Raw genomic sequence first — 144179 nt, forward strand, 5'->3', positions numbered from 1 at the left:
ATAGAAACCAGACTATGGAAAATTTAATAAAATACACACCACACACCATAAAAGACAAGCGCATGGGCCATCCTTGGGCCCTGTATTTAGTGTATATTATTTACCAGATGCCGTTATGCACATTATCTAATTTTACCCTTACAGTCCTTCGAGGCAGTCATGTCCTCCATTTCCAGATCAAGAAATGGAGATTCAGAAACCTCAGGTAATTTGCCCAGAGAGACAAAGCTGGGCACAGAATCAAGGTTTTCAGAATCTAAGTTCAGACCTTATTTTACTGGAGTTCAGCTGCTTTCTTCTTTTAAAAAATATCTGAACTAACTGCTTGGCATTGCATCAATTCAACACGAAACAACCTGTTGATAAGCTGAATTATTCACTCTTCACTTGATTATTTTGTCATCTTGTACACGCAAGCATACTCTTGTTAAAAATGAAAAATGTCTTTCATAAGACAGACGTTCAGCTCTGCCCCTGGCATGTTCCATTCAGTACAGTGTTGTTATTATTTTCTTTTAAATCTTTAGGCTTCTTGTTCCAAAAGCAAAAATGACCCCAACTCCTTTGTGTTTTCATTCTGTAATTTATTCTTGGAGTTATTCCTCGTGTTTTATTTAAACATTTTAGTTTTTGCTTTTAAAATGCACTAGTGATGCATGTATAAGTTTTAATAATGGAAGGATCAATATTTTCCCCTAAAAAACATACCTTTAGATGTATAGAAGTCAATAGACTACTATGATTTCCTATATAGAAATTCACCTTATAGGCAACTTTTTAAAAAACACACTATTCTTCAAAATGCAATACCTGTTCGGACTGAGAGAAGAAAAGGAACAAAGATATAAAAATTCATTTTGTAGCACCACGAATTCTTTGATCAGTTGTCTGTTTTCTCATAGCCATTTCCCCCCATCACTACATTTCTGAGACTCCAAATGGAGAACTGTAATTCTGGAAGGTGATGGAAAGAGCTGAGCCCCACAGATGCTGAAGCAGCCAGTTTACTATTAGATTTCAAAGGCAACAATTCCAAACTGATGCCTGAGGAGATTTGTTTTTATTTGGATAACAGAGAACTTGAGATGAATAAAATGATAGCTTTACAAGTGCTATTCAGAACTGCTATGTAAATAAGTAGCTTACACAGCCAGACGTGGGGATAAACAAAGGAACCTGTCAACTGACATTCAAATCTCATGATTGCGTTAATGTAATCTTCCTGGGTATGGGGCGAAATAATTTATATAAATGTGTATAGAGGAGTAGAAAAATAAATCACCAAATACAAATTTTCAACAATTTATCACCCAACAATATAATCCTCAACAGTAAATGCTGACAATACCTGATTCTTCTCGCAAGGTTTCACCCATTTCCTTTATTTGAGCAACTAGACATCCCTAAGGACCCCCTCTTCGCATCAGCCCGTGGTGGGGCTGACCTCATTCCGCACAACCAATTGTTCATAACTGGGTTTTGTGAACTCTGCTGAGTATTAGGTGCCTTCTATTGAAAGTGTCTTCTACGTGATTCCCCGTGAGTCCCATCCACTTCGGCTTTTCATTTCTTCCAGTAATATGGTCACACTCAGAGCTTCAGAATCTTTACAATGTGAAAAAGGATGGAGTGTTGCCATTATCATATATAAGAGCATGTCTCAGTTCTGAGTGGGGATCAGTCTGCTCTGAGATGCAGGGGATAAAATGGCCCCCCTACCTATGGATTAGTGTTTCTGCATTTAAATCCATCGAAGAGTTCAGTTATTATTTAAAGCAGTTGATCTCGTGTACTGATCCCCACACTGATTCTACCCTGTGATCAAATTCTTACCCATCCACTGCGAAATGAGAAAAAATAAGATTAAGGTGGGGGGTTTTAATAAATCTAACCTATTTTGTTTTAATTCTGAAATGCTATCCTTTGTGTCATTTTTATGAAATGACGGGGGTAGATGATAATATGTTGGTTTTGAAGCCCCTACTTGGATAAACTAAGGGTTGACAACTATATGTGGGCTCCACAATTATTTAGACTTTGCTGGTCTATAAAATCCAAAATTTTCCATCAAAAGCTTTATTCGAAAATATATTGAGAAAATCAATTTTTCTTTGGATAAAATAAAAAAGTCATTTAACAAAGTTACATAGATATTTCACAGTTATACCCCAGATTGAGTAAATTTCTTATAGTGAAAGGCAGAACAATAAAAACTATTGGAAAAAATAATAGGAAAATATTATCATCAGGCTGGGGAAAACGTCTAAGCAAGACAGGAAACCCGGAAGCCATAATGGGAAAAAAGTTATAACAGGACAGATTTGACCTTAAGGGTCCCAGTTCCCAGAATGTTCATAATCTAAGTCCCTTCGGTTTGAGCAGAAGTCTAAGTTGTCATACTATAAAAACGCCCACTAATAAATATTAACATCTCTACTCCTTCCATGATTAATACTAATATCTGTTTCCACACTTTGTGTCAATAAACTAGTTATTGTCTGATGTTGCAAACAATGTACAAACAATTCAAATTCAATACGAACTGATTGGTAAGTGAAATTACAAATCTTATAAATGTTTCAGGATTTTGTGAAGTTGATAATGGTGATGTTGGAGAATTTTCTGAATCATAAGCAAAGTTGCTGACAAATGAGAATCCAGAAGAGTTGGACCAGTTAACAACTACTGTAGAGGTCCTTAGGCAAAACAAAAAGTCCTCTAATATTTTTACAAAATAAGTCTTCTTTATGAGCATACTGGGAAAGCACTGATATTGTGGAGGGCTTTTTAAGGTGCTATACTACAAATTTGACTTACACTTTACCCACTATCAAAATAAAATAATGGTTTGCATGTTCTAAGAATTAGCTAATTTTTAGAATTAAACTTAGGGGCCAGCCTGGTGGCACAGTGATTAAGCACTCGCGCTCGGTTTCGGTGGCCCGAGGTTCGCAGGTTCAGATCCCAGGTGCGGACCAACACACCGCTTGTCAAGCCATGCTGTGGTGGCGTCCCATACAAGGTAGAGGAAGATGGGCATGGAAGTTAGCCCAGGGCCAATCTTCCTCAGCAAAAAAAGAGGAGGATTGGCAACAGATGTTAGCTCAGGGCTAATCTTCCTCACCAAAAAAAAAAAAAAAAATAGAATTAAACTTAACATGAGATAGAATTAATTCCTTATTTTCAGGATAAAGACTAAATCAACTTAAAAAATGTTTCCTGTGACATTTTGGTCCATTTTTAAGGTGGAGTCACTTGAAGTAGACTTCTGATATCAACTTTTTTTGGATAATTGAGACCACCTGTAGAATTCAGGGAGTCTGTGAATTCGAAAGGGAAAAAAGTTACATCTGCATTTTTATTAACCTCTAATTGAAATTTAGCAGTTTCTAAAATTAAGAATATGGGCAACAAGCCCCAGAAGTGCTAGCAGTACCTGCAACTTTGTCACCAACAGAAATTACAGATATTTTCATATCTCATTGCAATTGTTACAGACATCTCAAAAGATTGCTAATGAACTTCTCTACCCTCAAAATAAGTCCTTTTAGACTCTCCACTAGATCTTGTTCTTCAATACAGTAATCAAGAAGTGCATCCATTACTATATCACAAGTTTTAAGTTTTTAAGTATTTTGATAACTGTATATTAACATCATTGTCTTCCTTTGTAATCTTTTGTGTGTGTGTGCATGTGCATTTAAACATTATTTGGAAAAGGAATCTATAGGATTCACAAGACCTCCCATGGGACAAACATAGCAAGGTTAAGAATCCCTTTAAGTGTGTTGGGCTTTTGGAGAAAGACATTAGAATGTAGTAAACACGGTGCTAGGTTGTAATTTAGAGCTTTGCAGCTCACTCATTATATACTACCGGAGGACGGCCTTGAAGCCTTTTGAAAGCTTGTCATCCATACCAGCACTTTTCCAGGTGCTGAGAAGATGATGTTCAATGAGCAGTTCATGGAGCTCGCATGGACCTTACATCTAGAAGAATGGGGTGGGGAGAGGGCAGACGGAAAATAAACAGGAGATCAAACAAATATTAAAGATAAAATTAAGTTCTATGAAGAAAATAAAAGACCATGGATAGGTGTTTGGGTTCTTCTCTAAGGGCATCGGGAAGCCATTGGATGTCTTAAGCAGGGTGGAAAATTGATTGCAGGAGGACAAGAGATAATGGTGATTTGGAATAAGAGATGGAGAAGTGAAAATGGAGAGAAGTGGAAGGAAATGAGTTACATTTCGTTGCTGATCAATAGTTTCCTCATTCCACTTAAGGAACAGAACATTCATTCTAGAGATTATAAAACCTCCCAAATCACTAGTATATTCTGTAGACTAGACTACATGATACTAAAACAATCCCATTAAAACATGAATCAAACTAGTCATTTGACATGATCTAGAGAGGCAATAGTATGGCTGGATATAAGCTTAGGCTGACAGTTAGAAGTCCTACAGAAGACTGAGCCACATCTTGTCTGCAGACACGAGGAAAACAAAATCAGATTCTGTGAAAAGAATGCGTTGACAGAGCATGCCATTCCAAACCACCAGAAAAAAAATAGGAATCATATCATGTTCAGAAGAACAAGGACAAAATGTCTTGGGATAGAGCAGTGTTTTCAACAAGAGATGTACTTGACCACACTTGCAAGGTAGAAGCCCGTTGGCCAGTTCCTAGCAACGCTGAGACCTTTCATAACAAGGAGCCTCTCAGCTCAGCGACTCACAGAGCTCATCAGCAACAGCTGTGTGATCATTGTTAAGGCCTGGCAGCCTCAACATTGGGCTTTGGCAAAGAGCCTTGTGTAACAATATCGCCAGATGTATCTACCAGGGATATGATACAACACAATCTTGTTGCTGCTTCTGTTGTTACTGTTGTCACTACTATAACTGCCATTTATTGAGCACCTACTTCCTTGCCCTGCAGTTTGCTAGGAACTTTATGTATATTATTTTATTTTATCCTCAGATAAGCTCATGAGTTAAGTACTACTGTATGATGAGTTCAATGTATGTATTGTATGTATTACATATGTAATGTAGGCATTGTATGATGAGTAAAAATCTATTAGACAGATAGAACATTTCCATCATTGTAGAAAGTTCTATTTGACAGTACTGGGCTAGATAGTTAAGCAAATGTTCTGTGCTGTCCACTTCTGTAACCACTAGCCACATTAGTTATTGAGCTCTTGAAATGTGGCAAGAGCAAATGAAAAACTGAATTTTAATTTTATTTATTTACATTTTATTAAAATTTTTAAATTTTATTTAAGTTTGTGTAAATATACATTTAAATAGCCACCTGTAGCTAGTTGGCTACCATATTGGATAGCATGGGTCTAAGACTAAGTTTACATGGCTAGCAAATACCAGAAGTAGGGATTCAACCTTGGGATTATCTAGTTTCAAAGTCATGCTTTAAAAATTAGTACTAGTTGGAGCACCCTAAAGGATGCTGTCATGTTTGTACCCTTAGAGCTTTTCAGTTGGTGTTTATAGCTACTTTCTTGTCTGTGCACCTAGGAGAGCCCTAAATGCTGGTGCCCTGAGCAATCGGCAGCTGAAATTTCTTTTGGCAGTGCCACCTACTATGGGCACTTTGGTATTAGAATTCCCTGGGTATGTCCATCAAGCTAACCAAATGTGGAGGTAAGAAGCAAAACTAGTAGAGAAATTATTGGGGCTAGATAATTTTTGTTTGTGCCCCTAGATCTACCTTCCACTGTTCCCCACTCTGCTCTGGTCTCTAGAATGTGACAATCTAAGGACCTCTTAACAAGGCTTCCTTGCCTCTGGCTTCTGGTTGAGTCCTGCCAAAGGAAGCTTCTAGTTGGAACTTGAAAGGTAAGAGAAGAACGAGGTTCAGGTCTTCATTCCTCCCAGCTTTATCTCTGCCAGGCCGTTATTTAACAATGGCTACATAATTTTATTTGAGAACACAGCTCCTAGTGAATGGCTCTCTCTCAGCTGCAAGTCTCACCAGGTTCCAGTAACTAGTCCTTCCCTTTCCCCTTCAGCTAGGACTGATAACAGCTCCCCACTGGTGCCAGCCCTGGGGTATTTCACTAACTCTTGCTGGTTTCCCACAACCCTACCCACTCTTTCCTAGATAATTCCCTTATTAAACTCCCTTCTGCCATCCCTTTTGAATGTCTCATTTGTTTCTTGCTGGAGAATCTGACGGGTACAATATTGGATGAATTTAAAGAATAAGAATTTGTAACTCATTTATGAACTAAAAATACAGAAATAATATGGTATTTCATAAAGACCTTATCACATATTCTTAGCCACAAAAACAAAATGCAGCGCATTGCAAATCATATATATGAGAGCTTTGCCAAGAAGCAGTCTAATAGTCTGAATTTTATTTTGATATTAAAAGGATCCAAAGAAAATATATGAGCAGCGACATTCACGACCAAGTTTTTTCCTATATAAAAAAGTTAGAGCAAAATTACATGTCCATCAGAAGAGGAACAGCTAAGTTATAGTATTGTTTCATCATGAAAACTATGTAGTTGGGCCGGCCCCGTGGCTTAGCGGTTAAGTGCGCACACTGCACTGCTGGCGGCCCAGATTCGGATCCCGGGTGCGCACCCACGCACCACTTCTCCCGCCATGCTGAGGCCGCGTCCCACATACAGCAACTAGAAGGATGTGCAGCTATGACATACAACTATCTACTGGGGCTTTGGGGGAAAAAATTAATAAAATTAAAAAAAAAAACAAACCTATGTAGTCATTAAAAAGAATGAGGAATATCTTTAAATCTTAAAAATTAAAATTAAAATTTTAAAATTAAAATTAAAAATGTCCAAAATGGAAAGATATCTGTGACACGGCTTCGAGTAGAAAAAAAAAAGTTGTGAAACTGCCCGTACAATATATTGCAATATTTCTAAAAATAAATGTGAATTCGTTTATTCAACAAATGTATATTGAGTACCTGCTATGTGTCAGGCATTTTTCCAGGTTCTAGGGATTCAGCAGGAATCAAAACAGATAAAACTCCCTACCCTCCTGGAGCTTACATTCCATTGGAGGGAGACAGACAACAAATGAAATTAGTCAAATATATAGTTTATTAAGAGATGAAATATGCAGAGAAGCAGGGAGAGAGTTGGACCCGGGCACAGTGTTAGGCAGGATAGTTAGGGAAAGCCTCATTGAGAACGTGACATTTGAGTAAAGACTTGAAGGAGGTAAGGGAGCAAGCCAGGAGCATAACTGGGAAAAGAACATTGCAGGTAGAGGGAATAGGAAGTGCAAAGGCCCTGAGGCAGAATGTGTGCCTGATGTGTTGGAGAAGGGGGTGAGGGGAGCAATGTGTCTGGAGCAGAGAGAGTGAGGAGGAGAGTGGTAAGAGAAGAGCTTGAAGAGATATTTAACTACACACGTTTGTATGTGGATTTTTAAAGATCTGGAAAAATACCCAACAAACTCTTAACAGTAGTTGCTCCTGGGGAATGAGGAACATTCCTTTTTTTTTGAAGAGACATTCAGCTTTAATTTTATACACTGATGTGTTGTTTGAATGGTAAAATAGATGGGTATGGCTTTTAACATTTTAAATCGTTTTTTTTTTTTTTCCAAAGAAGAATCAGAAAACAAAAGATCACATAGAGGTCTTGGTCATAACAAAAAACTAAAAATAGCTCTTCAAACGCACCAGTATTTTCACAGAAAGTGGCTCAAGAACCTTTTGGTAAAATTACATATTGATATTACAGGAGTATTCTGAGCGTTAAAACTAATCACAATGACCTCAGTGCAATGAGTTCCATTTTAAATGGCCTGTTGTAACGACAGCTTCTCATTGATTTATTTACATTACACGTCTTGCTAGATTCTACAGCCTCTGACAGTGGATTTGCATTTACTTCCATTGAATTTAGGGAATTTGTATTTGAGAGTATTGTGAGATGTCACCATTGTGATTCATTAGGCAAACTATCAGCCTTAATAGAAGCTAAGGATGCCCTGAAGCAAGTTGTTAGAAGAAATTGGCCAATACAACTGGTTAGATTCTTCATTCAACATGTCAGTGCATATTCAACAAAAGCCCTTCTGGGTTCCCACCGAGACAACATCTCAGCTTATTCAACTGGCCTCCGTAAGATTGAGTTGAGACTTCACTCGGTCTGTCTCACTCTTTGCACATTTTTACTAGAATAGTTATTCTTTTCAAGAACTATGGGACCTCTCTCTTCCTTCCCCCCTCACTTCCTCCTTTTTTTTCTCTTTCCTTCCCAGCTCACATCAATATTTTTCCTCTGCCACATAAGTGGTTCATTTCTCTCCTCTCTACGAAATCCAACTGGTCTCTCTCTCACCTCTGCTCTGTCTTCTGGTTCCCTCTGTTTTCCTTTTCCCATGTATCTCTTTTTCTAATTTATATCAAATGTTCGTAACATGGAATTGAAATATATTTTAATAGATTTTTTACTTTTTCACCTTCTTTCCTTAAAAAGAAAAGAAACAGAAAAATCGGGAAAACATTGTAAACATACAAAGAAATTAAAATGCTGTTCACTTATTTTTAAAAAAGAAAAAGAATGGAACATGAAGCTTGCCCAGGTGGATTCCTATCACTGTAACTGAGGGTAAGGTGTGCACTATACCAGGACTGGACTGTAGGTAACTCAGTGGGGTGTTGTTCTGGTGATCTACAGTAAGGCATTAATTAAGAGAGAACTTTTAGAAGAAGAATGATAAATATGGGATATCTGTGGTGCCAGTCGTCACTCCTGCGCCCATAACACACATTATGGACCAGTCACAACCCCGGTAACAGACATTATGGACCAGTCACAACCCCGTCCCGCCTATTCTGGTTGCAGAGTCAGAATCTTGCTCGACACACCACTCCAGGCAGCCACTACCATTCACTGTGTTGAAGAGTGAAACTTCTTTATCATCCTGCTTTGGAAGAGTCTCTTCTAGAGTCATCTGACATTGAGGCTGGGCTGTACTACTTCTCCAAGACCACAAAGTAAAGACAGGAACAGTAAGTCTCTTTAGTCTTTGAGAAGCCCCTCAGAGCTATAACTTGGATGAGCCGGTCAGGGCTTTGCCTCAAGCCACCAAAATTCAATGGGAAACATTTGAAGGATTTTTAAATGTTCTGTAATTTTTCCTCCACCATCACTACCTCTCCAGCTGTAGGGGAGAGATTCCTCTGGCCAGACATAGACCCTTCAGTAGCTGATGTACTATATGGAAGGAACCAGAGAGCAGAGGTCAAGAGCAGGTTGGCCATGGTCTAGGTTCCCTGTCTCCTCGTCTGCCTCCTCTCTCCCATCCCACAGCCTGCATTGGCACACGCCTATTAGTTCAAGACCGCACTTCGTGTGTGCTGCCCCAGATCCCAATTATTGCTAAATGTACCTCGAGAGTTACTTAGTCTTTTTATACTGGATAATGGAGCCAGTCTCACTACATGGTACCTCCTTTTCAGTGTGAACTGGAGAAGTCTTAGAACTAACGTACAATTTGAAAATATGAGTCAGAAGCCTTAAAAATACCTGTCTGTTTAAACTAGTAATTCCAATTCTATAATAAATTAAAGAAAGGAATATTTAACCCCACACACACAAATTGTTCATCAAGCATTGTTTCTAACGGAGAAAATAAGAAACAATCTAAATCTCCAACAGGAAGAAACAAAAATTCCATACAGAGTACCGTGCAAAAACTTAACCCAATGATTGGTTTATCATATTTGTAATATATTGTTAAGCATTAGAGTAAAATTGCAAACAGCATAAACTCTATCATCTGTTTTTAAAAATACTGTATATGAAACAACCAAAAATATCTGTAAATAACACCAAAATATTACCAATGGTTATCTCTGAAGGGTGGGCTTATAGATTATTTTTATTTTCTCTTTTTTGCTTGTCAGTCAGTAGGTTCTATATTTTCCAAAATGAATGTATAAAACATTTTAAATATCAAAATACAATAAAAGTTTTGTTCATTTCATGAGAATTTCCCTTTCATTGGTGATTATACTGAGTGGGAAAGAGGATTGAGAATGCTTAAGGTGCCAAAGCACAATATTAACACATTCATTTCATCTTTTGAGTTTTTGTGGCTCTTACTACAGCGATTTTGGAAGGAGGAGAAGGACTGCATTTGAACTAGAGTCGCCCCAGGTTAGTAAAATCTTATCTGTTTCAACTCGGTTTATCTTGTGATTGATTTACGGGGTGGGGATGGTTTTTGTGTATTAATAATGCACCAGCTACTGAACAAGTGGTTGAGAGCAACACACGGACTTGAAATGAGAAAGTACTTTTTGGACAGTACAGCTCCGTACAAACACACAGTGTTGTTAAGGTATTGCCGTATAGGCCAAATTCTTCACCGGTTGAATTTTTAAACTGGACCTTTTGTATTCACGGAGGCACAACTTATGTCTGAGTAAGAAATAGAACGACCACAGCAGACACACATTTCTGACCATTTCTTGTGCCCCGAGTCTCCTGGAGAACTTAAATTAGCATGCTGTTCCACTGACTTCCTTCGTGTTGTAGAAAACAGTTCGGGATAAAAGACAGACCACTAGCAAATCCCAGAAGATAGGTGAGTTTAGAGCAGTGGCTGTCACTGTGCGCTTCCTGCCAGCAGCAGCAGCCACAGCAGCACCCAGGGCCACACCGTGACTTTCGGGAGCCAGGGACACTTTGGCCCTTATGTGCCCCTTCCTTTGTAAAAAAAAAAAAAAAAAAAAAAAAAAAATTAATATTTTTAGACTGCATTGATATAAAGATGAATCTAGTCTAGGTTGGATTCATCATGATTTACTCACTATTATTATATTAATTATTTTTTTTCTGATTTTATGAGAGAAGAAAGTCAAACCATTTTCATGGGCCCCTAGAAGTACAGTGTGCCCTGGGCACTGTGCCTGCTGTGCCTAATGAATCAGTTGGGCCCAGCATCAGCTGGGAACTCGGAAATGCAAATTCTTGGGCCCTCCTCTAGACTGAATGAACCAGAAACTCAGCACTGTGTGTTTGGACAAGCCCTCCAGGTGATGCTGAAGTGTGTTCAAGTTTGAGAACAACTGGTTTAGACAATTCAAAGCTAGATGGTAGAACCTTCCTCTGTAGAAGCTAAAAATTCTCTATAACTCCAGATTTTGCTGTCAGGATGGCCACATAAACTCCACTGCCTCGGGTCTGTTTTTAGAGGTCAGAATGGGCTGTCGTCCTTTTCACTATTTGTCAAATTTGGTTTTATTACGTAGAAGATGTTTAAAGCCTTGAAAAGCAATGTGATACAATGGACCCAACAACTTAGACTTTTTTATACTAGTGAATTTTATCTTGGGAGAGAAAAAGTCATCTACATTCTAGTTACATTCTACATATATCTACATAACACAATACATGTGTTTTAAAAATCACTGCACTACACGAAGTCATGCAACAAAAACCACAGGCTTTATGAAGTTGGGGCGTGTCATTGTCAGTGACACATAAAAAACAAGAGATAGGGGGCCAGCCCAGTGGCGTGCAGTTAAGTGCACACACTCCCCTTCTGCAGCCCGGGGTTTGCAGGTTCAGATCCCGGGCGCGCACCAATGCACCGCTTGTCAAGCCATGCTGTGTTGGCGTCCCATATAAAGTAGAGGAAGATGGGCACGGATACCAGCTCAGGGCCAATCTGCCTCAGCAAAAAAGAGGAGGATTGGCATAGAATGTTAGCTCAGGGCTAATCTTCCTCACCAAAAAAAAAAAGAGAGATAGGAATCTAATAAAAACAGTCATACAGTTTTCCCCATCTTAAATGATTAATAAATGCACGAATACTACAAAATTTATGGCATTTTATCTTGAAAGCGACGTGAAGTTTGCTTGTGGAAGTGAGCATCAGAAGGATTGTAGTTTGTGAATTATTATGGAATAGTAGAAAGTTATCTGATGCTTGATAGAAAGATGTAACACTAAGTGTGGATGAATGTCGCTCATGACACATGTGGTAAAATAACATAGCCGGCAGATGTTTGAGGTGTGTGCACGTGTGTGTTTTGTGTACTCACATGCAGCTTTGTTCATCTGGGTGCAGTTTTCTACATTCACATGGTATTTCTCTCAAGTGAAATTGTGTATAAGCAAATGCAAATTTTGCATTATGCTCAAATTGTTCCCTAATGGAACAAATTCATATTCTCAAACAAGCATTATAGCAGAGCTGACTCTATGTGTGTCTGTGTAAGGTTATAGTACCATATATAAATTCCATATATAAATGTTATCCCTACATCTGAAAGCTGATTGTTGTATATTCTGTGAGTTCAATGTCATTGTTTTATATACAACGTTAAGCATGGATGGATGAGTAGGAGACTGTGTGTGTGTGTGTGTGTGTGTGTGTGTGTCTATTTATGCTAATGTATGATAAAACCTATTAGAAGTAATAGTGCATTACTCAAATAGGATCCTAGGAAAATTAATTTGTATATCAATCCAAAAGATTTTAATTGTGAGTTTGATCAATATCTATATTTATTAATTCTAAGGAGTGATTGGCAATTAGATTAGCTTTTTTCTTAATTTTCCATACCAGAGAAGAATTGGGATTGAAATCATGTTTTTATTTATGATTGAAAATTGAGACACAAGCTTTGTTGATACACACAAAGAAATGTTTCTAGGTTCTTATAGTGTGATACCAGTCACAGCAGTTTTAATCTTTGCCCCAACAATTGTTTTAAGGAATCAAATAGGCAGTCCTTGCTTTTCATGGTCCTAACATACACAAATTTCAGTTACTATGGTTTAGTTAAACAACACCAGTCACTCAACAACTTGATTCAAGTGTCATTTACCATGGTACACTAGCTATGAGTAATTGCTTAAAGTCCAAACTTCACTACTAGCTCTTCAGTCCACAAATCACTATATAAATAACAGATTCAGAGGCTGGCCCGGTGGCACAAGCTGTTAAGTGCACACGCTCTGCGGACCGGGGTTCACCAGTTCGGATCCCGGGTGTGCACCGGTGCACTTCTTGGCAAGCCATGCTGTGGCGGCGTCCCATATTAAGTGGAGGAAGATGGGCACGGATGTTAGCCCAGGGCCAGTCTTCCTCAGCAAAAAAAAAAAGGAGGATTGGCAGATGTTAGCTCAGGGCTGATCTTCCTCACAAAATAAATAAATAAATAGATTCGCGTCATGATCAGTGACTAATCAAGTTACTTCTTTCAAAGTTCGTCACTTTATTGGTCATGGCAGATCTGTTATTCAGTTCATGTCTAGACAGCAAAGCGTATAGTTGTGTTGCCTCCTTGTCTCCCAGTGATAAACCCATGCAGCCATTTTTGCAAAAACAAACAACTGAAAGGGGGAATTGGCCAACAAAGTTGAAAATGCAGCAGAGAAACAACAAGTGATAGCACTGGAAGTGCATTTTGACCTTAATGTAAATAGAGTTATGGAAGAAAGTAGCCGCCCGGGGGAAGGTTCACACTGCTACAGTTGGAGAGACCCTAAATTTGTAGGTATAAGAACCTAGTGAAGGTAACTTATCAACATCAATGAGGAAATTGGTTGTGATAAAAAGGATGAGGATATCCCAGAGGAAGAAACACTGGCAAAAATCTCACATTGAAGGAACTATCAGAGATATTTCACAACATTGAAAATACAAAGAATAAAATTTTGGAGTTAATGGAACCCTGAGAAGGGTGCATGACAATTAGCTGAGGCATAGAAACGATGCCTGTTGCATATCATGTTATATGCAAGACCAAGACAAGTACTGTTCAATCTACTCTTTTAAGTTATTTTTGCAAAGAAATAAAACACCTTACTTCTCAATGTTTCTAATGTTTTAAATCATAGTATACTAAATAAGTGTTAGTTTTACTGCATTTTTTATTTCCTTATACATTTATAACCAAGAGTAAGATTAGTGTTATGTTAACTGTAACATTAACAGTAAAGTTAATGTTAATGTTTTGACAAAAGACTTTAAAGGTCACAGAACAATTTCTCCATTGATTATTAAGACAGCTTTGCACATTGCAGCTTTTTCCTTTTTTTACCATCCTACACTATGCAAAGTGAGGATTGCCTGTATAACCAGTGGAAAATGTGAATTTACAGTTATTTCTGGACTATCAACAATAATAAGTGTGAAGAAGATGTTAATTTTTTAGAGGAATGCTGTCAAGTTATTGAAAAGAATTCTGTCCCATCAGCTGTGCGAAGTCTTAGAATCAAGCTAACCAATGTTCACGGAATTTTCCAGTTAAAAACATTTAATTCAAATAAATATTTTGGAAACATGTTATAGGATTTGCAGACAGCAGACAGTTCTTACCACCTGGGAAGAATGTCTAATGTAAATAAGATAGACACTTGTAACATCTCCTTAGCAATAGGATACTATGTTACGATTATAAAAAAGAAAAAAATTAAGCAAAACTAATAGCTTTGGAATAATAGTTCTTTATGGATGTTTTGTAAATTACTACTAGTCTACCTTGGGCTGAGCTTGCTTTGAGAAAAGTACTACCAATTGGGGCTTTAAGCATTACCCTTTTAATAATTACCTCCTCTGCCTCTATGTATAATTTAGAGATCTGGTAGTTCCCTTTAATCAGATGACTAGCCTCATCTTTAATCAGTTGTGTAAGTAGGATTTTCAGATAGGTTATTACCTAGATTTACACACAACTGCCATGTTCTGAATTTCACATTGAACGCTAGGCGCTGGCTTTTACTTGGAAGTCAAGTTCAACTGGAAAATAATCAACCTTTGGAGTACAAGCTCTATTTCTCCCACCAAACATTTACTGTTAGTATGTGATTCAACACATCTTACTACATTGAGATTGTGAGAATTTCTCTTTTTTAATGTTGTTTACCGCAAGTAACTGTTTGTGTTCCCTACAATTGTGCCTACATTTTCACAACAAATAATCAGGAGAAAAGCAAAATATTTCACTAATAAATCAGTTGTTTACTCTGTACAAAACTCAAAAATCAGTTTGAGTTCCCTCCCTTTTTCCCTCTTACAAAATGACAGCAGTTTTTACTGGAATGATTGAATTATCATGTGTTTTGACATTGTGTAGATATCCCCTCAGCCAGCATTAGGCCAAATGTTAAAAGAAACCTAAAACTCAGACAAATTATTTAAAGATTTCTAAACTGCCACATTTTTATAGTGTGAATGATTGATTGAAATTTGTTGGGATTCCAGGAAAACGAAAACCATCTCAATGAAAGCAACGCACAATTGAATATTTATAAGGTAATTGGCAATTCTGCAATATGTTTGCTTTAGCAGAAGCAATTAAATATAAAATAACAAAAATAGAGACTTGTACACAAGAGGGGTGTGGAAAGAATAGACGGAGGAAAAATAGAAGTGGAGTATATTAAATTACAAGGCCATTTGTTTATGTTTCTATAATATCTTCATCAGAGATGATTAACATAGAACTTGCAGAGTGTTCCATCTATAAAATGCACTTGTATGGTATTCACATTTTCCATATTCAGAAATCTAACTCTGATTTTGAAGAACCAGAAGGAAATTATGACTATAACTATATAAAGCTGCGTACTTAAGCTGGGTTCTCTCAGGAAACATTAGACGCTAATGCTTATAATCAGCCTGCCTGGCCTGTGTGGGGCCACTTTGGTACCAATGGGAATGTTTAGTGGCAAATTGTGACACGAACATTACAGTTGAGCAAGCCAAGTGGCTGTTACCTCTGAGTTGTCAGATGTAGAACACCGTTCCACAGAGGACAGAAAGGAAATGGCATTCTCTTAAGTTTCTATAGCGTGACAAATTCTCTGCCACTCACAGCCTATACGTTATTTTATTTAAGATCTTCACACCAACCTCGTGCAATATGTCTACTGTGTTCATTTTATAGATGAAGAAACTAAGACTCAAAGGGGTTATTTGATAAATAAATCTTCCAAACAGAAAGTTGAATGGAAAAAGCAAGTTAGAGTGGATATCCACATGTTAACATAATTTATGGACTTTTTTCAAAACACGCCAAACAATAGTACATATTGTCTAGACATAAATACATATGTAGTAAATGTTTAAGGATATGGGCAGGAATGATAAACACCAAATTCACAATGGTTCTTTTCTGGTGGAGGAAAATGGGGTCAGACAGAGTGCACAGGGGCTTCTGCTCCATTGCTATGTTTTATTTTTAAGCTAGGAATTAAGCATATGGGTAATCATTATATCATTCTCTACACATTGTTGTTTGGCTGAAATATTTTGTAAGGATTTAAAAAGCAAGAGAGGTTCAGCAACTGGCTGAAAGTCCTACCTATTAAAGAGGAGTCAGAGCTGGATTCTCCCCCCAGGTCTGCAGATGCTAGAGGCTGCATACTCTTTGCTCAGCCTTAACACTTTGCACCAGCTGGGCAATGCTGAAGTCTTCTTGGGGAAATACAGTCTGTCTAGGAATGAAGGGGTTGATGGGGAATCTCCCTGTGACTATGCACCATTGAACAGTGGTGGAGTAAAGATGAAGAAACCAAGTGGGCCTGTGTTTTATGGTGAAAGATCCCAGGCCACTTAGAGGAAAGGGAAAAGCTCACCAGAGCCCCTTTTCTTGTTTCCGTTGCTGCTGCTGCTATATTCAAGCCCCCCCAGACTATGGAACAATATATTATATAAAAAAAATTAGCTAGCTTATTAACCACTTCAATATAGTAATGACGATAAGCAAATAAGCTGTAAAATTCCATCACAATCATAATTCTTCTTAGCGATAATGTCTAGGAAGAACTGGATGCTAGCTGCAAAATTAATTTGTGATACACGTTTAAAGTGCTGCTATATTAAAGCTCTTAAAATTGACTTCACAGAATGTTTCTCTTCTCCCCATTCCTCCCTCCCAATCACTTATACAGTTCACAGAGAACTCCGAACAGAATTGAGCCTGGGAAACATATATCTTTACATATTGTAGTGTACACTATAGATTTATTATCTCTGACTCAACTGATCAGTATATTCCTAGCACCTAGCATAGAGGCTGACATATGGTAGGCGGTCAATAAATACTTGTTGAATTGAATATGAGAAATATTATCTGTTTGCATTATTTATTTTTGTAAGGGAGGCAGCGGAGTATAGTGATCAAGTCTTAGCAGAGTCAGTGGTTGGGCAGAAGGCCAGGGGAGTCACTCCACCTCTCTGGACTCCTTGCTCACTACTTATGGCACTTTGGACAAACTTCTTAACCTCTCTAACTCTCAGTTTCAGCTTCAGAAAAATTGGGATAATGTTGATGCCTTTCACTTCAGTTTGTTGCAAGAATTAAATGAAATAAAACTTCTAAAGTGCTCAGAACAGTGCTAAGTACATAGTGCTCAATAAATGTTAGCTGTTGTTAAGATCATTTTTGATTCCCGTATATACCCTTTATTTTGTTTGAGAGAAGTAGACAGTGTTTACGTGGTGTTGCTCTCTGAATAGGTTTATTTTTAAAAAAAAAAAAAAAACGCCTTATGGAGCTTCTCATCTTTTTTTTTCCTTATCAAAATTTCTGTTTCTTAACAGCAAAGTCACCGTTCCCCTACTATTGCAGAAGAAAAATGACTTTAATCTCAAAGGCAACATTAAAAATAGAGAAAAAGAAAACAAATCAATAAAGGCAAAGGTCATAGAAACAGATGATTCGAACATACAGCAATCCTCCTGAGCATTGGAGTTATACACACAGGTTTAAAAAGAAATACTCAGATAGGCAGGACATCTGGAAGAGAAATTGCCAATATCCACACAATTTTACATGTCAAAGTTTTTAAAGAAGCTGTGTAACTGAAAAGCCTTGAAATAAAAAACTAGGTCCAAAGATTTCATTTTCTAGCAATGTGTTTTCCTCTCCATAGGAGCCAGATTAAATATTCTCATGCACAATCACACATGTATACTCACAGTCCCTCTCTCTCTCTCTCTCTCACACACACACACACACACACACACGCATACACCAAGCCCTGAATCAGTTATATTCCCCACCATGGAGAATTAAGAGGTTGCTTTAGGAGAAAATAATGAGATAGCAAGGCTGAGGTTGAGGTAAGCATGTTATTTCTTATTACTCCTGTTCATCATCAGATATGGCCAATGTCAGTCATTATAAAATATTTATCTCAGTCATCTTCAGGAGTTTTTTTATACATAGGAAGAAGTTATGGAAATTTATCACTTAGGACAGCAGCTGGGAAACAATTTTACCATGATCCCCAATAAGGAATACATTTCATTGCAACCCAAGTGTTCGATGTTATTTCATTTTTTAAATGTTGGTTGTCACCCACTAAATTTATTTTCACAATCCACTAATAGGTCACGACCCACTGTTTGGAAACACTGTCTTAGGACAGTGTTCCATTCAAACTTTCTCACTGAAGTACCTGGAGCAGTAGGGGAGAGGGAATTTTGGGGGGAGAGGGGGTGGTTTGTGGGGAGAGAGAAAGTTGAGAGAAGGAATATAAGGGTCTTGCCCAAGTGAAAAGTTTCTTTGAAGTTTCTTTATTTCGCCTTTAAGATTTATCCAACTTTGGCATTAGACACCAAACAAGACCATTAGTTTTCTATAAAAGGTTTTAAATCTCCCAATATAATAAAACAGATGCTCCCAGAGACACATGCTCTGTTATCCTGGGGCTACTTCTCCTGCTGAGGATATGCACATTGCAGTCTACAAAGCAGGCTGTCTTGGTTGATAAATTTATCCCCAGATCTTACGTGAATTTGCCACAGGCTCAGGCTTTTGACTGTGTGACAATCATTCAGCACAGGTCATGTGGATGATCTCACTGGGAAGATGAGGACATTCCCCTTCAGTCAATGAAGGCATGTCTGAGTGTGGGCCTTTGCCTTTCTCTGGCACTTCTGGGCCTGATGGATGGAAAGGTGAGAGCCTAACTTGATGACTCAGACCCTCATTAGTCCACACCACACACGCAGAGCCTCCAGGCAGCTGCTGTGGCAGGAAGGGCACAGGCGGTGCTAACGAGATCACCGTGCAATGGGCTAAGAGGACTTGGTCATGATGAGCCAGATGATGAATGTTGAGCCATAGAATCAATCATTTTGAAGGGAGAACATGTTAATTCTTCTTTTTCCATGTAATTGGCTTGACAGCAGCTTTACGTCATCCTTCCCCTGAATCAGCCATGACCAACATCACAGTGGGCCAGAAAGAAAATGGAGCAAAGAAGTAAATAAACCAAGAAAGGGGAACCTTTGGCATTTTTTAAGCACTTCCTTTTCTTACTTGGTCTCAAAGGATCTCAGTGGCTCTTTGGGACCCAACGATGAGATGAAGTGATGTAGGTTCTGTTTTCTCAAAGAGAAACTCTCTGAAAGCTTAAACTTTTCCTTTGTGAAATGACACCCAGAAATCTGGTTTTAGGTCTCTGCATAAATTAAAAAAAAAAAAACCTCAATGGAAACCCAAGACAGATCTCATTGATTAAACTATAGCTGTATATAGTTACAGATTCAGATATAGATAGATATAAGCAATGGGCTTAAGCAAAAAACTTTGTTTCATAAACCCAAAGTGAAAGATTGCTGCAATAAACCATTTAAATGTGAGTATAAAGTTTAAGTCTCTCTCTCTTTTTCTTCTACTATGCTGGCTGTTATTCCCAACCATAAACCGGCTCCTATAACTAAGGTAGATTTCAGCAGAATGCCTTAATGCGGTAATAAAAAGGACCCTGAAATCTGAAAAGCCAAGCCTCTTCTGTTTAAAAGTACTAAGGGTTTTATTTCTTTCATCATTAAAGGAATAAAATACATGGGTGGAAATCTGGATTTTCGGGAACTTGAACGCTGTGTTTCTCTAGCTGAAGACATAGTCATGAATCCTAAGTTGAAGGAATTATTTCAGGCATAAGTAGCCGTCATAATAATATTTAATTACCCTCCAGAAAAAAAAAATACTTAGATTGCCTGCAGAATTTGAACATGAAATTATCAAATATAGGGACATGAATCTTGTTGCCCTCTGGTATATTTCTGTCTGCCAAATACATTAAAATCTTGGATTCAAAATGTATAATTGAAAATGTTTCATCTGAGAATTTTTTTTAATATATGAAATAAAAAAGTCAAATCAGATAGCAAAACTATCTGGTTAAAATATTTTAAAAATATTGGATCACATATAAGTATTCTGTTGGATGACTTATGAAATATCATTAGATGACATGAAAATACTGAAGCTTTAAAATGCAAGTTTGATTTTTTCAAGCAACATGCATACAAGCATGGAGAGGGAAAGGTTATCATTTTTGTCTCTTTATCCAAACTCCATTCCTATACAGGGCTTCGCCTCTGACCAGAAGGCCTGACAGCTATTACCAGCCACCTACTAAGATTTTTAATATCTAGAAAGTAACTGAAGCCTGTACAGATCACTGGTGTGTGGTAAAGTTAGATTGGAAGCAGATTATCAGGGACATTAGCATGCCCTAGAAATCACCACACTAATTTTAAAAAAGGTATTTACTTTTTTACTTTTATATAGCATTTTCTGATATATTCACTCATTTTGACAATAATGTGAAGTAAGAAATATCATGCCCATATTTTAAATGAAGAAATTGAGACACAGAGCTGTGTTGTTCTCCAGGCTAAGTAATATCTCCTCTTATAAATTTTCATAACACCGAAACCTTTCCTTTATAGCTGCTACCAAAGTGATAATTAATCAATAATGTCTATCTCGCTGCCTCCACCATGAACTTCCTGAGAGCAGAGACCTTGTCGTCCTTGTTCATCACTAAATTTCAAGTACCTAGCACAATGTCTGGCACAGAAGGGGTGCTCACAAAAGATCTGATGATTGAATGAATGTATGAGTAACATTTTCCCAAGTCTCACAGGAAATAATGGACAGAACCAAGATCTGAACCTCTGTCTTCGACTGGAAATCCCTTGTTCCTTCCATTCTGTCAATGTAAGGGCAAATGCTGTGTCTTCATAACAGCCTTTCAAGACTCAGAAGCTGGAGCTCTGGAGAGCTAAATGGAAGCCAGACCTTGTGGGAAGATACAGTTAAAGAGGATATTCGTATACAAAGTCTCCAGAGATCCCAAATCATCCTTGTAGGGTTTTGGAGCTCACCATCCTCTGCACAAAAGAGGGCATGTAAACCCTTCTTTACTGTCAGTGTGTGGAAATAAGTGTTTGACTTTTTCTCAAAGTGTATCCTGAGGATGATCTGATTCAGAAACACGTTTGTATTTCATAAATATAAGGTTTTCTGAGTCATCCCAAATAGACTGAGAAAGACTTCTCAGGCCAGGAATCTACAGTTTTAATGAGGTCCCCAGGTGTTCCCATGCACACTAAAGTTTGAGCAGATTTAGCTGCAGGAAGAGATTGAGCTGCTGTCACAGGAGTGTGGGGTCAGTGGCCTGGCTGCCCATTCATGGAAGTTTAACAATGGCTAAAGATTCCAGCCAGGGTGATTGAAACACATCATGGAGAAAACTGAACTGAATGGATTGTCCTGCTGCCTTTGTGACAAAGTTAACTCAATTTGGGGGTCAATCCAGTTTAAGTGAATGAACCAGTAGACAGAGAATGAAGGCTGCTCCTCCGTCACGTCTTCATGGATCCAACTAGCCCTCGTTCATCACTGATCATCTCAATTCCAATGGGATGGCTCCTAATAGCCCATTGTCTCTCATTGCTGTTATTTCAGGTGTCTCTCCAATCACATTAAAGTATTACATCTTGTACCTCTTTGTCTTCCACAGAAGTGACGCTAAACATATAGTAGGTAGACACTAACATCTTGTTGATTATTACTCAGATAACGCAGCCTAGTGTCTCAAAGGCTTATGGTTAAAAGAGGCATATTCGAGGATCTGTGCTCTAGACACTCTATGAAGTTTCAAATCCCATCCCTTCTCCTTAGATCTCTATACCTCTATACCCAGCTAATTGACTGACTGATTTAGTTTCCTCATCTGTAAAAATGAACATCATAATAATATTTAGTTTAGAGAGTTATTGTGAGGATTAAACAAAATCTGCTCTGCCAAGCACAGCCCCTGAAATTTAATGAGTTTAATCAATGCTAGATTTTTATTATTTAATTATTATTGCTATTAATATTTTTTAATATTATTCTAAAGAATTCAAAAAATTATTCTAAAGAATCATTTAGATTCTTTTAACACATACTCTAAAGAATTCTAAATTATTATCAAAATATTTAAATTGTTACTCTTTACATTACCATTATTATTATTTATCAATAATTACATTGCTATTGTTATTATCAGTATAGCTTAATGGTGGAGAGTGCAGATTCTGGAACCAGACTGCCTGAGTGGGGATTCTGGTTCTACCAGGTACTAGCTATGTGACTTGAGCAGTTACTCAATTACTATCTTCCTTAGTATTCCTATCTGAAAAATGGGAATAATAATAGTACCCACCTCACGGAGTTGTGAAGATTATGTCAATATTCATATAGAGCTTAGAACAGTGCCTCCATATGATAGGAACTACATGTGTGAGCTAGTACTACTTCTACTCACCACTATTACTATTAATAAAGTGAATCTTCTAACTGTTCTCAAAACACACCTTGATTCAGCTTGGTCTGGGCCAGAGCTAACTCTTAAACGAGAAATAATCTTTTTTTTTTTGGTGAGGAAGATCGGACCTGAGCTAACATTCCTTGTCAATCCTCCTCTTTTTGCTGAGGAAGATTGGCCTGAGCTAACATCTGTCCCCATCTTCCTCTATTTTGTACATGGGATGCCGCTACAGCATGGCTTGATGAGTGGTGCGTCTGTCCAAACCCAGAATCCGAACCCGTGAACCCCGGGCCAGTGAAGCAGAGTGCACGAACTTAACCACTAAGCACCAGGCCGGCCCCAGAGATATTCTTAAATGAGCAATATTTGTCAAACTATCTTTCTCAATATTCAGTTTCTGGACTCTTGTGTGCCAGCCAGAGCTTTCAGAGCCACATCTATGTTGCTTCCTAAGTTCCAAGGGCAACAGAGGTGGGAGAAGGGCAGAGCCAGCAAGGGCGTTCATACCAAGGTGGGAGTTGAAATTCTAACTCATCTCTTAATCCCCCTGAATGCTACCAGTTTGGCCCTGTTGGGAGTTACCGTCTGGCCCTGACTTGCTTCCTGAGACTTGGCAAATGGAGAGCTGTCCTTGCCAGTCACCCTGACCACGTGCATTTCACGGCTTCTGTTTTCACTGAATCACAGGACAGGAATGGAACAGGGCGAGGCAGAACCTTCAGAGAGAGGACATGAAACGTGCGGATCTCAACTAGGAGAGTGCCCTGGGTTGGAATCCAGACTCCTCTAATTATCATCTCTTTAATCTTAGGTGAGTCTGTTAACCTCTCTGAGACTCAGTTTCTTGATCTATAAAACCGTTTGATTTAATATGTACCTCATGGAATTATTGCAAAAATTTGATTAGTTAATTAAGCTATTTGAAAGCCCATTACCAAAATGTCTGGCCCTCAATAAACGTTAGTTGAATTTGAATCTAAATCTAAATCCTTTGGTAGCCAGGCTCCAGAAAAGTCCTCATTTGACCTTTGGCAGCCTCTCTAGAAGAGGATCAGTGTATGTTGCCCACAAACATGCCCTCATCTGCCAGGGCAGATTCAGATATGTATTTGCATTTTCATTCTGTTTAATCCTTCTCCAAAGAGACCTACCCACCCCATACTGCTCCTCTCGTATCTAGTGGGGACCTCGCCTCTAAATGTACAGCTTCTTCCAGCCCTGCCGTGTGTATCTGTATTTTCAGCCAACACTTCTACTCTTCCTCATCTGTCCCGCCCCCCGCACCAGCCCTCTGGTTGTTCTTTCTTACTTTGTCCCTGTAGCATAACCTTGTTCCTTTGTAAACAAACTCCATTATCTAAACAAACTCCATTATCTAGGCACTGTGGGAAATGTAAAAGTGAAATTCACCACTGCTGCCTACCTCAGCTGTCTAAGCCTTTTTATTCTCTCCAATCCCTCCCCTCACAGTTCCCAGTCTTGGCACATCTTTCAGGCTGCTGTATGATATATGATTGTTTCCGCATAATTTTCCACAATCACATTTTAGCTGTTAAGGAAAAAACATTTTTTTCTTACCCATAGAACTGTACCTTGAAATCATTACACAATGCTTCTAACTATGAATTTTTCTTTTAAAAAGCTGGTAGTAAGAAACAGTTGAAGGTTTATAGCTAAATCTATGAAAACTTAGTGTGCATGTGAAAGATAAAATAGCGAGCAGTTTTTTGGCATACTTCATAGGGCTCTGTGGCTAGGATTTAGAATAAGAATGGACTTTTTCTTCAGATGAAAGCCCATTTATGTTTTTCTTTTAGCTAGGGAAATAGTAGCTTCCTTTAGCTAGGTGAATAACTTTAGTAGAGAAAAAAGGAAAAAGATGTTTCAAAGTTAATAACTTAATATTATCAGATGCGTGTGAGTGTCATCATTTAAGGCAGAATTTAATGTTGAACAATGTATTGATCCACCTCTTGGAGACTGTTACATGATTTTGATGTTCCACAAAACTGAAATTATACTCTCTGACAGCCTGAGATATTGCCTTCATGGAGTTACTAACAATAAGGTTTTGTTTGGTATAAAGCGCTTCATGCATGTCTTTTTCTTTTATTTCAACTTGTCTCATGAAGGAAGCTGCCCAATTCTCTTTTGTCACAAGTGGAGAAATCTGTATTGATAGTTCATACATACAGAAAGTGTGTGATGCTTTGGGTCCTGAGTAGACAAGTCTAATGCATTCCATTCCTTACACTGTCAATGCTGGCATGCTAAGATGCGCTTTAGCACTGTAAATGCTGAAAATGATGTCAAGCCTAGACTTGGCGTCTGGCATAGCTGGTCTCTCTCTACTCCAAGATCACTGTTGACGCTGCTACTGGAGCTGTCTTTTAAACTCAAAGATCATGTCACTGTGTCACTTAAACTCCTTTAGTAGCACCAACAGTGTAGAGCACATGTCCATCAGCATGCCCCCCACAACCCTTCCCAAGCACCTGCTGACCTCTCTTTCCCTTTCCAGTTTCCTCTCCCACCACCCGCCACTTTGAATGTGATGTGCCAGCCCAACCAAACCGTGTGTGATTCCCTGAACACATCAAGTCCTTTGGTTTCCATGCCTTTTCATCATGGTCCTGGAATATTCCTCCCTTGATCATACATCCACCACCACCCATCTCTTTCTTTCTTTTTTTTATTGAGGTAACAAGGGTTTACATTATATAAATTTCAGGTGCACATCATTATATTTTGATATCTGTGTAGATTACATCATGCTTACCACCCAAAGACTAATTACAATCCATCTCCACACACGTGAGCCTATTCACCCGTTTCGCCCTCCTCCCTCCCCACTTCCTCTCTGGTAAGCACCAATCCAATCTCTGACTCTACGTGTTTGTTTGTTGTTGTTTTTGTCTTCTATTTATGAGTGAGATCATACAGTATTTGACTTTCTTCCTCTGACTTATTTTGCTTAGCATAATACCCTCAAGGTCCACCCATGTTGTCACAAATGGCAAGATTTCATCTTTTTCTATGGCTGAGTAGTATTCCATTGTATATATATGTATATATACATATACATATATATACATATATATACCACGTCTTTTTTATCCATTCATCCTTTGATGGGCACCTAGGTTGCTTCCAAGTCTTGGCTATTGTGAATAATGCTGCAATGAACATAAAGGTGCATATATCTTTACACATTCGTGTTTTCATGTTCTTTGGGTAAATATCCAGCAGTGGAATAGCTGGATTGTATGGTAGTTCTAGTCTTAATTTTCTTTTTTGGGGGGAAACCTCAGCCTTGAGCTAACATCTGTGCTAATCCTCCTCTTTTTGCTGAGGAAGACTGGCTCTGAGCTAACATCTATTGCCAATCCTCCTCCTTTTTTTTCCCCAAAGCCCCAGTAGATAGTTGTATGTCATAGTTGCACATCCTTCTAGTTGCTGTATGTGGGACACGGCCTCAGCATGACCCGACAAGCAGTGCGTCGGTGCGTGCCCGGGGTCTGAACCCGGGCCGCCAGTAGCGGAGCACGTGCACTTAACCGCTAAGCCACGGGGCCAGCCCTCTTAATTTTTTGAGGAATCTCCATACTGTTTTCCTTAGTGGCTGCACTAGTTTACACTCCAACCAGCAGTGTATGAGTGTTCCCTTTTCTCCACATCCTCTCTAAATTCCTTAATAGTGATGTTGAACATCTTTTCATGTGCCTGTTGGTCATCTGTACATCTTCTTTGGAAAATTGTCTGTTCAGGTCTTTTTCCCATTTTTTAATTGGGTTGTTAGTTTTTTTGTTGTTGTTGAGATGTATGAGTTCTTTATGTATTTTGGAGTTAATCCCTTATCAGATATATGGTTTGCAAATATCTTCTCCCAATTGTTAGGTTGTCTTTTCTTTTTGTTGATGGTTTCCTTTGCTGTGCAGAAGTTTTTAGTTTGAGGTAGTCTCATTTGTTTATTTTTTATTTTCTTTCCCTTGCCTGGTCAGACAAGGCACTTGAAATTATGCTGCTAAGACTGATGTCAAAGAGCATACTGCCTATGTTTTCTTCTAGAAGTTTCATGATTTCAGGTCTTACGCTCAAGTCTTTAATCCATTTTGAATTAATTTTTATGTGTGATGTAACATAGTGGTCTACTCTCATTCTTTTGCATGTGGCTATCCAGTTTTCCCAACACCATTTATTGAAGAGACTTTCCTTTCTCCATTGTATGTTTTTGGCTTCCATGTCAAAAATTAGCTGTCCATAGATGTGTGGGTTTATTTCTGGGCATTCAGCTCTGTTCCATTGATCTGTGTGTCTGTTTTTGTGCCAGTACCATAGCTTTGTAGTGCATTTTGAAATCAGGGAGAGTGATACCTCCAGCTTTGTTCTTTTTTCTCAGGATTCCTTTGGCTATTTGGGGTCTTTTGTTGTTCCATATAAATTTTAGGATAGTTTGTTCTATTTCTGTGAAAAATGTCATTGGAACTTTGATAGAGATTGCATTGAATCTATAGATTGCTTTAGGAAGTATTGACATTTTAACTATGTTAATTCTTCCAATCCAAGAGCACAGAATATCTTTCCATTTCTTTGTGTCTTTTCTATTTCCTTCAACAATGTTTTACACTTTTCAGTGTACAGGTCTTTCGGCTCTTTGGTTAAATTTATTCCTAGGTATTTTATTCTTTTTGTTGCAGTTGTAAATGAGATTGTATTCTTAATTTCTCTTTCTGCTATTTCATTATTAGTATATAGAAACACAGCTGATTTTTGTATGTTGATTTTGTATCCTGCAACTTTATCGTATTCATTTATTAATTCTAAAAGTTTTTTGGTGGATTCTTTAGGGTTTTCTATATATAAAATCATGTCATCTGCAAATGGTGACAGTTTCACTTCTTCCTTTCCAATTTGGATCCTTTTTATTTATTTTTCTTGCCTGATTGCTCTGGCTAGGATTTCCAATACTATGATAAATAAGAGTGGTGAAAGTGGGCACCCTTGTCTGGTTCCTGTTCTTAGAGGGATAGCTTTTAGTTTTTCTCCATTGAGAATGATATTAGCTGTGGATTTATCACATATGGCCTTTATTATGTTGACGTACTTTCCTTCTATACCCATTTTTACTCAGAGTTTTTATCGTAAATGGATGCTGTATCTTGTCAAATGCTTTCTCTGCATCTATTGACATGATCATGTGATTTTTATTCTTCATTTTGTTAATGTGGTGTATCACATTGATTGAGTCACAGACATTGAACCATCCCTGCATCCCTGGAATAAATCCCACTTGATCGTGGTGTATGATCTTTTTAATGCATTGTTCTATTCCATTTGCTAGGATTTTGTTGAGGATTTTTGCATTGATGTTCACCAGTGATATTGGCCTGTAATTTTCTTTTTTTGTGTTGTCCTTGTCTGGTTTTGGTATCAGGGTAATGTTGGCCTCATAGAGTGAGTTAGGAAACTTCTCCTCTTCAATTTTTTGGAAGAGCTTGAGAAGGATGGGTAGTAAGTTTTCCTTGAATGTTTGGCGGAATTCACCAGGGAAGCCATCTGGTCTTGGCCTTTAATTTTGGGGAGGTTTTTGATTACTGTTTCGATCTCCTTCCTGGTGGTTGGTCTATTGAAATTCTCTATGTTTTCTTGATTCAGTTTTGTAAGGTTGTATGATTCTATGAATTTACGTATTTCTTCTAGATTATCGAATTTGTTGGTGTACAGCTTTTGGTAGTATACTTTTATAATCTTTTGTATTTCTGATGTGTCCATTATAATTTGTCCTCTTTCATTTCTGATTTTATTTGAACCTTCTCTCTTTTTTTCTTGGTGAGTCTAGCTAAAGGTTTGTCAATTTTCTTTTTATCTTTTCCAAGAAACAGCTATTAGTTTCATTGATTTTTTTCTGTTGTTTTTTGTCTCTATTTCATTTTTTTATGCTCTGATTTTTATTATTTCATTCCCTCTACTGATTTTGGGCTTTGCTTGCTCTTCTTTTTTCCAGTTCCTTAGGTTCACCGCACCCACCTCTTTCTGATCAGTACTCAACTGTCCTTCAATTAAAGAACAGCTTCTACCTTTCAGAGAAGGCACTTCTTTTCTGAATCCTTTTCTGATTCTTCAATCCTTAAGTATTCCTTCGCCTCCCTCTCTCCTTCACACTACCATAGTGCTCTAGAGCTTAGCATATACCTCTGTTATAGCCCTTTACACATTGCCCTTTAATTATGTATTGGCCCCACTCCCTCACTTGTCTCTTATAAATTTGAGTAAAAGGCTGTGCTTATTCATCATTGTCTCCCCAGTGAGAGACCAATCAGCATTGAGCAGTCACTCAAAAACTATTTGATGAATTAATGGTCTATATTTTTACCATCAAGGCTAAGAAATTAGGAGCATTTTTATAAAACTGCAGCTGGAGCAATCTGACATATAACACAGCAAATGAACGAAAATGAATGCTCCAAGGACAACCAATTTCTTCATCTATTGACAGAGGGCTGTCAATTAATTATTCACTTGCACTAGGAATTATATTCAAGCTTTATGAATGTTTGAAAACAATAACTCAGTTTTTTTCTAGATTCAAATTAATGTTAATATTTAGTAAGACTTCAAGAACACTATATGTGAAAGATATCTCAATAAAGTTATTAAAAAGAATAAAAGTTATTCAAGAACAAAAACATAATCTATTAGAAGCCTATCAGTGTATTATGTACTATATATGACCGTGCTAGAAACTTTAACAAGAAGAACTGATGTGTTCCATTTGTGATTGCTTAGAACTGACCTCCAACAAGAAAGAATAAAAAGTCCAAACTAAATTATTTAAAGGTAGGTAGACTAATTGTTTATTAGTTATTATTGACTTTTAATTAATTGTGGATCCAAGGGCTGTGATGTGTAGGAGGCACTGTGATTTTATGTCTAGGAAGTTAGACTCTGGAGTCAGCCTGCCTGGGTTCAAAACACAGCTCTGCCACTTTCTATAGGTTTAAAATCTTGGATAAGGTAATTGGCCATCCACATCTCAATTTCCTCATCAGTAAAATGGAGCTAATAATAGTACCTACTTCATAGGGTTAATATGAGGACTGAATTGGAAAACTACCTAAAGAACTTAGCAAGTGGTCAATTTTCAGTAAATATCAGTTGTTATTATAATTTGCCTAGTTACAAGAAACAGGATGATAAGTTTACTTAAACAAAGGGAGATGTAGAATGGCTCAGTACCCCAAAATGTATTATAATGCAATAGAGCCAGCACATCTGAAACATGGATTCTCAGAACCTGGTGAAAATTTTTGTCCTTTAAGAAGGGTTTGGAAGTAAGGAACAGAATTATTCCAGAATTCCAGAATGGTCTAGCTAATTGACCCCGTATGGTAAAGGAGGAACCACAAGGAGCAGCTGTATAGCGAACGCAGGACAGCAGTCTGACCATGCATTAGCTCCAGGTTTAGGTTCTCCTACTTGGCTGCTTTCCTTCTGTTATACAGAAAAAGGAAAAAAAGTTGGGGTGGTTGCCAGAGGTGGGGGTGGAGGGTGGGCAAAATGGATGAAGATGTTCAAAAGATACAAACTTCCAGTTATAAATAAATAAGTGCTGGGGATGTAATGTACCACATGGGGACTATAGTTAATAATACTGTGTTGTATATTGGAAAGTTGGTAAGAGTAATCCTAAAAGTTCTCATCACAAGAAAAAAAATTTGTAACTGTGTATGGTGATGTATGTTAACTAGATTCATTGCGGTTATTCACAATATATATAAATATTGAATGATTATATTGTACATACACCTGAAACTGATATAATGTTATATGTTGATTGTATTTCAATGAAAATAATTAGCAGATAAGAACTAGAAAGGAAGTTAGATTTCTAACAACATTAACGGTAACAACCACAAAACATTTGTTTGTTGCAAATATCATATAAGTGGGATTCTTCTCAAACATTAAAAAATTCATGAGTCTCAGGCATATTTCCATTTTCAGGGTGGGAGTTTTTTTTGTTTAAACAGGTGCTTGAGGATTTACCATACTTTTCTATTTTTGCATATGTTGACAATTTTTACACTATTTTTTTTAAAGTCAGTGTCAAACGTAAACAGCACCACAACAGAATATTTTTTTTATTACAAAAATGTTTCTACTTCTGGACTTTGCTTGAATTCAGATGGAATAGCTGGAATTTGATTTTCCGTATGTAAAATCTTCCTTTCTGGTTTTCTGCTTGAGTGACAGGTCTCTTCATTCTGATTTGACTTTGAAAGCTAGTTCTCACACTTAGGTCAGTTTTCCTTTATCTACTTGTTGCTTGTCTCTCTTGCCAATTTTATTACTGTTATTGCTGCTACTGCTACTCCTGTGAAAATAGAACCCCATGGTCTAACCACTACCATCATGGAATTTTGGAGCTCTTCCCCATGGGAGCTTGTTCTAGAAAGACCTCACCACTGCTGCAGATGAGTTCTAGAGGTTTGGAGGCTAATGGTGTGGGACAGGTTACTCCTCATTCTGTTCTCTCAGAGGACCTAAAAGACAGTCTCAACCTCTCGCTCCCCTAAGAACAGGAGGTGGTGAAAGTTGAAGCCCTACCAAGTAGTTGATGGCAGATCCAAAAAATAAGACCCAATAGCAAACAGCAAACCAAGAGCCAGGGGCAAAACCAAGAAAATCCACAAAGAGAAGAGTCTGAGCAATAATAATCAGGGCTGAGGAGTGGAGAGGGGCAGAAGGTACCAAGCACACAATGATTCATAATCTTTCTCTTGTACATTTTTCTCAGGAGACTGTTTGAATTTCTTGATTTCACTAGCTTGCTACCATAGTTAGCTGGAAACCCTGGCTGAGGTTTACCTAAAGGTCCCTTAATTCCCTGATAAATTCAAGTTAAAATAAAACAAAATAACAACAAAAACCCAATCAAAAAAATTAAATCTTGGGGCCGGCCCGGTGGCGCAGCCGTTAAGTGCGCTCGCTCTGCTTCAGTGGCCCGGGGTTCGAAGGTTGGGATCCTGCGGGCACGTCGATGCACCTCTTGTCAAGCCATGCTGTGGCGGCTTCCCATATAAAATAGAGGAAAGTGGGCACGGATATTAGCCCAGGGTCAGATCTTCCTCAGCAAAAAGGGAAGGATTGGAATCAGACGTTAGCTCAGGGCTAATCTTCCTCACAAAAAAAAAAAAAAAGAATTCAAATTTCCTTAGACAATAGAGTAGAGCAGAGAATTATCTCTATTTACAATTCGTCTTTGTGGACTTAGAGAAAGAGTAACATTTGAATAAAAACTCAGTGGTGGAATGGGCCATAAATTTAACATGTGTAGAGAATTAAGTGGGAAAAGAAAAAACCTTCTGTGCTTTTCTATAACTGATCAAATCTTCCTTGTGAATCCTAACCCCACTGGGAGACAAGGAGGCAGATTTTAAATGTATCAAATAATGGTGTCCCAATGTTTCCATTTAAATATTCTCTTTTGAATGATTCACTGTATTTCAGGTAATGTCTCAGTCTTTTAGATTTTTCTTTCCTTCTCCTTATTCATCTTCAAGATGTCATCTGTGTAGGGGGGAGTGACAGCTCACAATTTGATAGACTTGGTCGGGGACCTCTGATCTGCAGACTGTCAGAAGGTCTTCACTGGTTCCTGCCATGAAGTTGCTAATTTGGTCTAGTTTCCGGATCATCAGCTGAGACATGCCTATATAACTTAGAACTCACATCTAAATTTTGAATTTGCAGCATCCAGAAGCAAAGTCCTGCATTCTGTAGCCTCATTGTTCCAACCTCAGGACTCAGCTGGCCCACCACTCTCTCAGCACTTCTCTATCACCTCCTCAGGACACATGGGAACATTTAAAGTCCCTGCACCACTGCTTAGGCTACCAGCAAGCAGGGGAACTTTTTCAACCTCATCTATTGAGTTGTCTCCCTCTGTCAAGATGGCATTATTGCTCCCATGTCATGCTGGACACAGCTCCATGCCACAAGGTGTGCTCTCTCTAAAACACTGCAACCTCCCTCAGGTTATCCTGGTGAAGTAGCCCACCAACATAGATGCCTTAAGCAAGGCCTTACACATCAAAATGAATTTATCATGGTCTCCCTTGATCAAGATTCTAGCCCAAGAGAAAGAAATTGATGCTAGGACTTAGATATAGATATCAAGTTTCTTTACTCTCTTTCAATTTCCACTCTCCTCCCGTAGATCATTGGAGTAGAAGGAGCAGGCTTTCTCCTTATTTAGGTCTCTGGCATAGATTTCCCCTAAGTCATAGTGTCCTTCTTCCTAAGGGCACTAAGCCTCACAGTTCAGTCTAAATGGTAGAAGAGGTGTCCTCACTAAACTCTAGAAGAAATTCCATGATCTGGTAGGCTAGGGCTGCCTTTTAATATTAATGGTATCCAAGAGAGTTTAGAAATAGATCCTTTGCTTATTACAAAGTCCTACTTTCAAAACTTCTGTCTTGCTAAGGATGCTAAAATACTCTGCATTGTAAGGACAGAATATTTACTCCAACTTGCCCTTTGCATTCTTGCTGAAACAATCCTAATCCTCCTCAAGGCAAATGGATGCCCATTTCAGAATAAGCAGGAAGGTTTCATTTCAGAGAATGCAAAAGAAAAATGCACACCCATTCTGCTTTTCCAAAATATAGTAATTTTTATATCATCTTACTCTCCTCCCTGTCCTCTTTCTATTCTCTCCTCTTCTCTTTTCTTCTTTAAATTAGCTAAATTAGAGAGTACCACCTCATTGTGATATTTTTTATTTGCTAAATGTATTTAATATAGTGGGTGCATTTGCTCTCCTGATACGTTCTTGGAAAGGACTGTATGCTAGAGTGGGGAAGAGGTCACCTCAGGTGCTGAGTCACAGAGGCTGGATTCAAATTCCTGTCCCAACACCGTCCCTTGAACAAATCACTTGCCTCACCAAGCCTCTATTTCCTCATGCTAAAAATGAAGATAACAATATTTATATGATAAGGTAGTTATGAAGATAACATCAGGCGTCTTAAGCTTAACATGTCCAAAATTATACTCTTGATTTTCCACCCTACAGAACTATTCTTCCTCCAGTCTTTCTTCTCAATAAACGACAATGCCTTCCTCCAATGTTCAAGGCAAAAACATTTAGATCATCCTTGGCTCCTCTCTCACTCTCCCACCACAACCAAACCCCCAGAAAATCCTGTTACTCTGCTAAATAAATGTAGAATCTGACCACTTGTCATCATCTTCATCTCTAGCGCCTTTGTCCAAGGAAAAACGACCCATCACTTCTTAGTTTAGGCAATAATGGATGTTGCATCAGAATATCTTAGTGGTTGAACACCAAAGTTTGTTTTACACTCTTGGTCAATGGGTAGCTACCATCTCAGCAGTGACTCTGGGATCCAGACTCTTTCATCCTTGTGGCTCTGTACCTTCAACATTGGCATCAAAGCTGCTGAAACATGGAAGGTTGCATGTGGGAGACTTTGCGGGCCAGGACTGGAAGTGGCATACATCACTTCTACTTACATTACATTAGTCAGAACTCCATGAGATGGTCATACCTACTAGGAAATACAGTCCAGCTGTGTGCCTAGGAGAAAAAGGAAATGAGTTTGGTAAATTGCTAGGTAACCTCCACCACTCTCAACCTAGACATTAATCACAAATATTTTCCAATTGGTTTTTCCATTTTCACCTTTATGCTCCTGCAATTTTTCTCACCATATCTATCTGATGATTCTTTTAAAACTTAATTCACATCGTGTCCCTCCCTTGCTCAAAGTATTCCAATGGCTGTCCTTCTCCCTTGTTTATTCCAAAGCCCTTATCATGACCTTGAGGATTTCTGTGATCTACCTCCCACCCACCTCCTTGATTCATTTCTTACCATTCTCATCCATGCTCACTCCACTGCAGTCACATTGGCTGCCACACTCTCCCTTGAATATGCCAAGCAAATCCTCATTTCCTCTTCCCTCTGCCTAGAACATTCTTCTCCCTAGATGTCCTCAGGGCTCACTCTCTTACTGCCTTCAAATCTATGTTCAAACTCTAGCTTATTAAACAGCCTTTGTTGAAGAGCCTACATAAGATGGCACTCCCACCCTCCTCTCTCCCCATTCCCTTTTATATCAAACTTAACACATTATGTATTTGTTTCTATGCTCACTGTCTCTCTTCTAAGATTAGAATGTCTTCTCTCATAGGAGGAGGAACTTTGTTTCATCCCCAGTCCCTGGGTGCTAAGAACAGTGAACAGAGCAGCTGTTCAACTAATATTTTTTGAATTATTAAAAAAGGGAACAAGTAAGTGAATGAATGAATTGTTTAGCACACAGCTTGGCAAAAAAGTAATAAATGGTAGCATTGCTGTGATACCAAAATTTTCTCTTAGACTGGAAAGAATGTTGATTTTTTTCTATTTTATTCATATTTGGATTTTCATGATTTTCCAAAAGAAAAAAGATGGGCAAATACAAGATTAATTTTTTTCCTCATGCTCTCAAAAACCTTAACGTGACTATCTCTATTCTTTCAACTTTCCATCTTTAAACCTTGGCTTCAATACACTGATATGCTCTATACCTATAGAATAAGGTGGGAGTGAGATCATAGACAGGAAAGAAAGGAAAATAATTTATAATTCAACATGCTGCTAAAAGTGAAAAAAAAGTTAAACAAACACATCATGTATTAAAAAGGAATAATGAAATATAAACATAATAACCTAATGTAGCCATTTCTGCTTGATTAAGTGAATTTCAGTCAAAACTGTATACATAGTCAGGGCTTCATTTTCTTAAACTAAAGCAATGATCATCTCTATGACTAGACATAAGATGAGATAAATATGACTCTTCTTTTTGTCAGAAAAAACTAAAAGCAGTTGCAAAATATCTCAGACTTTCATTAAGCACAGTATTCCACCTGCTTTGGCTTGTAGAGAGGAAAAAAATCATACCCTGAGAATAATCTAATCAGGGGTCAAAGGTAGCTCTAGAGTAGAAATTCTAAACTGTAGAAAAGATATTCAAATGTGACTTTCAATTAGCTCAGAAATGAGCTTTAACACTTTCTGATTATGTTTTCAGAAATGACACCTTTTAGTCCTCCAGTAATTGGGATGTGAAAGGGTAATTTGAGGCTACTCAGAAAGATTTAGTGTCTGAGTTTGTTAACTTCCAAGCTAATTACTGGTACCTAATGAAAAATTACTAGACACCACTGAATTCTCAGCAGGTAAAAAACATTCTTAAGAAATTGTGACATTAAGACTTTTATTATTCATTTTGTGACTTTCCTTTGACAGAAATACCAAAATCTGTTCAATTCAGTGAAGTTTTTTCTTTGCGTGTGTGTAGGTGTGTGGGCGGGAGTGAGGGGCAGTTGGGAAACCTTTTGCAAAATCTACTGTTATATTAGTCAATATATAATATAAGTAAGATATGAAGAACATTGATTTTCAAGAAACTTTGAATTTGCTACTATCAGGGCAAAGTACTTTCAAAGGAAGGGGCCATCTGTTTAGAAGCCACAATAACCTTCTTAGATCACCTGTGGACCAGATATTCAGCTGATCCATCAACTGTCCTCAGGCGAAGGAACTACTTACCCACACTCAATGGTCCTCTCCAATTCCTCCCAAATGAATGAGGTCAAGCCCCACCTAGGAGATGAGTCTAGGTCACAGCCAGGCTGAATTTGCAGAGCGCTGTCTTAAGATGGAGTTAAGAGAGGGCAATAACAGATAAACAGGGGGGAGAAATCATAATCAGCCAAAAGGAATTCTGAGCATGAAGTGAGTAAAAGGTCCATTCCATAGAGTTGTTGATAAGTTAGGAACAAAAGTCTAAAGCTGGAGTCATGGGGACAAGTTGGAAAGCAAACTTGGGTGTAAGGGCTGGTTAATTTGGAGCACCTGGAGTCAGAAAGGATGGAGGACAGCAAGATAGAGCTTCAATTGCCTGGAGATGATAAAGATAATGAGAAGAGGGAGGAGGGGAAGGAGGAAAATTGGGGGGAGTGGGCATGAACATACGGTGAACACAAGAACTTGCTAAATGTTTGCCTCCAAGTGTGGCCTATGGATCACTTGCATCAGAATCCCCTGGAAAGCATGTTTCAAACACAGATTCCCAGGCTTCACCCCAGACCTCCTGAATCAAATCACTGGAAGTGGAGCCTAGGAAATGAGACTTTTAACAGGCTCCCCAGGTAAATTAGGCACACTTACATTTGTATGCTAAATTCTTTACCTGTATTGTTTTGCTTAATCCTCCAAGAGCTCTATGAAGCACGTACTATTATCATCCCCTCCCTACACAGGAAAATGACTCAGAGAAGCTGACTGACCCTTGCCACAAAGTTCACGCGAGGCAAAGCCAGAATGCAAACACAGACATTCTGATTCCAGATTCTGTGATTTTTAATCACTCTAGACCAGGGGTCCTTAAACTTTTTCTGTAAAATGGCCCGATAATAAACATGTAAGGTATTGTGGGTTATAAGGTCTCTGTTGCAACCACTCAACTCTGCCATAGACAATATGTAAACAAATGTACATGGCTGGGTGTTCCAATGAAACTTTATAAAAACAGGTGGCAGTTTCTATACTTACTCTAAACTCAGAATGGCTTTTCAAGGTGTAGTGTTCAAACAGTAGCATCCTGAGAGCTTGTTATAAATGCAGAATCTCGGCCTGCTCCAGACCTGCTGAATCAGAATCTGCGTTTAACAAGGTCCCCGTGATTTTTATGCACACTAAAGTATGAGACCCCTCCTCTAGGGCATTTCCAAGAACTTCCCTCAAAACTGCGTTTATTACATTTGCTGTTTCTCCTTTCTGGTGCATGAACTCAGTTTCTGATAGTGAGTGTGCTGATTGCCTTCCCCAAAATTTTAAAAATAAAAAATAATGAAAATCTTTAATCAGGAAAACCTCTTTCAACTAAACTCTATCCATTGCTCTTACTCCTTTTCTCATTGTCTTTATTCTTTTCAGCACGTAAGTAGTCAGTATTCATCTCCAAAAAGTGGGGAAAGAGATTCTTATTTAACTTTTGATTTGGTATATACTTAAAGTTGCAAGGATGGTATAAAGAACTCCTCTATCCCCAGATTAACCAATTTTTACATTTTGACATCATTTGCTTCACTGTTATATCTCTGTCTAGATATATAGACGATAATAGACAGATAGATAGATAGATAGATAGATAGATAGATAAATTTTTTTCTTTCTCAAAACCATGTGACAGTAGATTGCAGAAATCGTGTCCCTTTAACCCTAAATACTTCAGTATGGATTTTTTAAGCACAAGACAATTCTTTTCCATAACTACAGTCCAATTATCAAAATCAAGAAATTTAATATTAATACATTACTATTATCTAATCCACATTCTATATTCGAATTTTGTCAACTGTCCTGTGCAGGGTCATACCTCATATTTAATTGTCATGTCTCTTTAATCTCTTTACTCTGGAAGAGTTCCTCAATCTTTCTTTGTGTTTCTTGACCTTGATATTTTTGAAGAGTGCATGCCAGTTATTTTGCAGAATGCCCTTCATTGGGTTTGTCTGATGATTCCTCAAAATTAAATGTAAGTTATGCATTTTCAGCAGGAATATCACTAAAGTGGCATTGTGTTCTTCTTGGTGCATCAGATCAGGAGGCACATGATGTCACTTTGTCACAACGTTGGTGATATTAGCTTTGGTCACTTAGTTAAGGTAGTGTCTGCCAAGTTTGTCTACCATAGAGTTACTATTTTTCTCTTTGCAATTAATAAGTAATTTGTGGGGAGTTACTTTGAAAGTATATAAATATCCTGTTCTTCATCAAATTTTTACCATTGGTTTTAGCATTTATTGATGATTTTTTAACTCTACCATGCCTTCTATATGTAGTACTTGGCATTCTACTATCAGGAAGAGCTGTCCCTTCTCTTTTACGTATTTATCCATCCATTAGTTGATATCATTATGGACTCATGGATTCTCTGAGATAATTTTTGCAACAGTCAAGGTGATCTTAATGCACACTGAAGTTTGAGAACCACCATCTGAATGAAGAAAGTGATGGCCAGAGAGGTTAATTAGCTTACCCAAGGTCAGAGAATTAGTGCAGGACTTAAACCCTCTCTCCAAACCTAGTATTTTCTTCATATCAATAATCTTCAAATTTGGAGAGTGAACACCTACTGGATTATCTAAAGGTCAGTCACCTGGGAAACCTGTTAAAATGCTAAAATTCCAGGTCTCACCTCCAGAGATTCTGATTCAATACGTCTTGTGTAAGGCCTTGCAAGTTGTACCCCCCCAAAAAAAAGAATTTAAAAAGCACTTTCTATCTACTCACCTCACTGCTTTTTAAAAGGTAAATATAGGGGCTGGGCCGGTGGCACAAGTGGTTAAGTGTGTGCTCTCCGCTGCAGCGGCCCGGGGAATCGCCGGCTCGGATCCTGGGCGCGCACCGATACACTGCTTGTCAAGCCATACTGTGGTGGCATCCCATATAAAGTGGAGGAAGATGGGCATGGATGTTAGCCCAGGGCCAGTCTTCCTCAGCAAAAAAAGACGAGGATTGGCAGATGTGAGCACAGGACTGATCTTCCTCACAAAAAAAAGAAAAAAGATAAATATACATTATGATATTATGTCTTTGATTCTAAGATATGTATTTTAAGAAGCACCGTCAAATTAATAATGGTTTTTAAGGCAAAATAAGAATCAATGCTGAATTGAATATATATTATACACATTTCAGATTTCAGAAAGATTAAAATATGAAAAATATTAATCTTAAGCTTGTGGAAATAAGAGTACAAGATCTTTGGGGACCATACAACTTTACACGTGTGAAATAATTAGGTGACTATTCTGCTTCATGTTACTTATATCAATTGCATTTATTATTAAATTACGTAGTAATGACTTCTCTCAGTGATAGACAGCCAGTTCTATGAGGTCAGCCTCAGCATTTGGTTAGCACTTATATTAGATGTCCACAGTCAGCAGTAACCAGATTTGTATATTATCACAATAGTCACATGTGTAAAGCACAGTTTCTCAACCACTAGTGATGTTAGGGACCAGATAATTCTTTGTTGTAGGGGACTGTCCTGTGCATTTTAGGATGTTGGGCAGCATCCCTGGCCTCTATCCCCTACATGTCAGTACCACTACTGACCCAATTAGTGACAACCAAACATATTTCCAGGCAGAATGACCCTGGGGGGCAAAATCACCCTTGATTGAGAGCTAATTGTAGTGGGTTGAATAGTGACTCCTCAAAAGATAATTTCACCAGGAACTGTCCTGTAAATGTGACCTCATTTGGAAGGGGGTCTTTATAGATGTAGCGAAGGATCTTGAGATAATCCTGGATTTATGTGGATTCTAAATCCAATGAGTGGTGTCCTTATAAGAGAGAGGCAGAGGAGATTTGGAGGATACATAGACTCAGAAAGAGAGATACTGAAGACAGAGGTAGAAATTGGCATATGCTGCCACAAGCCAAGGAAAACCTTTAGCCCCCAGAAACAGGAGGAGGCAAGGAAGGATTCTTCCTTTGAGCCTTTGGAGAGAGTGTGGCTCTACCAATGCCTTGATTTTGGACTTCTGGCCTCCAGAACTGTGAAAGAATAAATTTATGGTTTTAAGCCACCAAATTTGTGGTTATTTGTTATTGCAGTCCTAAGAAACTAATATACCACTGGTTTAAGGGAAAGAGAGGCTTAAATTCTGTTATGTGCGTGTTTATTTAGCTGTTAATTGTTATTTAATTACAGATGGTAGAAACACAACTTGTACCAGCAGAAAGGAGCATTCGTGGGAAGGATGTTGAGGTTTTTGAAATAATCAAATAAAGGCTGACCAGTCAAACTTTGCAAAGGTTAGAGATTCATTTAAGTGTTGGGAAAAAAATGGAAATAGTTACTTATACATTGCCCACTCTCTCCCTCTCCATCTGTTATTTTCTCTCTTCTTTGCTTCTCTCTACATATTGGCATGCTCTACATCCAATATGTAGACCAAGACCACCTATGGTCCCCAAAGTTTACACCGAGGTCCCACTGGCAATGAGAGTCTGACTTCTCTGCCCTCATTCCAGTTTTTAAAATCTGGGAAGAGAAAACGTTGACCCCGCCTTGGTCAGATGCACACTCCTAGAACAATCAACTATGGCAAGGGCAGGGCATAGTCGTGTAAAAACTTCATATTCCTTAATACAACCATATGGATGAGATTAGAAGGCCAATAGTTTCCAGGAGAAAGAAAAATTCTGGGCATCCAAACCCACAAATATCACCGTCGTACATAAATCATTATGATTAGCTTAAAAGGATAATTTTTCTATCAGTAAGTTTTTTGGAAGGCTTGATGCTAAACAACTTCATAAATAATATTTCCTCCCATTCTGAACTTAATCATTTGACCTGATGTTTAAATAGGCACAATAGTAGCAAAAATATTATTGGAAAACATAAATAGAACCACTCAATGGCTTTTCGTGTCATTGGAACCCATAAGTGAAGGAAGAATCGAGTCTTCAACAAAGTCCTGAGTGTGGAAATCCCACAGCAGAATTGTTTAGGGAGAAATGCCCCAGCCTTGGGACCCAAATAAAGCTTGGAATGAATCATTCAGATGTCCTCAAATGAGAACTATTTCCCACTTGATTAAAATAATCAAGTAGAGTGTCATCCTGTTTTGAATGAGATATAAAATAAGGTAGGGTGAAATTTTAAATTCTCCTCTATTTAGTTCTCTCTTTTTTATTAATCCATTCCATCCAGTCCTTAAGGGCCCTGAATTTCCTGCCTCATCAGTGTGGTACATCGAGTCCTTTCCCAGCCTGTGCTGAATCTCGGTGCCCTACAGGATTACAGAGACTACTGGATACATTTCCTACAATCTGTCTATCTAGGGATTTAAAATGCACCATCCTAAAAAGGAAGTGATGGCCTCAACACATGGAATTTAGCACCTCATTTGGACAGTAGAAGTGAGACTATAATTGGTAACATCTTCCTATCACTTTCTGCCACAAGGAATATTTTTCCTGTAGTAGACTGTGCTGAAGAATATTTTTCCCAAATCGTAGAAGTCAGCAGATACTCTGAGATTAAGGAAGCAAAGAGTGATGTTTTAAAAATATGTTCTTAAGATGCTTTCGTGATTCACTCCTCTGTCTCATAAAGAGCCCTTTGCTCAATTTCAGTTACTACAATGATGGATTAAAAGACACACTCCTGAATTGCAGAGTGGTGGATGCTATGATGCGCCTGTCAGATGCCCTCTTCGGGATCTAGGGACTCATTCTTCCAGCTGCTGGGAGTGCTAGCTGCTGACTGATCACAACTGAGTCCCTCTCCAAGACTTCTCTTTGAAGGGAACTGCCTCACCTCATGTTACATCCTCTCCTAGGAGTAGCCAGCAACCCGGGATTCATCCTGCATGCAGGGGCACAAAGGCCTGCCACCTTGCCTCTGTTTGGGATAACTCTGAAGACCCATCCCAGCTCTAGAGCTCCCTGGTGGGGGATGGACTGAGGCCCCAGTGGCATCTGCATCCCAGGCCAGCCTCTCCCTCTGCTCCATCCTGTTGCTCACTCACCCACGCAGATCTTGTTCCCACAAGTTCTCCCCAGTTAACCACTGTATGTGCGTCTCTGCCTCTGAATCCTTGAGGACCCCAACCCAAGACAGAGGGTACTGAAAATATTGAACCCAGAAGCAGTGGATTTGAAACAAGTGAGAAAATTGTTCTGGCAACAATGTGTGTTCAAAAGGAGTTCTACACTAACCCTCCAGCTCCTTCCTAGCAACCAAATGAGTGAGTACTTGAATTCCTGCACAATCCCTGGCTCTCTGAAAGGGAAATAAACTGAAAAGGAAGGAGGAAAGGGAGAGAGAGAGAAAAGGAGGGAAGAAGCAAGGGAGCCAAGAATAAAAAAGTGAGCTGAGTAAACTCCTCGTCTTGCTTTGTACTTTTACACTTTGGAGAGTTGTTTTTAAATAACTGCAATAGTTATTTTTAGAGTATAGTTACCATTCATTGGATACCTATTATAATGCTACTGCTTTACATATTTCTAAACCTAAAAACAATATTGCAAGGGAGATAATATTATCAGAGAGGCTAAGTGTTTTACCCAAGGGCACAGAGCTAGTAAAAGATGAAACAGGAATTTAAAACAACTTTTGGCACTAAATGCTGCTGTCTTTTCTCTAAATAATCTGCTGCCTCACTTCACAGTGAGGAACACAGACCCACACCAGGAGCAAAGTTTGACTTTCTTTTGAAAGATAGCTCCTGTGTTACTTGGGACTCTTTTCCTAGCAAGGGACAGAGGTTCAATTCAAACTAGCTTAAAAGTAGAAGATGATTTATTATGAATGAGGCTACTGAGATGTTTCACGGAACCTAAGAAAAGAATATTACTTGATCTCAGAAAAAAATTGCAACCAAGGACAACACAGCTGTTAGGATTCACTTTCTCTTTGCCACATGTGGAATATATTACAGCTAACATCTTTGGAACTCTACAGCTCTGAATAGAAAGATCGGCCTATTTTCTTTGTCTTAAGGAAAAAAATATCCTATTTCATCAGTCAACCCTGAACCAATCACTCCTGACCTAGGATCAGATTGACAATGTAACATGTTTGTCTTTACTATACCCTGTGGATTGAAGCAGCAAGGAGAGCATGAAGATTCTAGAAAGAGGAAATGGGAGCAGGGATGATGATAAATATCACTGTATAGATTCATCATATGTACTCGCAACTTATGAGCTCAATAAATTTTTTTTTTTTTTTTTGCTGAGGAAGACCAGCTCTGAGCTAACATCCATTGCCAATCCTCCTCCTCCTTTTTTTTCCCCCCAAAGCCCCAGTAGATAGTTGTATGTCATAGGTGCACATCCTTCTAGTTGCTGTATGTGTGACGAGGCCTCAGCATGGCCGGAGAAGCGGTGCGTCGGTGTGAGCCTGGGATCCGAACCCCGGGCCGCCAGTAGTGGAGCGCGCACACTTAACCGCTAAGCCACCGGGCCGGCCCAGAGCTTGAGAAATTTGTACACTGAACAGCTTTCTGAGTTTCTGTAGATATCTCTCAAACATGTTACCACACAATTTAATAATTCAGTGCAAGGTGGCAGGCAGGTTTAGCTTGTAAAGCAGCTCTAAAATTGTACCCTTATCATTACAGAATTTTTTTTATATGGTCCAAAGGAAAAGCGGTTGAAAAGATAGAGCAGGAAGTAAAGTCTGGTCCATTTTGGAAGCTGAAACTTTCCTCACTAAAGCAGGAAATTAATTTCTTCCTGATCATGATGGCTGAAGGAGAATTGAATAGAAAGAGTAGGTGATGAAAAAGCTTAGGATACGTTTTTCTGACAGCATTGTGCGTGAAATCCTAAGAGAAATTAAGCAGAGAGTTTGTGCTTCCTGTGGAAGTGAGTTAATCATCAGATACATACATATGCTTCAAAATGTGCCCCTCCAGACTGGTCAAGGAGGGGCTCCCCAAAGGAGCCAGGGTTTCTCTCAGGCCCTACTTGCAGACCAAATTGCAGACTCACCTTCAAAGTACACAAAAGGACAAAAGAGCCTTTCATTCTAGCCTCCCTAGACGGACTGGAGGTTGAAAACAGCTATTTGTTCCCTCTGCCACATATATGTCTGATAATGTGCATGGGCATGAGTAATTGACTGCCTGCATTATGTATGAATTAGACTCCACTCTTGTTCGGCAACAGCTGGAGGGATTTTTCTCCTCCAGATGCCCAGCTGCAGAATGGCCTCTCCTCCTCTGCAACTTGTGCCTGTGTCACACACACACACACACACACACACACACACACCCCTCAAACATGGGCTCTGGGGACAATTGCTCTAATTTACCAGAATCTAAGGACCACTATAGCCAGTGCAATGTGTTTTTATTTGAGTTGCTTTTCTTTTATTAAAATTTGTTTTTCTTCCATATTTCACTGCTTCCATTTTACTAATGGAACAAAGACTCTGGCCAAACAAGAATCCTGGTAATCACCTCAATTCATTCTCACAACCAAAGGCTTCTAAAAAGCACTATTTTTTCAAACTGTGGTTGGATGATCTCCCTGGGGAAATGCTTGCCACTTTTAAAGATGTTTTGAGCCAAGAGAAACTAGGATAAAGGCACCACTGGGTAGTTTTTCTTGTTACTGTTTCTTTGTTTCATGATCCATTATCACCAAGTTACTGATCTATTTTACTAAAAACAAGCAATTGAAGCAAAAAAATAAAATAAAATAAAGAGTTATAAATATGATACCACTTATGCAGGCCTGAGCTGAAGCACCATCTAAATAGCAATGTTTTTAGGATAAAGCTGCAAAACCTAGATAATGATGCAGCCATTTGCAAAATATTTTAATACAATGAATAGTAAAACATTTTGGGATTAGAGGATCTGAGTAATTGCCTGAATTTTGCAATTCCTTCTGGATGTTTGCCATCCTACAAAATAGCTTGTATGTCAATGAAAGAAACATTATATGTTAGAATATGTTATGGGGAGTGATGTAAGTTTGTTGCACTCTATTTTACAGAAGGGAATGTGTTTGTGGGCCCATAAACAGGCTAATCTATGGGCTGAAAATATCCTACCAAGATTGACCCCTGGCTGCCTTCATCCCCCAAGAAAGCCTCCTAGAATAAGCATCTTTTGAAAGGTTTCCCAAAGAGAGGAGCCTTTATACAGTGGCCTCCTGAAGATTCAGAGGAAAGCATAATAATCTTTGATAAACTTGGCTGCCTAGTCGAGAAAGCTATATGAAGAGTCTAATGATTGTTTTCTTGTTGAAATGTCCTCTATCACAGAGGTCAATCATCCATCCACTTTTTCCATCAGACAGCTCGAAAGAATAAGGACATACAGGTAATCTCCTTCTATATCTCACCAAATTTCTGAGGTCAAAGCATTTATGCAGTGAGGTCTTTCAGTACTGTTAACCGTGAAAATATCCAATATCAAAATAATTCTGAATTTCAAAACCAATTTGAGTTTTAATCTGAGTATTCAGGGTATTCACCCTTGATGATGATGTATCCAACCATCACTTCACCTTAAATTGGTCAAATTGATGAGGTCAGTGACATTAAATAAAAGACCACAATGTACTGTCACCATTGTTTGCCTGCTTTTGGCTTTTCTCGTTATTCCCTCAGTACAGAACTTTGAGAGGGTGAATTGGGACACATTGGAAAATTTGGAGGCTTCTGGTTCTTATTGCTCACCGCCTTCCTCCCTTTCAACAGTGGTGTGGGGGTGGTTAAGACGGCGAGGATGTTGGAGAGGTAAATAGAGAATGAGGGGTATTTAGCATGAAATAGCTCCCATCAATATGGTGGTGTTGAGCCAGACCCTTAGTTAAAAGACATGAGTTTTAATTTTTAGCTTCGAAAACTCCCAACAGTTTTCTCTCTGAGCCCTGTTCTTAAAACAGAGATAATAACAGCTTCTGTTTTGAGTAGTAAATATGATGTTGGAAAGGGAGTGCCTAGCATGGTGTGGCTCATAGTAGGTGCTCAACAAATCTAAGTTGCTCTCTGCTACTGTTTCATTCTCTGCTGACACTGTCCTGAACCCCCGCCTATTGGTCTAGGGCCCTACGCCTCGCTGGTCTGCACCATGTCCTTGCACTTCTAGCTTCTGAAGAGGTACTACTCTAGATGGAGCAATCTCACAGAACCATGCCGCCATTTTAAGAATCAGGCTGGCAGACACTGTCAACTGCCCCTCAATAGCCACATCTCCCTTCTTCCTTGAGAGTACAACTCCAATTTTATTCAGATATCAGATAATGATGTGTTCAAGAAAGATAGAGCCTTCCCCAGAGTTCCAGAGCATTGGCTCAACTGGACTACAGTTAATTCACTTCCAGGCTGGTGAAGGGATGAAGAATGGGCATGGGACCACTTCTGACCAATGAGACATAAGAAGAAATCTTATAAGTGGTATCTGGGAAGTATTTTTCTTCCCAAATAAAAAGAAAGAGAGAGAGATGAGGGAAACAGAGCCATCGCTCCTCCTCCCCTCACCTGATCTTCTGCTCTACCCTTAGACTTTGCCATGTGAGGATTTGATGTTTGGATCTGGGAAACACAATATATTGCCACCCACTGTGAGGGTAATGCCCAGAGAGAAGGAAAGAATCAGGCCCTTGACATGATTGAGCTATTAAATCAAGCAATCCTGCAAACACCAAACTCAAGAATTCTTATTTTGTGAAGTGATAAATCTCATTAAATTAGGTTTTCTGTTTCTTGCAGCTGGGAGCATCATAACTGACACAGATCCCAGGTCCTGTGTTCTTCCTGTGATGTCCACTGACCAATAGACCCTCCCTAGATTTGACAGTGTGGCATTCCAGTCTATATCTAACTCAGCTATATTTCCATTACTGTGTCAAGATGCCTATGAGACTGGCTTTGGTAACTTTACAAATTTGAATCATCGAGCCACTCAGTTCTTGGTTAGGTTTATGATTAGCTTCCTTTCATTCTTCGAAACACTTGATCCACTCTTCTAAGACTCCATTGTGTTTTAGAAGATATGTAGAAAATTTTTTAAAATTCTATTTTCAGTAAATCTTCAATAGTCTGATATATTTGGCCAGTTGCATAGGTGAAACTTCAAGAAAAAAGAAGACTTCAAGCTTGGCAAAAAATGTAACCAAATGCACTAAAATTTATCTCCAGTTACAGAAGGACTTAAAGGAGGGAAGCATTAAAAATAATGGCATCCAACTTAATGAATACTTTTGGGTTTATATGGATTCAGATATCATGATATCTGTGATGAATTAAATTCTTTGCCAGTGATTTATTTTGATCACTAGAAAGTGACGGAAGTAACACTGTGTAACTTCCAAGATTAAGCCATAAAAGATCTATAGCTTCTACCTTCACACTTGGAGTGCTTCACTTGGAAAGCCAGTTTTAATAGTGTAAGAGGCCCAAGTCATATGAGGGACCATGTGGAGGAGAACCTGGATGCTTCTATAGACAGTCTCAGATGAGCTCCCAGTCAATAATCCATACCAACTGCTAACACTGAGAATAAGCCACCTTGGATATTCCTGTTCAGTGAAACCTCTGGACGACTGCAGCCCTAGCTGACACCATATTAGAGCAGAAGAACCACCCAGCTGATACCAGTCACTGCATAGAATATAATATATGGTAGCTGGGGCTGGCCTGGTGGCATAGTGGTTAAGTTCTTGTGCTCCTCTTCAGTGGCCCAGGGTTTGTGGGTTCAGATCCTGGGCGTGGACCTATACACTGTTCATCAAGCCATGCTGTGGAGACGTCCTGCATACAAAACAGAGGAAGATTGGCACGGATGTTAGCTCAGGGACAATCTTCCTCAAACAAAAAGGGGAAGATTAACAACAGATGTTAGCTCTGGGCCAGTTTTCCTCACACACACACACACACACACACACGTGTGCGCTGTATATGTATATATATATAATATATATAAATATATATATATTATATATAAATATATTATATATATATATATATGGTAGCTATTGAGATATAATAAATCGTAGCTATTGTTTTAAGTTGCTAAATTTTGGAATGGCTTTGTTACATAGCAATAGACTGCTGGAACTATACCCAGGCATACAGAATGAGTTTCCAGTGATGTACTGGTCAACTAGCTCTCAGAAGAGAGAAGGAGGGGAAAGGGAACAAACTCTGATTATAGTTGGTCTGGATCCCATTTCCGTGGTGTAAGTACTCCCATCTTGGCTGATTTCAAGCTACCAACATGATGTCTGCTGGCTCACATAATCCCTGAAAATTTAACAGTCAGCTCTCATGAGCCAGTGCAAGGCAGCATGAGCAAGTCCCAGTCCATCATTGTAGTTATCCTTAAATAAATAATACCTATTTTACCATATATATTGATGCCCCAGACCTTTTCTGTCATGTAATTCAAATAATATAATGTATCCCAATTATGTCACGCTTTATGTTTTATAAATCACCTCTTTTATATGTCATCTATTTTAATTCTCACAAAAACCAAGAGAAATGGTTATTATGTCACTATATTAGAAATAAGGAGGTTAAAACTTAAAGAATAATTTGCCAAACTTGAACCCAGATCTTTCTCTCTCCAGAGTCAGGACTCTTAGCTACTGCACAAGTTTTACATGATAGATTCCCCCACTTCTCCTCACCATTATAACCCCTTCTCTCCACATTGTCTATTATTGAGTGTATAATGCCTTTGAATACAAAGGGATAAAAGGCTACAATTCATTGTATATATTGTATAAAGGTCTTTCTGGATAACCATCCAAGGGACCAGTTAAATTCATTTACTGGTCTACTTGGGGCCGGCTCTTTATCCGTTCTCAAGCTCAAAACACAACGTATTCTGAGCCCACGCTTTGAAGAAATCTAGTAATAAAGAGTTGTCTGTGGGAGGTCTGTTCCTTGTTGTTTCCAAATAATCATTAAGTGGACATATGGTGAATTGAATTCATACCAACATTTCTGAGCCTATTCAATTTTTTTAAAAAGTGAACTAACGGGTAACATCAATTTATAAGCATTTTCAGAACACTTCCATTGAAATTAGGTTTTAATTATCCCAATTCTCATCCTATAAATTAAGAGTTGAGTATAAAAGAAAATAGGTCTTTGCAAAAAGTAAGCCAAATCAAGCATGCCAGGTGTAGGGTTTGGGGTTATATATGTTGTTCCTAAATTAAACGCTTTCAGTGGTGATCTATCACTAAAAATTACAGTTTTAGCACTGCTTTTCCAGCATTTGCAAATCACAAACATGACTTATGGAAAACAATTTACTTTGGTGGCTGGGCTCTCCAATTGCCTGTAATTTGATTATAAATTTAGAATATACTTTGTGTGGCAGAGGGTATGTGCTGAGAAAGGAGGGTAGTGGAGAAGCAGGCAGAGACTGAAGTGTACCCTTCCTGAGTGACTGGGGAACAAAGGTGAGCATTACTTATTTACATTCACTTCTTCAGCATTTCAAAGCTTATATATCAAGGGCGAATTTTCACCATCTTGATAACATTAGTCTCAGTAAATACTATTCCCTGTGTGCCCCAGAGGGGAAGATCAAATTACCCCAACAAACTTAGACAGTTGAGAGATTTTAGTAATTTTCCCATCCTATTTTCTCCCTCTCTCTCTCTTTCTCTCTTCCTCTTTCTCTGTCTCTCTCTCTCTCTTTTTCATAGACAATATAAATTGCTCTTAAGGAAAGTTATAATGTGATGAAATTAGGTTTTTCTTCAATAATAAATGATTATTCAAACCTGTGGGAGACCTATGAGTCTAGTGTACACAATAGTAGAATCTTCTCCTTTGTGTTTTTGGAGAAAGGGAAAGGGCTTCTGAAAAAAACTGGATTCTAGCTTTTAATGGGCTTTGAAAAATACCAGACTTGAGGGTAGTAAGTTGATGCCATTAGGAAAATTCAATAATATTCTTATTTTCCTATTATCATAGAGGCATCTGCTGTTTGGGGAGAATAATGGGATGAAGGTTTCTTTCCTACATATCAGCACCATTCTGAGATCTCTTGGAAAACTGTTCCTGCAGCAAAGATCAAGTGTAATGCTACAGGCCCAGGACAGATTCTGTCCTGTGTAACCAGACATACTGACTCCTGCCTGCCTAACCCTTAAGTGGAAAGTTGACACTTGGCTCTCGGACACAAGTTCTGACCTGACAGAGCGATATAATCTTCTCAAATAAGGTCAGAATGGCTAGAAAATCTCAGCTATTTGCTACTGGGCTAATTTTCAGAGCCAAGGGGCCTGTTTACTTTATATCAACACACTCCTTCAATCTTTCCTTCATTTTGGAAAGTAAAAAAAGCAAATAAATAAACTTGGAAAATCTCTGAAATTTTTCCAAATTATGAACATCCTTCTGATTTTCTTATCTAATTTGAAAGGTATGACATAAATCATAAATGCATATCTTTTTGTGTGTGTGTGTGTGTGTGTGTGTGTGAGGAAGATCAGCCCTGAGCTAAAATCCGTGCTAATCCTCCTCTTTTTGCTGAGGAAGACGGGCTCTGAGCTAACGTCTATTACCAATCCTGCTCCTTTTTTTCCCCCAAAGCCCCAGTAGATAGTTGTATGCCGTAGCTGCACATCATTCTAGTTGCTATATGTGGGACGTGGCCTCAGAGAAGCGGTGCGTCGGTGCATCAGTGCGCGCCCAGGATCCGAACCCGGGCCACCAGTAGCGGAGCGCGCGCACTTAACCGCTAAGCCACGGGCCGGCCCCTAAATGCATATCTTTTAAAAATATAATGTTGGGGCCACATACATGTGGTGTCCCACATACAGCAACTAGAAGGATGTGCAACTACGACATACAACTATCTACTGGGGCTTTGGGGAGAAAAAGGGAAAAAAAAGGAGGAGGATTGGCAATAGATGTTAGTTCAGAGCCAGTCTTCCTCAGCAAAAAGAGGAGAATTGGCATGGATGTTAGCTCAGGGCTGATCTTCCTCACACACAAAAATATATATATATAATGTCAACCTAACCAGAATTAACTGCTTTCAATTGTAATTTCCAATGCATCTCTTTTTCTGGGGATTGGGTTTTAGAAAACAGAATAAATTAATGGCAGATACCAATGAAATATCTGTGGTCTTTCAGGATCCCAGTTTCCATAAACTCCTCTTGGTAAAAGAATTAAACACACATTCTCATCACTACGGTGAAGGGTACCGATCAGTAAAAATCCCGGCTAAGGGCATTTCTTTAATATGTTTGGAATTGTAAGAGGGAGAGGATTTTCTCTTCAAACTCCAGCCTCAGATACCTTGGAGCTGATGAATTCTGCACATCCCGTGGATTTGCGGGAGGGTACAGAACAAGATTACGCACCCTGGTGATATCTTTACTGCAAGGGTAGCCCGGGCACAGCAGCCTGAAACCAGACATGCGTGGAAAGAGTCTAACCGTGAAATACTTAAGGCTATTATTTCAGCAGAGCATCCTCGTACCTGGGAAATGAAGCCAATCAATTTTGCTTTTCTTTTTTATTGTTGTTGTCAGTTTAATGTAATTTAGTCCAAGAAGATGAAAACTGGTACCTGAGTTGATTATTTACTCCTGTAAAATAAGGGCTGAGAAAAAATTGGGTCAGTGATAGGGATTACATGAGTTAACTGATTTGCAAAAAATTATAAGAAGGAAAAGCTCTCAGTTTGTGCAAGAACAGAAAGTTGGGGTTTTCCTCTCCTTTTAGGATTAAACTGCAAATATTATTTAACATTGAATGGCTTTAGAAATAGTATCACACTGAATTTCTCAAGTGGCTTCCGCAGACTGTTTTTTCTCTCAGTTCCTAAATAATTATGCTGAGGGCCCTGTGAATAGAGCAGCTAGCAAAACAGACAATGCCTTCATGGAGTCCATAACCTTGTAAGGAAAAGAGCCATTAAAAGAAGAAATAGAAGAACATAGATAATAACAGAGTTACAAACCTTGATAAAGCTAGAAGGATGAAGAACTCCAAGAGAGTACGTTACATACCTCACATTTTAGTGTTTGTTTGTCTTTCTCTATCAGTCTGTGAGATTCTTGATTGAAGTAGTGTGTTATTTGAAATAATTTTTTAAAATATTCATTTTTTTATCATTTTATTTCCAGAGCCTTGCACAGTGCATGGCACATGGTAGATACTTCATAATCTTTGTTAGTTATGTTTGTTGAGTAAAATTACAATAGCCATAATTATTCATGTCATCCTTGACAAATCACATGAGCTAAATTTGGCAGGTGTTAGTGTTCTCATTTTACTGATAGGAAAACAGGAAAAATTAAACGGTTTGCTCAAACTCTCTCAGCTAATAAGACAGGACGAAAACAAGGGCTTGGAACACTGAAACCAGTGTCCTTTCCCCAAACAACACTGCCTCCAGAAAAAAATAGATAATGTAAAGGATGGAAATAATACTAATGAAACTAACAGACTATATGTGCTTGTTTGCCTGTCAATAAAGGGGGAAAAAAACAAGGGGGAAATGTCAGAGTTTTGCGTGAATTAAAATATATCCAATTCACCCTCAAATGAAAATGCTGTGGGATAAAAGCCAAAAACTTTTCTTAGATTTTTGTATCTCCAGCAACCTATATTTAAGCAGATGTAATTCTTTTTAAAGTACTCTCCTATTCAAACTTTTGAAAGGGAAGATTTGCCTTTTAATGGGAAATCTTTATTCCACCATGGAGATAAAATATAGCTTTACAAGTTTGGTCATTTATTCTCAATTTTAGCAGATTTTTTCCTAAGCTACTATATTTAGTATATAAAAAAGACAGACTCTGCAATGCACTTGAGGCCAGACAGACTGGAAACATCCACAGGAAGTGTCTTGGTCAGCTTGGGCTTGCCGTGACAAAGTACCATAGACTGGGTGACTTAAACAACAGACATTTATTTCTCACAGTTCTGGAAACTGGGAAGTCCAAGATCAAGGTGCTGGCTGGTGCAAGTTCTCTTCCTGGTTTGCCAACAGTTGCCTTCTTGCTGTGTCCTCACGTGGCAGAGAGAGAGCTGCCTCTCTCTTTCTTCCTGTCCTTTTAAGGCCACTAATCCCATCATGAGGGCCTCACTCTCATGACCTACTCTAATCTCAATTGCCTCCCAGAGGCCACACCTCCAAATATCATCACACTGGGAATTAGGGCTTCAACATATGAATTTTAGGGGAACACAAACCTTCAGTTCTTAACAGGAGGTGTAACTAAAAGAAATAAAACTGATTCTCTGAGCGACACACACATACACAAAAGAGACAAGCCACACTTTGAACCTTTGACAAGAGGACCTTGGGTGAGGTATGCCCAGTCTTGAGGCATTAAATCTGAATAATAGAAATTAGAGTAATAATCCACAACAGAAGAATAAAGAAAGCTAAATAGGAATGGTTCATGTATTTGACATACTGGTAAGGAAATCAGAGATATTTAGACGTAAAATAAGTCAGCAGGAAGGTCAAACACTGACATAAGTGGCCCAGAAGAGCCTTTTGAAGTTAACTTGAGCATCTTGGAGCTAAAAGAGCTGAAACATCCTCGTTTTCAGAGGGTACAATGTTCATAGAATCCATTTATTTGAAATTTAAAACTTTTCCATTGACAATAGTTTCAGATTTATTACCAAAGTGGAAGAAAATGACCACATCTTTACACAGTTTTTTTTTTGTTTTTTTTGTTTTGTGAGGAAGATCAGCCCTGAGCTAACATCCATACCAATTCTCCTCTCTTTGCTGAGGAAGACCAGCCCTGAGCTAACATCTATTGCCAATCCTCCTCCTTTTTTTTTTTTCCCTTTTTCTCCCCAAAGCCCCAGTAGATAGTTGTATGTCATAGTTGCACATCCTTCTAGTTGCTGTATGTGGGACGCCACCTCAGCATGGCTGGACAAGCAGTGCGTCGGTGCGCGCCCGGGATCCGAACCCGGGCCGCCAGTAGCGGAGCGTGCGCACTTAACCACTCAGCCATGGGGCCGGCTCCAGGAAATGAGCACATTTTTAATTTTGCTATGTTACACCCAATCAGCAAAAACAAAACAAAGAAAGGATATATTGTAATGCTCTTACATCCTTGTGAAAGAGGGTTGATAACCAACATAACTACCAGATAATCAAAAACTTGTCTTGATTAATTGTGGTATTAAGGACAAAAACCTGCATACAGTGTGTATTTATTTTGATTTGTGTCTTGCCTACTTTCAAATAGAATTTATGGTGGTAAAAATAAATCACTATGTTTGTCAATTCACATTGGATTGCAAGGTCCAGAAAACCCCAGCTACAATGATTTAAGCACAAAAGCGAATTTATTGGCCCACACAGTTGAAGTCCTGAGGTAGAAGCCACATCTAACACAACTGGATCCAAGGATTCAAAGAGGTCAACAGGCCTCAGTCTCCCTATCTTCATATCTCAGATCTGCTTTCCTTTGGGTTGGCTCCATTCTCAGGCACTCTTTCCTGTGGAGCAAGATGTCAGTCAGAAGCTCTAGTTTTTCATCCCATTTTCTTGGTCACTTTAGTGGAAAATTAACACCCCCTTCATAGTCATGCTAGTAAAAGCATTTGAATGTGGTTTGATAGGACTGACTTGTGTCATGTCATGGGCTCACTCTTGACCCAGTTACTGTGGCCAGGACAACAGAGCACACTGATTGGCCTGGCCTGGGTCGTGTTTCCACCTTTGGCTCTACAAGAATAGGATTCATCTCCTCTAAACCACATGGACTGAGAATGGGGAAAAGGAAGTAACCAACAAGTATTGAGGTTCTATTACCATAAAAGGAGGAAATATCCTTCAGGTAGTTGAACACTACAGATGTCTACCATAATCACAGTACAATAAAATTGAATCATTGACAAATATTGAAAAGCAAAAGTCATGTATAAAGGTGGTGGTGGTCTGAGGGAGTAGGGGGGAAGGAAAGAGGGACGATACATCATAGAAACCTAGGCTGAGAAAATCTAGAATGATCAAGTATAAAACTTAGCTTTGAGTTTCCTAGAAGCCAAGACAAGGAGAGCCACTCAACAGATATGTAACTCTTCTAATCTAAAGAAAGGAAGCTCCCAGCTTGTGGGGTGATAGAGATAGTTTCCTGGCTCTGAATTCTGAGAATAATTTGTCTCCAAGCCCTTTAAATAAGAAATACTGAACAACATAATGAGGTATTATGTTTTCAAAAAGCAAATTTTCAAATAGAGGTGTGTTACATTTTGCTCAATGAAAGCCTAGGACACAGCATTACACTGTGGCTCTGTAAAGTCAATTATTCAAAAGGCTAGAGTGGCGTGGTCCAAGAACGTAACCTAAGAAGGACTCAAAGGTAGGACCTGTGGTGAAATTCGAGCCCTGACACTTATTAGCTGAGCCTCCTTACTAGGTCCCTCTCATGCTCTGAGCTTACATTTTTTAACTGTAAAGAAGGAGTAATGATATCTATATTTTCTGGCTATATGTGAGAATTAAATTAAGCAACATATGAAGGCACTTTTAACTCTTTAATATGTAGATAGATATATAAAGTATTTTCATCAGGCAAATGATACTCTAGAATCTTCTAGATAAAGGATAAAGTCAGATCAAATTATATGTATTTTATAATTAATTACATAAAATGTTCAACTGATGAACCATTAAATAGTAAAAGGCTATTTTAAGTTTTCATTGCAGGTCTAATAAAAGCCTTTTTTACTCCCTCCTTTAATTATTTTGATCTTAAATTCTCGTGTTTCAGATAAGCGAGGTGTCAACAACAAAAGAAACAGTTGTTTTTATTTGTGAAGTATTTTAAGCCAGTGATCATACACTGAATAAGCTTTGTAAACATTATTATTACCAATATGATCATTACTACCACAATTACTTCTACAAATCACTCCAATTTATTGAGCATTTACTACTGGCCAAGACACGAAATAAAATGCTTTTGCATATGTTAAAAACACAGTCCCTGGGGCCAGCCCAGTGGTGTAGTGGTTAAGTTCGAGCATTTTGCTTCAGCAGGTTCGGATCCTGGGGGGAGACCTACACATCGCTTATCAAGCCACGCTGTGGCAGCGTCCCACATATAAAGTGGAGGAAGATGGGCACGGATGTTGGCCCAGGGCCAATCTTCCTCAGCAAAAAGAGGAGGACTGGCAACAGATGTTAGCTCAGGGCTAATCTTCCTCACCAAAGAAAAAAAAAGAAAAAAACAAAAAAACCCCACAGTCCCTGGACTAGGAATGAGGAGAAGGTGGTTTTTATAAGGCCCCTCAAGAGCAATAACACATTAATCACTTATCTCTGACCCTGAGTTTCTCCAGGTGGAGAATGATGGTTGCACATTTTAAAAGTTCCTTCCAGACTTCGATATTCTATTACTTTGTCAGCATCAACTTAATGGTGAAAAGCTTGCTTCTCACATTTGTGGTGTATTATCAGCACTTTTGCCTCGGTTATGAAGTGATAATTTTCTTATAATGTTCTCTCTGGTAGTTTATCAAAAACAGCACCATTTTTTTTTTCTTCTAACAAACCTGGGAATATTCTTCCGTGAGAGAGAATGTCTTCTACAGTTTGTGGAATTTTGTGGAAAGTGTTTCCTTAAGGAGAATAGCAAAGATTCAATATGGTTGTGTAACTGTCTTCAACTAGTGGGTGGTCACTGTGTTTCCAAGGGAAAATCCTATTTTTTTTTTTACTTTTTTTATATATTTATATTTCATTTTAAATTTTTTAAATTGAAGTTTAATTGACATAATATTATTTCTTAATCAAGTTCCCTAGCAGCTCAGCAGCTTTCATCAGTTAAGATCATAGTTAATATACCAAAATGGCATCTTGCAGTGGTTTTCGGCTTTGGCTACACATTATAGGCACCGGGGAGCTTTAAAAACTATCAATGCCTGAATCCCACCACTAGAAATTCTGATGCAACTGGTCCAGGGAGCAGCCTGGAAATTGGAATTTTTTTCCTAATGTTTTTCCAGATGATTGTAATGTGTAGACAAGATTGAGATTTACTGGCCCATCTGGTGTTATCAGTGAGGCAGAGCATCACATACTTGAAGATGAGATGTGCCAATCAGGATGAGGCGGTGGACGCACTGCTGGAAAAAATCAGCAGCATCTACCAGTTGGGCCCCAACCAACACTTACAGGATACGTGAAATCAGCAGTATAGAAAACGGCTGCTTAGAGGAAAGATTTTTTACTTATGTATATTATTTGAGGGGCCTATCAACTGAGGAAAAATGGGGAAAAAAATGATATGTCATCTTCTATGGAAAAAGCCTATATGTCTTTTTTTCTTTTTCCTTTTTCCCTTTGTTTTTTAATTGTCAAAATCCAGAGGAGGCACCTGGGAAAGGTGATCTATATTTGCCATGTTCTCCTTCCCCCACAACCCCTTTGGGTGGCACCAAATTTTCTTTTCTAATTTTGGACGTGGTTTATAATATCACTGTATCCCGCAAAGGGTCTCTTTTAACTGACAGAACCCATAGACACAAGAAATCTTTACCAAAATGAGAAACTAACTTGAGGTAATCCTCTGGGGATTTCTTTGCTTTCTTAAATAAAATCCAACACATGGTCCTGTCCCGGCATGTTTGAGTAATTACACCCATTATGTCTCTCTGTTTGCTTTTTAAACCTGCTTTTTTGATTTCTCGCAAGTTTTTCTGTCCAAAGCTAAATTGATTCTGCACAGCCAAGATAAACTCCATCCAGAAACTGAAAAGAAAATGTTTATGTGGTTGACGTGCACATTTATAGAATCCCTGATTGGTTGGTGAAACCCAGAGGAGCAGCCATCTAGCTCCTGGTGTACACAAGAGCCCTCTTTTAGTTCCATGAAATGAGAGGTTTTCATCTCCACCGGGAAGCTTGTCAGGTCTGGTCTGCAGATGGCTGGTATTTGTACTGTTTCTTATATCTGCTTGTGACTTTTTCAATGAAATTTTGAGGTTAATGGTATAAATAATATGGAAGGAAGTAAATGCTTGAGGTTAATGTTTGTAGGAAAAACCAGGGAGGGGACTTTTTGCTAAAGGTTCTTTTGAAAAGGTACCCTACTTCTTACAGATTGATATAGTAACCCAAGATAAGGGGCTTTCACTAATTTCTTTTTCAATTTTTATAATGACCACAAAAATGCTTTCATTATCTGAAGCAGAGAAATATTCAAACTAGTTACAATGTTATACTATTTTTTTGTTTGCCTTTCCGCTTTACAATATGATGAGAGAAAACTAAGATCTTCGGAAAACCAAAAGCATAGAAAAATAAATCTCCTCCGTGATAGCATTTAGGTGTAAAAAAAACAATAAGAAAGAACACTAATCATCCTATATTCACTGACTATCTGAAGATTTCAGAGATTTTTATTTTCTTGTATTGATTTTCCTATTGGTAAGAGTCCTTAATAGTTTGTTTTCTCATCTCAGCCTTTATCGCTATTATATAGTCTGTTGCATGTGCGTGTGTGTGTGTGTGCGTGTGTGTGTGTGAAGGGAATTTAGAAAGTAATGAATTATCTCCTAACAAATATCTCTTGATTCTAAATGTGGATTTTATTAAACTATAGAATACATGTACGAAGTTTTGGCTGTAAATAATAGAAACCAATTTCAGCTAGTTTAAGCAAAAATTAAGATTCATGGAAGGGATATTGGAGTTATTTCACAGTACCTAAGGGCTGACATATGTCAGTGTACTATGCTGCTTTTAAAATGGCTCTCAATGATTCCTGATTCCTGGTATTGGTACCATGTATAATCCCCTCCCCATGAGTGTAGACTGGATCTAATGACTTCTAACAAATAAAATATAGCAAAAGTGATGGGATGTCTCTTCCAAGATTAAGTTATAAAAGACTGTGGCTTCCATCTTGTTCTTTCCCTTTCTTCTCTGATGAAGGCAGATGCCATGTTGTGAGCTATCCTATGAAGAAGCTTATGTGACAAGGAATTGAGGGCAGCCTCTGGCCAACAGCTAAAGAGGAGCTGAGGCTCTTACTATAACAGTCTGCAAGGAACCGCATCCTGCCAACAACCATGCCAGAGCTTGGAAAAAGATTCTTCCCTAGCAGAGACTCCAGATGAAAGCACAGCCTTGGTCAGCACCTTGGCTGTAATCTTCTGAGAGACCCTGAGACAGAGGATGCAATCAAGTTGTGTCTGGATTCCTGATCAACAGAAATCGTGAGATAATGAGTGCTGTTATTTTAAGTCATTTAGTTCTGAGTTAATCTATCATACAACAATGCATAACTAATACAGCCAGGAATAGACTAGAGGAGCACAGGGGAAATCCATAAGATGTTTTTTTCTTCTCCTTGATTTTCTTTCTCTGGGTGTTTGTCTCCTTCATCTCTCTCATTGCCATGCTACTTTGCCTGCTCTTTAGTACCAAGTACACCAATAGTTCCCACATTTACTTGCTCTCCGTTTCTGTCATTCAGAGGGAAATTACTGTCTTTTTTAGGTACATTTCCAAAACTCTAATGGCAAGAATCAGATTGGCTGATCTTGGATCAGAGGCTCACCTCTGAACCAATCATCTATCCCCAGGAGGGAAACATACAAGGAAGAGATTGTGATCGACCCTGCTTGAACCAACTGTACGAATATAGCAGTATTTGTAGTAACTATGAAGACTGGAGAAGGTAGTTAGATTTGCAATTTGTTTCAATATTTTGATCACTTTGGCCTATCATTTATATAACTTGAATTACTAATATATATTAGTAATGTATTTGAATTACTAAACTAACATATACCATCACTCTAAGAAATAAATATAGAAAAATTTAAGGTCTCTAAAAAAGCTTTCCACCTAGAAAATGTATCATATGAAACTTGAGATTTGTGGAAGGTACACACCAAAAACTAGAAAGTAATAGACACTGACATTCTTGATTATTCAGGAAGGATATGGTTTGACATTTAACGCCAACTGAAGCTTCTCACTCCTATCATATCATAAGCTCCTTCGGGTCTCCACTCTGTCAATTGTCCTACACGTGTGGAAAAACTGATACAATCCTGGCAAAGGGGAAAAAAAACAACTAAGATCAGTTGTACCAGGATGATGAGCATTTATCAAGCTACAGTATTTATCAAGCTACAGTTGTGTAACTGTGACAAATGAAAAGGTCCCTTCAGTACTGCCTATATGTATAAGAGCAGAACATTGACTGTCACCAAACAATGTAGACAAAACAGAGTGGCTTTGCTGCTGTCTCGCTAGGACCCAAACAGAACAAATGGTGGAAGATTATGTTATATTTTGACCATCAGACTGCCGTATATCAAAAGTGTTTTGTAAAAGTTAGCTCTGAAATCACAGAAGATAAGCATGCTTTACTGCTATTTTGGTGGACTAGGAGTATCAATGAGAGAGTTAAAGAAAGCATCCTGTTGGAAATGACCAAGCTAATGTAATCCTGTGTGCAAGATGCTAACGGGCAGTTAGTAGGTGCTTGGGTTCCCTTGAGAATCAGAGGCAGGAATGGTGGGGGTGATGAGCACACAATATCCACGTACAACACAGCACAGTTCTAAGGCACCTGGGCTTTTAGAATCACACTACTTGCGCTCAAATTCTCCCAAGTACTAAAGACTTTGGGCACATAATTTATACTCTGTGCCTCAGTTTCTTTATCTTTGAAATAGGGAAAAATTCAAGAGTACCTACCTTTATAGTCTTCTCAGGATGAGAGGAGATAATTCATGTAAAGAGTCTAGCACAGTATAAGCACATAGTAAGCACTCAAATGTTAGCTATTATTACATACTTGTTGACACCCGTTATTTAAACTCTCTTAACCTCAACGTCCTCATTTGTCAAATAGGGAAATGATTTTAGCAGAGAGACAGATAAGGTTATGTGTATGACCCACCACATGACATTACACACTCAGTCTAATACAATTGTTCTTAATTCTTCGGAAACGAGAAGGAAAAAGGTGTTGGCCGTCCCTTTGTAATCATCTAGGGTCATAGCAGCAGTCAAAATGGTGGTGTGTAGTTTCTTAGGGCTGCCATAACTAACTACCACAAACTAGATGGCTTAAAACAATGGAAATTTCTTCTCTCAGTGTTGGAGGCCAGAAGTCCAAAGTCAGTGTCAGCAGTGCCATGCTCCCTCAGAAGGCCCTAGGGGAGAAGCCTTCCTTGACTCTCCCAGCTTCTGTTCCTGGCGTTTCTCGGTCTGTGACAGCATTACTCCAATCTCCGCTTCTGTCTTCACATCACCATCTTCCCTAGGTCTGTCAGTCTCCAATCTCTCTCTCCTTTCTTTTATAAAGACACTGGTCATTGGATTTAGGGTCCACCCTAAATCCAAGATGATTTCATCTGGAGATCCTAAACTAATTACATCTGTAAAGACCCTATTTTCAAATACAGTCACATTCTGAGGTTCTGGGTGGACGTGAATTTGGCGGGACACTATTCAGCCCACTACAGTAGTGTTTCTTGCTACTTACCTCCAACTTCTTGCTATTTACCTTATTTTTACTTCCACCCATTCACTCAACCCACATTTTGGGAATACCTACTGTGTGTCAGATCCTGGGACACAAAGGCAGTTCCTTTAAAGATTTCACAATATTTTGAGAAAGATATACACCAAACAGGTTCTCTAGAACTATAGTAACAGAGAGAAAAATGGCGTTTTATCCTGAAGTGGGTTGGAGAGACCTACCTGAAGGAAGTAAAAGCTGTCACGAGTTCTTTACTCATCTACTCCAAGTCCCCATGCCAAATGAATGTATATAGGGGGAAAGAAGGAAATAGACTTGGCCAGACAGGCCATTCTTGCCCTCTGGATTAAACAGAACTAGGCAACTTTCTTGGATGCCCAACCAACCTGCTTCAGATAGGATTACATCCAACATTCCAGACAAATGAATATCAACGTATAACAAATTAGAACCCTAGATTGTAACATTTAATTTAAATAGAGCATTTACCTTGAGTCTTCTGTCTATGAGAAATACATGTTTATTTAAAATGGGAAATGTGTATTACAAAACGTATATATTTCTGATTATTAATTGGCTGGAACAAATATTACTGATTTCTGAATTATTTAATTAATTACAGATTGCCATGATACACGGTGATATTTAAGCTCTCTTCATGGCTATGCTTCTTTTAGGGGGATTTTTTTTTTTGTAAATCTAATTTCATAAATATAATAGTTTAAAATACTCCCCTGCAGCTAAGTGGTAACTGAAACCTAGATGTTAACTTGTCATTGCACCTCGTTTTGTGAGAATAACTTCAGAGGTGCCAGAACACTTATTTTCAGCACTTAGAATGTGACAAATGTGTTATCTCTAGACTTTGTGAAGTTCACCTCCACTTCCCCCATCCCACCTAGATTCTTGGTGAGTGTTATGTTTTCTGTAATAGAAGCTTTGTCCTCAGACAGAAAATCACATGTGCGAGCTGTGTCACAAGGATTCTGTTATATTTCTACAACAACTATTTCTGCTGGCAGTGCTGGCTTAAGCTACATCACCCACGACCCGTACTCTGAAGCTATATTGAAGATGCCTTGGCTTTCAGAAAGCCCTGGTATCTACTAAAGAATAATTATTAGTCTGAGGCAGTTAAACAGAGGGGACTGACCTTGAATCAAATTGTGAAGTAGGTAAACTTTTTCATTATCCTCTCGCTTCTCTCTGCTATACACTCGGTGTCTGAATAGGCAAATGAAACACAAAGATTTTCAAGGTGGTTCAATAAGCCTTGATATATTTAAAACTTAAGTTAACGTTTTGTTTTAAGAATTAGAAAATGGTAAAGAATCAATATGGCTGCCATGAAAAAATTGCAACAATGACGTCTTATTGCTTCCAAGAGCAAGCAGTTTTTCACAATTGGCATTCAAAGCCCAGTTTTACCTGCCCAACCTTCGGTCATAGCCATCTTTAAGATCTCTTTAAAATACGATAGGGCCGGCCCTGTGGCTTAGCGGTTAAGTGCGCGCACTCTGCTGCTGGTGGCCCGGGTTTGGATCCCAGGCGTGCACCGACGCACCGCTTCTCCGGCCATGCTGAGGCTGCGTCCCACATACAGCAGCTAGAAGGATGTGCAACTATGACATACAGCTATCTGCTGGGGCTTTGGAGAAAAAAAAAAAAAAAGGAGGAGGATTGGCAATAGATGTTAGCTCAGGGCTGATCTTCCTCACAAAAAAAAAAAAAAAAAAGATTCCTGGATCTTTTTCCTAAGAAATAGATAAGTGTCATGAATTTCTTATAAAAGAAAGCCAATAATTTTTAAGAACGTTGTTAGGACTCTGGAAAGAGGAATATCTTTAAGGATGGGGTGGGTTCATTCGTTCAAAAACCACTTAATGCTACCCTACAAGAAGTGAAAGATTGCAGACTAAGAATACAAAGATGACTAAAAAGAAAACCTCCCTTTAGGAGCTCTCAACCAGGATTTTCACTGTTTTCCTGTCTTTTCTATCTTATGTTCTTCTCTTACCCAACTTCATTGTGCTGCAGTCTGAATATTTCTTTAGCTTTCTGGGATTATTTTGAGTTCTAAAAAAAGGGGCTTACCACTCTGAATTTCATACCTTTTTTTAAATCACTGTTTAGGCTCTTTTCCTCCAGAACATCTCTATCTAGAGTTGCCAGATTTCACAATAAAAAACACAGGACACCCAGATAAATCTGAATTTCAGAAAAACAGCAAATAATTGTTTAGTATGAGTATCTCCCAAATGTTGCACGGGACACACTTATACTAAAAAAATTATTGTTGTTTATCTGATTCCAATTTAACTGGGCATCCTGTGTTTAACTGGCAAGCCTACCCCTACCCCAACCCATCTCTATAAAATATGTTAGCCCTCAAGTTTAGTGACATCCACAGACTTAAAGAGCATCTTCTTTATTCTGTAAGCCTGGTCACGGAGGGAAATGCTAAAGGCCCCGTAGGAAACCGCACCCTGCCAGGCAGCACTTATCTGCTCCCCTCTGACCCTGACCCTTTTAGCTGAACGGGTGCTTCAGCCGCAGCGAGCCCCACGGAATACTTGTCGTCTGGAGAATGCTTATTTTCTTCCCCTTTCCTTGTTGATTTGAATTTTTGATTTTGTGTTTCAAAAAAACAAATCCTGTGAGTCTAGTTCATTTTTCACCTTTTTTGGGTCTGGGTTTATCATTTATTTCTGTGATGAAACTAAATAGAATAATGTTGGTAATTATTAAGCACAGGCTCTCCAGCATGGGTGGCAACCATGCAGGCAAGACTAAATAAAGTCTACAAGTAACCTGAACCTAAACTTTAACTTTTTCCTCTAAAAAAGAAAGAAGAAAACCAAAAGCAGAACAACTGATTTGAATGTCATTTCCATTGTCTCATCTGCTTACAACCTGGTAAGATTTAGGACGTAAAAAATGAAGCCTGGAGAGCCGGATTTCAGGTGAACTCCCCTCTGACTGAGAGTTGGCTGTTCTGAGCTCAACACATAGCACGGTTATCATGGAGAGAGGTGAACACCAAATGTGTAGTTCATTTAATGCAGTACCTTTATAGGTATACTACCATGCCAACTGATATCATTCTTTAATCTAAATGTAACTGTAATTGAAATATGTTATCACCACTAATATCCAAAATCAGCAATTTCTAAAGTAGTTTAATAAACAGCTGCTCTAAGATGTGCTTGCAGATTAGCAAAATGTCAGAGCCTACTTTCAAAGAAAGCTGTCTTCTGGGACACCATTTATTCCTGCTCATAACTTTAATACAATTACCTCCCACTGTAGCAAACTGGTTTTCTATACCATTCTAAAGAGAAGTTATCCACAGAAAAAGCTGTCATATTTCTAGTCAGGATGGCCACCTCTAAGATAGGTAACAGACACTGAAAATCCCATGACACCCACCTCCCGTGTCCCTTGCTAAATTAATTAAACAAGGAAGCCATTAGACTGAGCTGGTTCTAATACCTCAGCAGCCTCTGTAAGTAACCAAAACCTAAACCTATAAATGCTTCAAGAGTAAGAAATCAAAACCTAAGGACAACCAATCACAAACAGCCAACTAGGCTTTTCCAAATATGGCATCAGCTTAAGCCATAGGCAATCAAATAATTTCCTTGTTTTGCTGCTACCCTTTCTCTATAAAATCTTGCCCCTAAAGCTTTTGACGATGGAGCGCTCCTAACCGCTTCCGGTTTGGCACTGCCCGATTCGAGTCGATTTTTGCTCAAATAAACTCTTAAAATTTTTAATATGCCTCAGTTTTTCTTTTAACAGCATAAAGAAATCATTTATAGACCTCGCATTTAGATGCACAGAGAAATGGGATGTAGACCAGATTATTCCCCAAGAGCAGAATCTAAAATAGGAAGGCTGTTTCTACCATTGGTGTGTAAACCCCACTTTTCAGGGGAACATACAAAGATCTATGGTTCTGAAATCTGCATGTGACTTCTCAGGGGTCAAGGGAGAGAGCAGAAAACTTGCAAACAGCTTATGAGCCTATTCAGGCCAGGAGTAAGGTAGTGCATAGGCCCTTGGGGTAGTTAAAGGGAGAGTTCTCAGGCCTGAGACTTGAGGGCTCAGGACCTTGCCTTGTAACCCTGGTTAAGGAATGCCCCTGCCTGCATGTCCCCTGCCTGCATGTCACATCTGTTGCTCAGGACAAGTCACATTGCTTTTAGTTATTTCTGATTTAGGGCTGGCTGGGGGTGGTTCTGCATTGTTTTGATTATATCTGCTGGTTCTGATGATCTCATTACTTTGTTAATTAAATTTTTAGTTTATTTTAATCTCCCTTTAATAGTTCAGAGGAAGTTGCACCTCGGAGAATAGTGTCTGTCCCAAAGGTACCTCCACAGCCTTCCTTCCTGTGTTTCAAATTATATCCTCTTGCCAGGCCTGCCAGAGAACCTCAGAGACCTAGGTTAAAAATACTCCTCCAGGTAATTTAGGAAGACCACGGGCTAAATTACTCTTCTGGGGAGAAATGCAAATAGCCGTAACGCCTCTGGAAATTGCCAGAAAAGAGAGCCCCAGGGGCTGCTCATGGACCCAAGGCAGGTCTCCAGCAAGTACCACTGCCTCTCCTATTCATCCCTGTCTGACTCTCCCTCCCTCTCTCGTCATTCCAGTTCATTTGGGAATTATCTCTTCATACCCTTTGCCCATGTACACATTGTGCATGGTGTTGTGTGTCTGTCAGATTGGTTGTTCTGTGTTGTTTATTATTTGGGATATAATAACATCCTATTGGTCTCTTCAGACAGAGGACAAACTCTGAAAGGAATCTTTTCCTATGTGATCATCCACTAGTCACCTATACTTGCTACCTCATCTATATAATGTTAATGCAGGATATGTTCTCCTGGACACTGGCTCTCTTAGGTGAATGGGAAACTCGAAAAATGCCAGCTCTTTGTTTATTCTGTCTAGGCCAACCCATTAAGAATCCCAACTCTGTTAAACTTTCAAAAATATTTTTGCCTGGCTGTCATTAGTCTTTTTCCTTTTGTTCATTGTGGTTTTCGGTAGCTTGTTAAATTTTCATGCGGTTAAATCTAGGCTCCTTCTTAGGATGTATTTCCACATCAGAGTTTTTTGCACTTCCTGCTTTAAAACAATCCTTTGCGAATATAAATTTTAAAATATACAACTAAGAATAAAAACAGTTTAAATAGCTATAAGAACCCAAACCAGTGCAGTATTGCGTGGTGTTTAGCAGTACGATAACAGACTAACAGAGTCAGGAACGTGCTTGTCTGATCTTTATCATATGTCAGCTATGCATACTTGATGATCTGTAGGAAACTCTAAGAATGTTCCTTTTTCTCTTTCCTTCTTTCCTGAAAAAAGCAGTCCTAAAAAGTTAAGTAGAATTGAGCAAGGCAGGCATGAGCTTCAGGGCAGGGTTGTAGGGGATCAGGGAGCTGGAATGCTTCAGAGGTTATGTCAGACCCCGAGTGGAGTGAGGAGGGCATATATCTACCTTCACTGAATACTTGTAATTGTTAGCTCAAGGTCCTTAGGTGGGGAGAATATTTCATATTCTTATCAAGAAGTTAATTATTTAATAAGAAGTCTTTCGGGCCGGCCCTGTGGCTTAGCGGTTAAGTGCGCGTGCTCCGCTACTGGTGGTCCGGGTTCGGATCCCAGGCGCACACCGACGCACCACTTCTCCAGCCATGCTGAGGCCGCGTCCCACATACAGCAACTAGAAGGATGTGCAACTATGACATACAACTATCTACTGGGGCTTTTGGGGAGAAAAAAGGAGGAGGATTGGCAACAGATGTTAGCTCAGAGCCGGTCTTCCTCAGCAAAAAGAGGAGGATTGGCATGGATGTTAGCTCAGGGCTGATCTTCCTCACAAAAAAAAAAAAAAAGTCTTTATTATTTAGGATTCTATTGGTTGCAAGGGATAATAAGTTAAACCAGCATAAGCAAAAAAAGGAACTTACAAAAAGGCTTTTGGAGTTTCTCACAGAGTCTAAGGAGAAGGTGAATAACCAAGTCATAAGCAGGGACAGAATGCAGCAGAACCCTCTGGAACAACTAAAGTCAAGAGCTTAAATGTCCCCAGCAGGATGTTCTGTATGTCTCTCATCTTTGTTTCTCTTTGTGCTCTCCCTCTCTCTAGAATGGTATTCTTCATATAGTAGGAGAAAAAATGACTGCCAATGGTTTCAAGATTTTACTTGCGACACATGCAACTACAGAAGAGAAACCACCTTGACTTCCAGTATTTCCAGGTCCAAAAATCCCAGTGAATGGACTCATTGGCCAAGCTGCAGTCATGGCTGCTCTTGCAGCCATGGATGAAAGTGAGAAAATAAGGGAGTATTTGAGGGATTTCCCAGAATGGAGCTGCAGTGTAGATAACCCCTAAGTTTCTAGTATACAGACCTTCCCACTTATCTCCATCTCTTGGGGTTGTAGGTGATCAGTTCTGCTTTAAACTTGTCCTGACTTAGCACTGTTCTCTGCAAATGACTCTACACCCAATTCTGATGGTGAACTCAGGAAAAGGACAGCATTTATAAGAAGGGAGAATTTGTCTGTTAGTATGTTGCCTTCTAGGTTACATGGAGTCTATAAGAGATTGTCAAAAGTGGGATGTTAAAGTGTAAGCAAGTTTTTAATAAGTGAATTCTACTAGCTACTTTCCAAAAAGATCGTAACTAATTATACTTCCATAAACAAAGTATGAAAATTGCCATTTCCCTTGGGCCGGCCCCATGGCTTAGCGGTTAAGTGCGCGCGCTCCGCTGCTGGCGGCCCGGGTTCGGATCCTGGGCGCGCACCGACACACTGCTTCTCCAGCCATGCTGAGGCCGCGTCCCACATACAGCAACTAGAAGGATGTGCAACTATGACATACAACTATCTACCGGGGCTTTGGGGGAAAAATAAATTAATTAAAAAAAAAAAAAAAAGAAAATTGCCATTTCCCTGTAATTACATGAGTACTGGACATCATTAATCTTTTTAATATTCATCAATCTGATAGGTAATAAATGGCATATTGTTTCACTTTGCATTTTCCTTACTACTAAGATTGTGTATCTTCTGCTATATTTATTATCCACTTTCTTTTGTTCTCTAATAAATTGTCTATTCCTATATTTTGCCTATTGTTTTTGTTCATTTTTTCCAAATTATAGCTCTTTGTGTGAAGATATTAATTTATTACATTTTAGTTTTTATTTACTATATATTCAGTATTAATATTAATCTCTTGTTTGTCACATGTGTTACCTAATTTTTTTGCTATCTACCATTTGTATCAGCTTTGTTTATGCTGTTTTTATACAGAAACATCTTTTGTTTTTTGGTCAGATGTGTTAATCTTTTCCTTTATGGATGCTTATCTTCCTGACTTAACTAAGAAAGTTTTCCCACCCATCTCTATTCTTGTGGATCTACACATTTCCCAACTTTTCTTCTACTGGTTTTTATTTTAGCAATGTAATCTGAGTAGATTTTTATTTTGTATGTGATGTAGGAGTATAGCTTTCTTTCAGCTGGAAAGCCAGTATTCAGGATTATATAAAATAAATAAATCCCCACCTCTCCAAACATATCCCTCAGAGGAGTACACACTTGATGTTAACCCTAGACTTTTTCCTGTGCACGTATAATCCTTTGTTACTTGTGTGTGTGTGTATGTTTATATGTACATACACATATACATACACAAATAATCACCATATGTATAGCATGATCTGTTTTTATTTTATTCTTCTTCAGTTTGCTTTCTTTGCTTAAAATGCTGGGAAGGAACTCTAAACCAATGGTATATGTTCTACCTCAGTCTTTTTTTTTTTGAGGAAGATTGGCCCTGCGCTAACATCTGTTGCCAATCTTCCTCTTTTTTCCCTTTTCTCCCCAAAGCTCCAGTACATAGTTGTGTATCATAGTTGTAGAGTTGTAGCTCTTCTATATGGGACGCCACCTCAGCATGGCTTGATGAGCAGTGAGTAGGTCTGCGCCCAGGATCCGAACTGGCGCACCCCCGGCCGCCGAAGTGGAACACACGAACTTAACCACTACGCCGCCCAGCCGGCCCCTCTACCTGATTCTTTTAAAAGGCACAATAGCATGCTATCTTAAGAACTGACAAATCTGGCTCATTAAGGCATAGCCAATTACCTGCTCCCAGCTGAAGTCCCCAGAGTAAAATCTTCAACTGCCCCAGCTCTACAAGTTCTGCTCTGAGCCCAGATCTGATCTGATCTGATCTGAGCCCAGATCTCTGCAAAGTTCTTTACTCAACTTCCCTAGGACAGAGTCACAGTATTGGTCTCTATCTTCAAAAAGGGCAACCTTATACCGTGCCACCTTCAATCAGTCAGCTCCATAGTCCTTAACATTCTGAGCCTACTTTTTTCTTAAAGAGTAGCAGGTCTGGCTTCTCCATTTAATATTCTACAAGAAAAAGGAGCATTTACAGCACCACTATTCTACTGCTGACCTTTTTGGTACTTTGTAATCAATCTATGGGGGGGTGTGGGGGTGGAGGTAGTTAAAAATAACTGAAGACTCCTGCAATATTTATTGATCTCTCATCAATCTTTGTTTCCATAGACAGGTACCACTTAGCCAAGCCATAGGATTTTGATATTGATTCAAGGTTTCTAATCTTCCCTCAGAGCTTTTACTGCCACAGAATCTCAATCAGGGTTCATTCATTCCTCAAATATGTATTGATGCCACTCTTGACTAAGCACTGGTTAAGTGCTGTGGACATACTGCCGAGCAAAATAGTCACACTGCTGGGTAGTTATGGACTTCTTTAAGCAAATTCTAATCTTAGATGTGATTAAAAGCATTTTTTGACCTCAATCCTCCTTTGAAGCATCTATCCAAATATTTGATGCAAATTTAGTCTTCCTTATGTCCTCCTGTCATAAGAAACAACAAACTCAGCATGTTTTCCTATCTAGAAGAAAAAATATTTTATGCCATAGGCATCACCATGACACTTTCCAAACAACTTTTATTTGAATAGTTTAGCATCTTTTTAACAAAACCAATACTGTTGCTGTGGGTTACAGATCACTTGGTATTCAAGAAATATTTATTGAGGGAAATATTTATTGAGGTCCTGTTATATGTAGACACACTGTTCTAGGATCTAGACCAGAGGTTACTTTTTGTGTCATGGGCTCCTTCAACAGTCTAAAGTCTATGAACTCCTTCTCAGAACAATTTTTTCATAAATGCATAAATTAAAGTACATTGGATTACAAAGAAAACCAAGTGACCTATACCTTGGTTAACAACGTTAATTCATTTCTACAAGTCCTGCTGTTAAGTAAAAAGTCCTTGAAATTAAAAAAAAACTATTAATTTTAATGGGAAAATTTATTATGTATTACATCTTAATCTAAGATACTCAAACAATATTCAAAGATTTAAAAAATATATATATATACACACAAATACACACCCATATGTAATAAAAGTAAGTTTATATAAGCAATATAAAGAATTTGAAAGTAAGTAAAAATAGTAATCCACTGAAGGTTTATTGTACTTACCTAAAAACAAAGAGGTGACTCACAGTGGGTGATGTAGACACAGGGAAGAAATGAGAGAGTTTGGCATTGGAAAGTTCATCATTCTTTCTGTACTATTTTCACAGATTTCTCAATATTTTGGGGAAGCTCATTTTTACTGAGGTGAAATTTTACTAAAATAAGCTTAAAAACTATCTCTAGAGCAAAAATAAAAGCAAACACAAACAATTCAAACTACCTAGAGATGGCACATGCACAGAGCAGACCAAAACGTTGTAAGAAATGAAGATGCTGTGTCTTCCTCTCTTGCTTGGTGTCCACAGGCAAAGCAAACATGCTTGGGTTCATCCAAATAGGGCATCTGATTTAAATTTGTTCCCTATGACACTTTGACTACAAAACTCTGTTGAGTGAATTGGTGAGTGTGTCTTTGCCTGAAATCATAATATCGACACAATTTCTCATAGTATATATATTTAGTGTGTTTTGGGTGAAATTTTTCTTTATACTAGGAACAAAAAGAAGTTTTCCCAATAGTGGTATGACTTTTTAAGAGTTATGCTGCTGAAGGTCATTAACTGAACAATCATTTTGTGAGATACATCTGCTCTTTATTCTATAGACAAAACTTGAAGCTCCATGGATTCAGCTAGGGGTAAAAAACAACAACAACAACAACAACAACGAAACCTGAACAAAACAGACTCAAACCCTGCCTCTAAGGAGCTTACATCCTTCACAATCTACACGGATGACAATTCAATTTGTTCGGCTCACAGAAGGTGGGTTTTGTCCCTGATTTATCGTCCCATCACAGCACAGTCCTCCCCCAAATCAAAGCTCCAAGGGAGCACAGTTATCCCATTAAAGGTCTGTTTGCTTAGATGGTTACCATATCCTCCAAAATCTTCTATCATGATCATCTCTTTGATGCCACTTGATTTAGACCAGAGACAGGCAAAGTATTGCCCAAGGGCTAAATCCATTAACTCTTATTTTTGTAAATAAAGTTTTTATTGGAACACAGCCATGCTCATATTGTCTATGGCTGCTTTTGCACTACAATAGTAGAGTTGAGTAATTGTGAAAAAGATCCTCTAGCCCACCAAGTCAAAAATATGCACTATCTGGCTCTTTACAAAAGAAGTTTGCCCATTCTGGTCTAGATTTCTGATACTACACCTAGATTTCAGGTATAGTACTATTGAGCATTTGACTAGATCCAAAGAAGCTTAAGAGATGTGGCCTTGGTTACAGATATTCTTTTAGCACTCCTACAAGCAAATAAGGGATAGAACTTCATAGAAATGGATCTTTGCTTTCTAATTTTCATAATAATACCAGAATACCCATAACCATCGCACCCGCCACCCCCCCAATCCCCCCCACCATGCTTAATGGGTGTAACTCTTAATATGCAAATCTATCATGTCACTCCTTGGCTTAATCCTTGGGTGACTTCCTCCTCACTCTTTGGATAAGATTAACATCTTAAATGTAATTTACCATGTGCCCCCATCTCTGGCCTCATATACTTTTCTAGCCTTATCTTCCATCTCTCTCTTGTTCTCCCTGCTCCTCAGGGTCCTGCTTTGGGCACACCTATGTCCCCTTTGTAAATTTGTTTCCTTAGTCTGGAGAGCAACTCTTATCCCCTAGGCACTATCCAGGTTTATTCCTGCTCATCTTCAGATTTCCAACTAAAGTTTCCTGCTGTAGGAAAGAATTCTCTCATTGTCCCTTTAACCCATCATCTAGGTTAGACTTTCATAGTGCCTGTATTTTTCTTTCACAGCAATTTTCAGAATGGCAAATATGTACTTATTTACACTATTTACTTAATTTTGGTCTTCCTAGCAGATTCCATAAAGTGTAGGACAGGTCTACAATCATGCCCCACATAACAACATTTCAGTGAATGACAGACCATGTGTACAACAGTGGTCACGGAGGATTAGTACCATATGGCCTAGGTATGTAGTTGGCTTTACCATCTACGTTTGTGTAAGTACACTCTATGATGTTTGCACAACAACAAAATTGCCTAATGACACATTTCTCTGAACATATCCCCATTGTTAAGTGACACATGACTATATTTTGTTTGTGGATGTATCTCCAATGCTTGGCCAGTACCTTATTAGTTAATCAAATCTGTGGAATGAATTTATGAAGCTCATAGAACACTTTATACATCAGGCATTTAGCAGTGAACTTGTTTTTAGCTCTCATTGGGAGAGTCAAATTAAGAATGTGCTACCTGGGGCCAGCCTGCTAGCATAGTGGTTAAGTTTGCACGCTGCGCTTTGGCGGCCCAGGGTTGCAGGTTTGCATCCCAGGTGCGGACCTACACACTGCTCATCAAGCCATGCTGTGGTGGCATCCCACATACAAATTAGAGGAAGATTGGCACAGATGTTAGCTCAGCAACAATCTTTCTCAAGCAAAAAAGAGGAAGGTTGGCAACAGATGTTAGCTCAGGGCCAATCTTCCTCACCAAAAAAAGAAAATAAAATACAGAAGTCTTTAAAAAAAAAAGAATGTGCTACCTGAAGCATGTTTCCTTGAATGTTTTATAAAAGTAGGTAAAATTGTTCTATATTATAAATTAATAAATTTATCAGAATTTAATGCTAATAAATGTTTTTCTTTTGATAGTGTCTTTTTTTTTTGGTTAGCAAAAGCAAGATACATTATTGTGTGTCTCTTTTTTTTTTTTTTTTTATAATTTCATTTATTTTTTCCCCCCCAAAGCCCCAGTAAATAGTTGTACGTCATAGCTGCACATCCTTCTAGTTGCTGTACGTGGGACGCGGCCTCAGCATGGCCGGAGAAGCAGTGCGTTGGTGCACGCCCGGGATCCGAACCCAGGCCGCCAGCAGCGGAGCTTGTGCACTCAACCGCTAAGCCATGGGGCCGGCCCTGTTGTGTGTTTCTTTTTCCAGGACACCAAGAAGCTTAGAAGTAAATTTACTGCTTGTTTATAGCAATGTTCTCCAAACCCAGATTCCTGGTAAAAATTGTTCCTACTTTCTTTACATGGCTTATTAGGCCTTTATCTTTTTTGAAAACATGTTAAATATTTGCTTCATGTCAAATTGCATCAATTCTGCATAATTTTTTCTTGATCCTGTTTAAGACTCATAACTTTTCTCATTGGAGTAAGTCCAGAAAAGTATATAAATAGCACCCGTCAGGGAGGGGGAAACTTTCATCCTACTCTTCTTGAGTTCTTTTAGCTGGTCTAAGAATTAAATTGAAATGAGACAAATTAACAGGAGAAAAACCAACTTGATTTCATACGTACGGGAGACTCACACAGACACAGACATGCCTGTGACCAAGACAGGCAGTTTTTATACCTTTTAGACAAAGAAACAATACATTTGTGCAGAATTGAAAAGACAAAAAACTTATGCTTGGATACTTAATTAGTGAAGAAACTAAGCAGAGTTCGTTTACATCGCCTTCTCGGCCCTGAATTCCCTATCTCTGGCGATAAGGATGGCTCTTTACCTTCTGGGGCAGGGTTGGTACCTTTCACCTGGGAGATTTATTTCCTGCCTTCAGGGAAACTAAGGGATGGTCAGGGTGTCCTTTTGCACTGGCTGCTTCTCAAGTAACTTTAATTCAAAATGATCAATATGCCAAAGTGACATATTTTGGGGCAGCCTGCCCTGAGCCCCAACACATCTCTTGGGCCGTATCCAAACAACCGGTAAGAATGGAAGCTACAACTGGACTCAGGAGGTTCTAAGTGTCCTAACTGAAATTACATGACTCCCTTGGGCATGTGGAAGAGGAGTTGGGGAGGAACAATGTCCTTGAAGTAAATTTTTTTTTAAAAAGGCAGCAAAATAAATTGGAGTATGTTATCCACTGCTCATGAAATTTGAACAGCATATTAGTACTGTGGGAGCAACTAGGCTAAACTAGGCTTCCTGTGCCATATGCGCAGGGCGCAGCCTTACATGTCTGTATCAGTTTGAAAACTAGGACCTCCTAGGCCACTTCTTGCTTCTCTGTTAGGATGGTTTTCAAGTTACTTCTCCTGCCTCCCTAAGAATAGCAGACAGGGAGAGGGGAGGTGATTTAAAAGAGCTCATCCGTTTAGGAGGCGGGGGGACTTAATCATAAGTTTGCACTTTCTTCAGATGATTAAACAATAAGTGTTTATGAAATCAAGAAAATTGTTTTTTCCCCCAGAGTTTCCTTTTCAAAGACTTCTCTGTGCTCTCTGGCTAGTTTAAAAAGAGCCCCATACGGGGCTTATTTTTTTACACATATATTGCCAGAGTAGTTCCTGTTTTGGTTTAAATGTGTTCCTTCTTTTTAGTCAGATGAAAGAGAACTTTCTTTAAAAAGGACTTGTCTGCTGATCATGTTTGTTAGAATGAGCCTAAATAAAGCTTCTCTTAATAGTTTAACTGTTTAGGGGCCGGCCTGGTGGCGCAAGCGGTTAAGTGCGCGTGCTCCGCTGTGGCGGTCCGGGGTTCGCCGGTTCGGGTCCTGGGCCCGCACCAACGCACTGCTTGTCAAGCCATGCTGTGGCGGCGTCCCATATAAAGTGGAGGAAGATGGTCATGAATGTTAGCCCAAGGCCAGTCTTCCTCAGCAAAAAAAAGAGGAGGATTGGCAGACGTTAGCACAGGGCTGATCTCCTCACAAAAAAAAAAAGAAAAAAAGTTTAACTGTTTAGCTAAATCCTCTCGGCTAAATTATCTGGCAGATTTTCGTTCTTACTTGGCCTCTGTAACTAGAGTGCTCTTATTACCCTCTTTCCAACCTGAAATTTCTGCCTCCCCTGAGGCCTCTTCTGAAGTGACTGTCTTGAGGAAGGAGCTTTTTCTCTCAATTCAGTTGACTTAGTCCTTCTGCGGTTTGGTGTTGGGGTATGGGGAATACGCTAGGCACCAGAAAGGAGCAAGTGATAAATTCTGCAGCAGGCAACAGCCTTGGAGAGGAGTGTCTAGGTCAAGTTTTGGAGAAATGACAGCTCAAAGGCTTTAGAGATGGTAGAAAAAGGTCTAAAGCTGAAGGGCCATGGAAAGGGGAGGTAAAAGTAGCCCCGAATTTGGCCCCCGTCAGCCTGGCAGGCAACTATAAAATTAAGCTTTCTTAATGCAGAGTTTCCCTCAAGAGGAAATTCTGGGAAGATACAACAGAAACAAATAAAACAAAATAATGAATTCCTGATATATGCTGAGCATGGATGAACCTCAAAAACATTATGCTAAGCCAAAGAAGTCAGACAAGAGACCACATATTGTATGATTTCATTTATGTAAAAATGTCCAGAATAGGCAAATCTATAGAGACAGAAAGTAGATTAGCGGTTTCCCGGGGCTGGAAGGGCCAGGGATGATACTGGGATTTTATTGAGGGTGATGAAACTGTTCTGAAACTGATTACGGTGATGGCTATAAACTTGGTAAATTAACTCAAAATCATTGAATTGTACACTTGAAATGGGTGAATTTTATGATATGTAAAATATATCTCAATAAAGCTCCTTTAAAAAAAGGCTAGAAGATCATCTGTTCAAAGGGACTAGGGATAGAACTTTCTAGCATAATGATAAAAGTGCTCTTGCTTGTCATAGTCCCTAACATCTAAATACTGTACACATAGCTTTGTTTCTACAAGGGAGAAAACCATGAAAAGGAGCATTCCTTGAGTGCTTTAATGCTGTATCTCTTATTACTGTTTAAGTGCTTGAAATCTAGAATTAGTTATTATGCCATAACCAGTAAGGTCAGACATTAAAAACTACATGGAGACCATTCCTTCAGTTTGAAGGTCAGCCTCACAGTCAGAATTCAAATCGGTTTTCAGAAGATGAGAATGTTTCCTACATTTTGCTCAATGAAAAGATTTAAAGAAGAGGCCTCTACTAAAAAACATGCAAATATGGAATGTTTTCAACACATATACCAAGGCAAAGAAAGGATCCTTTGCTTTCACATTCAACTAAATCAAATTGTAAATCCACACACAGCAACTAGAAGGATGTGCAAATATGACATACAACTATCTACTGGGGCTTTGGGGGAAAAATAAATACATAAAATTATTAAAAAAAAAATTGTAAATATTATCTAGGCTGAAGATTGCTTCTGCATCATTTAGGGAAAACAAGTTTTTACTAAACAAACGGATAAGAACACAAGATAAGGGGAAGTCTCTTACTTTATCCCCTTCAGAAAAGAAATGCAATCTGACATGTTAATCATAACCTCTTTTTTTTTTCTCTAGAGGACTTCTCCATAGCTGGAATACAGTCTTTTCAGGAATTTGGATCAGTCTAACTTGCAATATCCCATAAATGAATACATCCTAAGTTGCATTTTCCAGTGGGATTTCAACCCTCGAATTCCTGCTGAAGTACATCCAAACGCAGGACAGTTTCCACAATCGTGTTGGGTATCTCTATGCAGGACCTCTATATTGATTTGTTTATTGCACTTACTCTTGCAACTTGAATATTCCTTTGCTTTAGTTTAGTTTTAAAGGAATAACATGATGTCACTTAATGCATGTAAATGTTAATCTACTTTGAGATTTTAAATTCAAGTTTCTTAGGAAGGGCAAGCTGCTGCTCTCTTAGAAGTGAAAATAAAGACATGAAGTATGCCAACATGTGATTAGATGGTTATTTTACCAAGCTTCCTGAGTATTATCTTCTCCTTTGAGAGTAACATGTGGACATCATTATATGCTCTAGCTTGCCTAATGTCTTAGAAGCTGGGAAGAATGCATTTTACCCAGACTGCAGAACCTCAGGGAAGCAAAAGACAACCTAAAACTTAGTTGATACTTAAAGGCAGTTTTTACAGATTAAATTAGTATGCTAATTTTTTTCTTTTAAAGGGACAAGATTTCTATTTGAGATAGTATAAGCCTGGATAAAAAGTTTGTTGGTTGGTTTTAATTTTTATTTTGTTTTTTTGTGAGGAAGATCAGCCCTGAGCTAACATCCACGCTAATCCTCCTCTTTTTGCTGAGGAAGACCAGCCCTGAGCTAACATCTATTGCCAATCCTCCTCCTTTTTGTCCCCCCAAAGCCCCAGTAGATAGTTGTATGTCATAGCTGCACATCCTTCTAGTTGCTGTATGTGGGACGCGGCCTCAGCATGGCCAGACAAGCAGTGTGTCGGTGCGCGCCCGGGATCCGAACCCCGGCCGCCAGTAGCGGAGCACGCGCACTTAACCGCTAAGCCACGGGGCTGGCCCTGTTGGTTGGTTTTAAATTATCGAATTTTGCCATTACTTTTTTAAAGCAGTTGTTCTGAAACATTAGTGTCTAGATAGCTGAGCACCACGCCTAGAGTTTCTGATTTAGTAGGTCTAAAGTTAAAAGTTTGCATTTCTATCAATTTCCTGGGGTGATGCTGAGGCTGCTGGTTTGGGGACCACACTTTGAGGACCACTGAGAAGTTCTGATCCCCTGCCCTATTCGTTTGAAGGGAAGGGGAAGTCCATGTGCTCCATATTCAGAAAATTATAAATACTATAGGCCAGAATCATAACTTGTAAGAACTTCGAATAATTCTGTAAAGTTCCCAATTTTCCAAAGTTGATTTTTATCATCTATCTCTTTCCCCAGATTACTACTAAACCTTAAAACTGAAATAGGTCTTTGGCAGCTGGGGAGATGCAGATAAACATCCAATAAGCCTGAACACTGGGAAGTTGCCCCAGGAGACAGAGTAGATGGTGGCAGCTTTAAAAAGATGAAAGCAAATGGAGTCATAGGGTTCTGCTAAAACGAAGGAAAGAAGGTCTTGGAAGGAGGCCTGGCTTTGAGAAATGGCCCTGGGGCTTAACAAGAGAAAGGTCAGTGAGAATTCCTGGAGAGCAAGTGATAGGATTCAACAGCGCCTTGCTGAGATAGACACAGACCCCAGCCCTTCTTGCTGCCCCCCAGCCTCCTCCACCTGAGCTCTCAGGGGTCACTGGGCTCCCCTCAGTTGCTAGGGAAGAGAGTCTATAGGGTGACCGGCTCCCTGGTTCCTCCTGCTAATTTAGGCCAAAGGAGAAGTGAGATGCTTAAACAGTCTAAAATAGAAGGCATTTTTGCTGCTTTCTTATCTGACCCTAAGGATAATTTTCATTCCAGCAAAATTATTTTATTTGGCAGATTAATGTTTTAATGCGTCCTTTGATTCATTTTTCAGTGAGCCTTTAATACATGTAGCTGTATTTTTCAGGGTATAACAGCCATGAGAATTCTCCTCGGCTGCCTTGAGTTTTATTTATTTTCCTTTGACTATCTCTACTCATCTCCAAATGGTCTTCTAACTTGATAGGGTTATATTTCTTCTCACAGTCCCTTTTAGAGAAGGTAGCATCAGGAGCATACCTCCCAGTTTTGCAGTCCATAACTTGAGAGTTCAAATCTGGTTGTAAGACTTGGGGTAAATTACTTATTTTCTCTAGGATTGAAACCTCACACTTTACTTGCTGTCAATTATACTCACCTGGTGGTGTTTCTTGGCGAATTAAATGGGAATGCCTTTAAAACACTTAGCACAGGGTCTGATGCACCCTCAGTGATGCTAATTCGTATGATCATTGTTGTTGCTGTTGTCAGGCAACTCTTTAATCCTTTTTCTTCCCATTCTCTCCAAACAATCTGAATTGCTTTAACAAGAAGAAAGTTTAGCTCTGAATCTGTATGTGTCACCTTCTGATTTCTGGTTCTCTTGTATTTTCTGAACCCCAGTAGATCTAAAACTAGTACAAATGCCTCAGTTTGTGCCCTTGGATTCATACGTAAGCAAAGCGAGGCAGGGCGCCAGATGGGCAGGCTGCTAAAAGTGCTCCCCTTCCTGTGGATAACCAAAAAAAGAATAAATAAAAAGCATAAGTCTCTAGCTGGAGAGATAAGCCTACATGAAAAGCTAAATTATTTAAAGATTTAAATAAGAATTGGAGACAAAAATAGAAGTCCTTTCAATATTACCCCTCTACCATCCATCATCCTCAGGACTTTCCAAAAACATAAATCTCATCATATCACTTCCTTGTCAAAAATACCCCCCAGCACTCTCTGCCTCTCTCCACCCACCAGTTTTTTCAAAGATACAGGTATTTATCTTCCTTATATTGGTTTAAGCCTTTAAGATACTCCAAGGTCAAGCCCCTCCTTTCCTTCCTTGCAAAGAGACCTAATTATAGGCTGACTTCACTGGCTTAGCAGAGATTGTTCACTTTTGGGGCTTATCTCCTTCTGCCCCCAAACAAACACACAAAAATAAATGCCTTGTCTCTATTTGCTATTAACACTGTAAAGAACTCCCTCACTCAACCCTGTACTTATCAGGTAAGCTATGAGTTTTCTCAAGCAAGCACCACTGACCCCCAGCACTCTATCTGGAAGTAAGTTCACAATATATATAACTTTAGTGAATGCAGCTAGCTGACGGGCAACAATGAGGCTGCCTCCAGCTCAGCCTGAAGTCAATGGGGAGGGTCCAGATAGGGAACAAGATCTTTGCTATGTGGCATTATACAGAGAGGTGGAGGGAGGCCTTCCAGAGGACAAACTTGTGAACTGTAATACAGTAGGCCCCCCTTATCTGCAGGGCATATGTTCCAAGATTCCCAGGGGATGCCTGAAACCTTGGATAGTACCAAACTCTATATGTGCTGTGGTTTTTCCTATACACACATACTTACGATGAAGTTTAATTTATAAATTAGGCACAATAAGAGATTATTGTAAAATAAAATAAAATAGTAAACTAGAACAATTATAACAATGTACTGTAATAAAAGTTACCGTAGATCCTAGCAACCTTGGCATATGATTTTTTTTCTTTTCTTTTTAAGTCGAGAACTTTCACCTTTTCACTTAAAGGAAGCACTTTACGCCTTCTATTTGGCATATCTGAATTGCCAGCATCACTACTTTTGTGCTTTGGGGCAATTATTAAGGAAAATAAGCATTACTTGAACACAAGTACTGTGATACCATGACAGACAGTCAGTCGATCTGATAACCCAGATGGCTACTAAGTGATTAACCGGAGGTCGTGTATACAGCGTGGATACCCTGGACAAAGGGATGATTCACATCCCTGGGGGATGGAGCAGGATGGTGCAAGGTTTCATCTTGAAACTCAGAATGGTGCACAATTTAAAACTTATGAATTGTTTATTTCTGGAATTTTCCATTTAATATTTTCAGACCTGGGTTGACCCCAGGTAACCGAAGCCTCGGAAATCAAAACCGCGGATAATGGGGGCTACTGTACAGACCTTTAAAAAATTCTGGGACTTTCCTAGCAATAATTGAGGAATCCTGGATCACATGGATGAAGCAAGAAACTGGAGCATTGAAAGGACACCTCGAGAGCAACTTCAGGATAGAACGGCCATATGAGAGAGCGGCACACAAGCAAATGACACCCAGGGGTAACCTGATGTCAAAATACTAAAATGTAGCTACATAGCATAAGGGAAAACAAAGCACAACACCTAAATGGGGGCAATGTGGACATTACCACAATATTCCTGAGCAACGCATCCAAGTCCCTTTGGTCTCCATTTCATTTACCTTGGAAATGCAGTCTATCCTAAAACAATGTTTATCCAGAAAAGCAACTCATGCAATAATCTAACACTTACAGCAGCCAGGAAAAAAGTGCCGTAGAGTTTACTTATCTTCTTTTCTCCAATATTGACTGTCCAATTTTAAGTAGTAAAAACTCTATATTATTTTTCACTTGACAAATTGCAAGTAATGGTTTTGATTTGATTCATTTGTATTTAGGTACGTCTATTTAACATCATTCAACAGCCTTTACTGTGTGTTGGGCTGTTGGGCATTGAGGGTACAATAGTGAACCACACATGATGCCTGCCCTCAAAGAACTTACAGACCGAAAGGAAGAGAGACCAGTAAACATAGTGAATCTAGTATGTCTGATAAGGTACCAGAGCCGGGGCAAGGGAGGGCAGAATACTATAGACATTTACTCAAGTCCAGAGGGTCAAGGAAGGCTTCTTGGAGGATGAGAAGAAATGAGGTAAAGGGAAAGGGAGGAGGTATTCCAGGCAGTGGGAATAGCATATAAAATGAACAGCATAATAGCTGAATTTAGTGCTCTCCTGTTCATAGATTAATAGTTTGGATGAGTTCCCAAATGCAGGGCTGTGATGAAATGCAAAAAATGACACTTAGTGACTTTAAATTTATTCAATTAAAAAGATCATGCTTTATTCTGATATGGATACCTTCCTACTCTGGGAATGTTAAAATGTCATCTTTTCCCCCAAATGATAGTGAGAGTAGATGATAGTGTGATTTTTTAAAAAAACATTTTTGTCAAAATAAAAGATTTTCAATCTTGTGTTGATCTCTACATTTTACCAGTCTACGAAACAGAGAAAGAAGTTCATTCTCCTACCCTATATGTTTATTTTTCCCTTTCTCTGTTTTGTTAAAAAAAAAAACAATACTCAAAAAGTCTACAGGGAGCTCTGATTTGTTAGTTCAGAGCAAACCATTCTAGTAACATTTTAGCTGAAGAAGAGGAATATAAATCCCCAGCCCTTTGAAATTCTAGTTAGTTGTCCATTAGTTACCTCTATAGAAAGTACTTTCTGAATTCTTAAGTACTGTTTCCAAAGACCTGACGTGTGCTTTTATTTGCAAACTTATTTTGAAACCCAGGTTCACCTTCTGGATTTGTTTTGACAGAATTCCTAAGACTTCTTTTTTAAATAATTTTATTTATTTATTTATTTTTTCCCCAAAGCCCCAGTATATAGTTGTAATATCATAGCTGCACATCCTTCTAGTTGCTGTATGTGGGACACAGCCTCAGCATGGCGGGAGAAGCGGTGTGTTGGTGCACGCCCGGAATCTGAACCCGGGCCGCCAGCAGCAGAGCGCGAGCACTTAACCGCTAAGCCACGGGGCCAGCCCTAAGACTTCTTTTTTAATACACCGAAAATTTTCTAGGTTTTAGAAATTAATTTGGTAATAATATTATATTGCCTGATGATAATATAAGCCAGCTAATGTATATATTTGAATGTTTATTTAGTGCTGGAGACAGTGCTAAATAGTCTTTGTGGTTACTCCATTTAGTTCTCACAAGAACCTTTACCTTTCTTAAGAGATTCCTATGCAGAGAGGTTAAGTAACTTGCCTAATGACACAGAGCCAAGTGTCGGCTTTGTAAACAGTTGGGACTGCCCTGTAGCTTAACATAACAACAACACGACAAAGTGCCTCTATAATTCAAAAGCTGTGGAGAAATACCAGTTTGTTTTTTGGATGGGAAGAGCCTGACAACTTCTGGAAAAATATTACTAAACATATGTATGTCCAGAATTGAAAACTATTAGCAATTAACATTGTGCACTATCTAAAACTTGCATTTAGAACCAATATTTATTTCCGATTTTTTTTTCCTGAGAGCTCCCTAGATCCTCCAGGTAAAAGAGTAATTTCTTAGATCCATTTGTCTCTGAAAGGAATGATTTAAGGTGGGAAACACACACATACAATAAAAAACAGTAGGGGGAAAAACCCTTCAAGAGTACGTGAGTTAAACTTTTTGTTAACCCCATTCAACTGATTTTAAAAAGCTTTCAGAAGGGGTCCAGCTGCTGCTTGAGAGGGCAGTTAATAATTAGGGGAGAGAATATGCGCTTGGGAGACAAATCTGAGTTCAAATCCTAGCATTTTGTTAACTACGTTATTTCTGTGTTGTAGATGAGTCAATTTCAGCTCAGAATTATTGGAAGTCCATACTGGAGACCAGGCTTGAAGGAGAAAAACTTTCACCTGATGATTTCTGATCCAATGCTCCAAGGACTGATAATGTAAGGAAAAGGAACAGAGCAGCTGATTAAGGGTGGGTGGGGTTCGGAGGGATATCAGAAGATCTTGCTCTAGGGCTATGGTGATTTTAAGGATTTACTTCTGTTTCCCTATCTCCTTTTTGAGTAGTAAAAGAGGTTTCAGGTCCCCAGTGAAGTAATTACCATGACATTTATTTTTAAGCACAGTTCTAGCTGACAAGTACTAGAAGGAAACAAATGTACCTTATTCACCACTATTTTTGATGCATTTATCCAAAGAAAATTTACACTTTCACAAAAGTCCATGCTTTTAACAATACTATCTTTAAAGTATTTATTTCACATGTAACTAATTACTGTGTATGAATGAAAAAAATAGCCTGGAAGTTATTTTTTCAAACCCACTTTTACATATTTCATTAAACAATAAAACTTTTCTCCTATTTTCTAACAAGTCCTATTTTGCTTCATTTCTATACCCTTTAGCTCAGCATTAAAAAAAAAACTCAGAGTGGTGTGTTTTGCAATATTGATGACCAACGAAGCTCAGTATATTTATTTCCATCTGGTATAGTTCAACTTCTGCCTCTTGTTTGCTTTCTCCATCTGCCTGCCTCACCATCTCTTTTTTTTTCTCTCCTCCTTAATGGAGTTCGGGTTAACCCTCTCCTAGGCCTAATGGTTTCAGCAGGCTCACGCCTTCGTATCAGTATTTTTTTCTAGTTTTGCAAGCAGGGTTTCAAGTAAACAAGTCTACGCCTAATACGTTCACAAGCTTCACAATTTATCCTTATTTTCTTCTGTTTTTATAAAGAACAGCAGAACTCTGAGGCTCGGACAGTTATTTGGACTAGGAAAAAAACGAAATGATCTTTGGTTTTGTGTATAAACGATGTAAAAAGCATTTTACAGATTTTTCTTTCAATACAGACTGAACCTTACAGGATCCGCGTTGCTGTATTTCTCTTCAGTAACTGGCTTTCCTATCAGCATGTCAGCTGGATTCAGTAAGGTCTCTCCACTCTTCTCTCCTCTGACTCCTGAAGTTACTGAAACAGCAACCACAAAAGCCTTACTAATCTTTTATTTATTTTGCAATTAAAACTTTTACAAAGACATCCCCTCACGTCTCCCCGAGGATAGAGCAAAAACAGCTCCGCGGCGTTGGCTGCGCGTCTGCGAGGAGACCGGGGTCTCTGAAGCTGCAGAAAGCCCCTCGAGAGCCCGTTCCCTCCACTTTTATCTGCACCCTCGCTGCGCACCCCCCGCACCTTCGCCACCGTCACCCGCAACCCGCTGCTCCGCACGCTCCTCCGGCTTGTGGAGCAAGCCACGTAGACCCCGAGCGGGGACGGGATGTAAACACCGAGTGCGAAAGGAGGCTGGAGCCGCGGACTTGCAGCCTGATCCGAGCAGCCTGCGTGCGTGTAGACAGCCAGAGCAAGGCGGCTTTTATCCGCACAGCACTAACCCTCCTTGCAAGCAAGCCCGGGCAGCACACTCTTGCAGAGGATGCGCTGGCGCAGGGCCTGGAGTTGCTGAAAGGGGAAGGAGGAGCTAGGGCTGGGGGCGGGGCTTTCACACGCGCACCCTCGGTTTCCTCCGTCCCCCACCACAGCTCCCTGTTCTCCAGCCGCCACTCGGAGTTTATTTGTTTACAAGCGGATTACGTCAGCTCCTCCCTCTCCTCACGGCCTCTGGACCCGCCCCCGGCCCCTTATTCCCGCCCCCTCCTGCTCCGAATCTGCTTGCGTCACAATGGTGCGATCTCCGGATTGGCTGGAGTCGGCCGTCACGCTCCAGCTACGCCACTTCCTTTCCGCGGCGCTATAAAAAGTGCTGCACGGCGCCTGCTTCTCTTCGCCCGTCGGAGCTGGAAATGCCGCTATTGGGAGGTTTGGAGGCTGCGGCGCTGGAGGTGGAGGCGGCTGGGAAAGTCCGAGCGATGTGACCGGGCAGCCGTCGCTCGCCTCTTCCTCTGTCCTGCCGCCTCCCGTCTCGAAAATAACTTTCTGACGATAAAGAAAAGAGAAAAAAAGTAGCCGTCCGCCCCTCACGCCCTCTCTCTTTCTCAGCCCTCTGCGGGAGCCCGGGGTGGCCGCTCCGCCGTCGGGGCCGCGCCGCCGAGCCCCGGCCGCCCCGGGCCGCCCCCGCCCGCCGCCCCCATGCATCCCTTCTACAGTCGGGCCGCCACCATGATAGGCGAGATCGCCGCCGCCGTGTCCTTCATCTCCAAGTTCCTCCGCACCAAGGGGCTCACGAGCGAGCGACAGCTGCAGACCTTCAGCCAGAGCCTGCAGGAGCTGCTGGCAGGTGAGCGGGCCGCGGCGGGAGGGCGAGGGCGCCGGGCCCGCACACCCCGGGGCCCGAGGCGGGCGGGCCGTCGGGGCTGCGGGAGCCTCGGCAGCGTCCCGGGTCCGGCCGCGGGATCGGGGCTGGCGCGCCGGGCGGCCGCTAACGGCGGGTCCCGGCCAGGCTTTGGGGTCTGGGCCGAGGGCGCCCCCTCCCCGCGCGGCTGGCGGACGGAGGGGAGAAGGAAACAGACGCGCAACAAAGAAACTAGCCACCGGCGCGGGACGGCGGTCCGCGCACCGTCCGCGGATTGGGGGACAAAGGAGCCGCGGGGCTGGGGTTACTTCGACGCTCTCTCCCCCGATCCTCTCCAGCCGGTGGGGGCTCGGCGGCCGGGCGCCGGGGCGGGACGCCGCGCGCTCGCTGTCCCGGAGCCAGCCTGGGACGGACGTGCCGTCTCCCCGCGCCGCCTGCCCCTGCCCATTAATCATCGGATTTGTCACCGGTGCAATTACAGCCCTGCCCAGAGCGTGGTTTAGGGTTGCTTGTTTTTCTTCCCTTCGGGGTTAACAGTCCGGTGGCGCTTCTCGCCTCCGAAGCCATAAACCCCATTGTGTGCGCCTGGGGTGGGGTGGAGAAAGTAAACAGGTTCCGGGCTGGCCGGGGCCGCGCGCCTGATTCCTGTTTTGGCGGCTCAACCGGTCGGTTCCTGGAGATTGTTTTGTCCCGTCCTACGGTGTAATTTCTAAAACCCTGCCCGCGCTTTCCCCATCCCTGCACACGCACAGCGGCGAATGCGGTGCTGGGCATTTTTAAAAGTTGGGAGTTTTCTTTTTCACTTTTCCAAGGAGCCAGCGGAAGAAAGAAACTACAAGCGGGAGCGCACAGTACGACCTAAGCGTTGTTTCTCTGTTCTTTTCTTCCGTAGAACATTACAAACATCACTGGTTTCCAGAAAAGCCATGCAAGGGATCAGGTTACCGTTGTATTCGCATCAACCATAAAATGGATCCTCTGATTGGACAGGCAGCACAGCGGATTGGACTGAGCAGTCAGGAGCTGTTCAGGCTTCTCCCAAGTGAACTCACACTCTGGGTTGACCCCTACGAAGTGTCCTATAGAATCGGAGAAGATGGCTCCATCTGTGTGCTGTACGAAGCTTCACCAGCAGGAGGTAGCACTCAAAACAGCAGCAACGTGCAAATGGTAGACAGCAGAATCAGCTGTAAGGAGGAACTTCTCTTGGGCAGAACAAGCCCTTCCAAAAACTACAATATGATGACTGTATCAGGTTAAGATATAGTCTATGGATGGATCATCTTATAATGGATGGATAAATTTGATTTTTGCTTTGGGTGGGCTCCTCTTGGGGATGGATTATGGAATTTAAACCATGTCACAGCTGTGAAGATCTGGCACAAGATAGAATGGTAAAAAAATTTTTTAAGTGACAGTGCCATAGTTTGGACAGTACTTTTCAATGATTTAATAGCCTGTGAGTCCAAGTAAATGATCACTTTAATTGCTAGGGAGTGAAGTCCTAGGATGGTTTCAGTTTCTCCCAGACGTTATACCTAAATTTTTACATCAATCCCTTGATCGCAAATCTGTATTTCAAAGAACCTTTCTCTGCAGTAGATCTTGCGGAGGAAATTTGCACTATTACACTTGAAAATTGTTAACCTTTTTGGCAGCTCAATAGGAAAGCTCAACATTTTACTGGAAGTTTTATGATAAGACTTTTACCTAGCACTTAAATATGTATAAATGTACATAAGACAAACTAGTAAGCATGACCTGGGGAAATGGTCAGACCTTGTATTGTGTTTTTGGCCTTGAAAGTAGCAAGTGACCAGAATCTGCCGTGGCAACAGGCTTTAAAAAAGACCTTTAAAAAGACACTGTCTCAACTGTGGTGTTAGCACCAGCCAGCTCTCTGTACATTTGCTAGCTTGTAGTTTTCTAAGACTGAGTAAACTTCTTATTTTTAGAAAGTGAAGGTCTGGTTTGTAACTTTCCTTGTACTTAATTGGGTAAAAGTCTTTTCCACAAACCACCATCTATTTTGTGAACTTTGTTAGTCATCTTTTATTTGGTAAATTATGAACTGGTGTAAATTTGTACAGTTCATGTATATTGATTGTGGCAAAGTTGTACAGATTTCTATATTTTGGATGAGAAATTTTTCTTCTCTCTATAATAAATTGTTTCTTATCTTGGCATTTTAATCAATCTCTTGTCATGATTATAGAGGTTCAGCTAAAAGAAATATTTCTCAGAAGACTTAGGTTCCATAAGTTATGTGGATGTCAGTTGCACACTGCTCATGCTGAAAAACACTTGATAAGGAGTCAAGATGTTCTGTGTATACATATTTAGGAGTTATAGGAAACACAGGGGTAACATGTTTTTTTAAATCTCTAAAGTCAAAACATGGACACAGTCCCAAGCTAATCGCATGAAATGAGGATAAAAGACAAAGGTAACATCTACCAAAAAAAGTGATACTCAAAGGATTACATTTCGTTGCTTCGCTGTTGAAGTGAAGATATAAATGTTTGTTCCGTTCTGGCCCACCTTTGAAAAACAATTATTTTGCCCCATGGATTCCTTGTTCAATTAGAAAATCCTGGGGCATGTGACCCATAGTCTTAAAGAACAGGCTAATCACTGCAGAGAGATTGGTTGCTTGTTGCTTTTCATCAGCTGCAAGATTTACATAAAAATCACGTAAGCTGGAGTTCAACAAAAGGTATGTTTATGAATTTTTATTCTCAAATTGAAATGCTGAGTTTTTGATTTCTCACTTTCAGACTATTTTAGATACGTTGGAAACCCTAAATGAACATTGAGTGCTGGAGTGTAGGTTACGCCACTACCACATAGTATAAAGGTTTGTTGGTATGTAGAGGATAACATGGTTTTTTCAGTGTAAATTGAAAATGGAAAATTTTGAGTTTTCCTCTACACGGTTCGGTAACTTAACATATAGTGGCTTTTTTTGTGTCATACATGTAAATATGTTCACACTGGAAATATGCAATCTAGGTTACTTGAAATCAGTAGACCCAAATTTGGGAATTTATTTCTACTTGTAAGATAAAATTGTTCTGGTTTTGTAGACTACACAGGAATACACAGCTAAACATGCAGGTATTTAGAATTCAGGTGACGTCTGTACTTTATTGGCAGGCCATCCTTGGAAATTGGAATTATAACCACAACACATGGACTACCCTTGCCAATTATGGTTTTATTTTTCAGTCTGAGAAGCCCCCCAATTCAAACTTCAGTTTACAATAGAACAACTGGTAGTACAGTTTTTACATAGTTCTCAGCCCCAGTGCTGATTACTATTGTTTACCAATTGCATTTCATCTGTTAACTCCTTTGGAGCTAGGTAACTGATAAAGCTTTGCACCCTTAATCATTGGGGCCTAAGGCGAGGTGAAGATGACTTCCAGACAGTTTAGGAATATATTTTAGTACCTAAAACTTTGGACATAAAACATTTTCTCAGATGGAGAGTTGTTTTTGAAGGTCTTGACATCAGACTTTTTGATTATAAAGAAGTTTGGTGGGAAGAGAACTTTTTAATAAACATTTTATTTTAGAATTTGGGTGATGTCTGGCATGTCAGGAGCTAAGTTTCTCTTGAAAAAACTTGCAAACATCTCTGAGACCTAGCATCCTGCTGTTGCCTGTGGCTTTAACCTTACGTTCCCCAGACAGCTGTCTACAGTACAGTAGCTGTTTGATATCTCTTGTTCGTTGCTTCTGGGGGATGTTTTGCCCAGCTATTTTGATAGAAACATTTGAGTGTCTGTTGTATGCACATGCAAGTGTGTGCCAGGCCCACGCATGTAGTTGTTTATGCCAGTTGTGTACTTGTTTAATTTAGTAGTGATATAATTTCAAAGGCTTTTACACTGCCTGAGTTAAAAGATGGTGTCTTAGAACTCATTTTAAGAAAGGGTGACTGCTTTCAAAATCATTGGTTGCCATTGGCGCAGGAATTCATAGTTATTGGCAGTAAGTGTAGGAATGTTACTTCTGAGCTTTAACAAGTAGTTTTAAAAAGTATTTTGTTTTCTCCAAATGTAAGTACTATGATGCTGAATGAAGCAGGGCTTAAAGTGGGTTGTATGGCAAGAGTTCTCCCAGTTCATGCAGGATAATGTGGCTGTTTCACCCTGCGATCCGGAATGGGAATCACATGTCCTTACCCTTCATTTGCAATATTTCTATAATAATAGACTGGAAAGGTCACTAGAAAATTGCTTGCTGGTACTATTGCACGAATGATTTCCTTAAGTCACTATAACTCACAAATTGCAGGTAATACTGTTTTGTAGATGTCTTATAGATCGTGGAATGGGGCTTTAAGTTAAAAGGAAGCAATATTCCTGACCGTTCTAGTGTTTGCTGACGAAAGGTTTTCAGGCTTCTTTGATCTTAGGAACCACTACACCCGCTATTAGACTTTTCCCTTGGTGATTTTTAACATTTCTGATACTCTCTCCTTCTTCTTCCTGTGATAACTGAAATAGTGTTTCATATGTTGATGTTTAAAGATATTTCCTCTCCCCTTTGCACCCCTACTTCGGATGATGTGATAAGATGCTGTTGATAAGCTATGTGGGGAGAATTTGTCAATAGTTTTATCTATACACCATGGAGACTTCAAAAAGTGTATTTTGGATTGTCTAAAACAATAGATTTCTTATTTACCTGAAGGTATACAGACTAAATAGTTTAGTCTCATCTCAGTCTCTGCAGCTGAACTTCTGTATATGGCTGCTGCGAAAATATAACTGGTTTATTTTTCATGTTTGGAACATAACAGTATGAAAAAATCTTTTGTAGTAAAATAGTTTGTACTACTAACCAAGCTGAGCTGCTTAACTGAGTCCTTATGTCACATTTACATTAATACAAACAGGCCAGAGGAATTTTTAAATATAACTTCTGGTTATTTCTATAGATTTTTATATTTTCTTCTGAAAATAGTATAAAGTGAAGGAACATTGTTAAGCAAAATGTTAAATTTTTGAAATGATCCTAAACAAGTAAGCCTTAGATTGTATTAATAGTGAGGATTGACACCATTTCCTCAGTAGACAATTTGTGGAGTATAGTTGACACCAGTTTTTTGACTGCGGTGTTAACTTTGTTTACCAGTTTCTTTCGGCATTGTCCAGTGTGTCAAATAGGAGTAGAAAAATAAGGCTTCCACTTATAGAATTCTCAGTTTTTTTAAATGATTTCTGTCATCTCATTGTTGAATAATCTTACAAGGAACATTTTGGAGTTCAACCTCTGACTTTTATATGATGAGCCTTTTCATGATATTTATCATTTTAGTATTGAAGATACAATGATCTTTTGGGAATTCTGTATGATTATAAAGAGTAGTAATACTGAAGGATGAAGTGATTTGAGTCTAGGGTTGGATAAAAATGGAAAGGATGGGGGAAATGAAAACTGGGAAACTTGGCTGAGATGGATGGAGGAATTTAAGGGTTTGGTAATAAAAACGCATGTTGCTGTGGTCATAGGTGTTTATCGAGAGGTTTGTGCAGCACAGTCTTTTGGCAGAGAGTTTGGGAAATACTACTGGAGGGATTCTGTAATTCAGGAATCTGGGACAAAGTCTGCACTCAATTTGTGAGCCTGCAGGTCAAAATGGTAGTAAGGTTTATGACCCATCCTAAGTGGAAACTGGGCTTGGGGGAGGAGTGGATGGGAAGCATAAATAAAGCATGCTCCTAAAGGCATTTTAAAGAAATCTGAACACAGTGCTTAATGCCTTTGTCTCAGTATTTTATAAAGGGAGAATATTTTTTTAAGCTTTTATAAACCACTTGATGATTATGGCCTCTTTCCTTGTACCTATAAGTTGCGAAGGCCATTTGTGACCCCATTCCTGATGATAGAAGAGTGGTTAAGTATAGGCCAGACACCTAACATCACAATAGGGACCACCAGGCAGGAAAAAACAGTGGAGTTAACTATACTCTGCATTTGGAGAGTGTTAATCAAACACTAATTATTGTTTCATATTGTAACAGTGATAGAAGACTTGTTCACCCATGGGTATTTTTGATTTTAATAATTCTCTAGGTAGGTCATCTCCAAAGTTATTTTATGTCATTCTTTTAAAATATTTTTGCATGTGTTCTCATGTGGTTATACAAAAGCACATGTGCATTTTATCAACAAATATGCATGTGTTGGGGATATACTGAAAATTTTAGTGATGAGGTGGATGATCAAAAAATGTTTAGAGACTATTTCTCTAGATGATCACTAAAGTAGATGAATGTTTGTTCTCCCAAGAATAACGTGATTATTATGATCTTTAAGTGATAAGTCTAAAAATGAGAAACTGTTGCAGCAATCTAAAGAGGATTGTCTTGTCTAATTTTAGTGTATCTGCTTAAGTCTTTATTTGTAAAATTAAGACATCTTTGACAGCCGCCAGATACTTAAATTATACCAAAGTCCATGTGCTCCTATGTATTAAACCATGCATTGCTGTGTGTTGCAATTCAAATCTTTTGTTTTTAGAAATTTTCTTTTTAAATGTTAGGGCTCTTGTAACATTTCATTTATTTACATGGTTGTAAAAGAATAGTTACTGTAGCTGCACATCAGTTATTAAATTAGTTTCAGCAATTATGATTTAACCAGAAGTCCCCTGTATCTTCTCCCTCTTCTTCTGAGCAATCCCTAAATTTTTAGGAAGGAAAGATGACTAACAAATTGAACTTTATTTGAGAAGATTTTATAAGTGGGAATAAACCTAAAAGGATAAGATTTGACAATTGTACTATAAACAGGATTGAATGCATTTTCCAGTCTTGATTTATGGCAGTTTTGTCCCCTCACGTCAATAGACTAAATGGAGTTGTATTTCCTATAAATGGCACTTGTGAGCCTTCAAGTTACCAATATACATTCTTATTTGACCTCCTAACAACTGGGTGAGGTTGGCAAGTAGGTAGGTCAGTATTTTTTAATCTTCATTTTATGGGTAGAAGACTGAAGCTGAGGAGGTTTAAGTAATTTGCCCCAAAGCCCAACAGCTAGTAAGTAGCTAATTCGTAATTTGAACTGAGGCCTTTCTGACCCCAGACACAAGCTCTTAACTATTGGTATATTGTGGTGTATGATTTATTTACCTTGCCTCACCTTGTTGGAACATGCAGGTTTTAACTTCTATTGATAGCCATCTTTGGTCATTTTCAGCCTTGAAACTCTTTCAAACTCTCCATGCCCATGAGGCATAGAACTCTTAAAACTAAGCTTCTTTCTTCAAGGCAGTGGGTTTTAGTATAAAGAATACTAGTCTTGGGCCGGCCCTGTAGCTTAGCGGTTAAGTGTGCGCACTTGGCTACTGGCGGCCTGGGTTCAGATCCTGGGCGCGCACCAACGCACCACTTGTCCGGCCATGCTGAGACGGCGTCCCACATACAGGAACTAGAAGGATGTGCAACTACGACATACAACTATCTACTGGGGCTTTGGGGAGAAAAAGGGGAAAAAAGGGAAAAAAAGGAGGAGGATTGGCAATAGATGTTAGCTCAGAGCCAGTCTTCCTCAGCAAAAAGAGGAGGATTGGCATGGATGTTAGCTCAGGGCTGATCTTCCTCACAAAAAAAAAAAAAAAAAAGAATACTAGTCTTGGACTCAGAAGAATGAATTGGAATCCAGGCCTGTGCCAGCTACCAGCTTGTGACTTTGGATAAGTTGTTTAGCCTCTCTGAGCCCATCACTCCACATGTAAAACTGGAGATAGAAATAAGTCTGTTGTCAAGGTCAAACATAAGGAAACATCTAAGAATGAATAGTTGGACTCTTGAAAGTTGGATACTCTATATCATGGAGGCAAATTAAATATGTTGTTTTCTTGGTTTCTTGAAAATTTGATGATGTCACTGTAATTGTGTTTGGAGTTTCTTGAAAGTCTGCTTTAGCCAATAGCTGCAAGAAACGTGCTTGTGTTTTTGAAATAATATAGGAAGGACAATGAACTGCTCCCCCTTTTTAAGAGTGCAAATACAGATAACCCAGGCCTTGCATATTTATTTTACAAACTTTCCTGAGCTGGGTCTTTAACATTGTGGTTTTCAGAGCTATTTTCTCAGTAAAGGAAAAAAAGAAGGAATCCTTCAGATCTTTTGTCTATATTGAAGACACCTTAAGTTGAGAGATGGATGACACTACCAAACGTGGATAGCAATGCAGCCCTATAGAATGCATGTTTGCATCCATTATCTTGTTTAATCCTCACAACAGCTCTTTGCTATAGAAAGTATGTTGACTTTTCCCAGGGTTTGTAGTCCTTCAAGCCATTCGCATTTGGCCATGCTTTTTCAAGAGATTTTCTAACACTGGTTTTCAAACAGAACTCCGTGGTTCTCAATCTCTTCTTAATCTGGATTGTTGTGAGTACTTCCTTTACTGCAAAGAAAAGCAGCCTTTTTATAAGTTATCAGTCTGGATTTGAGTTTCTTCTGATGTAACCTGATGCAACGTCTGCTTGAATCACTAACAACGTAATTGATTTCTTCTAGTCAGTCATAAATGAGTCAGTGACCATGGGTTCTTTTTAGTTTAAATTCAGGTCCCTTTTTCTATGTGAAGATATCTTCATTGAAGGGTTTGCTGCTGGGTTGTATAGCATTACTGCATACCTCAATGAAGTAGGTACTCAGCCAGCAGACCTTCTTGCTGATTTACTTTGCAATAGGTTAGGAAACAAAGGGCCGCATTCTTAAAAGAACCTCAAGAGACTTATAGGCAAAATTCCTTTGACCCTTTCAGAAGTCTTGCATCTTAAAGCTTTTGTGTGGTTCAGCCCTGCTTGGAGTTGTGTGTATAAATTAGCCAATGTGTTCCTATAATGTTTAAGATTATGAGTAACAGTAAGAATTTAGAACTAATTAAAACAAGGTTTAGATGGCCAGTGTTGTCAGTTATCCCTTGAGATAGTAGTTATGGTTGTAGAGTTAGAGATGGAGAGCTTATGTAATAGTGGAACAATAGATGCCAGCCCTCTTCTTTAACTCCCAGATTCTTGCATTTTCCCCATTACTCTGTCCTGAAAGTCTGCCGAAATCCTTTCTAATGGTTAACATGTGATTGGTGTTTTGTACTGTATCATATTCATTTCACAAAGTCTTGTTGAGTCCCTTTATGTGCCAAGGACTGTGCAAAGCACTGAGGATGCAAAAATAGTCACTGTCTCTGCCCTTATGGACTTAGAGCCTAGTGGCAGAGAGAGAGTTACCAAACCAATGTAAAAATTGGACCTGACACATACTAGGGAAAGGAAAGCGGCCAAGTGGTGTCCTGAGAGCTGTAATAGATAGACTGCCATAGAAAGGCTTTCCAGAGGAAGGGACACTTGAGCTAAGATCCGAAGTATCAGTAGGGTTTTAGTGAAGAAGGCAGGGAAGAGGGAACAGTGTGCACAAATCTAGCTGGAGAGTGTGCAGTGAATGGGAGGGACTGAAGGAAGACCAGGGTGACTGGAGTGGAGAGGAAATAAGGCAGTGAGCCCAAACCGTATGGGGCTTTACAGGTAGAGAGGCCATATAATTTGATCGATAAGTTTATCAACCAGACTGTGACTCTTGAGAGTAAAACAGGGTGCTATTAATAATTAAACCCAGACTATAAGCATCGACCAGAACTTAGAGTCACCTCACTTTCATAGGCCATGTTAAGTGTAGTATCTCTTTGAATAAGGGCTCAGCAACCAGCAGGACGTCTACTTCCTAGAGAACCCGTTGAGGAGTTAGAACATCTTACCCAGTCTGAAAGGAACCCAAATAGAACTCCAAGAGAACAGCTACGTTGTTGTGGTTTGCTTTGGGACAGACATGAATGACTTCCATGTTTTAAAGGTTTAGCATGGAAAGTTGGGTTTTCGTGTCAATTACTAGATTAGAGGCACTTTCATTGTGTTTGAAACAGCACAATTCAAACATATCTGAGTATTTTCCACATTTGTTGGAGCACTTGCCATTTTTGCAATCAATGTTTATTTAAACAGAATTTTTAAAGAATGGTTTCATTCTAGGTTTACATTTTGAGTGTAAATACCTCCTGGACACAACCTTCAAGGTGTGGGCCACTTAAATTGTTTTATTTAAATTGAGGTAAAAATATTATACAGTGAAATGAATAGAGTTCAGTGAATTTTGCACACTCGTGTAATCCACACTCTGATCAAGAGAGAGAATGTTTCTACCAGCCCAGAAAACTCCATTTTGGGGCACTTAAAATCTGATTGAGAAATATGGTTGTGGAGCCAGGCCTCAAATTAGAAATGAGTTGTTTTCTCTCTCCTTTTATAACTTTATTTTTGCTTCCTAAACATGCGGTAATGGTTATTTTAAACATGAAGCAACTTGTTTCCAGAAGAAACTGTTGCCTTTCGACTAGTTATGATTTAGTGGTTACTAATACAGTACATCCCTGCCCAATTTGCTGTGGCTTTTTAGTCTTTTAAAGTGAGTAGTGAAATCTGAGTCATCTCCCAATCACTGACTCACCAACTTACTAAGGATTGCCTGGTGTTTATTATTAGGCCGCAACCTTCGAATCTTCATCAATTGAAAAATATTGTGATAATGCCAGATTTACATAATGCCCCTCCCCCTTGTTTTCTTTTAGCTTGATTATGTCATTCTATAGAAGATTTTGCAGATAAGAAGAGGAGACAGGTGTTAAACTGTATGTATAGCTGAGTCCTCGCCTTTAGCACTTCCTTCCGTCTCAAAATTCTCAACTCCAGTTATCAAAGAGCAGTTAGAATATTGACCTAAGTTACAGCACAGTTAGTTGTGAAATTGATTGAACTCAAGAGCTGTGTGTCAATGTCTTTAAAGATTCTCGAAGGCAGAGATGGGAAGACTTGTCCTAAAGAAACTGTCTAAGGGGCCGGGCCCATGGCTTAGCGGTTAAGTGCGTGTGCTCCGCTACTGGCGGCCCGGGTTCGGATCCTGGGCGCGCCCCGACGCACCACTTCTCCGACCATGCTGAGGCCACGTCCCACATACAGCAACTAGAAGGATGTGCAACTATGACATACAACTATCTACTGGGGCTTTGGGGAAAAAAAAAAGGAGGATTGGCAATAGATGTTAGCTCAGAGCCAGTCTTCCTCAGCAAAAAGAGGATTAGCACGGATGTTAGCTCAGGGCTGATCTTCCTCACAAAAAAAAAAGAAAAGAAAAGAAACTATCTAAGAAGTTTAGGATATACTGAGGGATAGGGACAGGAGATAATTTACCAGTGATTTAAAAGGAGGTTTACTCCTTTTTTCCTATAGATTTAGTGTTCTGATTTGGAACCTGATCTGGAACCACATTTTGAATTAATTTTCTTTTCCTGAGAAGGACAATGTGTTCTGCTTAGCAGAGCCTCTGCTACCAAAGCAATGGTGATGGTGATGAGTGGCTTAGACATTTCTTTCTCAGGGCAATAATACCTAATAGTTCAGTGCCCATTGGCCTTTTTTTTTTTTTTTTCCCTACAGTCCATTTTAGAAAGAATGGCAACTCAGTGAAGATGTCTGGAAGCTTAAAGCCAGATTTGGTTAATGGAGAGACTTGTCAATATTGTATACCTTCACTGACTCCTCCTCACAAGCCTGGAAGAGTAGACATTTGTCACTGTAGTCATCTCTGATTTGAAGAGATCATGGTACAGTGATGTTGTATAACTTGCCCAACGTCATAGAGCTATGGGACAATTTGAGGCTAGAATCCAGGTTTGTCCGAGATCAAGCACCAACTCCTAAGCATTATCAGATCCCGGTGCTCTGCTTTCTGATCCCATTGTATTGTAATTGTTGGCATTCGTGTCTGATATTCCCATTAGACAGAAAGACCTTAAAGTTGGGGACTCTTAGACTGGAGCTTTAGAGGATGCTAAAATTAGTTAATCTGTTCATTCATAAGTATTTATTGAGCACCTACTAGTGCCCAGCATTGTTCTAGGCACTTGGCGATACAACAGTGAACCAAACAAAAATCCCCACTCTCAGCGAGGGAGGTAAACAACCAGTAAAATGTGTGATATACCAGGTGGTGACGTGCTAGGGAGCAAGGCTGCTGTGCTGGTGCTGTGACTATTGCACAGTCGTGTGACACTGTGCGAGGGCCCAGCAGAAAAGGTGCTAGAGAGTGCTTCGGGGGGCGCAGGTTGCTATTTTAAGTACAGTAGTCAGGGAAGGCCTCACTGATGAGGTGATATTTGAGCAGAAACTTGGAGACCAGAGAAACAGCCTAGGAGATACCTAGGAAAAGAACACTGCATTCAAATCATTGAGTGAATTCCAAAATCCTTCCAGGCTCATTTCTCCCCAAATACATAATTGTAATTTGGCATTCTTGGACACTATTATGTCAACTAACCCTGTTTATGGCGATGTTTTCTTGACTACTTTTTACTAAGTTTTGGGTTTTGTATGCCACAGGAATCACCACAACTTCGATTACTGGAAAACCTAGATGGATTTTTTTTCTCCTCTCCATTTTAGAGAGAATTGCAAATCATAATAAATAGGCTGATAAGAAGACCTGAATTTTTTACAAAAAAATAAGTCTGATTTCTTTAAATTCGATAACTCAATAAATATGAAATGAGAATTGATGTTCGGTGTAATGATACAGGCTCAGCAAGAGGCTCCATATTTCGAATGTATAGGTAGGCAAGCTAACAGATAAATTTGAAAACAAAAAGGATTTGAATAACTGGAAAGTTCAGTTATCCCAAATGCGTCTTCTTTACCGAACCTGAGATTCCAGTCCAGAGACTTGTTATCACTTAGAGCCCCTGCCTTTCATGTCTGAGACAAGATCAAGGGTAATATTACCTTCATCATACAGTCACTCAAAAATCATAGAATACTTAACTCTTTTTAAGGTACTGGCAGGTATCTGGCCTATTCTTGCGTTATAGAAAGTCCCTGGTGTTAGGATATAAAAATGGGTATTTCTCTGGTTCCACTTGCCTCGTCACAGATGAATGAAAACGTACTTTCTCAAATATATTTCATCGTGAATTCTACCCCATCTGTGCTCCCAGCCCAAGAAGTAGGAATATCTCCAAGCAGTTTGAAACGTGCTGTTATCTGTCCAGTCTAGGTTGTCTTCCTTTTGCTGTATAAAAATTGGATGAATATTTTTGGCCTTTCAAGGTTGAGTCTGACTCACTATCAGATATGATTTTTCCCCATCTGAGAGTTCAAGCAAAGTGAGAAAGGAGGCAGAAATCTCTTTCTGGCTTTAAGAAAGGATCCCTCTCAAAGCTTCCAAATAAATGTTCACCAGATAATTCTGGACATTTGACTAAAAATGGTGGAGTGGGATTGTGGGGAAAGGGGAAGAGAATGAATGAGAAAAGGGAAAATACACTTTGAAAAGCAATAGTGATATTATGTAGGATTTCACGCAGAACCGGAAATTTTTTCCAAAGCAAACACTTACCAAAGGTGCCGCGGGACCTTTTTTGGGTTCATTTAAATAGGCTTTTAAACCTCCAAACTTGTTCTTGTAAATGCTGACCAATCCTACGCTGTCTAATTAGCTCAGAATTATATATATATACACTTGCCTAATGATGATAGGACCACAACCCAAATTCTCTAATGTTAAATTTAGAAACAAGTAAGATGACCACGTTAATTTGAAACTCAGTATCAGGGATACAGATAGTGATTATAGCCTTGTGAATCTGCTAAAGACATTTATTGCAATGATCTATGGCATCTCTCCGGGAAGGTTTCTCAGATTCATCTGTGCGGATTAAAGTTCATTCTCTTACCAAAATTCTGGCTGTGACTTTCTGGCCATGAAAGGTGTGTTTTTGCCCATCTGTTTTCATGAGAAAAGTCCTGCCTTCATTTCTTAATGAGTGTTCCTTTGTTTTTCTTCCTTCCACCTACTCACGCTGAACTTGTCAATTTGGATAGGAAAACACTTTACTGTGCAGAATAAAATAAAAACATCTAAATGTACGGTTGGACAAGCTTATTTTTAAACTTAAGCGTTTGGTGCAACATTTTATGTTAGGCAATAATTAAAGTTCTGATAAGGCTAATGGAAATGGAGTTATTTAGTGGACTATTTCATAATTTAAATGTTTTAGGGTGTCAGAATAAAAATATATTTCAGTATCTTGAGAACAGCTCTCTGGCTTAATATCGTATTTTTTTTCTGTGAAAACTTTCATTTCACTAGAAATTTATTTCAGGGGAGCAAGACACAGACTTATGTGTGTGTGGGTGTGTTGCATATATGTTTATGTGGATTAGGGTGGGTAGAGGGTTAGTATTGGAAAGAGGAGAGAGTAAAATTCAAGAACCTGTGCAAAAGAAAAATCTGCATGCATTTGAGTGTCACACGTGTGACACGTATGCCTGTGTATGCCCTTCTTAAATTAGTACAGGGAAAGAAATGTGATTTGCTTTTTTTAATATATATTTTTTAAAAATATGGTTTATTCTGATGCCTGGCCACTGATTTTGACAAAAGAAAGTTTACAGGGAAAGAAAAAAATATTTCCTTTACTACTGTTTATCATCACACCAGAAAAGTGTGCCCCTGTGTACGTAACATTTAAAACTTTATCCTTTTTGGTTTAGACGCAAGCATCTGACAGAAAAAATTTATGAACCAAGAGGGTGGACTTTTCATAAGTTTTCAAATGACCAGCATTTAGGGAGTGCCTACTGTGTGCAGGACTCTCTGTCATTGGAATTGAGTTCTCTTTTCATGTTGGAAACAGCAATATATAAATTGGCAGATTGGCAAGACATTAGCCACACATTGATGGTGAAGGACCAAAAGATACAATGTTAAAAAAGGACGGAGTAGTGAATTGAGCCTCACATTACAGAAAGAAGGGATGATGTTCAGCACCTGCCTTTGTAGTTAGACCTAGATTCAGTGCCCATCTGTGAATTTAGCACCCAAGATAGTAATGTGGATGCACTGATTATAGGTTGCTGCTGCCCTGGGTGGAAGACAGATCCTGAAACTGCATTGCTTGTGCGAGACTCTGATTCGTGTGGGCTTGATTTTTTTCTGGCATTCGTTTGACCGCCAAGCTCAAGTTTAGCCGTTAGGATTTCAAATGAAAAATGCAAACAATGGGTTTCAACCCTTTTTCTGCTTTGATAGGCAGGGCAAAAAAACATTCACAAACCACACGCTCCCATGGCCATTTCAGGGTTATGTGTAATTCCAGGTACACTCCTTTCTCTCCCGGGAGAAAGCAGAGTGGAATGTAGGAGGGTAAGAGGAACAGTGCTGAAGACATTCTATGTCTGCAGGAAAAAGTTAACCATCCACAAACTGGGGTTCCTAATGTAACCCCGACTGCAGCCAGGATCACCCTGTTCCTCGAGAGAGCTAGACCGATCAAACCCCCATTCTTCTGGCCTGGTAAAGTCAAATGTCATTCTCAAGTTTTTGCACATTCCTAGATAGCACGCCCTCTCCTCTGAACTCTGCCCTTGAACCCCTGCCTCTGCTGGATTCGGTCAGTTTGGTGGCCATTTTTCAAGCCTGTGTAGACTGTCCTTTTTGCGTGCTACCCAGATGTGAAGCTTGGCCTCATCTTCGTTTAGGTGAGCATTCGCTCACAGATGGCATCTCTTTGTGCACCAACTTTACCAAACGTGTGAGATGATAAAGGAGACCCACACTGCCCCAACATAGACATCTTGAATTAGTAGGATTTTTTTAATGCTTGGGTCATTTCTTGATCCCAGGCTCCAGGTCCCTTCTCTCTCCTTCCCCTTTCTCGCTTGCACCATCCTCTCTTCTCTTTCCCCTCCCCTCCTCCCTCATTCCTTCCCCCCTCCTCTCCCTCCACTCTCCTCCCCTCTCCCCACTCTCCCTTCCCTTTCTTCTCAGCTTTGGTTCTCAGGAGCAAAACTCAAATTCTTCTTCTTTCCACATGCATTTTCCAGGTGAGGTGGCAGAGAAAGACAAGTAATGAGGAACGGAGAGGCTCTGGAGGCTGAGATTTCCTGCTTGAATCCGGCCCAAACGCTGCTGCCAGTGCCAAGAGACAAGGCACTGTATTCTCTCCGTCCGAGCTCCTTTGCCTGGAAAGGGGAGATGCTAATGCATCCAATCTTCAACTCTGAGGTTCAACCTCTGAAAACAGGTCTTTTTAAAATCTGAGTTTGGCAAAAACACTTTTGGCAGTAAGACCTGATCTGAAGGAGTTGTTTTCTTCCTACTTCTGTATCTGTCTACACATTGTGCTGCAAGAATGTTAACTTGGTTGAGTCCCAGTCCCTATGGAAGGGATTCATACTATATCGCACATTCTCCATATTGACTTGCTAAAATCTGAAAAACGCTGAACTGCAGAAATACAAGTGACTAAGGGTTTTGAATAAGGTTATCCACCTCAGAGGGTATTTGGGATCCTCAGTGGGACAGGGAATAGCTGTGTGGGGGTTAATAGGACCCAGCACAGGAATAACCACTCAATAAGTGTTGACTGCTTTTGCCATCATGCCGTGCTCCTGAATGAGAGCGAGCTCCATTCCATTCCAGCGCCAGGAAGAGCTACAAAACTTTGTGTCAGCCATAGGAAGTGCGTAAGGTCCTGCAGTTTACACCCCAGCTTATTTTATATCTGTGGTTTATATCTATCTGGAGTGTTGAAGTTGCTTCTGATTTTCTTTTTAGATGCCTTCTCAATGCCCTCTTAACTACATTTTTTGTGTGTTTGTGTGAGGAAGATCAGCCCTGAGCTAATATCTGCCAATCCTCCTCTTTTTGCTGAGGAAGACTGGCCCTGGGCTAACATCCGTGCCCATCTTCCTCCACTTGGGGAGGGACGCCGCCACAGCATGGCTTGATAAGCGGTGCGTGGGTGCGCGCCCAGGATCCGAACCTGCGAACCCTGGGCTGCCAAAGCGGAGCGCGTCCACTTAACTGCTATGCCACTGGGCTGGCCCCTCTAACTACATTTTTTAACTGTGGAAAAATAGCATTTTTTATCTCTGTTTCTCTCTGTCTCCTCCCGTGCTACCCCAATTCTCCTCACCCCTACCCCAACTCTCTCTCTCTCTCTCTAACACTTAAATGCCCTTTTCCCCGTGGTCACGGGGAACCAGGGAGCTGATGGCTGGCCAAGCTGCAGCCCCTTTCTCTGAGAGTCGTCATTAATGGTCAAAAGATGCTAAATGTGAAGCAGTAGTTCAGTAAAGCTCTCAGGACATTTTCTCAGGAGCCAGGTGCTAAAAATTCTCAACAGGGAGAACTTAGTGGGAGAAATGGAAAAAGAACACACACGATGTCAAACTTGGGCTGTACATATAAGATGATTTGAGGGGAAAAGTGGGATTTTGTTTGGTGTTTTCTCCATGGTAAGGCCTGTTGCCTGAAGTGGGTAAAATTCTTTTTCCTGCACGTAAACTTAGGAGGATAAATATGAGGAAGAATACATGAGTCTAGGCTAGAAGAGCTTGATTGATTGAAATAAAAAATTAAAAAACTTTTGTCCTATGTGATAAGATAAAGCTTCCTTTTATTGTAAGAGTCTTGATGTTTATTTAAAAAAAGCTGGCAGAGAGTTGTGGATTCATTTTTGCCTGTCTGTGCCAGTTTCCCAAACTCTGGCTAAATGGAGGCTTTATTTTCTGAGTATACACTCCATTAATTAAATATTTTAAGTTGTTAGAAATATTTTTTGTTTTTGTTGCGTTTTTTTTGCTGGTAAGATTTTGGATTCTCAGAACCTAGTCTAAGATCTGACTTTCTGTGTTGTTGTCTTCATTAAAAACAACCATAACAGGAACCGGCCCAGTGGCATAGCAGTTAAGTGCTCGGGCTCTGCTTTGGCGGCCCAGGGTTCCCAGGTTCGGACCCCAGGTGCGCACCGATGTACCACTTGTCAAGCCATGCTGTGGTGGAGTCCCATATAAAGTAGAGGAAGATGGGCACGGATGTTAGCTCAGGGCCAGTCTTCCTCAGCAAAAAGAGGAGGCTTGGCATTGATGTTAGCTCAGGGCTGATCTTCCTCACACACACACAAAACCAACCATAGCAATGAGCAAAATAAATCATTCTAAGTGAAAAGGAGACGCGAACAGAGTACTGAGAACCTAAAGTTTTAATAACATTTTATGTTTACTTTGTAAACTCAGCTACAAGTCATTTCTTGCCGACAATTTTTTTAGAGGCCGCAGAAATGAATTTGTCTTGCACAAAATTGCTATGAATTTTTCATAGAATCCACATTTTTCCTCTTTAATTGTCATGGCTTTCTGGGGTCTGAGTAACGCACAGCTTCCAACCCTCAATTGTATTGCCTCAAGACAGAAATAGAGAATTTGTACAAAATTAAAGCACTCACAATTAGCGTTAGAGGAAAAGAAGGAAATCCCCAAAGCTCTCTCCTTATCCCATAAGAGAAGAGTGCAAGCAACCACACTTTTTTGGCCTTCTCTAAGGGTGCTCACGGCCCATGGAATCCACTGGAGAAAAAGTCAATGATCCCCTGGTCATCAGTGCTACATTTATTCAGTCTCCAGGTATGGTGCCGCAGCAGGCAGAGTCTGATCTTTCCTTCAAACCAAATAGAACTTAATCTATTTTTGTTTCTTAAAATTCTTTCCAAATTTCTGAGTCCTTTGTTTCTTAGAAATAATTTTTTTGTTCAGTGATTGTTTTTATTTTGATATAAGTTCAAAGGTAAATCCAGCTCCTGGTGTCCTCCCTCTTCTGTACCAAGAGCACATGTGTGACAACTTTCCAAAAACAAGGAGAAAGTGGCTCATTCTTTTATTTATTTATTTTGCCGAGGAAGATTTGCTCTGAGCTAACATCCACTGCCAATCTTCCTCTTTTTGTATGTGAGCTGCCACCACAGCATGGATACTGACAGACAAGTGGTGTAGGTCCACACTCGGGAATGGGACCCAGTCCAGTGAAGCGGAGCGTGCTGAACTTAACCACTAGGCCACTGGGGCTGGCCTGAAAATGGCTCATTCTTCAGTAGAAAAAGAAGTTAGGATCTGGAAATATCCTATATGTGAAAGGATCTGGAAGATCTCTTGAGAGGGGCCTTTAAGATTTTTAAACCTTGTTTTAAGCTGTTGTTGAGTCCATTTTAGCCAATCCAGGCACATTCATTGTGCCTAAACCTCTTTTCCTTTCCTTTCTTTTTAAATATGCATTCAATATCTGATTTATGAGCATCAACCAATGTGCAGGATTCAGCTCACCTCTAATGAGAATTCAAAGGTCATGAAGACATAGTCACAACCACCAGGAGTTTATAATTTAATGCAGGAAAGAGATTTACAAAATCTTACAGTAAAACAGAATATCTTGGGTCATGATAAAGGCGCAGAGTGAAATGTTTAACTTAGGGAAGTCTCCTTAAGAACAGTGGCATTTAAATGAATCTGTGGTAGGTTGAGGGATGCCAACAGTGAACAGGGGATGATGTCAAGACTGTGAAGCTCAAGTTCAGTGAATAGAGTATTCCAGTGTACCTAGATCAAGGTATGTGTTAAACTAAGACCTTGTACTAAAAGAAAATCACAGTCTAGCGAGAGAGAAATGTAAATAAACGAATGAATGAGAGTGCATTTTGCACTCTGAGTTATGCACAAAGGCCTTTGGAGCCTAGAAGAAGAAACTCTAACTGTGATGGTGGTTGGAGGTTGGTTAGAAAGTTTCCTTGGGGTCCCAATCTTGAAAGAGTAGTACTTTGCTCATGTAAATAAGAGGAAAGCACATATAAGTTCCCCTTATCCTTTTGACATATCAAACACACAGCTTTTCTGGGGCTTTCTAAGGAAATTTTATTTCAAGATTCTGCTAGGCGGTAGTTCTCCTAAATTGAAGTGTAAGGATGCCAAGTTCTGCTTTTTCTTTTCTCACCAATTTCTCTTAGTTTTTCCTCTCATTAGTCTTACTGGTCTTATTTTATCACTTTCCTTTCCTTAGTAAAACTACATTTGCTTCTCTTTCAAACTGGACCTTGTAGGAAGCACCCATGCTGTTTTACATTTCAGAAGAAACTTCCAGGTCATCTTCCCCAACATCCCTCCCGTTTCATTAAGCAAAAATCTAGTTGTTATAAAGCATGGTGGGACCCTGGCCTTCTGTAGTATAACAGACCCAGGTTTGCACTGGGAGATGGTGTTTCAGGTTGAGGCTCTGAAGTCACTTGCTAGATGTTTAGTCTCAAACAAGTTACCTCATCTGTCTGTGCCTCAATTTCCTCCTCTATAAAATAGAAATAATGTAGTACCTACCTCACAGGGTCATTGTGAGAATTAAATGAGATAATCCACGGAGAGGATTTAATGCTATACTTAGGATGTAGTCAACATTCTAATAATATTAGCTCTTATTTTTAATTTTTCAGCCAGCCATTTAGCATCTTCTTGCTTTGTCTGCTGCCTGATTACAACCTGTGATAGTTAATTTTATGTGTCAAATTGACTGGGCCATGGGATGCCCAGATATCTGATTCAACATTATTTCTGGGTGTATCCATGAGGGTGTTGCTGGAAGAGATTAGCATTTGAATTGGTGGACTGAAAAAAGCAGATGGCCCTCTGCAATGTGCCTGGGCGTCACCCAATCTGGGGAGGGCCTGAATAGAACAGACTGGCTGAGAAAGGTTGGAATTTTGATTTGCTTGACCGCCTGAGCTGAGACATCCAACTTCTGCCCTCAGCACTCCTGGTCTCAGTCTTTTAGACTCCGACTGGAATCTACATCATTGGTTCTCTGGCTCTCAGGCCTTCGGACTACACTGCAGGCTTTTTTGGGCCTCGAACTTGCAGAGGGCAGATTGTGGGACTTCTCAGGCTCCATAATCCATGAGCCAATTTCTCATGATAAATCTCTTTCTAGATATATATCCTATTGGCTCTGTTTCTGCAAAGAACTGTGACTAATACACAGCCTTTTTAAAAAAAAATTTAATTTAATTTTATTTTTTGGTGAGGAAGATTGTCCCTGAGCTAACATCTGTCCCAATCTTCCTCTATTTTTGTATATGGGATGCTGCCATGGCATGGCTTGATGTGTAGGTCCGTGCTGGGATCTGAACCTGCGAACCCCGGGCCACCGAAGTGGAGTGCATGAACTTAATCACTATGCCACCAGGCTGGCCCCTACACAGCCTTTTTAATCACAGTGTGGTTTGCAGCCAGCAGCATCGGCATCATCTGGGAGGTTATTAAAAATGCAGATTTTCAGGCCCCACCTCTGCAATTTTAACAAGATCTCCGAGTGACTCACATACACATTAGACACACAATTCCCTTATTGCCTATGAAAACTCCATGTTTATATCCATGCTCTATCAACTAGGGAACCAGCCACAGCCTCATACCACAGACTCTGAAGATCTAGCAGTTAAACAATGACAATTTTAGCAAAGACACAGAGTTAGATAGATCTAGCCCCATTTCAAATGGAGCAATTATTGGGAAATAAATTATAGAGTTCTAAAGGCCTATCTAAGAATTCTCAGAGAGATGAGGACTGGAGGGATGGATGTCTACTCTGAGCACACTTCCACACTGCAGAGGAATAGAGGAGCTGGTGGGGAAGAGAGACCTTGTAACCAGGGACAGTGTTCTTTTCCCTGCTCTTAAAAAGGGGCAACCTAGAAGAAAATCCGGGGAAGCTGGGAGAGGGGTACCTGAGAGTCAAACATCTACTGAGGACAGTTGACTAAACAGAGATAAGCAAGAATTAACCACTCACAAAAGGCTTTTGAGCCAAGAGCTCTCACACTGTCCTGGTTTCTCATGGAGGGGAGAATGACAAGAATTTAAGAGGTGTTTTTCTTAATGGGATCTGATGGGGTGAGGATCAACTTTCCAGTTGGGAAAGGGCCTGTAGACAACATAACTATACCTGGGCTTCAGCTACTTACCACCTAGGTCTACCTTGTCTTCCCTCCTCAGTTTTCTGAATGACTGAAAAAATATTACAATCTCTCCATGTCCAGATTTCCAGCCTGAGTCCTAAGGGACCACTCAAGGGAACTGGGTAAACATTGAACGGATATGATGGTAATCCACCAGTGCTATTGGGCAAATATCAGAACCAGATGAAGTTGTGCCCAATAAAAGTTGAATAAGAAGCAGGAAAAATGAGATTTCCTCACAAATCGTAAAAAAAATAATGAAAAAGGAATGTGCCGTGTAAAAGAAAGGTGCCTTAGATGTGTTAGAATAATAATTACTTCAGGAAATAAAAACAATAGACTAAATTTCCTCCATCCTCTCAAAGGAGTTAAAGTCATGGTGAATGGAAAGGAGAGCTGGCATGCTTAGGAAAGAAATTGAAGGGGAAAATATGATCAGTTTTGAAATGAAAACTGCTTGAGAAGCAGAGAGAGGAGCAGAATCAACCCAAAAAAGATCAGTGGTAGGCATGAGGAGAACCATACAGAAGGCAATGAAAAAATACAAGGCAATGAAAGAAATCAACTAGGAGCTTATAGATGTGGAGACCCAACACGGGATGATTTGGGTACCAGAAGATGAAAAACTAGAATGAGCTGGAGCTAAATAATGCATCAACATCTTATGAATACAGTTTTCCAAAACAAAACCAAGCAATGGCAGAAGAATGCATGCAGGTTTTTATCATTTATGTAAAGCTTAAAAATATGTAAACGTTTTTATATAACACGTTATAAGAATATAACACAATGGACGATGGGGTCGGCCCAGTGGCAGAGTGGTTAAGTTCGCGTGATCCGCTTCGGCAGCCCGGGGTTCGCAAGTTCGGATCCCCAGCGTGGACCTACACACCACTCAGTAACCATGCTCTGGTGGCATCCCACATACAAAATAGAGGAAGATTGGCACAGATGTTAGCTCAGCAACAGTCTTCCTCAAGCAAAAAAGAGGAGGATTGGTGACAGATATTAGCTCAGGGCCAATCTTGCTCATCAAAAAAAAAAACCCAAAAAACAATACAATGGATGAAAATGATAAACTCCTAATTCAGAACAGTGGCTACTTCAAGGGATTAGGGAATGGAATATAAAATGAATACACAGTAAGCTTCAACTGCGCTGGTTATGTCTTTTTTTTTTTTTTAGGTAACGTAGTGGGAGCATGGGTGTTCATTGTATTATTATTTATAGTTCTTTGTTTTGTCCTAGTGAGGATATGGGGCAACAGGTCTTCTCATACCTTATAGATGGGAGTGTGAGTTCTATTAAATTATTTTTGGAGCTTAGTGGTCATTGTCAAAATTCATATTCAGGAATTCCTTTATTCAGGAAATTTTTCTTCTATTATATCCTAAAATTTTATATTATAAAATATTAATGTATACAATGAGGTTTAAAGGAAATCTTTTGAAATTCTAATTATAGTTGTATGAAATTTGTGTTCTTATTTGGAAGGATTAACATTTTAATGATATTGTCTTTCTATCTAGGAAAATTATATCTTTACATTAATTCATATCTTGCTTCTTTACATATTTTTCCCATATGTTCTTGTTAAATATATTTCTAGATATTTTATACTCTATATCTCTACTGTATATGGGATAATTATACATGTCCATTTCTAACTCCGCAATATTAATATAAAGAAAACTATTAGTTTGTCAATATTTTTCTTGTATTTTGATGCCTTGCTAAATTTTCCTGTTAGTCTTAATAGATTTTTTAGTTGTATGTCTTGGGATTTTTAACCATAAAATATAAAATTTGCAAATAAGCATAATTTATTTTCTGTTTTCTAATATGTATATATAGTTGTTTTTTTCCTTGCTTTATTGCATTATTCAGATCATCTGAAATAATTTTGAAAAATATTGGTGATAAAAGGAATTCCTGATTTGGTTCTGATTTTAATGGCAATGGCTTAAAAATTTTACCATTTGTGAAATATTTGCTGCTTTTTTTTTTTTTTTGTGAGGAGATCAGCCCTGTGCTAACATCTGCCAATCCTCCTCTTTTTTCTCTGAGGAAGACTGGCCCTGAGCTAACATCTGTGCCCATCTTCCTCCACTTTATATGGGACGCCGCCACAGCATGGCTTGGCAAGCAGTGCGTCGGTGCGCGCCCGGGATCCGAACCGGCGAACTGCAGGCCGCCACAGCGGAGCGCACGCACTTAACTGCTTGTGCCACCGGGCCGGCCCCTATTTGCTGCTGTTTTTATTAAAAATTCTTTAATATACTTAGTAGATTTCTTAAATGAAATATAAGAATAAGAAACAAAAATAAGAATAGAAATATTTACAAATATTACAAATATTCCTTCAACATTCAAATTGATTTGGTGCCTGAGTTCAGAAAGTAAAAGTTCAGATAGAGATGCCACAGTGTCTGATCATATTTGGTTTCTAAAGTTTGGATGGTGAGTAGCAAGAGTTCAGAAACCAAAGGATCTGTTAAAATTTTCTGAATATAGTCAGCTCCTAAATTGTATGGTAAGAGTTTTGGAGGTTATCTGCAATAAAACTAAGTGAGCCTAGACTTTTTTTTTTTTTTTTTTTTTTTTTTATTGATGTTTTAATGGTTTCTAACATTGTGAAATTTTGGGTTGTACATTTTTGTTTGTCCATCACCACATATATGACTCCCTTCACCCCTTGTGCCCACCCCCCACCCCCCACCCCCACTGCCCTGGTAACCACAGTCCAGTTTTCTCTGTCCATGTGTTGGTTTATATTCCACATATGAGTGAGATCATACAGTGTTTGTCTTTCTCTTTCTGGCTTATTTCACTTAACATAATATGCTCCAGGCCCATCCATGTTGTTGCAAATGGGACGATTTTGTCTTTTTTTATGGCTGAGTAGTATTCCATTGTATATATATACCACATTTTCTTAATCCAATCGTCAGTCGAGGGACACTTAGGTTGCTTCCACTTCTTGGCTATGGTGAATAATGCTGCAATGAACATAGGGGTGCATAAGCCTCTTTGGATTGTTGATTTCAGGTGCGTTGGATAGATTCCCAGTAGTGGGATGGCTGGATCATAGGGCATCTCTATTTTTAATTCTTTGAGGAATCTCCATACCGTTTTCCATAGAGGCTGCACCAATTTGCATTCCCACCAGCTGTGTATGAGGGTTCCTGTTTCTCCACATCCTCTCCAACATTTGTTGTTTTTTGTCTTGGTGATTATAGCCATTCTAACGGGCGTGAGGTGATATCTTAGTGTTGTTTTGATTTGCATTTCCCTGATGATTAGTGATGTTGAGCATCTTTTCATGTGCCTATTGGCCATCTGTATATCTTCCTTGGAGAAGTGTCTGTTCATTTCCTCTGCCCATTTTTTGATCGGGTTGTTTGTTTTTTTGTTGTTCAATTGTGTGAGTTCTTTATATATTATGGAGATCAACCCCTTGTCAGATGTATGTTTTGCAAATATTCTCTCCCAGCTGGTTGGTTGTTTGTTCATCTTGATTCTGGTTTCATTTGTCTTATAAAAGCTCTTTAATCTGATAAAGTCCCACTTGTTTATTTTTTCTTTAGTTTCCCTAGGAGCCTAGACTTTTTTTAATGGTAGGTCATTCATGATATTCCAATTTCTTCTTTGGTGAAGAAGAGGGGGAGAATGTTAGTTTTTTTTTTTACATTGTCTTTTTTATATTATTTACACAAAACACATATATTATTTATTCTCTATATCTTTACTTATTTGTGTCTGTTTGATCTGTCAAATTTTGACGCAAAATTGCCACTATGACTATGATTTTTTATGACAATTATACCTGTCTTTGTCAGAATTTTGTTTTATGTATTTTGCTGCTGTAGTTTTTGATGTAGAGGAATTCATTAAGTGCACGTATAGGTGTCATAATATGCCTCTTTTCCCTGCTTAATGCTCTTGATCTTGAATTCTTCTTATCTGATTTTGATTCTGCCATTCCTGCTTTCTGTTTGCGTATATTTGCCTGGTGTAATTTTCCACATCCCTGTATTTTCAAGCTTTATTTGTCTTTCTGTTTTAGGCGTGTTTCTTGAATACAGCACTGGGCTGGTGTATCCATTAGGATAATTTGGGTTGCAAATAATGCTCACTGGTTTCAAAAATGAAGGGGTATATATTTGCTCTTATAAAGTGGCAGGGTAGGTTTTGTTTCAAGCATCGTTTGTTTTGGTGTTGCTGCTTGATTTCTCCCAGTTCTTTCAACTCTGTGTTCCTTTGTGTGTTGGGCTGCTTCTCTCATGGGAGCAAAATGGTCACAGAGGTCCCAGGCCTCCCATGTGTTTATATCTCACAGTCCAGAAAAGGAGAGAGCTCCTTTTCTGCAAACTTTGAAAACTCTTGAATTGCATGCCAAACCCTAAAAAACATCACTGAACTGGTGGTGTGCCATGCCCCATTGAGTTTGGGCCTGTGTTACTCATCCTTGAACCAATCACTTTGGTGAGGAGATTGGTATTATGATAAATGGTTAGTTTGAGTGAATTAAGGCTCAAACCTAAAACCGAAGTTTTAAGATTCATTCCACCCAATGACCATTATTCAAGAGAACAGAGTAGGAGTATAAATATCATAAAGAAGTCAACACTATTCTCACCACTGGATAACAATATAATTCTATATCTTTGAAAACCAATGGATCAACTGATAAAACATACCAGAAATAGTTAGAAATAACAAGTAAGGTTATTGTTACAATATTAATATTAATAACGGGGAAAAATCAATAGTTTTTCTGTTACAAAGAGTAACCAATTAGAAAACATAATTGAAGAAAATATTTCATTTATAAACAGTATAAAACATATTGGAATAAATTTATTAAGAAATATGAAGTATTTATATGAAAACATATGAACTTTGAGGGATTTAAGATGTGTCTAGCTAGGAAAATTCAATATTGTCAAGATATCTATTCTCCTTAAAATACTCTCTAAAATCATTACAATCCTAATCAAAACCACATGGGATTTCTCTTTTGGGTGTGTATTTGGGGACGGAGGTTTGGCAGTTGAGACAAAAGATTTTAAAGTCTATCTGATAAAATTAATTATGCTAGCCTAGCCACGAAAGTTGCAGGGGGCCGGCCTGGTGGTGCAAGCGGTTAAGTGCGCGTGCTCCACTGCGGCGGCCCCGGGGTTCGCCAGTTCGGATCCTGGGCGCACACTGACGCACCGCTTGTCAAGCCATGCTGTGGCAGCGTCCCATATGAAGTGGAGGAAGATGGGCATGGATGTTAGCCCACAGCCAGTCTTCCTCAGCAAAAAGAGGAGGATTGGCAGATGTTAGCTCAGGGCCGATCTTCCTCACAAAAAAAAAAAAAAGAAAGAAAGTTCCCCCCAAAAAAAACCCGAAGAAAAACCCACAAAGGTGTAATGAGCCTGTGTGAAAGAAGGAAGCCTTTTCTCACCAGATATATAACCATAATATAAAGCTACAATAATTAAAAACAGTGGAGTACTGGTCCAAAAATAAATAAACAGTAGAACAGAATAGAAAATTCCAAAAAAGACCAAAGTAATATAAAGGTGGCTTAGCACATTAATGCAATATGTGTGTGTGTGTGTGTGTATGTGTATAAAATTCAAGAAAGTATATGAATTATTCAATATACAGTTAGGCAATAATTAGTTATTTAGGGAAAAAAATAGAACCAAATCATTTATCTCACAGCTTATACTAAAGTCGTTACCAGATGGAATTTAGTTGTAAGTTAAAGCAGAGTAGGCCTTTCTATGAATGATGGGGAAAACGGTCAAAAAATGACTGCGTAAATCTTTGTAATTTTTTAATATGTGAAAACAAACACATTAGCAAACATTTCTTTTCCTCCTGCGAAGAAAACTGCAAAATCTGGACAAAATTTTAAGAGAAAAAAATCATTTAAGTCACCAGAGAGGTAAGAGGTCAAGGAAAAGAAGTAAAACCAGAGAAGTGAGCTCTAAGACTGTCTTTCTCCTAGAGGCATCTGTCAATTTTGGAAATTGAATGGGAGGCTGCAAAGGTGATCCGAGCCTTTTAAAGACTCTCAGGTCTAGGGGAGGGGAAGGAGTTCAATGCTGCCAAGGAGGGAAGCATTGTTAGATTCACAAGTTTTAGGTTGAGACTCCAAACAAAGGGCTACACTCCATGAATAAGGGTGGTTCTGAAATAGATCTTCCTCAGAAGAGACTGAAGCCTGACTTCTAATCATATCATTTTAAGATTGAATTAGGATAATCTAGGACTGCTGGTCTCCCTAGCCACCTGTCAGAAGCAAATAAAATTCTCTCTAAAGGAAGGTTAGCATTCTAGTCTCAAATTATCCCCATCATTTTTCATATATAATATCTGACACTCAGTCAAAAATAGCAGGATATATGAGGAATCAAGACAGTGTAGTGGAAAATTAAAAGAAGTGACAGACAGTATAAGGAGCCCATCAGAAATCTAGAAAGTGGAGTTTTCATACATGGATTTTAAGTAAATACGATTAACATATTTGAGATAATAAAACATGAGATTGAGAGTTTCAACAGATAACAGTAAATTATAAAAAGATACAAAATGGAAATTCTAGAACAGAAAAAATATAACAAATCAGGAACACAGTGGACAAGTTTAACATGAGACTAGACAGATTGAAGAGAGGATTAGTGAACTGGAAGATAAATATGAAAAAATATACAGAATGAAGCACGAAAAGATGAAAAGATTTAAACACACACACACACGAGAAAACAATGTAAGAAACATAGGGGAACTAGTGAAAAGTTCTAACCTATATGTTAGAGTCCCAAAAGGAGAAGAGAAAGATGATAAGGGAGAAACCATGTTTGAAGAGACAATGGAGGATAATTTTATTTAAAAAAGCTGCAAACCCAAGCTGGATAAATACACACACAAAAAAACCCATGTCAAGGCACGGTGACAAAGAAAGTATCATATAGACAGCTAGAAAAAAAAGAAAAAAAAAATAACCTCAAAGTAGCAACAATAATACTTATAGCTGACTTCCCTACAGGGAAAAAATTTAAAAAAAAGGAATCCTGAAGATAATGGAGTGATACATTAAAAACGCTGGGAAGGGGTCAGCCCAGCAGTGCAGCGGTTAAGTGCTAGTGCTCCGTTTTGGCAGCCTGAGGGTTCACAGGTTCCGATCCCGGGTGTGCACTGATGCACTGCTTGTCAAGCCATGCTGTGGTGGAATCCCATATAAAGTAGAGGAAGATGGGCACGGATGTTAGCCCAGGGCCAGTCTTCCTTGGCAAAAAGAGGAGGACTGGCATGGATGTTAGCTCAGGGCTGACCTTCCTCACAAAAAAAAAAAAAAAAAAAGAAAATGCTGGGAAAATTTCTGCAAAAAAGTTTCTATAAGCTGAAAAAATCCTTCACAAATGAGCATAAAATAAAGGCATTCTCCAATAAACATTAAGGAAAATTTTGCACCCACAGACCCATAAAAAGGAAATACTAAAGTATTCTATTCTGAGAGAAGAATATTATTCCAGATGGAAACTCAAAGATACAGGAAGATTTAAGATCCTTGAAAAGGATAAATATTTGATGTTGATTAAAACTATAATAATAATATTTTGTAGGGCTAAATGTGTTATAAATAACATGTGTTAAGAGAGGATAAAAGCAGTTAAATGGTTCTAAGTTTGTTGCATTGTCTGGGAAGAGATAAGGATTTATCTTTGATGATAATAAGTCATCTATTGTGTTATAATCTCTAGGGTAACAAATAATAGTAATAAAATGTATAGTTACCAAGTTAATAGAGGGAGGAAATGGAATTATAAAAAATAATTAATCAAAATAAAGGAAAGAAAAAGAATATAGAACAGGTATTGCAGATAAAAAGCAAATAGCAAAATAGTGGACCTAAACCCAATCATATCAATAATCACATTAAATGTAAATGGACTAAATATTTTAATTAAAAAACCAATATTGTCATACCAGATTAAAAAAAAAGAACCAACTATATGTTTTTCATAAGAGAAATACCTAATATATACAGAAAAGATTGGAAGTAAAAAGATAGAAAAGTTATATCATGTAAAAATTAACCAGAAAGAGGCTTTTATCATTATATTATTAAAAATAGACTTATGTAAGGTGGAGAAGAAAAAGGAAGAGAGAGAGACCAGGCAAACAGTGTAAGCAATGTTTTTGAAGTAGCCTGCCTCTCTACTGAGGGTGGTAGGCAGAATGGGGTGAATGGGCTAGTGAATGTGGGTCATCTGTGCTAGAAACTAGTGGGAAATAACATAGGCTTGGAAAGATGGGGCTAGATTAGGGAAAGCCTGCAACATACTTTCTTTTTTTTTTTTGAGGAAGGTTGGCCCTGTGCTAAATCTGTTGTCAATCTTCCTCTTTTTCTTTTTTCTCCTCAAAGCCCCAGTACATAGTTGTATATGATAGTTGTAGAGTTGTAGCTTTTCTATGTGGGACGCTGCCTCAGCATGGCTTGATGAGCAGTGAGTAGGTCCATGCCCAGGATCTGAACTGGCGGACCCCGGACCGCTGAAGCAGAACATGCAAACTTAACTGCTATGCCACGGGGCTAGCCCCTGCAACGTACTTTCAATGGACATTATATGCGGTAGATTTGGTCATGACTTTAATCAATGAGAAGCTGGTATATCTGTAGTTAGTGGTAGTGAAAAATAAGAATTTAAAACTTGTCATGATCAACCCCATTAACAGCTTTAGATTATTTGAATAAGTCTATTTATTATCTACTCCATGTAAGTGTTAAAGTCTCCTTAACTAACCTCAAATAGTGTGGTGGTGATGGTTAAGAACTCTGGCTCTGCAGAACTTGCCTGGGTCCAAATTCTGCCCTCATATTTTGCATCCAGTTCTTCCTGGCTGTATGACCATGGGCAAAGACTCTCAAGCTCTCTGTGCCTTTGTTTTTTTAATTCTATAAAATGGGAAAAATACAGAACATAACCAATAGGCTTGTTCTGAGAATTAAACGAGTTAATATTCTTGAAAAATGAAAACAGTGGCTGGAACACAGTAAGTGCTCAACAAACGTCTGTTATTTTTATTGTTATAATTATGACTTTTACATGGAATGTTGTTTTGGTATCTAAATTAAATGCTGATTCAGTAAGTCTAAGGACACCAAGTGAACAACCTTTTTTTCTAGCCTTGCTCTATCCTCAACTCTGAACTAGGAACTTAGTAATGTATCATGGATCTGCTGTTTCCCACTTGAAATATATTTGCTGAAATCTGGCGAACAATGTAGGCGTCCTTCCTATTTGCTCCAGTAAGACACAGGCTGTACCCCTGAAGGAGCTCACAGACCTATGAATAAGGAATTTCCATGAATAAAGGATTTCCTTGCAGTGGGATATGGCTAACAAGAGGAAGGGTGTATCCCGGCATATAGAATGAAGAATGTGCTTTGGAAGCAGAGAAGAGGGGTATTTTCTGACTGAGTAAGAAGAGGAAGGCTTCACAGTGGATTTGGAAGGAGGGGCAGGAGAATGTATTCTAGGCATAAAGAGCAGCATGCTTACGGAGGCAGAAGGGCGTGAAAGTCCAAGGCATGCTTGGGGAGTGGCTAATTAATTGCCCATTGTGTCGGGTACATCAGATGGACAGAATGGGAAGAGGCATTTGTGAAGTCTGCAGAAGTAGGCCAGAGTTGGGTTGCGACTGCTTTTTCACAGAATTTAGAATTATTCAGAATTATTTGAAAGGCAAATCTTTTATAGCAAACTTTCAAATAAAGTCATACACAAGACATAGTTGTACTTTTCAGCTTATGGAGAAATTCAGTATGAGTGTTCCCTAGGTAATCAAGTATTGATAGGAATTTAGGGTTTAGCAATAGAATCATTCTTTCTTAAACTAAGTTATATCATGATCAACTAAATGTCAACTTGTACTTGCTGAACTGTTCAGTGTGTGGTTATGCAAGCTGTGACTATTATAACAGTGATAAAATAATAGCATGAGTGATAATAATACCGTCTACCATTTATTGACAGCGTTTTATGTGCCAGGAACTATTGTAGAATCTTTTAATTCCATTAGCATATTTAATCCTCACAACACTTCTTCGAGGCAGATACTATTACTATGTGTAACAGAAAATATTTTGTAAACAGTGAGAACACTATACCAATGATGATGGTAGGCTATGTTATTTTCTTTATGTGTACCTTAGGCCTCTGTCTCTTATTTTCCTTATCTGCCCATCTTTTCTCAGTTTTATGTTGTAGGCTAGAGAGAGACAGAGAGACAGAAACAAAAAGGAGGGGGAGAGAGAGAGAGGAGAGAGAGACAGAGAAGACAGAGAGAGAAGAGAGAGAAAGGGACAGGGAGAGAGAACTCAGGAAGGGAAGATCTTTAGGAAATTATTATTCCTAACTGATTGCAGTTTGAGTTTTGTTTTGCTTTTTAAAACTCATTTAGAGAGAAAATAAAGACAATTCTATCATATAAGAATGTTATTCCATCTTGCTGATTTTGCCTAGGTTGAGACTGATTGATGCTGAATTAGAGATTCTGGAAGATACACTGGGTTTCAAGCAGGCTGAGTATGTCTTCTGTGTCTGCCTATCAAGCCAGACTCAAAGTAAGCACTGTAATAGAATATCATTTGTCCCTCTGCCCACCCCCAACCACTACATTTGCACAAAATCAGGTACCAACTCAAGATAGTCACTAACTTTCCACTTAGAAACATGTAACTGGTTGTGGGAAAAATAGAATGAATGTTTGAGACTCTCAGAGTACTATCAAGAAGATGTCAATGGGCAGACAGCCCTTTAAGATTGGAATGAATTCTACAGGGAAATTATGATGGACTAATCAATTTATAAATTTAAAATTTGGACTTAGATTCAAAAATTTTAAAAAGAAAAGAGGAAGAAAAAAACCTTTGAGGAAGGCAGGGATTTGCTTAAAGTTCTTTTTAATCTCTAGCAACTGTGGGTCTAAGGTTTTCACAAAATAAGAGGAAAGAAATTATGTGTAATTTTCTCATCTGAACTAGTCTCCTTATGCCCACTCCTTTCCAAATTTTGGCTACTTAGCATGTCGGCCAAATCCTGGAGTGAACGTCACTTTAGAACAATCTGAATGGGAAAACCACAGAGCCCCACTTCTTTAAAATTATGCAACAACAAGTCCAGAATAATCAGAGGAAGCACAAGACAGATTAAGTTTTACCTAGAGTGGAATTTAAGACATGCCACAAGTAATTGATTCTCTTTCTAGGATAATTTGAGGACAAAGGCTTATTTCACTTAAACACAATAGCAGGTCACTATTTTAACATTACTGTAAAGCCAGAATAGGGAAGACTTTTTCTGATATAATTGATTTATTTTTTCTTTTTGCCACCATTGTACTGCCCTCTCTATTTTGGCACCTGTCACTCTCTGTTGCAAGTCTTAGTTTATATGCCTGTCTCCACTATTAGATAATGAATTCCTTGAGAGCAGGAATCAATTCTTATTTACTGTTACAAAAGGTATTCTCAATATTTGCCACAGTACCTGGTAGCTGGTAGGCAGCCAACCAATGCTTGTTGAATGAATGAATGAATGAATGAATGCATGCATGCATGCCATGGCAACAATAATCCATTAGTAGTTAGAAGTCCTGGATTCCATTTGAGCTCTGCCATTAACTAAGTTACTTTGAACTGTTGATTTAATGTTTCTTTACCTGTAAAAGATGATTTTGAAAATTTCTTCCAGCAAATGTTTATTTCTATAGCAAGGGATTCACAGCATTTTATAAAATGTGAAGTGTATATTATGAATAAATAAATCAAATTTTGATATCTGACTGCCATGTTTTGGAAACCTGGCTCTCCTAAACTCTTTTTTTCTCACTTTGCCAAAGTTTTCAATTACTCTCCTTTCTGGCTCATTTTGTGTGTTTTTTTCCCCCACTCATTCTTAGGGGAAGAAAAGAAGTGAGGAAAACAGTCACAGTGAAGATATTGAAGGTCAGAGAACTTTGTTCTTCATGCTGACTTCATTTCTCTGAGCTCGGTTTTCATGCTAGCCTGAAATAGCAACCTAGTCCCTTAAGGGTGTTACAATTCTACTACAATTTATGACAGTGAAGAGAAAAAAGTGGGAGAAGATAGATCAAGCTGGATTTTCTGAGAATATTTCAAACCACAAGTTAGTTATTGGGTGACATCTACTTATTTTTAAAATCATGTAGATTCTTACAGCTGTGTATAGGCAACAATTGCCTTCGAAATTTTCCATGCTTTTGAAAGGCTTACATAATTGCTTACGTGGCAATTGCAAAATCATCCCTTGATGTGAACTTAACCCAGAGAAGGAAACGTCCTACTCGAAGTTTCAGGCTTTCCCTCCTGCAGAGATAGAAGGGCGGAGGGAGATGTTAGGAGGGAAGATAGGAAGAGGGAGGAGTTTGTGTAATGAGTGGAAAAATCATTGAAGAGTTTATAAACAGTTGCGGTGCATTGAGGGAACCACATTTGAGACGGTGGAAAAAAAAATACCGTAAACCGGATCATTTGTCCTCGTGTCAGCGCAGAAGGAGATTGTCCATTTTGTATTTTGTTCTTCTGTGTTTCGAAGATTGATGTCAAAATAAAAACAATGAGATTCTCACGGTGTTTTCTTTCCTAATTTGTCAATTGAAAATCAACTACCCAGAAAGCAGGATTTTGAGTGTACTGCAGATGAGTTTATTCAGAACCTTTCGATTAGCTGCCATTTCAGAAAAGTTTTTTTCTCCTTAATTGTGAGAGAGAAATGAGACTCACTGAGAAATTTGTTAGCAGTAATCAGTTTCGAAGTCTCTGATTTGGGTGAAGGTTGGTGGTCCACCATCTAAAACGGAAAGTCAGAAAGATTTTTCAAAAGTATCGAAAGCAAGCTGATATGGGAGAAGATAGTAAGCTGTTATGAGAGAGTCTAGTTAGGGGATTTCAAAGCCAGCTACTTGATGTTTCCCCAGAAAGTCTTAAAGCTTTAAAGAAGTCTTTAAATTCTTATCCCCTCCTTCTGTGTGTGCGTGTGTGTGTGTGTGTGTGTGTGTGTGTGTGTGTGTGTGTGTGTGTCTGTTGGCTAAGCAATTACATAAACAAAAAGACAAATAATGCCCTCTGTCCCGGCTCTCTCGGATATTTTCCCCCCAGGCGATCTCCTGTGCAGCCTCCCATTTGCAGACTCAGGGCAGCTTGGCCTGTGTAAGACAATAGATGTGCAAGATAACAACAGGGCAGTTGCTCTGAGGCCTTGGCCCTTATCAGGATTAACTGTACACCAATAAGCAAAACAGGGCGGCGGGGTTTTTCCATCACTGGTCTTTGGTGTTCCTGGGTGCCAGATGGCATTATATCCATAAAAAAAAAAATGCTGCAAGTTGTAATGTTGACCGGGAGCTGTTACTTCCACTTGATCACACTGTTTGGGGCGCTCTTTGATGTACAAAACACTCCTAAGATAATGAAATGCGTTGGCAGCTGGCTAATGGCTGGGAAAGTGCAAACCCTGCATTGAACTCTTCCCCCAGACTATTCAATAGCAAGGTAATGTCAGGCCCGAGCTGGAGAGGGAGCAAAGAGGCTAGTTGCCAGGCAGGCCCGGGACTCCTGGGCAAGCGGCTGTGGAGGGGTGGGTATTTTTCTCTCTTCAATAGAAGTGGTCTGTGCCCGCAGCAAATGAGAAATAAATCCATCAAGGCCTAGCTCAGGCTTATTTTAAACCGGCTGCTGGAATTTGCATAAGAGCCTGTGCACACAGGTAAACAAAGACGGCGACCGGCGACCAAAGTGGAGGTGATCTGAGAACGGTTAGTTTTCATTTGTGTACAAAGGAGGGCCTCATCTTTATGCAAAAAAAGAAAAGGGGTCTTATGAATTAAATTTGATCGTGCTGCTGCTAATCTTTTCACTGGCCTGCTTCACTGGGAAAGTAGAGCATGCATAATTGGATGGGGAGGCATTTTCTCACCCCTCTCTCCCTTGAGGCTACAGGCCAACTCCATGGAGATACTCCCTGGGCGCCAGCCCCTCTGGGAAGTCTTCCTGTGCCCCTGCACCCCTCTGCCCCACAACTGCCCCCTCCAAATCCCCACTAAATTGCTGGCCACCAAAGGTTCTTCCGCCACCTGGACTCCCCTCCTCTAAGCAGAAGTCCTCTTCATTTAAAATGCCTCCTGATACTCTAGTTTGGTCTAATCTGTGTTGTTAGAATGGAAACCTGGGGCAGAAACTCGGCTTTTAGCCCAAAGTTCAGGAAACTAAAGGCCAGCCCGTGGACTGGATCCAGCCAGCCGCCTGTTTTTGTACATCCAGCAAAGCTAAGAAGAGTTTTTATATTTTGAAATGATTGAAAAAAATCAAAAGACACATGACAATTCTATGAAGTTCAAATGCTAATGTCCAAAAATAAAGTTTTCTTGGCGCACTGCCACCCCCGTTCGTCTACATGCTGTCTATGGCTGTTTTTGCACTCCAGCTGTGGAGTGGAGTACTTGCTTCAGAGACTTGAGGATAGCATGCAAAGCCTAAAATATTTACTTTCTGGCCCTTTACAAACAAGTTTGATCCCTGCCTTAAGTTTTTTGCAGAACCACAGAACAGGTGCTTAATGCACCTTACCGACCATTTTTAAATTAATTAATTAATTATTTTCCCCCCAAAGCCCCAGTAGATAGTTGTATGTCATAGCTGCACATCCTTCTAGTTGCTGTATGTGGGACACGGCCTCAGCATGGCCGGAGAAGCGGTGCGTCGGTGCGCGCCCGGGATCCGAACCCGGGCCACCAGCAGCAGAGTGCGCGCACTTAACCTCTAAGCCACAGGGCCGGCCCCCACCATTTTTAAAGTCTGAGGATAAGTTTAGCTGGGTGAGAAGGTCTCCACAATCCCAGGATTTCCATCACCTTTATTCGAAAAAGTTGTTAGCGATACCATTTGAGACACTTGCTTTTCTTTCGAGCTTAAAATGGAACCGGTTTTTGAGGTTCTTATGAAAGCTTCCTTTCTAAGTTCTCTCTTTGCAGTCAACTCCTCGGGTGGCCTTTAAACCAAGACTTCAGGTGTGACATGACCCAAGAGTGTCTGTGCAGCTTGAGTGGAAATCTGAGGGGAAGAGTTGGGGTGGGAAGAATCTGAGGATAAAGCTTCTTATGTGGCGTTTTCACTTTCTAGACCCCCGCTGCCAGTCCAGAGTGTTGGGTTCACAGCTCAAGGCTGCGGGCTTATCTGAGCCCACAGAAGTGGATCTGCCCGTCCCATAACTGGTGTCTGTGTCTCTGCTCACAGCTCTGCCTTTGTTAATTCGCACACTGTGCTTTTCCAAAAACGTCACTGACCACGTTGTCGTTTCCTTCTCCTCCTGTTCGTCAGGGGGTACTGGGTGTGTGGTCTGGAACTTCCTACCTACTCCACTGTATCTTCTGGTGCTGGGACCTTCTTCGTGAACTCTGGCTTTTGCAAGATTCTTGCCTACAGCTCTTCTGGGTCTACTACACATGGAATTTTTCTTCTTCAAAAGTTACAGCGGTTGGCTCCATATGGTAGACTATAGGTGACTCTTCTTTGTGCTTTTCTATGTTTCCTAAGGGGAACATGTATTTCTTTTATATCAAAGAGAAAAAAAGGTAAAAAAAAAAAAATGTCCTAACAGTGTCAGTATAGTAATAATCCCTACTTACTGATGAGTGTCTCAATCCCTTCCTTCCACCTCTTCCTAAAGGGTGCCCAGATATGTGCAGAGAGTATTTAAATCCATGAAACTAGAGAGATCAACTCTGTGTACTATGATTTCATTTAAAAAATTATATGTGTGAGAGAGATAGAGAGTATCTAAGAGTGTGTTGTATTTGTATTAAAAAAAAACCCTGGACTTCCGGTTTCTGGGTGCAGCATCTAAGGACAATAAGTAAAAAAGCTGAATAAACTGAAAAAAAGACCTGGAATGATACTCATTGAATTATCTACAGTAGTTATCTCTGTAAGTAGATTTAGGAGTGATGGGTACTTTTACTTGATGCTAAATTTGTTAGATTGTTTTAAATTTTTTTTAAAATAATTTTATTTATTTTTTTTCCCCCCAAAGCCCCAGTCGATAGTTGTATGTCATAGCTGCACTTCCTTCCAGTTGCTGTATGTGGGACGCAGCCTCAGCATGGCAGGAGAAGCGGTGTGTCGGTGCACGCCCGGGATCCGAACCCCGGGCCGCCAGCAGCAGAGCGAGCGCACTTAATCGCTAAGCCGTGGGACCGGCCCTGTTTTAAATTTTTAATTGTGAAGATGTGTTACATTTGTAATGAAAAAATATTTGAAAATAATTTAAAAACTCCAATCCCACATATATTTTCTGCAGATCTTTGAATATCCATAGTCCCCACCTACATCTGTTACTAATCAGCCCCTCACTCCCACCCCCTCAGATGGCAAGAAACACTGACTCTTAGACCCCTAGATCACCTTCCATGGAACATTTGAAAAATGCTGGTGTTATGGCTCATCTGGGATGGGTAAGGGAATCAAGCTTCCTTTATGGCTTCAGATTTTTGAGTTATGCATAGAAAGGCTTTTTTTTTTTTTTCTCCAAGGTTATATACATATATATAAAGTCTGCTATGTTTTCTTTCTAGTACTTTGTTATTTGTGCTTATTGTACAATTTCTGATCCATCTGGAATTTATTTGTATATAAATTGTGAGGCAGGAATCTGACGTAGGATGTTTTGACCCCACTATTTTGTACCCAACACAAATTAAAGCTGACAGTTACAAGTACGCACGGTAAAATAAGTTATTAACTAGTTGCTTCCAGAAGAATAAATCTTCTTGACAAACTTATATCTGCAGTATTCAACTTGGGAAAAATTTGACTTGATAAAAACAATAGTCATGGAAGAAAATTAAGATTGTCAGAAGCATTAATTGATAAGATATGGTAAGGATAAAACAACTTGTGGTAAGCCATTATAAGATTTACATGAAAAAAAAAATCTTAGTCTCAATGAAAATAATTTTCAATAAGATGAAATAGAAATGGTGATAATTAGAGAAATGTTTTAATTATGCTGTATGGCAAATTGATCAAGGACAAATAAAAAATACTTTAATTCCAGAAAATTTCTCAAGGAAAATTCATGAGTGTTACTAAAATTAAGATTTTAAAAAATTATATTGATAAAACCAGAGCAAGAAGGTTGCTGGGACCAAATTGATGGAGTCAAGATGCTCTTTTTCTGTGGGGATCATACTTTATTTTTCTAAATGAGTTGCTTATTATTCTGACATCATTTATGTAGGCAGTGATCAATCCTTATAACTGGTTTGAAATGAACCTTTTTCATTTATTGAATTACCATACTTGGGTCTATGTCTAGACTGTGTTTTTTTTTTTTTTTTTTGCTGAGGAAGATTAGCGCTGAGTTAACACCTGTGCCAATCTTCCTCTATTTTGTATGTGGGTAGTGGCCACAGCATGGCCGCTGATGAGTGGTGTAGGTCTGTACCTGGAACCAAACCCAGGCCACTGAAGTGGAGCATGCTGAACTTAACCACTGGGCCACGGGGCCAGCCCTGGACTTGGTTTTATGTCATTGATATGCTTGCCTAACTTGCACTGTTTTTAGTTATTGTGGATTTAAAGTAGCATTGATAACTAGTTGAGTAAGCCCCCTCGGCCCCCCATTAGAATTATTTTTCAACATTTTCTTGGCTGTTCTCTCACATTTATTCTTCCAAGGAACTTTAGCATCAGCTAGTTAAATAGACTAGATTTTTAATAACTCATTGACAAGCTGCATGATAGACGTTTTAGTTTTAATCCTCTACTTAAATTTTTTTTAATATCTTGGCTTAATTCTATATACATTTATATCTATCTATCTAATCTTATATTCAGATATAGAGAAATATACGTAGATATGTGTATATGTCTATATGTTTGTTTTTAGCTATTTTTTAAATTTTTAGTTATATATTTTTATACTTTTATTTTTTTTCCCCCAAAGCCCCAGTAGATAGTTGTATGTCATAGCTGCACATCCTTCTAGTTGCTGTATGTGGGACACGGCCTCAGCATGGCTGGAGAAGCAGTGTGTTGGTGCGCGCCCGGGATCCGAACCCGGGCTGCCAGCAGCGGAGCGCGCGCGCTTAACCGCTAAGCCACGGGGCTGGCTCTATTTTTAGCTTTTAAATTAATCAAATTTATTTATTTTATTTTTGGTTTCAGATTTTTTTTTTTTATTTTGAGCCCTTAATGATCCTTTGTTGTTCATTCCTTTTGAAGATAACTTTAGTTAATATATTATACCTCAACCATTATCTGTTTATTTCCAAATATGATAAGACCTGAGAGCCCTTGAAAACCTGCTGCTCCAATATGAGATAATTTTAGCACCTACCTGGAAGAAAAAGTGGCAAAGTTTTATTTTTTTCCTGAAATTCAATATATAATCTGAGTGTTGATGAAGGGCCAAGACGCAAGTGTCCTTGCTAGTAGGATTTCCTCATATCTTCTTTCTCTTTTCTAAAGAATAAGAATCTATTATTTATCCTGTCCTTTGCTGTGTCCTCTAAATTCTTGGATGAAATTCACAAAGAGCCTTTAAAGTCTCCCTCCGCTTTGATGATGGTTGGTGATTTGAATTTGCATTCTAATGTCTCTCCTAAGAGGGGAGCCTTCACCTTCACGATGCTATACTTTGCAAATTTGATACCAGATAATGGACACTTCTTTGAACTGTTGTCTCATTTAGATATCACTTGTATATGGCTTATTTTTGGGTTAATTATGTGACCTTTGGGTTCCTATGGTTTTTTTGCAAACTGCCTTTCATATACAAGTCATATTCTATAAAGGCAGAGATTAGGTCTAATTTCTAATTCTATCTTCAGTGTATAAAATAACGCCTGGTACATAGTAGACACCCAGTAAATATTGTTGGCTGACTGACCTGTGCACCTTTATTTCCAAACACAACTTTTGAAAAATGCCAGGTTATCAGAGTTAGCTATTTGTCTGCCAGATGTCATTATAGCATATCTGAAATAAATTTGATATGCCCAGAGCCTCTGCCTCTTCTTATTCCCAAGCTCTGATATTGGTGTCCTCCTCATAATGTTTAGGCTCAACCCTTTCCACTCATTTACGAGCTTCTTCTCTTCTCTATTCCTCCCTCACCCCCTCCACATCCGCATGCAATTAGCCACCAGATTTGTTGATTCTACTGTACATTCTGTCTACACCTGTTCAGTTCTCTCCGTTTCCAGAGCCCTAGTTCAAGATCTTGCTCCCTCCCACTTGGCTATTACAATTTCCCTCTAATTATTATCCCTTCCTTCAAGGTCTTTCCCCACTCCCTCACTTCACCAAAATCCATTTTAATATTGCTTCTAGAGCAATCATCCTTAAGTAGGTCTGACCCCATCACTAAGTGCCTATGATGATTTCTTGTTGCCTATAGAATACAGTTCAGACCCTCTAACTTCCTTTGCATATTCTTCTAGCATGTGAAGGGCCCCAATCGTTATTTCCAGTTTAATCTGCATCCTGCTGTGCACATTTTTCTCTAGCCAGGGTAGTGTACCATCATTCCCTAGACAAACCCCACAATCTCTTTGCTGCTGATCTTTGTTCTATCTATCTCTCTGTGCTCCAGCCAAACAGACTCTTTTCATTTGAGTGCCCTCCATGACCTCTCTCACTCCAGTCTTTGCCAGCAGTGCCCTCCCCAGCTTGTCTGCCAGCTGCACTGGGTTGTATAACTGCCACTCATTCTCCAGACCTCACTCCAAAATCACTCCACAGGGAAGCCGTCCATGATCCCTTCTCAGGGGGCCTTCCCTGTTTCCCACTCTTATGCTAAGTCAGACTAAACATTGTCATAGCTCTGGTATGAAAGGTGCACAGTTTCTAATTATACACATATTTGTGGGATCATTTGATTAAGGACTGTCTCCCCCACCTTACCCTAAACTCTGTGTGTGAAGTGATCTGGACCACTTTGCTCACCATTGTATCCCCTATACCCAGCACAGAAGCACACACTAAATACTTAATGAATGAATGCACCAAAGTCTGTAAAAATCTTGGCCATGCTCCTTACCCCATCTCCTCTCAGAAACTGTCCAGGGCCCCCCATTTTGAATTCATCTCTCTCTTTCCTCTAATCCCAACATGCTTACCTCTTCTCCAGTAGGTGGTAGCTCCTAGAGAGTAGTTACCTGTCTTATTCACACCATACCTCCCTCCTGCCCACCGGGAGCCAGGAGAATGGTCAGGTTTGTGTTCAAGGATGAGCAGTAACACAAGGCGTTGTTCACAGGAGTGAGTAATAAAGGTTTGCATAAATTGAAATGTTGGTTAAATTAGAAATGTTCGGAGTATTATATCATGCTTCTAATGATACCAAACTTTGGGTCAGAAGCCCGCCTGAACCCGTGTCCTCCAATTATACCTTGATGTTAGCCAGTCAATTCTCAAATGTGTGAGGATGTTAATTAGGGAGACTAGGATGCAATATGTCATGAGTTCAGTGGGAATCCACACCCATCAGTAGAAATCCACGCTCCAGTGCTGGTGGGTTAATGATACCTTCTTAGATTTTTATTTGGTTTTCTTTTGCACACCTAACTTGATAATCTTGTTAATAAGTTTTAGCGGATAATGATAATCAGGAAATGGCAGGAAACAATGATTAACTAATCTGTGTTTATCCTGTCAACTGCACCCTAGCTGAGGACATAAACCCTCATGGAAAAACATGGCCTTTGTCTATCTAAATCTGCTTTCACACAAAAAGAGGCGGTGCTTGAGTTTTACTAAGGCTAAAAGTTTATTGCTCTTAATTCTACTCACAACAAAATAAGTTGTTCTTCAGCCTGGTCTTGCTAAGTATTTCATTTGAACTAAGAGATAGTATATTTCAAAAAACAATCAAAAATTGTTCAAAAGTGATATAGCACAATTAACTTTGGACTGCCACAGAGGGTTTGGAGAATTTCCTGGGGCCTATGTGTTAATTTGAAGTCACAGGAAAGAACATGGGAAGGGACAGGAAAAGCTGTGGTTATATTCTATCCTGGAGCTGCTGAGGAGGTAGATATTAATGGCATCTTGCAGGGCTGCATTCTGGATATTTTCTTGTCTTAGCTATTAGAAAGGTGTGGGTGGGGGTAAGTTTTAATAACAGAAAATATACTCATTTATCTTTCTTGCTCTTGAAGATTGTGAGAAAATTCCTGAGCGATATTCTTCTGAGAGTCAGAAAATGTATTATTCTGATCCCTGTGGGTGCTCAGAGATGCAAATTACTCAATTTTGATAACATAGCCCTTAGTGTGTTTCTTAATTGTTTCTTTATTGATGAAGAGAGGACTTTCCTGAAAGATAAGAGCCAGAAGAGGGAGAAGTCAAGTTTTAGTGTTCTAGAAGAAAAAGCTGAGGTCTTTCAGATTTCAGATAACCTGTTCAGTGGAGAGTCAGGGTCTATAGAATAGAAAGAAAGACAATGAAATCACTGAAATCAATCAAGTTCTGAGACTTTTGTAACTTGTCCATGTTTGCCATTGTGATCATTCTCTATCCTTATCGGGACTACCAGCAAAATGCTTAAAATGAAAATGATTTATGGGCAATGTGCTAGATATGGTGAATTAACTAATTAACTCAGCTAATTTTTATTGAGTGCCTACTCTCTAACAGGGGTCCTTCCAGAGTCTGAAAATACAGCAGTGAACATAGCAAGGATCTATGCCTTCACTGAGCTGACATTCTAGTGGAAAGACACAATGAAGGAAGTAAGTAAAATCTATGAAGTATTAGATGCTGATAAATGCTACAGAGAAAAAAAAAGGGAAGGAGGATAGAAGATGTTGAAGATGAGGGTTGCAATTTTAAATATGGTAGTCAAGAAATGTTTCATTGAGAAGGTGATGTTTAAGTAAAGATCTGAAGGAAGAGAGAGAGCTAATTGTGTGGTTATCTGGGGGAAGGGTATTCCAGGCAGAAGAATACCAATTTCAAAGGTAACTTCTGAAATTAGGTTGGAAAAGAAATTTGTTGGCTCAATGTGAAAACTCAAAGGGTCAGGCTGACTTCAAGCATGGCTTGGTAAAGGAATTAGGAAAACATATTCTCTTTGCTGTTCTCCTCTATGTGTTGGTTTCATTCTTATATAGATTGGCGTTTTGTGGCTGTAGGATAGCTACAATGTCTCCAGATCTTACATCCTTGTACTTCAGCTCTGTGGGAAGAGTAAAGGTCTTTGTCTCAGCATTACGGGCAAAAATCTCATTTTGTCTCTTTTGCTTCTGATTGGGTCATTGCCCATTTCTGAACCAATTACTGTGATCAGAGCAAATGCTGTGTGCTGATTGTTTTATGCTTGTGTGACGTGCTCCACTGGAATGGCATAGATTGACAAAGTATGTATGTGTCTGTTTTTTTGGCGGGGAGGGAGTGTTTCCCAAAGGAATACTGGGGAACCAAGAGAAGGGTAAGTGGATTTTGGATAGCAAAAACATCAAGAGTCCATTATACCGTGTCTTTTAGCTTAAATAACTTGCTGGGGAAAGTCACTCCATTTCTATTGAATCTAGTTCCTTTTTCTTTAAAATGAAAAGGTTGGACTCATGAACTTTAAGGCCACATTCTAATTTAAACTCTATGACTAAGTATATTGTTTTAAAGACTTAAATTAAAAAAAGCATGTTATATTATGATATTACAATATATGCTGTTGAAGGAAAGTAAAATTGGAGTATTAAGCCTTTATTATAGTTGTTGGTATTTGGCATAAGGGCAGCATGAATCCTTTGGTATAGGCCTCAAATGCAAGTTTCTTAAAAGCTGGTGTGATCAATCCCAGATGGCTTTGTACTGTAATTTGCTACTTCCTCTACTTCATGAGCTATGGGAAGAGAGGGACAAAGAAAGGGTGTGTATCAGGATTCTCTGCTGGGGCAATCTGCAGTGCCCCTGGAGTTGGGGTACTCAGTTGAAAGGCCAGCTCAAGGAGTGCATTTAACAGAGCTTTCTATATTTGAAACTGAGAGTGGAGAGTCTATGCACCCATTTGTATTGGCCTCTGTGACATTATGATAAGGTGAGCATAGGAGCTCCTAAAGATAGAAGACCCTTAGGATTCACTTCCTAGACTTCAGGATTGCACAGCCCTGCCTTACTGCTGGGTTGGAGGGAAAATGACTGAAGGAAATGGCTCCTCCCACCTGCACCATCTTGAGGCTTAGACTCTGATAGAGCTGATAATTCCAACAAGGGACCTCCGTAAGCGTTTTGCCTATATTTAATAACAGAGCTCAGCATTTTATATTAAATGTTATATTAAATTTGTGAATATGTCTGTCTGACACTTGGCATTGCATAAGAGAGACAAATATCTCCTTCAAGCTTCCTGCATGATTTGGGTAGCACCTAAAAGACCCTCACGTACAATTTCCATGTGTCAGGAGCAATGCACTTAAATAACCCAAGACCTTCCTCTGTGAATATTCTCTTAGAAATTTCCATGCTCTTCTACACAGTGCACAAAGACCACATAGACTCAGAATATCCTTCTTCTATGACAGATTCAGGTATTTATGGTCTCTTTGCTTCCTTAACCAAATCAAGGTAAATCCCTATCCAGTCTCAGGAAGTCTTCAGGGCCCCATGAAGACCATTTGCTTTTCTCCAATCAGCTCCTTCTTCTCCTGGTCTTTATTTATTGTAAAGGAGAAGGTGGGTTAAAATAGTCATCATGAGCTTATAATGCAGGTATGGACTCTAGGGCTGGATTGCCTGTGTTTAGATTCATTCTGCCACATTGCCTTTTGGAAGGGCAATACTTCAGGAGGAAGTGGGGTCCTTGAAACTCCCTCTCCACCCAACCAAAACATTCTCCTTATCATAGATTTTACAAGGTTGACTCATTAGAATGATATTTGTCTTTGAAATATTTTCCTAAAATAAACGATATGTAATAATCTATTACAGTACACTGTGATCACGTATTGTTCCCATACTCTGAGCATTATTGTATGCTCTCAGCCAGTAAGAGCTGACCCAGCAAACTATACATGTTTGATCAATGGCAACTGTTTTACACTTCCTGAGTTGAGTGTGTCTGCAATGTGTGCTGTTTCTTTCACTGCGGTCTCTTTCTGCCATTTTTTTTGTTCTTTTCATGTCTGACAAAAAAGCAATAGCTATAGACTTGTTGCAAAGAAAGATATTTACAATAGATATTAAAATGTAAGTTGTATCGAGAGAATGAGAAGACAAGCCACAGACTGGGAGAAAATGCTTGCAAAAGACACATCTGATAAAGGACTGTTATCCAGAATACACAAAGAACTCTTAAAACTCAACAATAGGAAAATAAACAACCTGATTAAAAAATGGGCAAAAGACTCAAATAGACACCACATCAAAGAAGATATACAGATGGTAAATAAGCATAGGAAATGATGCTCAATATCATTTGTCATGAGGGAATTGTGAATCAAAACAACAATGATATATCACTACACACCTGTTAGAATGGCCAAAATCGGAAACACTGACAACCTCAAATGCTGGTGAGGATGTGGAGCAATGGAACTCTCAATCATTGCTTGTAGGAATGAAAAGTGGTTCGGCCACATCAGAAGACAGTTTGACAGTTTCTTACAAAACCAAACATACTCTTACCACGTGATCCAGCAATTGCGCTTCTTGGTGTTTATCCAAATGAACCGAAAAATTATGTCCACACAAAAACCTGCACACAGATGTTTCTAGCAGCTTTATTCATAATTACAAAACTTGGAAGCAACCAAGATGTCCTTCAGTAGTATGTCCAGAGAATGGAATATTATTCAATGCTAAAAAGAAATGAGCTATCAAGCCATAAAAAAACACAGAGGAAACTTAAATGCATATTACTAAGTGAAAGAAGCCAATCTGAAAAGGCTACACACTATATGATTCCAGCTATGCAACATGCAGGAAAAGACCAATCCATGAACACAATAAAACGGTCATGGGTTGAGGGGAGAGAGTGATGAATGGCAGAGCACCAAGGATTTTTGGGGCAGTGAAACTATTCTATGTGATGCCAGAATGATGGATACATGTCATTATACATTTGTTCAAACCCAGAGGATGTATACCACCAAGCATAAACCCTAATGTAAACTATGGGCTTTGGGTGATAAAGATGTGTCAATGTAGGTTCATGGATGGAAACAAATGTGCCCTCTGTGGGGGATGTTGATAGTGGAGGAGGCTGTGCCTGTCTGTGTGGGGGTGGGGGATATATGGGACATTTCTGTACTCTGCGCTCAATTTTGCCGTGACCCTAAAGGTGTCCCCAAAATAAAGTCTATTAAAAATGCAAGTTGTATGGATTCTCTAGGTGCTTTCATGTGGAAGTTCTTTGACGTGTAAAGAGCATCATCCCCACATCCTGGGAAGACTAACATTCAGCTCCATGGAAGAGAGAGGAAAGGAAGCGCAGTGACAAGGCCTGACTGCAGCGACCATGAGGAGCTTTGCCAATGCTCCTCTGTAAGGGCTGTGCAGCATCAGCCTGTCTAGAGCCCTTCAGTTAGCAGGTAAGCCCTCCCGGCCCTGCTCTATGTCTGTGTCTGTTCCTCCAACAAGACTAAGGAAGGGAAGCGGAGAGGGATGCTTCTCCCGCTGAGTTTCTAAAAGGCCTTCATAGGAGATAATTCCCCTCCCTTATCAGAGCTGGGCAGTATCAAGGCTCAGTAGCAGCTGAAGCTGTGTTTACCAGTCCAGGTGCTGTAGCAGCAAGAGTCCATTCCCCTGCTGCTCCCATCTCTGCCTCTTGCTGGCTGGACAAGGAGAGCGGTATTTGAGTGACTTTGGCTTATAATTATGGTAATGGCCAACATATAATGATAGCACGCATCATGCCAGGCAGAACACTAGTTGTTTTACATGGATTGTCTCAGTCCTCAAAAGAATAACAGCCAGTAGCACTTAGTATATGCCAGGTCTTGTCCTCGGAACTTTAGATATATTATACTCATTGAATCCTGGTGAGAACCTAATGAGATGGTACCATTATCTTTCCTGTTTTACAGATGAGGAAACTAGGCTTCAAGAAACTGAATAACTTGCCCAATGTCACAGCTGCTAAGTGGTGTCGCCAGTAATCAAACTCAAGGACAGCGTGACTCCAGAATAGTCTTTTAATCATAGTTGTGCAGAGTTGATCCATTATAATTTTATTTATCTCTAAAATATTTTCTAAAAAAATTTACATAAAAATCCATTACACGACAATGTGAATACATGTTTTCCCCCATGTTCCTAGTGTACCATATGTTCTTGGCTAATAAGAGCTGGCATGACAGACTGTACCACGCACCCTTAATCAGTTTAAGTGATTGCATCCCACTGTGATTGTGATTGTTAAATTTTAGAAAAGAAAGCACAAGGCAAGTTTGGAGAGGTGGTGGGAGAGGTGGGGTAACTATCCAAAAACACTGTACAGGTTATCATAGTCTTGGCGAGTTTGCTCCATCTAGGAATTAGCCTAAGAGTTTGCAGAAACCTGAATCGGTCAGTCCAATGGGAGGCTTAGCCTCCCTCGGATGGGCTCCTGGAGACTACAGTAAAAACCAGAACACCAATTTATCAATATGCAATGAGAATTATAACTGTCAGGGGCACCAGGCACTCTCATCTTTGGGTCACAATATTCTCTCCTTGTAGACATGCTCTACAGAAAGTCAAATTATAATTAAGTTGTTAGATGAGTATGGGATCAGACTAAGGAAGTTTTTTCTATGACACAAATATTTCAACGTTACAAGAGCTGGATGCATTCCACTCCATTGCAAGGAGAAATCTCCCACCCCAGGGCAGCTAGCTTGAATCTTTGGGCTCAAGTAAAAAATTGGCCAGTATACTCTGCCCCGGACAGAGCTTGCCCATATGAATTATTTGGAAGTGAGTGACAGAAAAATCCAAAATAAGATAGAAATTTATTTCTAATTCATGTAAAAGTCTGGATTGATGGCGGGCCTAAGGCTGGCATAATGTTCCATTGTGAGACCTATGTTCCCTTTATATCTTGTACTTTGCCCCACATAGCCTTGACTTTATTGTCCAAGATAGTGATGTTTGTGTTTTAGAAGGAGGTGAGAGAATGAGTTAGAGAAACAGCAAAGAGCATGCACACATGCTTCTCCCGAGGCAGGAGCCTGGAAGCTGCCACATGGCACTTCTGCTTATATCCCGTGGTACGGAATTTAATCTCATGGCTATAACCCACCTGCAAGGAGGTGGAAAATTCAGTCTCTATCCTGCATAGCCAAATGCTTTGCAAGAAATCTTTCTCCATCAACGTGGACAAAGTGGAGAAGGGATATTGGAGTGAGAGGTCAAGGATCATCATTCAAGACTGATCTCCCAAGGCTTAGACCCCAGCCCTCATCATGCTAGGGAGAGCTGAGTGCATCTCCTCCATGATCACAGATGTAGCTAATCTTGCTGCTACCTTGCTACACCACACAGCTGCAACGGCAGGGCATGGGCCCCAACTCCTCATCACTTTAAAGAAGGAACTAGGGACTTCCTTCCCCCAAAGCTCTAAAGCTGGGCTGAGAGGACAGTCCTGTGGCCAGGTTCTTCCATTTCTGGAGTTTGATTTTTTTTTTTTTTTTTTTTTTTTTTGTGAGGAGATCAGCCCTGAGCTAACATCCGCCAATTCTCCTCTTTTTTTTTGCTGAGGAAGACGGCCCTGGGCTAACATCCGTGCCCATCTTCCTCCACTTCATATGGGACGCCGCCACAGCATGGCTTACCAAGCAGTGCGTCGGTGCGCGCCCGGGATCCGAACCAGCGAACCCCGGGCCGCCGCAGCGGAGCGTGCGCACTTAACCGCTTGCGCCACCGGGCCGGCCCCAGGAGTTTGATATTTTTTATAGAAGAATTTCTAATAAGATTTCTGATCAAGCACTTTATTCTTCTTTGAAAAACAAAACCAAAATTAGATACACAACTCGGATTCCCGTTAGTGAACTAAACTTCATTTGAACATATTTCTGCCCGTTCTTTCATAATTATTCCTCCCAGGTGTTTTGGGTGCCTTCTTTAGCTCTATTCTTATTTGCTTTCTCCTCTACTCAGTTCTCTTTTCATTTTCTGTCTGAGCTAATTTGGACTTGTGGCCTCTAATTTTAGGCCTCTCATTCCTCCTCCCAAATCACTCTATATACAATTGCCAGAATGCCCCTTCTAAAATTCCAGAACATTCTGGATAATAGTTTTCATGGTCTGACTCAGGTTTTCCTTTCTAGCTGGGCCCCCTACCATTCCCCAGCCTGTCCCCTAAGACCAGCCATCCCTTATTACTTGCCCTCCCCTAAACTCCGCATTCCAACCTTTGTGCCATTGCACAGATTTCCCCTCTGTCCAGGGCACTCCTGATCCCAGATGGAACTCCTTTTCATCCTCAGTCCTAAAGTCAAGCTACCTTATGCTGATTCCTCTAGCCTCTTCTCTTTGGAATCATGGGACACTGGACATCCCTTTGTCTTAGTGTAATAGGTACACATTTCAGCTCACGTATTTTTTTTCTATTGACCAGTTTAATTTACATTCGGCACCTTCATTCTGCCTCTTGTTGGGTGCCTAAGCTCAGGCGGAAGTAGGGTACTTCTCCCATCTTTTCTCTGGGGTTATGTCTAAACCCATGTGACTTACTTGGCTCATAGAGACCCGCAGCATTTGGGTTAGTGAGTGTATTCTGGGCCATCATCTATTCTTGCTGGCCTCCACCTGAAGCCCATTGTCTTCGCTGTTCCTTTGGTTGTCAGTCCAGATATGTGGCTGTAACATCGCTCTCATTCCCATCTTTGAAGGCCCCTCAGATTTAGCAAAATTCCGTGCTTTGGTGCCCTTCCTGGGCACACAAAAATGTGTGTTCCCAGGCTGTGCTAGGCAATGGGAAAGTTTAAGGTGCCAAGGCCTGTCTCTTTCTGGATCACTCTTGGAAACATGGGACCATTCTGTTAACTCAATGAGGCTGTCTGAGGCCCAGTCCTTCTAGATACAGCTGATAGTTCTTCTGTGGCTTCCGAATGCTCCTCCAGAAATCCACAAGAGACTGAGGCCCAAATTCCTCCAGTACTGGAGCTCTCAGTTTCATTTAGGAGTCCTGTCATTCCTTCTTCCCTTGCACCCAGCCTTTCTTGTAGACCAGTCTGCGTGTCAGTGCTCTTCTCTTTGTGCTGGCTCTTCCTCCCACACTGAGGAAATGTTATTCAGTGGTCGGTGAGATGGGTGGAGGGTGGGAGGAGGTGTGGGGGAAGTCTCTCTCTCACCCCATCCTGTCATCTCTATGTCCTGACTTCCTTCAGGCCTAGGCTTTTGAAACTCAAAAACTTTTACTCTGCATTTTTCTATGACAGCCTTTTCTCAATGAAACCCATACTGCTAAAATGGGGCAAAAGCAAGGGGTTCTAAGGAAGATGGTGTTCATATTTCAAAATGTCATAATCCCACTGTAATAGTATTCATCACATTATTTTAAAGTAGATCATTTATTTTTCCCCTTAACTAGACTGTGAACTTAAACCTTTCCTTATATTACCTTCTAAATCATGGCAGAACCCCAGAGAAAAGATGGAGGAAGAACCTTGATTTGCCAGAGCTTAGGTGTCTACCAACAGGCAGAATTGGGGTTCAAAATGTAAATTAAATTGTGCAATAGGAAAAGAAAATTATGTGAGTTGAATTGTGTACCTTGTGCACTAAGATCAAGGTAGGAACTCAGTGTCTGGTGAATGAATTAAACAATTACATGATTAATGCTAACAGCTTTCATTTCTCAGTGTCTACCATGTGCCAGGTACAAGCCAGTCTTTACAACAATCTCTCAAGAAAGGCATTGTTTCCTTCATTTGCACTTGAGGAAAGCAACTGAGGCTCAGAGAGGTAACATCTTTCATCCCAAATCGAATAGCTAGTGAGTAGCACATATAGAATTCTAACTAATGTCTGTTTGATCCCAAATCTTGAATGCTTTCCTCTGGCCACACTATGCAATCAATTTTATTTAACTTATGTGTTTATAGTTGCAAAGTCCCGTATGAGATATACATGTATATGCATATGCATATGTATATATGATGAAGTCTCTTGCTTTCTAGGGAATTAAATGCATTTTCCAACCACCAAAAAAGTTGTTTAAATATATTCTTTTGCTCCGCTATTTTTTGAATTTTGGTGTTATTTTCTGCAAGGCTTATTGATCTGTCTAATATTTACTGCCTCACTTATCAATAAAAGCAGGATGCAATGTCACCATTTTACACTTGGAACCCTAACACTTGCAATCATGTTATGTTTCAGCCAAATGATATATTTATCATTTAAGTCATTTAGGCATTGGTGGGAATGAAGAAAAAAAAATGTTTGTGTGAGTTATATGGGGATAAATGTTTCCTTTTTGCACTGCCTGGCAAGATGGTGGCAGTATTTTTTGCAAACAGGATATGTAATTGTGTGTATATTCCAAGCAGCTTGTTTATATTTTCCCCCAGGGTTTGACTTTCTTAGATGTCTAAAACACTCCGAGGGGAGGGAGGGAATGCCATAAATTTTTACAAACAGAAATTGTCCTTGTTTCCGAGGCAAATTCAATGCACCTTCTGTTGGGTAATTGGAATCCAAGAAGTAACATGGAGTGTTTTAACAAAATGTGAATGAGCCGTATTTACAATGGAACGGCAAAGATTTAGAAATTCAAACTATTTTTTTGAGAGAAAGTGATTAAAAAGACACAATGAGAGATCAGAGTGTGTTGACTCAGTTGCAGAATTTGGCATTCAATCCAGTAAACATAGGTAAATGTGAGTAAATATTTCCAGAAGACTGGTCCCACACCCCTTCTATTTCTGGGGTAGAGTCCCACTGTGTTTTGCTGGTAATGCATTTTTTTTCAGGTGGTGGTGGTAAATAGCACCATTAAAAATGTGCTGTAAAAGAAGTATATCTCAGAATGGTGTTTTTTTTTTTTTTTCTTTCTATTTTGAGTTCGTTTGACAGGAAAGAGATACTAGGGGAGCTGTAAGTAAACCTCACATTACTTTTTTGTGTAGTAATAGACACTTTTACAAAAGGCTGTGTGTCTGCATATGTGTATCTGCATGTCTGTGTGTGTGTGTGTGTGTGTGTGTGTGTGTGTGTATGTATGTAAATGTGTCTTTAGAACATCTGAGCTCCTAGGGCTTTAACAGTACCTTTGTCTTTGAGGCCACTATCCTGAACAGTGTCAAGCACTGAAGGCAAAGGCCGAATGCCACGTTGCTGGGAGGACCAGGGGGCTGGGTTGGGCTGTGCAGTGTGGTAGGAGGAAGAGAAAAATGCAGCCAGTGATAGAAAAAGCTCTGTGAGCTTTCCATTTCCTCTCATATTCCTTTTTGAAACAATCGTTGAATGAACATTTGCTCCTATGAACATATAAATATACCTCCTGTCCTCTCCTCTTCCCAGTCATTCATTCTAATTTTCCATTTTATTGATTGGTTGTTGTATCTTTCAAAATTCTCAGGTTACCTTTTCTTCCATGTGAGAATGGTGATTTTCAATCTTTTTGGAGCTATATACCTCTGAGAATCCTATGAATGGTAGGATCTTTCTCCTAAGAAAAATTTACAAATATTCAGAATATTAGGGGTTCAGAGGTCCCCAGAAGTTCATAAATGGACCCCTTTTTGGACCCCAATGAGCTCCTTTTTCCATCTGTCTCTGATGCCATCCCACTGCTCCTTGTCCTCTTATAACACCTTTTGCTTGCAACTTGGCTGACTGCTGTTTCTAATGTTGATTGATGAAAGATGGGCCATTTCTTCTGTATCATAAAGTGGTAGAGGGTCAAGAGCAGGCAGTGTGAGCTCCTCCAGCCCCACAATCCCTTAGGAAGGGCCTTTCTCTTATGTTGACCGAGAAGAGGTGTCTAATGGACTCTTCTTTCTACTTGGTGGTGATGATACTGATACACAATAGCAGAAAATGATTACTGAGTTGTTTTCCCAGGAATGGCAATAGATTTTGTATAATTCTATCTATACTCCTTAATATAGACCCTCTTGAATTCAAAGTACATATTTACAAGACGGCATCTCCATCAGACGGAGTCTTTGGTGGTAAAGCTGAACGAAGTTAACTGGTCCCCATAGGAATCCTATCTCTGATTAGACAACAGGTCTAGAACTGATGGAAAAAGCTAAATGTCTGTGTTTCTCAAACTAAGAGATATCTTAAAAATTTTGTAGATATTCAGGATTATGCGTCCACCTACTCCAATATGAAAAATGCTGATTTGTGAAGCTAAAATCTTATTCTAAGAAACTGTTTTTCAGCTGCCAACTATAAATGAAAAACACTTCTTGAGTTAAGCAGAATACTGGCCCTTCCAAAGACATCCACATCCTAATCTCCTGAACATGTAAATATGTTACCTTACACGACCAAAGGGACTTTGCAAATGTGATTAAGTTTAAGGACCTTGAAACAGGGAGATTATCCAGCTGGGCCCAATCTGATTACCTGAATCCTTATATTTGGAGAACTTTTCCAGGCCGTGGTCAGAGAAAGACATGATAACAGAAGCAGGATCAGAGAGATGCTACATTGCTGGCTCTGAAGATGAAAGGAAGATGCTACAAGCCAAAGAATCGGGGTAACCTCTCAAAGCTGAAAAGACAAGAAAATGGATTATCCTTTAAAGTTCCCAAAAAGAAGCCCAGCCTGGCAGACACCAGCCAGGCTGGTGTCACACTCATTTTGCCCAATGAGACCCATGTCAGAATTCTGACTTCTTGAACTGCAAGATGATAAACTTGTGAGTTTTAACTCACTAAGTTTGTGGTAATTTGTTACAGCAACCACAGAAGACTAATACAGCTCCATTGTTAAAACTGCAAAAGAATTTAAAAATATATTATTAATATTAATATGCAAAAATTTAAAAATTTTATGTAATTCATGAAGCCTAAAAAGATACCTGTGGATCCTCCCAGGGTCCTTGGGTCCCAGAGTGAGAAACACTGCCGTATTTGTATTTAAGAAGTAGATGAGAGGATCCATAGATGCTCTTCATCTGTGCTTTTGTTGGTGGGTTTGCAAATTCCTTAATTCAGTGCTTCAAATTTGTTGGGCCCATTTTGTGAAATAGATATCTTTCCTCATGTACTGAGCCACTTTCCCTTATATTGTTTAAATTCTCCTCTCTCAGCACTCAGGTTACCAATAGTAGCCTATAAATGAGGTATTGTGGCATCTAGTAATTTTTTAGTAATTAAGTAATACATATTTTTGTAATAAGTATTAAGATTTTTATAGTCACCAGAAGATGTGCATTACTTTTTTGCATAATTCAAAGTCATTTTTTTTAGGATTAAAATAGCAGGTTGGTTTATCTACAAGAGATTCTTTCATATGATAAGAATATAGCTAATTTTTCTCAGTAATATCTTGAACTGTAATTGTGTTATCTCTTGGAATATTTCATTTGTACCATGTGGGAAAATATGCATCTCATTCAGACAATATTGTTGTCCTCTCTCTGTCTAAATGTGTTCATAAATTGATTTTAAAAGAAAAAACAGGAAAAAGAGAAAGAGAGAGAATATAATAGGTCAAGAAAGGATCTTAAGATGTCATCTCTTTCTTCAGGCAGGACTGTATCTAAGGTATTCTGAACAGATGAATACCTATCCTAGGGATGGAGATGGAATTTTTTTCCCCCTAAGGGAGCCCTAAATATATTTCAGTCAGTTCATTTGCATGAGCCATTTACAGTGATTTCCATGAACCATTCTTAGGTCTCTAGTCTTCATATAACCATTGACTTAACAAGATCTCTCCCTTTCTCTTTTTCTCTCTCCTCTCCTTATTTATTATTCATTCAATTCATATTGAATGTCTACTCTGGGAACGGTCCTGCACAAGACATCATGAGTATCTCTGAGATTTAATAAAGTGCAATCTTACCCTAAATAAGTTACACTCTACTGAGGAAGCCAGAGTGAGGGCCTAAGGAAAGGTTAAATGGCTACACAAGAGATGTTTATAAAATATCACACAATGAAGTGCAAATGAAGGATAATAATAGGTAAGTGTGGGTAATGGTGATGGCAGAATCATCGTCTGTTGAGTACCTACTATATGTCAGGCCTCTCGTGTATGTTGTCTCTTTTAACTCTCAACAAAATTTTGAAAGGGAGATTTTTATCCTTGTTTATGTAATTACAGAATATTGAACTCAGTATTCCAACTGACTCAGGAAATTCATGCTCATCTCATTGGGACATTGTCTTCGATGTGCAATCATGGAAGGAAGCTCTCCCTGTGGGTTTAAAGTGTTCCTGGAGGATGTAGTGATTGTTAGATTCATTTATCAAGTATCTACTATGTGCCAGGCACTTGTAGATCTATTTTCCCATTTTAAGAATGAAGAAACTGAGACATAGACCAGTTAAGTAACCCAAAGGCACATATTAAGTAAGTGGTAGAGCCAGGATGAACCCAAGTGGTCTGATTCCCAACACAATGCTGTCTCCTCGACACTGCGCTGGACATCGGGGATGTAACGTTGAGTGGGATGGAAAGCCTTTTCATTCCTTTCAGAATAACATAGAAAGAAGTTAGGTGTAACTTCAACAAGTTATACCGTGAAGTGTGATAACTATTTTGATAGAGGAAGTAGGACGCTGTGGGGACACAGGAATTGGTCTCTAACCTAGACAAGAAAAAAAACAAGGAATGCTTGCCCGAAGAAGAAATTTGAGGGATGAGTAGAAGATAGCCAGGTGAGGAGGACAGGAGCACACGCGCTTAGTCAAGAAAAGCACAGCCCCTAATCTTAAATCAGTGATTGGTGCAGAAATAAGCCAATTGCATTTATCAACCTCTTCCCCCAGATATCCACTTGGTCCACTCCTTAACTGCATTTAGGTCCTGACTCAGATGTTACCTTCTCACTGAGGTCTTTCCTAACACCTTCTTTAAAATTATACCACACCCCAGCCTGCCCGATTTCTTTCCATGGTATCTAGTTTTCTCTATGGCATCTATCTAACTTACTACATATTTTGTTTATTTATTGCTTTTTATCATCTATTTTCTCCACTAGAATATATGCTCCGTGAGGGCAGCGCTTTTTTTTTCTGTTTTGTTCACTACTGTGTCTCGAGAACATAGAACAGTGCTTATAATGTAGCGAGCTCTCAGTAAATAGTTGCTGAATGCATGTTAAACTCTCTACATGTTCCTGATTTCATGACCACTGTCTCATGTAAATCAGAGCTACTTTCACTCGGGCACTCTCACTGGAAACTTCTTTATGCTCTTAATATGTCACGCTCTATTCCAGATACTCTGGGAGCCACCAGGTCATGTGGTAGGCAGGTGCCTTTCATCAGGGTGTTTTTTGTCTCCCTAAAGTCTACATACAACACACAGAATTTTCTCCAACTTTGTGTGGAGCAAAGGATCTTAGTGTCTGTTTCCATCTATCACCAGTACATTCTCCTTTCCGTTTTTTTCCCATGCAGAAACATGTTTCTAGATTTCTTTGCCTAGTCAGTCCTCTGATGATCATCCCTGGGATACGTTCCTGTGCCATGGTGTTTGTTACACCAAAATTTAACAATGCTCTTTCTTGTTTTTACTTAACTAGTAAAACCTCTGTCTTTTTTGACTAAAAATGTTTAAACCTAAAGTATACTACCAAAAATGTTTAGTGTAGCGGAGCTGCCAAATGTATCCTGTTTTGTCTAAGTTTACAGCTTCTACTATTTCCTCAGTCTAGTTTACTTTACACACACGCACTGACAGTTAATACTTTGCTTG

At 39.4% G+C, this 144179-nt stretch overlaps 1 protein-coding gene and 1 long non-coding RNA gene across 4 annotated transcripts; one reads left to right on the top strand and one right to left on the bottom strand.

Moving 5' to 3' along the window:
* Nucleotides 1-18571: 18571 nt before the first annotated feature.
* LOC131421815 (uncharacterized) lies at nt 18572-85651 on the bottom strand. Of its 3 annotated transcripts, XR_009223954.1 has the most exons (6): nt 85321-85651; nt 84992-85098; nt 62839-62909; nt 38970-39220; nt 34136-34199; nt 18572-19450 (listed from the first exon to the last, which is right to left on the bottom strand). It is a non-coding gene; the product is annotated as an uncharacterized LOC131421815 (long non-coding RNA). The 3 variants fall into 3 exon arrangements; XR_009223952.1 differs by lacking the exon at nt 18572-19450 and having other exon boundaries at nt 31789-34199; XR_009223953.1 differs by lacking the exons at nt 18572-19450; nt 62839-62909 and having other exon boundaries at nt 31789-34199.
* A 244-nt stretch (nt 85652-85895) lies between these two features.
* On the top strand, nt 85896-88055 carry BTG1 (BTG anti-proliferation factor 1). The gene is made up of 2 exons (XM_058568673.1): nt 85896-86362; nt 87270-88055. Exons 1-2 carry the CDS (start codon nt 86215-86217, stop codon nt 87635-87637), a joined length of 516 nt encoding a protein of 171 aa, XP_058424656.1. The 5' UTR covers nt 85896-86214; the 3' UTR covers nt 87638-88055.
* The last annotated feature ends 56124 nt before the right edge of the window (nt 88056-144179 follow it).

The sequence above is a fragment of the Diceros bicornis genome, chromosome 25 (assembly GCF_020826845.1).
Source record: "Diceros bicornis minor isolate mBicDic1 chromosome 25, mDicBic1.mat.cur, whole genome shotgun sequence".
Classification (NCBI taxonomy): Eukaryota; Metazoa; Chordata; class Mammalia; order Perissodactyla; family Rhinocerotidae; genus Diceros; species Diceros bicornis.

Excerpts from the sequence above, each read along its gene's own strand:
- BTG1 (XM_058568673.1), top strand. The coding sequence starts at position 86,215 with ATGCATCCCTTCTACAGTCGGGCCGCCACCATGATAGGCGAGATCGCC. Across the intron at positions 86,363-87,269 it reads CCTGCAGGAGCTGCTGGCAG|AACATTACAAACATCACTGG; the intron begins GTGAGCGGGCCG and ends TTTCTTCCGTAG.